A 144,179-nucleotide genomic window follows, 5' to 3' on the forward strand; every position below is an offset into this window, starting at 1 on the left:
GGGGGGGGGGCAAAGCACATCCCCCGAAATCCCTGTTCTTTTCCAGCATATTCTCGATTGATAATTTGTCGAGGATGACAGGGACATTTGCCCCCACCAATTAAATTAAAAGCAAAACGACTTCGTCCCCCCTTGCCCGGCCCCTCTCGCGACGCCCATGATGTGAAGCATTATGAGTACCGGTAATGGACACGAGTCAAATCGAGGACGACCCCGATTAGAAAACGCGTACAAAACCAATGGGAGCTGTTGCAAAAAAATTGAGTATAAACAAAAGATCGATGATCAGGGACACTAGAAAATCCTCGATTTACACCATAAAAGAACCCGGGATGCTCTAGGAGAACCCGAATCCTTTATGGAGGAGAAATGCAGTTATTATGTTTTTGCTTACGATCTTGGTTTCGTAAAATCTCATCAGTGGGACAAATACCGCGATGTCGCCGTCAAAAGCCGCAAAAAAAAAAAAGAAATCACAAAGAGAGAGATAAAGCGATCGCTGTATTCATTAACCTTTATTCGTTTAATTCAATTGTATTCATCTTTAAAGTAAGTTATGTAATTCTCTGTACAGCTTATAAATGTGCAATAAGATTAACAAACAATGTGCAAAAACATAAAACCTTAATGCTACTTCATTGCTGATTCGAAAAAGATCACTAAAATTGTTCATAAGAAATTTGCTTAAATTGGTGAATATTTATCGATTTCTTGCCCATAGAAAACCTTTAAAACCTCATAGTAAAATAAACGTAAGATTTAAATTAGCGTAATTCTGGATTAGCTTTGCTGACTGTATTTCATTACATTATTGTACAAAAAGCATTATATAAAAACCCCAACAGTACTGATTAGATCATACAAGCACCACACGTGACTTAATAAACATTCGGTTTGACATTTTAATGCAGTTTGCATTGGCCCAATACAGACACATTTGATCTGTTACTCTACTAAAGCATATTAAAATCTACAAATATCAATACAAGCAATTAGAGTACGTTTCTACTAATCTAAATTGTGTTATACTAATTGAAACAGCGACAATTTGTGATCACTTTAAGGAATAAATATTTTCAGTCACACGCCGTTTAGTTTCTTTGGTACATCTTCCAGTTGAGGGATACTTGTTTGTAATTTTTCATCACTGAAGTACTCGGTTAACGTTTGTTGTTCGTTACTCCTTCGCAATTTCTATGTACATTTCTTGTTAGACGTGGTGTTCCTTAACTGGAAGACGCATTAGAAGACGTCCCCTGTTTTACTTAAGCTTGATATCGCTCTCGCTGTTTCAGTTGTTATCTTTAATCATGCTGAATGATACTTTTTGGTTCTTGAGGGCGCTGTTTAGATTGCAGATCGGACCAACGCTTCAGCGTCAGCAGCTCTGTTTTCCATCCATCTGATGTTAACCTCGGTCGAAGCAATGGCCGACTTGTACGCATACTTCAGAGCACCGAGATTACGGCCGTGGCCAAAATCTAGCAACTGGAAAGTAAAAAAAAGTTTAATTCAAAATCAGGTGATAGAGTTTGTAGAGGCCCTGGTTACACTGCATGGCACTGGATACTTTGATCTTAATGAATTGTTATCTCACAATAACATTTCTTTACCTCTTGAAGTTGTTCCTCGGTGTTGAAAAATGATGTAATCTCCTCAAAGATATCGCACAATGACTGACGCTTCCGTTTGAACCTGCCAAAGAAATATCGAATGATAAGTTTTGGAGATGGTTCCACCGGCGAGTCATATATACTCATTTTTATGTGTGTTATTATGTACACAAGCCGCGTTAGATCATGCTGATATATTGGTTGGCTGTTGTTCAGTACACCACATGCACACAGCACCCTCAACGAGCGCAGGATTTTTTATGAAATTAAATTCGATGCAATGAAAGAACAAAGTGCGTATGATTATTTATGCGTATCTTAGGAAATAAAGGCTTGAGGATACCGGTGCTGTATACAGGCTATTTGGTAGAAAATTCTGTAAAAAGCGCAAGATTATTGTATATGAACTCTATTTGCAGTCACTCTACGAGTAAACCAGAGAAGTAGAATAATAAACTAATATTTTGACGTCGAGTAAAAAGTGCGTAGATTACAATACTATTGGGCAGTTAGCATTTTGAATTATAATTAACATTACTCACATGGTACTGATTGCATCCCAGTTGTCACACAAAAAGTCCCAAGCTACCGCGTATCCATCGGGATTTTCGGCCACGCCCATAAGGATAAGCTCGACATCCCTCCGACTAAAAGTGGTTGAATCCATCATCAACTGTAGATAACTGTTTTTGAAAAAAAAAAGATGTTTGTTTGCAATTATCAAGGCCTATGTCAATATATCTAGATTATCTGAAAAAAAAGCTGTGGGATATACTCATCGGATCATTTTTAAGGTTATAACTTTTTGTTGCCATTGATTATAAATAAGGCCTTGGTCGATGTATCTAGATTTTATGAAGAAAAACAACCGTAGACGGGACTCGTGAGGAGTAAGTCGGATAATTCTTTAATTTTATCTTTGCAAGTAGGCCAACGTCATTATTTGTTTTAATTCGATATCACTTTTTTCAACAGACGTTTGTGAAATGAAACAAGTCATTTTCTGAACGGGTGCATACAAGTAGCAGCCCCATCCAATTCATATAAATTTAGGTTTACATTATGCCCAATTTGCGATCACTTCACTTGGACTTTTTATAATTTCGCTTTCAGCTCATGGTTGGAGCTGTCACATTTTGATAATCCGACAATAAAGATACCTCTGAAGAAGAGAAGAGTCTACAGAACACGTGAGGGCGCTAACCCATCGCGCCCTCTCGTGGCGGTCGTCACCTGTTCCCAGCATATCAAAAGCAAAGTCCCACTCCGATTCGCCTCCAAAACGAATGCCATTGCAGTACACAGTGGTTCTGAAATTGTCTGGAATTCTGCAATGTATGTAAAAGGCAAATATGACGTCACTCAACACCCACCCACTACGTCACATCCCATCACCTACTCGTTGCCACATCAAACCTTTTGTGCGCGATATTCTAATTAAACCTCACTGGGCTCTCGGACTATCTTGTGTAAACTGGACGAATAATGTTACCAAAATTTTGATTTAAAAAAGTATTATAACTAACGCGTTATATGTCGGATCATTCATGTATTCCTTGTACATGTCGGTTGCCCTGGTGATGCAGTGTCTGTTGCCATAGCGACATGCTATCGAAGTTATGTCAAACCGGCTACTCTTTCCGCGTCGAACACTGTCAAAGCAAACAAAAAATGTCAACAAATCTGGCAGGCATGATGCAAGATATTCAGTTGGATATTTCAAAGAACGAAAGGGGAAACAACTTAAAGAGAAAATCTAACGGTGATTCGATGAACCACCCAACAAGAACGGTACAGGTTTGTGGTCAATGAAAAACGGTTAGTTTAATTTTGTAGAAGGTGAAATAGCCGTGAGGAGTTACTTTTATCAAATATTTATTTTCTTTAAATAATTGACGGTGATTACGTGAGTTCAATTTTACCTTGCTGCTGGTGAATCAGGAACAAAGCTCTCATCCCAACCAGACTCAATGTACAGTGGCTCTACTAGAGTTTGCGCATAAGACTGTAAAAGAAAGACACGTTGGATGGTTGTAACGATGGTCATTACGATGGTATTCATGGGAAACGTCTTGGTATTAATGCGGGTAAAAATGGCACATCTGTGTTTCGAAGGAATAAAGTTCTACTAATTAATATACAAATCCAAAGATATTACCTGTACAGCAGAGGTGGAGCGCCTTTTGATGTTGGTCTTAGTGTCCAACATCTTGGCAAAATAGGATGAAGTTGAAACAGCAGCTCGTCTGGTTCTCCTGGAATTGTTTCTGAGACTTTCAGAGAAGCTGTCATAATACGACATCGGGACGACCTCTGCCTTTGCCAGGTTGAACGAGTCCAAGATCATACCCACCATGTTTTCCTTACTGAAGACCTGCACACACATCATTAGCAACATTTCATAATTTGCATGTTTATTTATAAAATTTGACAGCGATGCTTGATTTGTATGTAAAGATTTAGGAACCACCTGAATTGTTTTTTCCTCCATAATATGCGATAAAATGGCAGAGACGATGAGTCCAACATAACACCACCGGCACATTTGAGTTTCACATTCGAGGCGTGGCAGCTTACACATTACCCATAATATACATGCATATGCGTGAGTCGTTTGAACGAAGTGAATGTCACTTACGTCGGGGTCCATTGCAGCTTGATCCAAGAGTCGTTGCCAGTTGTCGTCTTCGTAGTTGACGCGATAGAAACCAGTCATCTTGGCATTGGCCAGGTACCAGTCGTCAGCTTTAGCATCGTCTGGTAGATCGAAGTATGCTGGATTGAAATCGCAACATCGAATCAATTCAAAATTTCTGTTTACTTATTCAGATGTTTTCCACTAATGTCTTTGCTGTTACCTTATTTTTGTGTGAATACTCTTTTATGTACAGTCTACTCATCAGAAGCATCGGCGTCAGCCGCAGCAGCAATAGCAGCAGAACAGCACTAGTATAACAGCAGCTTATATAAGCAGCAGTACGGCAGCAGTGGCAGCAACTAGACAGCAGGATCAGAAGAGCAAGCAAAACCAGCACCAGCAGCAACAGCATCAAAATCAGCTGCAACATCATTAAAATACAGTGGCAGCAGCAATAACGACAACAACATTAGAAAGCAAAAGCAGCAGAGAAAACACTGGAAGCAGTTATTGATAAATTAGCAGCATCAGCAGCAGCAATCCCTGAGTACTTACTGTAATCGTCTGATGGTTCCATCCAAACTTGTTGCGGTTTTTCATATTGATCACCAGGTCCAGACTTGTACACATAGGTGAGGGGAACATACCACTTATACCTGAAATAAAAACACAGCCATAATTTGAATACACCTACCAAAAAAGTTTTCAAAATTAGAATGTTGTAAAATTTACGCTTGTGATGTTACGTCATTTCTTGCAAGTTTAGCGATTTGCACAAAGCGATTTCCCCCTTTGGGCCTAGGCCTACTCACTCTCGTTAATAAAAAAAAAAAGAGTTTTGTATGCGAACCGAAACACCATAAAAAGTGAAACTGTGAAGTGATATTATGCCTCACGAAAATGAATTTAATTATATAAAGTTTAATATTTTACCCAAGGTCCCCAAATCCGCCATCTTCGATTGTTTTGTTAATCTGAAGGAAAACCCTCTGTGTGGCCACGATGCTGTTCCCTGTTCTTGTCAGTGTTATCAAGGGATAACCACGCTGTAAGGTCCAAGTATCCATGATCTTCTTCACGTCGTGTTTACCAACATCCCTGTCAGCCTGCACACCAAAGGGAGGTATTTTTTGTCACTGAACTCAGAGAATGTTAATCGCGCGGGTAAAGACAAAATTCTGCGAAATTCTGGGAATAGGAAACAATAACAATACAGGGTGAGTAGGGCCTAAGTGTTCTTTCGGCAAAACGAAAACAAATCACATACAGATGTTTTTAAAATGGTGGTTGTGTTTAAAAAAAACTTGAAAAGTACATAAGTGCTTTGAATGATTCTTTCACTAAAAGAAATCTTATGAATTGGGCTTTCATATTCTAGATTTGAAAGTGCTACATTCACAACTTCACTAAAACAATAGTCCCGACATTTGGGTTTGGTTTTTTTTTTTTACTCAGCCTGTACAAAACGGGGAGACTAGGGGCATCAACGAAAGTGGATACAAATAATGCATTTGTTGCAGCACTCACAAAAAATCAGAGGTTAGTTCACTTCAGTTGTTCAGTTTAGTTGTTCAGATGTTCACTTCCTATAAATTCTCGCGGTTTGACTTCTACTGATGAGCCCTAGATTCGAATTGTAGATTGTAATATCAGTTCATCACACACCCTTTGAAATTTAGGAGTGGCTTAAGCAGCCTCTTCGGTACACAGTGAAGTTAAAAATACAGGCCGCATATACCTACGTAAGTTAGTTCGTGCCACAGGTGCTCCGCGTTGGCATTTTTGTAAGCGCGTTCCTTGAGGTAGTTTTTCACACCTTGATTAAAGACCTCAATTGTCAGGAAATGCTCCATCATATAGAGCAGCGATCCACCCTGAAAACGGAATCATACAAGGCAATTATGATATTCTTGTTAGTGGTTTCGTATTGATATCTTAATAAGAAATAGTTTTTGGAGAGAGGGTATTCTGCGGATTTTACCTTTCTGTTAAAAACTTCTATCGTAATCAGTGGATTTGAAGGCAAATTACATAATTATATTTCGGTTAAATCAGGTCTGCTCGAGACGTTTAAAAAATTGTGATTTCTCACTGTTGTCAAGTAATTGAATCGTTATGCGTGCTACCTTATAGTACGTAATGATTGTAAATGCATTGGTTATGTCGTCATCATCTGCGTAGACTGGTGCTCTTATAGCAGGATAGGTACCTAGACTATCAGAAGACAGAGCTCCTTGGGTGATGTCGCCGTAGAAGCTTTGAAACTGGAATGAAAAGTGGAAGATACACATAAAGCTATCCTGTATTAAAAGATTATACGATGTCTGTCTGATGTCGGTCTGTCGGTCTGTCGGTCCTGTCTGTCTGTCTGATGCCTTTCTGTGTGTCACGGAAGTGTGCGGTCACACAATCGGGAGTATGAGGTCACACATGATGTCAAGTTTTCACTCAAAATTGTTGCTTTTCCCACTTCCGATTTTCAATAGCAGGTGCTAATTGCAAAGGTAGGCTCTCTGTAGCTCCAGATTTAGTCGGGCCGGCTTGAATGCAGTCCTTATCAGCGGTCATTAAAAAAAATGTAAATATAATGCTGATGAGTACTTCAAGTTTATTTTTAAAAAATATCCTAAAAGACACTTTAGTCTCCTATCTAAATTTCAGTTTTCATAAATTTTCATCTTTGTACGAATACACCGAGTTTCACTAGTTCACATGTATTTTAGATTTACGGAAGTGAGAAGTCGATTTTTTGGGCACGATATTTCTCTTTAACGACATACGATGTTTCAGTTTCCTACACAGGCGATATATATATATTACAGAGGGCTATTACTTTTTTTTAAATCAATGAACCAAAAATAATTGCAAATTAGAATTTGTGGGCGTTAATTTTTCTATTCAATGGTTTCGGAATTGCACCATCAGGGGTGAACTTTCAGGCTCTGTTGCTGGCTATTACTGAAATATCAAAATAGAGGTATAAAATATGATGTCCAAAATATCCGAAATATTCATGAACAAGGTAAAATAAAAAAAAAACACTTTGTCGTAAAATCGATGCTTGATACTCATTGCAACCCCCATGCAGCCACGCCTCCTGCGATACACATTCACATGATAATGTTTGATGGCAATTCTGACAGAGACAGTATGCCCTATATGGTGCAGTTTCTAAACCGTATAGGAGTCTAGAAACTGCCACAAGGTAGGCACGTAGAATGCAAAACCCTTAAATTCCACCATAGGTCACTTGCCCATCGTTGATGAAGTGTTGTCAACATGCTTAAAGAGAATATCGGTTGACTTCCGTTTTTAGGAGAGTTTGAGCCTCTACTGATTAAGCGGTTTCTATTTGTATTTGTTCAAATATCGAAATTACGCACTTAATCAAACGCGGATGAATGTAAAACAGCATTTTTTGGTTTTGTACTACCCATATTTCAAAGATCGGGGTCAAAGGTTATCCACATTATGCATTACATTACTAGAAACAAAAGGTTGAAACCATTTCGCGGTGATCGTGTTGGAATGCATGGTCGCAAAAAAACTAATACTCGAGGTTAAGAAAAACCCGATTTAAATAGAGGGAAAATGCCAATACATTCGAATAGGGAATGAAAACGCACCTGTCAAAACTGGATGGGATTTAACAGAGGTCAAGAACCTGACCCACCTGATCTTGGTATGGGTTAGGAACCATACACTCCCTGTGGATAAATTCACTTCACGCAGCAGGGGAGACATACATTTTCTCTATTACTTAACAGAGAGTATTCGTTTCGATATCCCAAATCGTAACATCAAAATCGACCATTCATCAAGGTTTCCAATTATCACAAATAGGTTTTTTGAGCGTTGGGTTTAAATTAGTTTTTGGAGTATGATTGTAAAGCATTACACCAAAAAATAATCATGCGCATACATAACACCACTTCCTTGCTTTGGTTAGTTATTAGATTTTAAAGTAAGGCTTTTATAATGGAGTGACATATTTTTGTTGTCGGCGTTAGTATTTAAGTTCAGTTAATTTCGAAGTGGGGATGTATATTTGAGCGCGATACGATTTCCCTTTCTTGAGACTTCATCTCTATTATTGAATTATCAATTTCGGTTTCATTAATTTATGAAAGTTTTCATGAAACAATTAGTCATGTTACTCATGTACCTTGTTAAATTCAGGGTGCACGTGATGGACACCTATGTGTTCCATGTAGGTTGCGAAGCCTTCTTTAAGCCACAGGTCGTCCCACCACTCCATTGTCACCAGATTACCAAACCACTGGAAATACAAGATAGGAATATCCACAACACTATGTCTGTTTATCTAGTCCTTTAAGCTATGCACATTATGGGGGTTTCTACTCGACAAGCCTTGCTTTTTGGAGACTCCCACCACTTAATCGCCTTTCATTCTAATTATATCCATTTTCCATGTATTGTTATTTGATTGAGTGGAAATAAAGTATTGATTGATTGAGTTCAAAATGGAATGTGTCAACACAAACATGGTGATTTGTTTTGACCTCAAGTATACTGTTTCCTGATGTAAGTCTAATATATATTGATTATGGACCACACATAAGCGTATACTCCAAACTATACTGTTATCTGCCGCTGCTTTTGTCGAACAACCTGTTGGACTTTTTAAGAGAAACGATCATTTGTGGACTACCCAAGTAACTTAAAAAGGCACTCAAAAGCTTTGTCAAGTCGATCTCAGCATTGCTTAATACTGATGCAAACAAACGTCTTTAGTGCAAAGCCTAAAGTTATGTTAAATGAAACTTTCATAACGGTGATTGTAATTTTGGTACCATGCTCCACCTGGTCACACATATCGGGATAAATGTCACCTGTCAACCTTTGACCATTTTCATTTCATTTCATTTCATTTATTTTTTATCGAACTCTCGCGGTCAAAAGACCGAATTGCGGTTCAATGTACAAAGATTAAAAGTTATCACTTATATAAAAACACCATTAAAACATTATTAATTAAAATTACACACACACAAATTTTGACCAAAAAGATGAACAATACATTTAAAAGCATACTTAACATTGAAATCACATTACATTTTCAGATTGTGAAAACAAGAAAAAGAAAGAAAAAAACCAAACGGCACTATACAATAATAAAAAAAAAAAAAAAAAAAAAAAAAAAAAAAATGGTCCAGCCTTTTTCAAAATCCAACCGGCAGTTGAAATTTAGGGGTGGTATATATCCTGGAGAGTTTTTTTTTTCTTTTTTTTTCCGTGTTTGTTTAGGTAATGTGATTATTATAAAACTGTTGACAATCAAGTGCGCATACATGAGTTTAGTAGTTTTGTAAGGTACGGGACAGTACTTTTGGAGTACCTTTCCACCTTTATTTTAGGTTCAATGAACTGTCGTCTTTGTCTTAGTTCCATGGCATGAACTCTACTGTTTAGGGGGAACCAACTCTTAAAACGATCAGAAGCAACACAAGATTTGGCAAATTGTAAACAAAGATCTTCCCTCCTGTTAGCCAAGGTTTTCATACTAAATCTAGACAATGCATGATCATAAGTGGAGTGATCCTGATCTAAATTATTTTAAATGCCCGTTTTTGGATTGCTTCAATATATGATGTTTGATTTGATGTAAGACCAGAGTGCCACACAGGGGCAGCGTATTCTAAGACAGGACGAACATAAGTAGTAAATATTGTTACAAGATCGTTTCTGGGAACACCAAACCTTTTTAAACGGCTTAAGATGTGGAGGCGTCTACTACTTTTAGAGATCATTTCTTGGACCTGGGTGCTCCATTTAAGGTCACTCTGAATCCAAACTCCTAACAACTTTGTTTGTGCTACAACATCAACTATGTTATCACCAATCTTTAAAGAAGGTGGGTCGGGGGGATTTTTCCCAAAGTGAAATTGCATAGTTTTACACTTAGATGGATTAAGCGTAAGTTTGTTAGCCTGAGACCAGTGAAACAAATCATCCATGTTATTTTGCATAAAAGAATGGCTATTGACAGATCTGATCTCACCTAAGCTGAGGTCATCGACATATTTCCATTTGTGACCAACGGAGTCAGCGCAGGCGTCGTCAATGGTGGCCAAAAAAATAATTGGACTAAGTTTTGTCCCTTGAGGAACTCCACATGTAAGGTGTTCCCAGTCAGAAATGGCTGATTGATAACGAACCCTCTGACGCCTGCACGAAAGAAAGCTAATGATCCATGGAACAATTTCAGATCTAACTCCAAGGGAGATCAGTTTAGTCACAGCGATTGTATGATCAACACAGTCGAATGCTTTAGAAAAATCTGTTAACACTAGAGTGCCTGTTGTTTTGGGTTGATTACTACCATTAGGTATATGGGTCATTTGAAGATAAATTACCATATGTGCCAATTCATGGGTGATGGTTTCAGAGCAGTACGCCTCTCCGTAAGCCTCCAATCCGTAGAGAAGGAATGAGTCTTTGTAGATGATCAGGCCCCAGTTCTCCATTGCAGCTAGGCTCGGGATGGCTATGTGATCTAGTGGAAATAGAACAAGCACCGTGTTGATCTCATCTTTTAATTCGTCGGAGTACGATAACTGACCAGACATTTATTTATTACAAAATTCTCAGACTTTTGTTCTGTATTTAAAAAGCCCACGTACCATGCAACTCGCCCTTTAAACGGCGTCTGTCGCAATATTAATTTAAAGCTTGATCGACTTTGTATCTAATAGGCTGTGCAAAAGCGGAATATATGGTGTTTTTTTTCGCAAGTATTAAATAAAATTTGACCTGGTTGATAACTTTGACCCGGTTAAGATCAATGAGGTACTGACTTAAATTAATTTTTTTAGCGAGTCCTGGTGCATGTGATTTGTGGTCACCAGTTACAGGCCGTTGTCAATTGACGTCAGCTGAAACCTGTATTTCTCAACAAGAAGTCAGTTGGCTGATCATGTCTATTTCTGACACAAGTTCATTTCAGAGACGTCGGAGTACATATAAAGCTTACCTAGTTTAGCCAGTGGGTATTCGCTGCCTAGGTAATCGTCGAAATATGTCTGGACCCTATCTGAGACATTGAGGGCGTAGGGAGCTAGGTGAATGAGGTCCGGCTGACACCACACACGAATCTGAAGAGTAAATTGAATTGTCTCACCTGGTTCATGAAGTTAGGCCTGAAACTATAAAAGTCATCGGGTTTAAGATAACACAACAAATGTATCCGAAAAACAGATTATGAAATATTTGTTCGACAAAATAACTTTACTTAGCCTCATGCATGTAGATGCTTGTATGTAGCGGCGTGAACATATTTACACTGCGAAATAGTTTTGTTAGACTTCGATGAAACAAGGACTTGAAACAGGGAATTGGTAGTATACTTAAGGCAATTTCCAAATTGACCAAATGAACCAAGTAATTAGTTGTTATTGTGGTTATGTGATGATTTCAAGCGAAACAAAGCCAGAAAAATGTCCTTACCAAACACCCATTGGCATTGGTGACATTGATGGAAGAATAGTCATGTACTACAAAAGCCAGAAGGTAGGTGGGTATCGACGGGACTCGTTCGAAGTAAGTCCTCGACCAGTGTCCATCCAGTCGGATGTGCTTCGTCTCAATGCCGTTAGAAAGCGCCTGCATATCGTTACGATGTTCCAGTTGAACGTCGTACGAGGCTTTGAAGGTAGGCTCATCAAAACATGGAAGTACGCGTCGTGCGTACGGCCCTTCCATCTGAGTCGTTGCGATGTATCTAGATGTAGAAAAAAACCTCTCCGTTCACTTAGCATTGATGGGTGATAATGATTTACTCAGTGGTGGATTAACTCAATGGATGATCACTGCTTGCGGAGGCCTGTGCCTCCGTTCCCCTCCCCCTGCCCAGAATTTGGCTAAGCAAAAATGATCGAACGGCTTTGGTTGGTCAGCGTTTTGGTTAATAAAACATTTAGATCGTTGGACTAGTCCGTCAGTAGGTTCATATGCTTATAATCTGTCGGAAGCTCAGCTATTTAGTATTTATTGAGGTAGAACCCCGGGATGGTATATCACAAGTCACAGGACAACATATTTTCTTTCAACATTAAATAATTGAGGTAAATAAAAGATACATTTTTGGCACTTGAGTTACAGAATTCCTACCAGGAGTTTGCGACACCATGACGGTGTCTTTATCAACTGGTGTAGCCAGAGGTCTTTATCCTTACCTTGTATTATTGACGGAATCCAGATACATGCTAGGGTAGAATCCTGCTTCGTCATCCCCCAGAATTCCTGAGTACTGCATGTAGATGTCATATTCCTGGTGTGGCTTCATCATTTGTTTCAACTTCAGGATCATAAACGCGTATTCCTCCACCATCTTATAGTTCTCAAAGAGATCGGTCTTGTCTAGGGTGCTGACACTAAGGACGGTAGGCATGCCATGGACGGTGATATTCTTGGAGTGCAGAGTAATCTCGTCCGTCGGTTCGATGCATTCGACTTTAATCCGCACCCAACCATCGAAGGTGAACCTCTCTCCCATTTTGGAGTCGGGAACATCATCGTCATATAGGAACGGTCGCAGGTTGACTTCATACCGGCGAGGCAGGACCGTCTTCGGCAGCCGGCCCCGCATGAGATCCGAAGGTGGCATGGTGGTCGGTTCGGCAGGTGGATCGGTAGCCATCATGGCTTTAGTTGTCGATGGTATGACTGCAGGTGCTTTGGTTGCAACGCCGTCGTCCTTGAGGGACAGAGGGATGTAGTACGTCATGAGCACTGTGGCTGCAATCAACACGCACACTGTAAGAACGGTGAAGACGAGAACGGGCTGACTGCAGTAGATACCGTTCCCTTTACGACCGGGCTCTTCTTCCAAGTTGAACTCGCCACGTCGACCCATCTTGGTATTTTTTTCGAAGTAGCTCTAACAGACGATCCCCGACATGACGATCCCCAACATGGATCAGTCGGAACGACCCCTTTATTAACCGAAGCCTGTATGGCTCTTCGCCTGTTGAGAACATTTGGTTTGGTATGTTTATTTTTCCACTCCGTAGCTCAGATTAGTTTTGACTTGACCTTCAACTTGAACTTTTGGTAATGTTAGTTTGGATTTGATGTTTATCGAAATCATTGAGCCGGTTCTGTTTCATCCAGTTTGCAGGATTTAGATTGTTTACGTCGAGTACTGCAGGATATTTTCATCCTGTTTTCATCTTGTCTTCGTTTCAAGGTTCTAATGGCTTCAAAATTAGTGTCTGAATAAAATACGAACACTACAGATTCTGCCTGTCTGTGTGTGTATGTAAAAAAAGAAGTCGGAAAACCACGTACCCTGCTAAAAAGCCATATGGGGAACAACTCCTTTCGAGTGGTTTTTTACTCTTTTAGAGTGACGTTTGCATCTTTTTTTCCAGTAATTTTTCACTAGGGCCCCTAGCAAAAATCGCTTTTTTAATTTAAGAGTGAATTAACTTACACTCTTTTTAAAGAACCGTATGTTAATTTCGGGACAACCTATTTTCGCTTTTTTTTTTTATTCTTGCGCGTACGTACAGCATGATGAATGCTTGATCCCAACTATTTTTGGTATGAATAATTCATATGTTCAGGACCTCCCTCAAGTTCCCCTGGGAACACTTTAGCTTCGTGGCAAGAATTGTAATATCCAGGTGTGATTTACGTATCACACCAGGGGGGGGGGGGGGGGGGTGTTGTTCAAGCCAACAACACCCCAACCGCGTAAAATGTGATGGGTACGTGCTTCATTGGGAACGTCTCTCAGGCAACCCGTGTGACCCGACGCGCGACCCCTACCGCTGCACTGCTTGAAATTGAGTGAGACATCGTGGCTTCGGCTCGGCTGTCTGTACTGTCTGCGTGTGTATGGTATGAATCGAGGACACACATGTGAAGCATAATTATGGGCGTCGCCAGAATTTTTTTCTAGAAGGGGGGGGGGCAAAGCACATCCCCCGAAATCCCTGTTCTTTTCCAGCATATTCTCGATTGATAATTGTTCTAGGGTGGACAGGGACATTTGCCCCCACCCATTAAATTAAAAGCAAAACGACTTCGCCCCCCCCCTTGCCCCCCCCCCCCCTCTCGCGACGCCCATGATGTGAAGCATTATGAATACCGGTAATTGAGGACCTGAGTCAAATCGAGGACGACCCCGATTAGAAAACGTGTACAAAACCAATGGGAGCTGTTGCAAAAAAAATTAATATAAACAAAAGATCGATGATCAGGAACACTAGAAAATCCTCAATTTACACCATAAACAAACCCTGTGATGCTCGTACGAGAACCCGAATACTTTAAGGAGGAAAAATGCAGTTATTGTTTTTTTTGCTTACGATCTTGATTTCATAAAATCTCATCAGTGGGACAAATATCGCGATATCGCCGTCGAACGGAAAGCCGCAAAAAAAAAAAAAACCACAAAGAGAGAGATAAAGCGATCGCTGTATTCATCAACCTTTATTCGTTTAATTCAATTGTTTTCATCTTTAAAGTAAGCTACGTAATTCTCTGTACAGCTTATAAATGTGCAATAAAATTAACAAACAATGTGCAAAAACATAAAACCGAAATGCTACTTTATTGCTGATTCGAAAAAAATCATTAAAATTGCTCACAAGAAATTTGCTTAAATTGGTGAATATTTATCGATTTCTTGCCCCAAGAAAACCTTTAAAACCTCATAGTAAAATAAACGCAAGTTTTAAATTAGCGTAATTCTGAACTAAATTTGCTGACTGTGTTACATTACATTATTGTACAAAAAGCAATATTATTAAAACACAACAGTACTGATTAGATCATACAAACACCACACGTGACTTAAAAATTCGGTTTGACATTTTAATACGTAGAAGTGCACTTTGCATTCGCCCAATACAGACACATTTGATCTGTTAGGCCTACTGTACTAAAGCATATAAAAAGCTACAAATATCAATACAAGCAATTAGAGTACGTTTCTACTAATCTAAATTGTGTTATACTAATTGAAACAGCGACAATTTGTGATCGCTTTAAGGAATAAATATTTTCAGTCACACGCCGTTTAGTTTCTTTGGTACATCTTCCAGTTGAGGGATACTTGTTTGTAATTTTTCATCACTGAAGTACTCGGTTAACGTTTGTTGTTCGTTGCTCCTTCGCAATTTTATGTACATTTCTTGTTAGACGTGGTGTTCCTTAACTGGAAGACGCATTAGAAGACGTCCCCTGTTTTACTTAAGCTTGATATCGCTCTCGCTGTTTCAGTTGTTATCTTTAATCATGCTGAATGATACTTTTTGGTTCTTGAGGGCGCTGTTTAGATTGCAGATCGGACCAACGCTTCAGCGTCAGCAGCTCTGTTTTCCATCCATCTGATGTTAACCTGGGTCGAAGCAATGGCCGACTTGTACGCATACTTCAGAGCACGGAGATTACGGCCGTGGCCAAAATCTAGCAACTGGAAAGTAAAAAAAAAAGTTAAATTCAAAATCAGGTGATAGAGTTTGTAGAGGCCCTGGTTACACTGCATGGCACTGGATACTTTGATCTTAATGAATTGTTATCTCACAATAACATTTCTTTACCTCTTGAAGTTGTTCCTCGGTGTTGAAAAATGATGTAATGCCCTCAAAGATATCGCACAATGACTGACGCTTCCGTTTGAACCTGACAAAGAAATATCGAATGATAAGTTTTGGAGATGGTTCCACCGGCGAGTCATATATACTCATTTTTATGTGTGTTATTATGTACACAAGCCGCGTTAGATCATGCTGATATAATGGTTGGCTGTTGTTCAGTAGACACATGCACACAACGCCCTCAACGAGCGCAGGATTTTTTATAAAATTAAATTCGGTGCAATAAAAGAACAAAGTGCGTATGATTATTTATGCGATCTTAGGGAATAAAGGCTTGAGGATACAGGTGCTGTATATACAGGCTATTTGGTAGAAAATTCTATAAAAAGCGCAAGATTATTGTATATGAACTCTATTTGCAGTCACTCAACGCGTAAACCAGAGAAGTAGAATAATAAACTAATGCTTTGACATCGAGTAAAAAGTGCGTAGATTACAATACTATAGGGCAGTTAGCATTTTGAATTGTAATTAACATTACTTACATGGTACTGATTGCATCCCAGTTGTCGCGCAAAAAGTCCCAAGCCACCGCGTACCCATCGGGATTTTCGGCCACGCCCATTAGGATAAGCTCGACATCCCTCCGACTAAAAGTGGTTGAATCCATCATCAACTGCAGATAACTGTTTTTTATAGAAGAATGGAATTTGTTTAGGTTGTTTTTATATTTTTTTGGCCATTGATTATATAAATTTCTTGGAAGCAGCGGGCCAACGAGTTCGTGTTCATGCATGAGTCACGTGATTGTCCCAGGTAATTTCTAAAAGGGGTAGTGTTTTGAGCAAAAATAAATCAGCTTTTTTTCCCCAGTGACCCCATGATGACCTTTGACCCCAGTTCAGTCATGTGGCATATTGGGGCTGGGCTACTGATACTTTAGACAAAGTTTGGTTGAAATCGGTCAAAATATGTAGGAGCAATAGACAATGTCAACGTATGTTACTGACTAACAAACTGAGAGACATGATGATCTGTTGAGCTGTTATCCCGCAGCTAAAAAATCTGTGGACGGTACTCATTTAACTCAGATAATCTACAAAGATGTCCACAAGTACCTCATTATATGGTTGTTTGGGGAACATTCGATTGCACTTTTTTAAACAGACGTTTGTGAAATGAAACAAGTTGTTTTCTGAACGGGTATATGAAAGTAGCAGCCCCGCCCATTTCACATAAATTTAGGGTTGGAGCCTTCAAAAATACCTTTGAAGAAGAGAAGTGTCCACAGAACATGTGAGGGCGCTAACCCATCGTGCCCTCTCGCGGCGGTCGTGACTTGTTCGCAGCATATTGAAAGCAAAGTCCCACTCCGATTCGCCTCCAAAACGAATGCCATTGCAGTACACAGTCGTTCTGAAATTGTCTGGAATCCTGCAGTTTATGTAAAAGGCAAATATGACGTCACTCAACATCTTGTGTAACCTGGACGAATGTTACCGAAATTTTGATTAACAAAAGTATTATAACTTACGTGTTATGTGTCGGATCATTCATGTATTCCTTGAACATGTCGGTTGCCTTGGTAATGCAGTGTCTGTTGCCATAGCGACATGCCGTCGACGTTATGTCAAACCGGCTACTCTGTTCGCGTCGACCACTGTCAAAGTAAAACAAAGTAAAAATCAACAAATCCGGCAGGCTCGATGCAAGAAATTTAGTTGGGAATTTCTCATTGGACGTAAAGGAAACCAACTTCAGAGGAAATCGAAGGGTTGATTCGATGAACCACGCAACAAGAACGATACAGGCTTTTGGTCAAGTAAAAAAAGAAAAGATGTGTTATTACCTTAGTATTGCAGAAGGAGAAATAGTCGTCAGGATCGAGTTATGTTTATCAAATATTAATATTCTATTTTGAAATATGAAGTGACGGTGATTGATTGATTGAGTTTAATTTTACCTTGCTGCTGGTAAATCCGGAACAAAGCTCTCATCCCAACCAGATTCCATATACAGTGGCTCTACTAGACTTTGCATGTAAGTCTGTAAAAAATAATAATACACGTTGGATTAACAATGGTCTGAAAAGGGACACCTCTTTTACAGTCTGTGCATAGTTTGTTGAAACATTATGTTACCATGGTGTTTGAGGAAGTAGAAAACAGGCTATTAAATACCGCATTTTCGAGACGCGACTCTGCTATTACATCAATGCAGAATACTGAGGTATCGTCACTCATCGATTGATAAACATTTAATGATGACATTTAATTTATATAACTTATATAACCCAGATTTAGATGAGGGTAAAAATGCCACGTCTGTGTTATAAGAAGGCATACAGTTCGCGATCGCAGCTTAAGTTTTATCCATATACTAGATAATCGGTATAGAATTCATAATCTTGACGATAGTACCTGTACAGAAGAGACGGAGCGCCTTTTGATGTTGGTCTTAGTCTTAGTGTCCAACATCCTTGCAAAATAGGATGAAGTTGAAATAGCAGCTCGTCTGGCTCGTCTGGAATTGTTTCTGAAAGGTTCAGAGAAGCTGTCATAATACGACATCGGGACGACCCCTGCCTGAGCCAGGTAGTACGAGTCGTAGATCAGACCCACCTTGTTTTCCTCACTGAAGACCTATAAACACATCAAAAGCACATTTATAAATAAGGTCATTAGATAAATGACCATCTGAGCGGTTCTAAAGTAGTTTACACCATTATGTGCATTTTTGTTTTTAGAGAGGTAACCTTATACGATAGATTTCTACATGTATACAGAGGCGATGAGTTTGACACATAACACAACCGGCAAATTCGAGCTGTGCATTCGAGACATGACAACTTACACATTACCCATTAATAATGTATGTGTGTGTTGTTTAAACGAAGTGAATGTCACTCACGTCGGGGTCCATTGCAGCTTGATCCAAGAGTCGTTGCCAGTTGTCGTCTTCGTAGTTGACGCGATAGAGACCAATTGTATTGGCATTGGCCAGGTACCAGTCGTCAGCTTTAGCATCGTCCGGTAGATCGAAGTATGCTGAAATAAAATCGCAACATCAAATCAATACAAAATTTCTTCTCGTGTTCTCAGGTATTTTCCACTAATGACTTTACTGTTGCATTTATTTTTTTTGCAGAACACTCTTTTATAATGTCGCGTTTACTCAGCGGAAGCAGCGGCGGCAGCAACAGCAGCAATAGCAGCAGAACAGCAGTAGGAGCTAAAAGTAGCAGAGCGGCGTAATTAAGGTTAAGTTTCTAGAAGGCACCTGGGGGTGTACTGAAGGTAAACATCTACATTGTTTTTGTGCAATTGAAGATTTCAAATGGGGGGGGGGGGAGGCAGCCGGGGTCCCTGGTTATACGCCACTGAGGTAGCAATGCCATACGTAGAAGCAGTAGCAATAAGAAGCCGCGGGAGCATCACAGCAACTATACACGACATGATCAGCAGAGAAAGCGAAACCAGCACCAGCACCATGCACCAAGCAGCAACAGCATCAAAAGCAGCTGCAACGTCATTAAAATACAGTGGCAGCAGCAATAACGACAACAACATCAGAAGCAGTTATTGATAAATTAGCAGCAGCAGCAACAACAACAACAACAACAACAACAACAACATGCAGCAGCAATCCATGAGTACTTACTGTAATCGTCTGATGGTTTCATCCAAACTTGTTGCGGTTTTTCATATTGATCACCGGGTCCAGACTTGTACACATATGTGAGAGGAACATACCATTTATACCTGAAATAAAAACACAGCTAGCCATTTGAATAGTTCTGACGGGCTTGTGAGCATACAACTACAAAAGAAAGAAAGAAATTACGTCATTACTTTTAAGTTGAGCAATTTGCATAATACAACTTTTTTTCTTTTTCAGCTTTGTATTATGGACATCATAGGCCTTCTTACTCTCCCACAATTTTTTTATTATATGCGAACCGAAACAAAGCGAAAGGTGAAACTGTGTAGTGAATTATGCCTTATAAAAATAAGCTTTTATATAAAAAGTTGAATATTTTACCCAAGGTCTCCAAATCCGTCATCCTCGATGGTTCTGTTAATCTGAAGGAAAATCTTCTGTGTGGCCACGATGCTGTTCCCTGTTCTTGTCAGTGTTATCAAGGGATAACCACGCTGTAAGGTCCAAGTATCCATGATCTTCTTCACGTCGTGTTTACCAACATCCTTGTCAGCCTGCACACCAAAGGGATGTATTTGTCTGATTATTCCTTCATTCCGTATCGCATTCTGAATGCAACGATTCCTAACTCCCAACCCATACAGTGAATATTAATCGCACTAGAAGACAAAAAGCTGCCAAATTGTTTCAATTTGGAAACAAACAATATAACACAGAGAGAGGAGACGCACCAACCGAACTGGAAAAAAAATGTTCTCTTCTTGTAGTACTCTTTAAAAAATGTTTCACACGGTAGTTGGCAGCGAATATTATGTCAATGTTGTCCAACGATGAAGGAGTTTCCACTTCCTTTAACTTCTCACTTTGCGTTCTACTAAACCCTAGATTCGAACATGTGGATTTTACATCATATTTTTGCCCACACTGCTTGAAATAATAAAAACAATGAACCTCCTATGGCCGGAGATACCTACGTAAGTTAGTTCATGCCACAGTTGCTCCGCGTTGGCATTTTTGTAAGCACGTTCCTTCAGGTAGTTTTTTACACCTCGATTAAAGACCTCGATTGTCAGGAAATGCTCCATCATATAGAGCAGCGATCCACCCTGAAAACGGAATCGTACCATGCAATTATGATATTCTTGTTAGTGGTTTTCGTAATGACAGGTCAATTATGCCTTACATCACCTTTTCAACTTTTTTTGGAGAGTATTCAACTGTGTTAGCTTTCGGGGACAAAGTCTGCCATATTGAAAACGAGATACATTAAATATGTCATTGCTAAATCAGACTGCTCTAGACGTTTAAAAAACATTTGAGATTCCTCACTCCCTTTATAGTCAACCTATATGTAAAAGCTATGCCATGAAGATTAGGAATCGAATCTTAAAGGACCATGAAATTAATTGAAATTAAAATGGAGCATAATTGTAGCAAATATCCATTCTATCCATAAAAAAATGCAAAGTGTACTTTCTTAAACATTTTAAATATTACATACTTTTCTTGGCAAGTGAGGACACTGTTGCTGTAAGTCATTTTACGAACACATTCGTCAGATTAGGGTTTTTCCCTTCAAATTGTAAACTCAAAATTCTGCTATTGAAACATTGGTGCATGCAGTTTTCTCATTGTCTTACGATCATATACTGAAACAACAATGAACCACAGCAAAGAACCACAGCAAAACCCTAAAATTCGGGTGACTTTTTATGCTGAAGCAGATGTGAAACTGACGTTTGTGCCTTAAAGGGAGATACAACATTTGCAAACATCACAAAACGAAATGATGAGATTGTCACAAAATACCATAATGGATTGTTAGGGAATGACAGTCTAAAGCATCCTGCAAAATCGTGGCTCCTGGTGTGCTGACATTTTCAAGAAAAATCGTATTTTTCCAACGCTGGTCGGCCGACCAGCGTTGGAGAAAACTGTTTTTTTTCAAGAACTGCTTGCAAGCTCTTTGGTGCAAAAACTCTTTGCAATTGATTACACACCTGTGAAGGGGTACAATCCTGCTAGACTGATTCTCTGACCTTACAATTCCCCAAAGTATATACATTCTCCGTTTCATCTTAAGTGGGGTCAGGGAACCAGACTACAAGAACATGAATGGTTTTCTCGGTTTTTCCAGTATATACAAGCCCAAAACGTGAAACAAGTCATTTTAACAATATTTGCTGTAACATTCTAATCCTCCAAATCCATTTATTTTCGAAAATTGAAGACAAAGCAAATGTTGTACATTCCCTATTAATGACATCATAGTTTTGCTCGTGAATATGGAATTTTGCGTATGCATTAGCATAAAAACCAAAAGGCACCAACACGCCCTTAAACTGGCAATGTGAAGATTGCAAATAAAGTCAATTGGAACACAAACGTGCATACATGGATTACTTGGGTCTTTTAATATATCCTACCTTCTGGTACGTAATGGTTGTAAATTGATTGTCTATGTCGTCATCATCTGCGTAGACTGGTGCCCTTATAGCAGGATAGATACCCAGACTATCATAGAATAGAGCTATATTGATGGTGTCGACGTAGAAGGTTTGAAACTGAAGAAAAGTGGAACATACACATAGAGCTATGAACATACATGTACATGTACATTATGGCCTACTAAGTGAAACATTCCAATAGGTAAACATTACAATGTCCCAAAATATCCGAAGAAAAGTGCACAAGTGTTCTATACTCGTGAGTTTATAAGTTTTGCCTTGCAAGTTTTGCCAGGGAACGTAGCAAAAATAATAATGAGCCAAAGATGTCACTATATCAGACTGGCACAACTAACATCGTAACACATACCAAGTATAAGTAAAAATTCAGAGTGGGAAAACCGCTACCACAACCATGAGAGTATACCTGCGCTTGAAACATCTTTTTTATTTTAGGGAAAACGACACATGTGACTGCATGAAATCTAGACTCGCAATCGCTCCAAAGGCTCGATTTTCGATCAGACAACCCTAATTATACCTGTCGAAAATAAACATTATAAATTATGGATATACTTTTGTGCGTATTTAGTATCTTGCAAATCTTTCCGATTGTTTTTCATTTCGTGGTAAACGTGTTTTAGAATCCAAGGCGACGCAAGATCTCAATAAACAGCATTGAAACTTTTAGAATGCGTCTTTAATGTTTGGAAGAGGGAATGGAAATCCATTCCACCTGTCCATCAACATGATAGGATTTGAACAGAGGCCAAAGAACTTGACCCACCTGACCTTAGAATGGATTTAGGAACCATACGCCCTATGGATAAATTCACTTCACGCGGCAGGTGACAAATACATTACTTACGGAGAACATTCGATTCGATAACCCGAATTCGAACATTCGTAAAGATTTCCGATTATCACAAATAGGTTGCTTGAACGTTGGGTTGAAATTAGCTTTTGGAGCATAATCATTGTGGGTATTACGAAGACCATCATGCGCATAGGCCTATACGAAACGCCACTTTCATTGGGTTAGTTGTTGGATTTTAGGGTAAGTTTTTTTTAGGAGGAATGACATATTTTTGTGTGTGGGTAATAGTGTACATGTCCACTTGATTTCGAAAAGGTGACTTTGTTTATGTTGCGAGTTTCTTTTGTTGAGACTTTATCTCTATCGCCTGTTTTTATCAATATAATAACCAAAGTGTTCATGAAACAAGTCATGTTACTCGTGTACCGTGTTGAATTCAGGGTGCACGTGATCAACACCTATGTGTTCCATGTAGGTTGCGAAGCCTTCGTTAAGCCACAGGTCGTCCCACCACTCCATTGTCACTAGGTTACCGAACCACTGGAAATACAAGATGGGAGAATCCACATCACTATCATTGTTAAAAAGGAGTGTGTCAAAACCAAATGTCAATCTGTTTTGAATTCGAGTTTATTGTTATCTGGTGATGCCTTGCGGGTTAGTTTTAATACCGCTGCTTTTTACCAGCAACCTGTTTTTTTTCAAGTGACACGATCGTTTGTGGACAGATCTCAGCCTTGCTTACATAACCCTGATTGCAAACAGCGGTATTTAGTGATACAGAAAGCCTAATATTGTTTAATAAAATTTTTGATAAGAGATAACGGTGACTGTCCATAAGGTGCATAGTACCGGTACCATGCTCCACCTGGTCTTAGCAAGATTAACGTCACCTTTCAACCTTTGACCATTATGTACATGGGTCACAGATAAATTACCATATGTGCCAATTCATGGGTGATGATTAAGGAGTAGAACGTGTTGTCTCCGAAATCCTCCATTCCGTAGAGCAGGTATATGTCTTGGTAGGTGATCAGGCCCCAGTTCTCCATTGCACCCGCGCCGAAGTCCTGGATCGCTATGTGATCTGCAACAGTGGACATAAAACAAGCACCGTGTTTAACTCATGTTCAAATTTGTCAGAGTACGATCAATACGACCAACTGTTTCATTGCGTTTTTTAGGAGGGAATTTTCATTCCCCCCCCCCCGGATTTAAATAGCTTACATGGCATTCCCTGGCAATACACATGTTAAAAGCGTCTGCCGCAATATAATTGTTGTCAGTATTAAATAAAATGTGATGTAGTAAATGATGTGAACAAGGTGAAGCTTATACTTTCAGTAAAACAAACATCCAGTACGTTACATCTTTTAGCCACCACGCACAGGTCATTGTCAACGTACTTCAGCTAATAACCTTTTTTTCTCAACCGGGAATTCAAACTGCATTTTATATCTTAATTTTAAGCTTTGTGCGGATAGGTAAGACGGATAGAATAGGCTACACATCCAACCATCCTGAGATCTCTATGCAGAACATTAGCGGATCTTCTTTATTTTTGACACATGCTCTTCTATACAAATGTTGCACAGTTCTTTCGGGGTCTAGCCGACGCTCTCCAATACCTATATTCCCCAATACCAATGTTTCCCGAAATCCCTTAGGTTGGGGTTAGGGTTAGGGTATAAAGGGTTAGGGTAAGGGTTAGGGTTGGGGAGCATCAGTATTGGGGAACATAGGTATTGGGGAACATATAGGCATGCACCCGTTCTTTAAAGGCCTTCCGAATACCGATAGTCTTACCTTGTTTAGCCAGTGGGTATTCGTTGTCCAGGTAATCGTCGAAATATGTCTGGACCAGATCCGAGACATTTAGGGCGTAGGGAGCAAGCTGAATAAGATCCGTCTGACACCAAATGCGAATCTGAAGAGTAAATGTTGGTAATTGTCTCACCAGTTTTGTGGATTTCATAGTCGGCCTTAAACAAATTCTAATATGTTTATAATTATGACGAAAGCTATCCTACTTAGCCGCATACATGGATGTTTGTAATAGCGTATAGTTAATTGCAGTTCACAAAAGCATGCATTGTTATCAATACCAGTGTACATTATTTATGAGACAACAGGTGAAACTCATTTACAGCACTGGTAATTATAGATACCAGCGGTGTTAACTGTACACCGCATTTTGTGCAATTTTGCCCGACAGAATTTATCAAAGATTCTGGTTGCAAGTTTAAGTCAATTTTTCTTGTTTAACCTTACGCTGCTTGAAATTGAACCAAGATTGATTTTTTACTGTGATTAAGGTGATAATTTAAAGCCAAAAAAAAAAAAATACAGAAACGTCCTTACCAAACATCCATTGGCGTTTGTGACATTGATGGAAGAATAGTCATGTACTATAAAAGCCAGCAGGTAGGTGGGCACCGACGGGACTCGTTCGAAGTAAGTCCTCGACCAGTGTCCATCCAGTCGGATGTGCTTCGTCTCAATGCCGTTAGAAAGCGCCTGCATATCGTTACGATGTTCCAGTTGAACGTCGTAGGAAGCTTTGAAGGTAGGCTCATCAAAACACGGAAATACGCGTCGTGCGAACGGCCCTTCCATCTGAGTCGTTGCGATGTATCTAAAAACAAATGTAGAAAGAAAGCTTTTCATTCATTGTCTGCATCATTTGATTGGTGAGAATGTTTAACGTAGTGGTGGATTTAATCAATGGGTGATCACTGTGGAGGCCTGTGCCCCTGGGTGCCGCCGCCCGCTCCGAATTAAAGCAAAAATGACGCGTCTTTTTTACCACTGAGTGCTCCCTCCAGAAAACGAGGATCCCGTAAAATGATCCCCGGTTGAGCCTCTCAGTCTATGGTCAGTTGGTTGAGCAACTGACAGTAGCCAATAGGTTGATTGGGGTCAGTTTGGGGTTTTGGGTCGCATTTCAGACAGTCAGTCAGTCAGTTAGTCGTTGGATCGCCATGTTAAGCTACTAAGGTAAAACGCCGCGATGGTATTTCACGTCACATGTTCTAACGCCACTTCAGTTATTTTTTAAACTAAACAAACGTAAGGTCTAATCTTCATTATTACCTTGTAGTATTGACGGAATCCAGATACATGCTAGGGTAGAATCCTGCTTCGTCATCCCCGAGAATTCCTGAGTGCTGCATGTAGATGTCATATTCCTGGTGTGGCTTCATCATTTGTTTCAACTTCAGGATCATGAACGCGTATTCCTCCACCATCTTATAGCTCTCGAAGAGATCGGTCTTGTCTAGGGTGCTGACACTAAGGACGGTAGGCATGCCATGGACGGTGATATTCTTGGAGTGCAGAGTAATCTCATCCGTCGGTTCGATGCATTCGACTTTAATCCGCACCCAACCATCGAAGGTGAACCTCTCTCCCATTTTGGAGTCGGGAACATCATCGTCATATAGGAACGGTCGCAGGTTGACTTCATACCGGCGAGGCAGGACCGTCTTTGGTAGCCGGCCTCGCATGAGAGCCGAAGGTGGCATGGTGGTCGGTTTGGCAGTAGCCATGGGCTTATTAGTTGGAGCATCAGTCGGGACCATTGGAGCATCAGTCGGGACCATTGGAGCATCAGTCGGGACCATTGGAGCATCAGTCGGGGCCATCATCGCTTTAGTCGTCGATGGTAACTGGACTGCAGGTGCTTTGGTTGCAACGCCGTCGTCCTTGAGGGACAGAGGGATGTAGTACGTCATGAGCGCTGTGGCTGCAATCAACACGCACACGGTAAGAACGGTGAAGACGAGAACGGCCGGACTGCAGTAGATACCGTTCCCTTTACGACCGGGCTCTTCTTCCAAGTTGAACTCGCTACGCCCCATGTTGGTATCCTTCAAAAGTGCTCTACAAGACAAAAAAGAGATGACAATCCCCAACATGGATCAATCGGAACGACCCTTTCACATTTTCTTAAACGCCTGAGGCTCTTCGCCCGTTGAGAACAGTCTTTGGTTTGGTATGTTTGTTGTTTCATTCCGTAGCTCAGATTAAGTTTGACTTGACCTCCAACTTGAACTGATGTTTTTTTCAAGGTTTGTTTGGATTTGATGTTTAACACGAAATCATTGACACGAAATCATTGAGCCGGGTCTCTCTTTTCTTCCAGTTTGTAGGATTTAGATTGTTTACGTCGAATGAATGCTGCAGGATATTTTCATCCCGTCTGTCTTCGTTCCAAGGTTCGAATCACTTCAAAAAGTAGGGTCTGAATAAATACGGACATTATGCCTGTCATATGTTCACTATACGCGTGTGTGTATGGAATGGCCTTGAATTAACAAAGAATATTTGACTTACAAGGCAATAGTTAGAGGCCATAAAAATGAATGCATGACATTTTGATCTGACGGATTTTGGTATGAATTACTGTCGACTTCGGCCCCCAAGGCCGAGTTCAGCAGGTATTGTCCCGTAATGGTGGCATGCATATGCACGAACCGCGAAGGTTTAATTGAAAAGTATTTTCTTCAGTGCGCTTAACTTAATTTACAACTTGTCTCTCAGTGCAATAACGCAGTGCAATAACAATACCGCATGTATTTGAGAATGATTAATTTTATTTGCAATCTGTGTGTTTATATCAGATATGAGTAAATAGCATGTGAAGGTAATGTGTTTCATTTGGGAAGTCGAAGTCTGAGACATTTTACTTTGGTCCTAGCCGCCCAATTAGGGGCCATTCAGAAACGCAGAAATTTCAATGTTTTAAAATTTCGATCTTTTTTTTCCAAATTGTGGGTGAGTGGGTCAGGCTAAATAATTGAAAATCGAAATTCACTTTCCATGGAAAAAAGATTAAAAAAAACAAAGAAAGATAGATCTTTTGACTTGCCTGAACTACGCGCAAGCGTTCCGAAATCGCGATGCGTGTTTCTTTTCCAACTTCGTCCCCTGTATGTACTGTCAGTGGCGTAGCCAGAAATTTTTCAGGGGGGGGGGGGGGGCTGGAACATTTCATGGGGGGGGGGGGCGTCATGTAGATCAATAATAATTTTTTTTAGAAACTCAAAATCTCAGTGGGGGAGGCGACTTGGGGGGGGGCGACAAGGTTTCATGGGGGGGGGGGGCTGTCGCCCCCCACGCGCCCCCCCCCCCCCCCCGTGGCTTCGCCACTGCAGGTCATACAGTTAAAGTTTATGTAAACTTGTATGAAAAGTCAAAGAAAAGTAACTCCCATGATCTATTTGACACCAAGTTTGTGTTAACTTGCCGGTAACGCCCTAAAAAATTATCCAGACAAATATGTTTATTCTGTAACATTTCATGTTCGTCTGTCGGTCTTCTATGCTGTTATGTTTACTTTTAGGTACCTTCAATGGTACTGTGTTTAATTAACCTGTTCATTTGTTTAATTAAATTAATAACGCACATATAGTTGCCAAATATGGCACTAACAAGTTTGAGGTCTGCAATTTCGTCTTTAAAAATCTGGGTACGTCGGGTTACCGTACACACAATTGTCCTGGAAACAACAGTACCAAAGTACAGAAAGTCGTACGCAAGAGCTCCCCAGCAAGTATCGCTGACGCCATTATGATTCCAAAATTTCTCACTGTGTCACACAGTGAAATAACTAAACAGCGTCGTTGTATTGTGAACACATAAAAGAATTCAACTCGCGTTCTTGCACACTTTCTGCACGTCGACATAGATATCCTTGAACCACTGCCCCTGCTTTGCATAACAAGTGCACATGAATGAACGATTCGACTTTTATTCAAAAAAATTTCTATGTACAGTCACCAGACTCTATTCAGTAAAAACCCCGTCAAAACGAAAGTAAACAATCCGTGCATATGCATAACGCACGGCTACACCATCGTACAGTGTGGCAGGGACACCAACAAGTAACACAACAACTAATTTTTTTTTAACAAATTGATAAATATTCTGATTGAATTTAAAAGAAAGATACTTGTTGGTGAGGTATCACATATTCTAGCAAATTGATAAAAATGTACAATATTACAATATGCAATTTTGAGGGAAATGGGCAAAATACTGCATAAATAATTTCACTTGATCATATTCATAATACACAAACCGAAAATTTCATTTTCAGACCCACAACGAGAAATATTGTTAACACTGGACTTATTGTGAGGAGTTGTGCTGGGAATCCATGAAGATGTTATTTTTAAAGCCCCAGAAAGAAAAATGCAAACCATAAAAACAAACAACCTAGTTGACATACATAGGTCTACACTCACATTAAATACACACACTAAAGAAACAACAAGAAAATACCAGGGAACAAAATACCCGGGGCGCTGGGGGGCTGGAACATTTCATGGGGGCGTCATGTAGATCAATGATAATTTTTTTAGAAACTCAAAATCTCAGTGGGTGGGGGGGGGGGGGGCGACTGGGGGGCGACAAGGTTTCATGGGGGGGCTGTCGCCCCCCCCCCACGCCTCCCCCCCCCCCCGTGGCTACGCCACTGTGTACTGTACATGTACATGTAGGTCATGTAGGTCTACGTGTATCCAATCGCTATACAAACTGGACTATTCAACCACCGGGCTCCAAGACTACGAGGACCGCAGCCTGTGATGTGATGTCTGCCCAAACCTGATGTTTTCTTTCGCTCGTACCCCCGCCCTGCAAACAGGGCGGGGGGGGGGGGGGTACGAGCGAATGTTTTTCTCAGCTACCTCACGTGACAGGCACAACCTCGTATATCACATGTCATCCACCTCATCCAGAAAACGACAAAACCACGGTCATCTTTGTGGCTTCCAAAACTGCAACCTGTCATTCCCAACAGCATATCAGCTGGCAAAACACAAGAAAACTGAAGGTCACCAGTGCAAAAGAGGAAGACCGACGGTTTCACCTCTATGTTCCGACACCCCTATGTTCCGACTGCACATATTCCTATTCCTAAACCTAACCCTAACCCTAACCCTCACCCTAACCCTAACCGGGAGTAACACAATCTAGGTTGTCGGAACATAGGGGTGTCGGAACATAGAGCAGTCACCAGACCGACAACTTCACGCCGTCACTGAACTAGACACACATGTACATGGTGTTCAAGTACATGTACATGCAAGTGCATGTACATGTACATGTTCAGTTTTTTATTAATCGAAATTAGGGGTGGGTGGGTGGGTCAAAATAATTTGGAAAAAAAGTCGAAATTTTAAAACATTGAAAATTCTGAATGGCCCCTTAGTATAAAGGAACTCAAAGTCAAACGTAGTCGCGGTAAACTAAACTTTCAAGACAGCATCAGTATCCATGTATTAGATGCAGAGAGGGAAAAGAGTGCACTGACCGCCATACACACAAGACTATATCGTTACATTTCCACACTACACTCCAATATTGCCGAAATTTCCTGAGACACCTAAATGACGAGAACATACATGCTGCTCTAATTCGGTTTAACCCCCAGCCACCCCCCTCCTCTCCCCCCTGACGATTTACCGACTGTGCCAGACAATCCCAACAGATTTCTCCTTGCTGTAAACATTTTCCCCGCCATCCGCTAGACCGATTGTGTACCGGTAGTGAATTTGAAGCTGTACCGTCTCTAGACCCAACTTTCGTTAATATTCTAATTTTCTGATAAAGTTAACGACCCCTCTTTGTATTAAAGGGTTTCGCTATATTCCAGCCTTCTTTGAACCAAGCCTACCTAGGGTTACTTGATCCCATGTTGTAACACAGTTTTCATGTCAAATCTATCATTTGAACTAATAAAGTACAGAATGAAACATAATATGGATCGTTTTACTTTTCATGAGCGTTGGTCTAGCTATATATACCGCTGTGACCGTGAACTGACAGCTATTATTAGGAACTCGTAAAGTTATCCCAATTGATTACGGATTGTCACAGTAATTGTAGTCTTGTACGAACAAATTGGAGTATGATGAAAACCTGATCCCAACTGTTTTGATGTGATTAATTTTCCCCGGACTTCTTGCAGACCTCCCTCGTGTTCCCCTCGGAGTACTTTGGCGTCGTGGCCAGGATCGTAATCGTTTCATATCCTGTTCACTTGCATTGTCGATTTAGTTCACAAATAAATCGTTGGTCTCAAAAATGGGACTTCAACCAGATGTTGTTTGTACGTACCAGAATTATGCGACGTGTTCAAAAATCTTGACTGCAACAAATTGACTTATTCCTCCACTCGAGCTGCCTACCCTATTGTATATCCACCGTAACCAATGTACAACCGCTATACCTCTTTTAAGGCAATGCTTTTCGCATCTGCAGAATCATTTGAAGGCCACTGGCAATTTTTAGTAAAAAAAAGAGGAACTTGTATAGTACTGTTCCCGCAAGTATGATCGTTCTATCGCGTGTAAGAACTTAAGTTATCGCTCTCGGAATCCAAAAGTTAATGCATAGGCCGTTACAATACAGCCACCTGTTCATGCCTTTTCTACCGCTTCTTGCATTCTTTTTACCCCAAGTTACTGAACAATTCGTGTACTTACCGTGAGCACAAGTAGAACCAGAGGAGTACGTGGTGCCTGTCCCAATGATGACGCAGTTTCGTTATCACAGGTGGCCGCTATAGTTTTATACCATGCACCCAACGCCTTTATCCGATTAAATCACGTGGTTTTGAACAAACTCAACCATCTCATGCATATGGAGCCAGCTATCGGGAGGTTGTTTTTCTAATCATACGTTGGACAAATTTGACCTCCGAATCTAGTTTTACAAACATGAATCTTTGCAGTTACAGATTTGCTTTACTAGTTTGGCTGCGGGGCCTTCCTTTTGTAATGATAATTGCATGTAAATGGTTTGAATATGAAAGAATAAAACAAGGTCGAAGCGAAGAAAATATTAGGCTGGACATTTTAATACGGGAATAACAGTGTGAGGAGCCGGTCTTCACTGCGTGATAATGACCGGGTTTGGGGGTGACCGCTGTTAATGGACCGAGACGAAGTCGAGGTCCATTAACAGCGGTCACCCCCACACCCGGTCATTATCACGCAGTGAAGACCGGCTCCTCACACTGTTATTCCCATTAATAAATACCTTTATAACGAAATAAACAGTTAAAATGCTCCAATTTTGTGACTTTTTTTCCGGCGATATTTCCAGACTTTTTTTGTGTTCATGTTCATGGGCCATATTTTAGCTTAACAGCTATAACGACGTAAACTCAACAGAAACTGCTGCCGTAGCGAAACAAATTACAAGAATGTTTTCATATCTTTACCTGATGGAGGAAGCTGAAATCTCGTTTACACATTCTTGTGTCCGGAATTACAGAGATGTTTGGTTTAGGAAAGGTAAATATGTCGGCGGGTGAAGTGTTTCAAAGAAAATAAATCGTAGATCTACGCTTTCGTCGTAAACATCCTCAGTAGGTATATACATGTATACTGCACGATGTCGTTTCAAAACTTCCTTACGCACGCGCACGCACGCATCCCTAGCAACTGTGTTGCGTACGCGCGCGTCAGTCTCACGCGATGGGGGTTGAGTGCATGTGCAGTGCTCAATTGTTAAAAGCTACCGCAGGACTGTTACTATATTTTGACCAATCATTGGCTTGCATGGGGCTGAACGGGGCTTGATCAATAGACCGCTTGCAGACGCGTTCGATAATCGACGCGCGAAGGCGCGCGACGCCATGTTGTGGGACAGGCGTATATCAATTCACGCACATTTTGTCCCATAACATGGCGTCGCTCACCTTAGCGCGTCAATTATCGAACGCGTCTGCAAGCGGTCTATACTGGTTCAGGGGCCATTTATTCGCTTGATCTTTGAAGCCGGTCCATTATCACCGTTAATGACTGGCCACGTGATCGAGTCTCGACCAATCAGAAACCATCAACTCTCCAAGGTATTTATTAATACACTTTATTACGCACTTTATGATATCTTACTAAGTTGACATAACGGATCAGCGTGTGGGCATTATCAAAAAGGTAGATAATGGAAACTCTGCTCACGGGGTTGTATTAAATGTGTTAAAGTTTAACCTAATTTATACAGCAAGTAACGTCATAAAAGTAAGGCCACAATCACATATCACAGTTATTGAAAGAACTGAAGGGAATTTTTGAATATTTGGCCATTATTTTTATTACATGTATAATTAACATTGTCAGTAGCGAAGGGGATCCGTCACTGCACATTACTGAGTCTTGAGGCCTTTAGTACGTGCGGTCACGGGTCTGCAATCTCATGAGACATGGCTGAGGAAACACTTGTGTCAGTGATGTTGGGCGTGTCCCCTTTCACCAAACAGTGCCGTTTCATTTACATGTATACAATTTCAAGTGCAATGTGGCTAGCCGAATCACATCCACAAATCGGATTCTTGTTTCTGGCAACATTTGTGAGAACTCATAAACATCAAGGAAAATCGGTATCAAGGGAAAAAAATCCGAGAAATCGGTTAAATTGTACTGAGTTTTGGAATAGACCAATGCGGGCACGCTGTGCAGTTCTATTACGAAGGCCGGGCCCGCTAGCTGTGCAGTTAGGCATGAAGGCCCGTTATAAGTGGCGAATGCATTGTGCTAGCTATAATATTGTTCAGATAATCCGTCACGGGGCATTAGCTTTGCACAGTTTTGTTTTGTTTTTTGAAGGGTGCGTCGGATACAGGGATCACGTACGCGGATTCGTCTTTGAAACTGTCATTTACCTGACTGGGTAGAAGGTCAGTAGGCGAGGTCATTAATGTTGCTGTCGTATGCGTACTACATCAAATCGGGAGTTTGATGTTATCAGTAATTAGCCAGAGTCAGGATCAATAAGGTCCGTACAGACAGTTTTTCGCCCACTCCATAACAGTAACATGAAAGCAGATCGGGAAAAAATGACTATTTTTTGGGGTACCAAATCATACACAATACGCAATGGTACTTTAATGTGAGCACATAGGGTACACTTACTGTTACAAATTGATTATTTACAAAATGGATACAGAGGGTGGTATGGCAAGGCCTGGTGATGGCATGCGGTATAAAGGGTATTTATAACTGTTGCTATACACCTGTCTTTCATTGTTTGATAACTGATTCAGGTGGCAGAGATGCACGTGTTTTCATATCTTCTCCCGACGTTATCAACAACACTCATGTATCTGTGCTACTGATGAGTAACTCTAGATTGAGGGGGGAGGGGGGGGGGGGGAATCGATGGGTGTTATTTGGGTGGGGCTATTGTCACTGAATTCGGATTTATATACATTTTGCATAAATGTTTTATCATCCAACTGTATAATTCTTCCGCATTATGAAAGTGCTATTTTTCAAAATAAAGTAGCAATTTCTGAATTAAAACAGACGACAGAACGCCGGAATAGCACCCCATCCACGAAAGTTGATAGGCGAGTTTTTCATTTCAAACGTTCGATGACAAAAGTTAGGACAAGTCAAGACTTAATTTGTCAAACAATTTACCCCAGCCAATACCTGTTTTCAACGCTGGCTGTATATTTCATCTTTTAATATTGCACATACAATTGTCAATTGTAACGTACGTTTTATTTTTGTGGCACGGTATGGCAGAGATATTGATTTTGGGACAACTTACCCCCTCTCAACATAAAATTGATTTAACGTATCATTTCATTGACTATATCAACAGATATAGCATCCATTTTGTGTCCGGCCCTGTGGACACCACTGCCGCAACTCTGACGGTTCTTTATCTTGATCGAACATCACAGTGCGCCCTCAATGTGTTTTCCTGAACAACCAAACTCGAACTTTTTCGACTAAAATACAACACAATACCACATAGTATATGTTAATGTTTTTACGAAAATGACTGAGTTATAGCTTAAGGTGACATGCACGCTGTTCTTATGCAGGCCTGCATTATTATATGGTTATTAATAACATGTATGTGCTTGGTGGCATGTTACAAAATTGTGCTGATAAGTAGTTGTCATAAATATTGTGTTTTCAAACAAAACACAAAATATGGAAACTGACTAGGTGCTTTATAATATTTTTTGTTGAACAAGGAAATTGACTGAGCGGGGTTTGAACTTGCGACCTCCGGATTGCCGTTCCAGTGCTCTACCAACTGAGCTATCCAGCCCTATGTTGGCGGTTCCCATTTTGCCATTGTCTTTGTTCAAGGGGCGCTAGTCTGAAGCCATAAACCTAACAACGTGTTGCTAGTATTGGGTAGAATTAGGTGCCATAAAAGTTACTGATAGTTAAACAATCAAACTCATAACTGTGTATTATATTACTTGATTCTTTAGTAGTTATTCTTCTCACATGCAGTCTTGAAAACGATATACACTACAAAAGGTCTACACGTAACAAATCCGTTTAACTTTAAACTTGACGTCAAAGTGACGTTTACATTTGCATTATCGTTACTTCTATTTATATTTATACACGATGACAAATAAGGTAGTAAATGGCGTGATATTTTTCAGTAAAATAGTAAGAAACTTAGTAAGTTTATACTGCTTTTTCTCCCATCAAACACTATTCAACGATCCATCAAACCAAACAATGGCCAAAGTCATTCTTTTCCACAAGTTTTTGTAATCTCGCTATATTTGACAGCTAATATTACATTTTTTTAAAAAGAAACATGCTGAATGATTTGTTTCTTTTGCTACTTATAAGCTCACACATCATCATAGAACTCTGTAAAACAACAAGAAAAATATGTGTCGGGAAAACTTTGTGAAGTTAACAGCTGTTCATATTTTTTTTCAACATCATCACAAGAAACTGTCGATTGCTTTGTTCAGTATTTACAACTTTATTAGTCAAACGTAGAAATGGATCCTGGCTTGACTTTGTTCCCTAACGTCGATCTTGTTTCATGGCATTCATGAACCATATCCGAACAGACTCAGCGTTCTCGTTCATCCATCGGATGTTAGCCTGCGTCCGATCAATGCTCATATCAACTGCTTTCTTCACGGAGGAGACCTTCTTCTGCTTCTTGTAGAAACTGCGTATCTGAAAACAAATGATGAATGAAAAAAATTGAATGGCTTGAATAAACTTTTCGCAAAAAACCCGGTAGGCAGTGTATTCAACACGCAGGTACATCCCTTTCTGTTTGAAATATTACACATGTATGCATTAATTAGAAACAAAAACCGAAGCATTTCTTCTCAATCAACAAATTTAAGTTTACTATTTGTATTAACTTCCTGATGAAAAGTAATATGACAGTTTTCCCAATTTAATGGAGCACAACCAGTGGCGTAACTATAGGTTACAATTCTGAGGGGGCATGGGTGCACAACTTTTCAAGGGGCATCTGAAGTGATATACACTTTTGTTCCAGTCAGGATTTCAAATGGAAGGGGGGGGGGCACCCGGGGAGCACATTCATCTATTTTTTTCGGGGGGGGGGGGGGTGTGCCCCCGTGCCCCCCCCCCCCGCCCCGTAGTTATTCCACAGAGCACAACATATCGCTGCAATAAAGTTTCAGTATAGGGCTATTTCTTGAGAAAAGTGACACACACACACGTGTTTATAGTGTGGACGTGTATAGTTACGAAAAACATCTGTCATACAAGACCAAATTAAATTTGGTCTTGAATGACCACTAGTTTTGGTTGAATTTAGCAGAAATTCTAACCCAAACAATTGGTTATAGAACAACCCAAGTTTGGGTAGTTCCAGTTTTCACCCTTTCTTGGGTAAAATTGACCCAGGCAATTGTATGCTTGCACAGTAGGGATGTGTATAATTAAGAATTATGTAGGTTAAAAAATTAAACTTGGTCTTGAACAATTAAATTTGTATAAGAAGGTATAAAGGAGTGCAATATCAAAGTAAATAGTTGAGATCTTCTGGAAATTAAAAATTATACAAAAACACAATCGGTCAAATCTGTAGGCGCGAAGGTATAGAAATATATCCTCAATGTTTTTGTCTTACCTCTGTGATATCATAGTCTGTATTGCAGTGCTGCGCCAGAGCTCGTAGAATGTCCGGGAAACGTTGATCCAAATTGTATCTATAGGTAAAGGAAGACAAGCATTATATCCCTTTGCATTGTACTTGGATTGTTGTGGACAAAAGAGCGTGTGGCTGCAACAAACAAAATGCGCATTAGTAAAGTTCTGGTGAAAAATGTGTTTCATTTCGACGGTGGTGTAAGTGCGGTTCAGTTTGCAGGGGGGGGGGGGGTTAAGGGCCTTATTTTTGCATGGAGAAGAACACTTTTTCCCCCTTTCCCCTCCTTTTTATAAATAAAATAAAAGTTCCTTCATTTTTTTCTTCACCCAAATGCTGAACGCCATTTACATGTACGCCGCTGTGCAGACTCTCCTTTTTGAGTGCGTGAAAAAAAATGCGTATAGAAGATTTGGTTTGGAATGCCCGTAAAGATTGTACTTTTACGGCTGTGCTTATCCTGATGAAAAGATTGTCAAACTTTGTGAGCGCATGCTCAGTTGCAATACAAAGAATGGATAACTGCGATTTGATTTATCCCAAATCATTTGGTTTATTATGAATCATTCCTTGGACTTACCTTACTTCTCAAGTCTCAGGCGGTGGCTGTCTCATGCAAAAAAAACAAACGAAGTCGCCATCGAACGAACGATTCACATGCTGTCATGCTCTTGGTCGTTTACTACCAGCGAAGAGATGTTTCCGGAGAGGGTAGGGATATTTTTGGTTTGAACCGGTTGGGGTTTAGGATGGATTGTATATCCGATATCGATGTATGTATATAATTTTATTTTTAGTCTGAACAAGTCTAGGGATTAGGTAGTATATTGGTTAAAATGGTTTCCTTAATTAGCCATGCACTTGATCATAATATGATGTTTTGATTGGTTTATACTGAAGCATGGGCGCAGTAGGCCTATCGTTAGTGTGACGTCAGTTCAGTTTAAACCACGCCCACTGGCCAGTAAGTAGCATTGGAATCATTGGAACCGGAAGTTAACGCAACTTGAGTGTTAATCCAATGGGCGCTAGTAATCAGTGGTGGGCGCGCGTGTATGACGTTTTTACTAACGAACCGGAAACAAAGAAACATGACTTAACTGATTACATAACTGACATGGAAACGTTGCAGCAGTTTTGGTTTTGCCTTTGGGGCAAAGAACGGAACGAGCATCAAGTGAAATCCAGCTTTACAACTGCTTGAGACATAATGACGTCACGCTTTGTTTACGTGATTCAGTGATATGCGCTCTCCTCCTACGTGGTATAGACGGTCCCTACTTCGTCTGGCGTCCCGACTTCGCTCCCATTGTAAAACGCATATGTAAACAAAGCCATTACGTCATTAGGTCCTAGGTCTATTGCCTTTATTGAATCTTCATTCATGCAAACATGCAGTCATATTTTAAAATCGTGCTTTTAACTCAAGATGCCAACTTGTCATATTAAGAATGTTGTAGCTTTTTTTTTTGGTGGTGGGGGGGGGGGGAGTAATGGTACATTAAGTCACATTCCGGAAAACATATCCTGGACGTTAGTGCTCTATTTCACCAGTACAATCCATTTCCATCCTGCAAGAGAATAATTTGACAAAACCAATAATTATAAATCCATTGTATATAACTGTAGGCATAAGGTAGACTATTTCTTTGAAGCATTCACCTATATGAAGCAAATATTGCTTTGTAAGAAATATTAACATTGCTTCATAAACAAATTCTACAAAATCTGTTTACATTAATTTCTTAATATAAATTTGTCAGGAAAAAAAATTCATGTAAAAAGCAATTAATTAACAAAATCAAATAATCAGTACTTCTCATTTCCAGAGCGGAGTAAAAATCAAGGAAAAGTTTAGTCGTAGGCCTATCTCTTAAATTCCTTACCCACCTCAAGGAAAATATTAAGCTCCTGGACAGAGTGATTCTAAACACTATTTGGCACTGTGTACTAAACACTCTTTCACAATAAGGTAATTGTATTCTTTATACATTACATAGACCCATATTTTATATTTCAATTACAATATATAATCTTCTCTACTGTTTACCATGGAAACTTCCGTTGATATCAGTTGTCCATGTGAAACCACACAATCTCTATTTTTTTGTAATGTTATTCCTTATAACTGTCGTACTGACGAAATGCCTTCACTGTGTTAAAAACAGTAACATTAGTACCTTCTTCAAAATAACAATAAAACATCTCATTGTTTAAGTAAAAATTGATAGGTTGCTTTTAGGTTACGTAAGATACAGGGTGAGTCAAAAAACGCGGAACCCAAACCCCAAAAATACTTTTCATATTAAAAAAAAAATCTTTAGCACCAAAAAAATAATGACTGGAAAGCCAAATTTATATGCTACTTTAGATGAAAAAATATACTGAAATTGCTCAAACCGTTCAAAGAATATCACCATTTAACCATAATGACCCAAAAAAACCTTTCGTCGAAAAATGCGATTTCAAGAATCGTCGTCACAATTGTCTTCAAACATCACCATCGATAAAACATTTAAAGGTTAGAAATATTCAACAAAGTCCTTTTGAAGGCCCGTCTTTAAAAAAAATGAATGGATTTTATGAACCATATTGTTTGCCTAACCAGGGACGTTAATAAATATATTGTGTACTATAGTCATTGACAGTTGTTGAAACAAGTATTCTGTGTCATTTTCTTTGTTTTTCCAAACAGTAAGAATACACAATAAATTGTTGTTTTTAGTGTGGACGAAACAGGTTTTAGATCATTGCATTTAAATAGTGATATTCTTTGAACGGATTGAGCAATTTCAGTAATTTTTTTTTCATCTAAAAGTAGCTTATGACATTGGCTTTTTAGTCATTATTATGTTTGGTGATACATATTTTTTTAAATATGAAATATAATGTTGGGGATTTGGGTTCCGCTTCTTTTGACTGACCCTGTAGTCGTCCCAAGGAAGATTAATAAACGTATCAATTTGACTCAGTATAAAGAGTCCAGATCGTCAGGGATGTCATTAAGACGAGGGTGTATATCATACCAAACAATGTTTAAATATCACACTTGTATGAAACAACAGGGGAAATTGCGGAGCCATTAATAAGCACCATCGTGCTCTTAAAATGGTATAATCGGTAGAAACATATGTCAATGAAAGTTACTCTTTCTGTGGATAGGTTTAGCTTGAAATGGGAAATTTCAGAAGGCTTTTTTTACCCCGTCATTATTAGATTTGATCGGGTTGTCTTAACCACGCGTCTTGTGCATTAATCCCCATTGTCTCTAAACCATTGTTCGATACTCTCCGAGTTACGCTCCATCCAATCAATGTTGGTCTGGCATTTCTCCTGAATCTGCCTGAATGCCCGGGTCGCGGAGCCGAAGGTTTTTCCCTCTTCAAAACTTTCCAGCTGTCGTGAATTAAAAAAAAAAAATGGAATCAGACATCAGGTATAAACTTTAGAACGAAACAAGAAGTTACTTAGCAAAAAGCATATATAAAAAGGGGTTATTAATTAAGTATAATACAGAAGCGAAGTTCCCGTTTTATATCTTAATTTGCCAACTGTAAGTCTTAATTTGGTATAACAGAAAAAGTATTGCAGAATAATTATTGTTTTTATTGTCATTTCCTGAAAGTTAACTCCAGACATTGGGTTGCACATCTCCCATCACAAATATACCATGCGACATGAAATTGGAAAGATAAAAGGAAGCAAGGAGGAATAAATTGTTACAGATACAACGAAATAGAAACTGGTGTAGATACTGCTGTTAGTATAATAGCCAATATTATTATAGGCCTAAATGATTAAAGATCTACTCAATGCGGAATTGAACACAATTTGATTGCGAATGAGAGCATGTTATCAAAGATAGCAGTGCTGGTTGGCTATTCTCAGTGTACGATAAGATACAATGATCATGCATGCGACATGCTGCTCAAATTTAATAATCGGTTATAATTCTGCGCACATTTTATTGTTAATACTGATTACAGCGCACGGTACTAATTTAATGAAGCAACACAAATACAGGTAATATTGCAACACAGTTAAAACTTTTATTTGACAAAATGCTGCACAGGTTATTAGCATTGCGAAAAAAAAATAATACAAAGTTACCTTATTTGGATTCAAAATAGTTAGTCACACAATTAAGACAATTGTTATATTGACGATGATCTAAACTGACACAGTACAGCAGCAGGGGCCAAAAGGTCAAAGGTCAAAGGTCACTCAAATCTCAAAGGTCACTCACCTGTCTCAGTTCGAATTCCGTGTTACAGTATTGTGTGATTGAACGCAACACAATACGTAACGCAAAGGGACCTCTGCCATAGCTGTAGATTTTGAAGAGAAATTCCAAGTTAAGCAACAATCACACTTTACTCTTTACCCGTCCAACTGCAAGAAAACTAATGATTAAGACTTTCTCTCAAGAACATAAACGGATTCAGTCAAAGCCATGTAAGCAGGATTTAAGGGAAAGTGTCTTTTTTGAAAGTGGGTGGGTGGGGTGGGGTGGAGTGGGGTGGGATAGCATCACCGTAGGAGAAGATCGGGAAATTAGGGTGAATGGTAGTATTGGTTCCAAGACGTCCTCAGCGGTGCGACGTTTCAGCGCGCACGGGTTATTGAAATGTACAACGAGTGTTTCACCGAAGCGGGCGGCGATTTTTTTCCCCGAAGCGACATCCGCATGGGGTGTACGCTATGGCGTTTGGACTTTAAGAAAATAAAATAAATTCGGTTACAAAACGGCAATTCGAACCCGTTCCGCGAGGATCCCTCGCGGTACAAAATCGTGACCCTAACCAACTGAGATATCGCACTACTCGCTAAATCCTGGAAATGCATGGTAATATAGACCTGCGCACGTATCATTAAAGTATCGCAGAGTGCGCTCAACAACCATGTTATGCAGATGTTGTTTGGTAAAAAAAAAATTTGGCGGGCGCCCTTACAAACCCACGCGCCAACAGCCCGCAAAGTTCGTTGCGTCCGGTCGTCGACCGGGTCAGGTTGGTGCATGTAAGCGTGGACATTTATACTGGTTCCGTATGTTAACCACCCCGCCCGGAACGTCTTGCACCAGAACTAGGAGAAAAGTCGAAAGGTTGGAAGTCAGATTGTATAGTGATGGTGCCTTCCATATGGAAACTGTCCGGTCAAATCTTTATTTATCATTGTGCACAACGGCATGGTTGATATTTCTAAAAAGTGCAAATAAAGGGGGAAATATTCTTAAGGCTTTTAGGTTTTCGTTTTCTACCCGCTTGGTTGCGCGTTCGTGATTACAGTGCTAAAAAAATTGAAATAAAAGGGGTGAATAAATTCACAACGAGCTAAATCTCTAAAAAGATATACTTTAATCGGCTTTGTTGCTTATATGCTGTTCTTGACAGTCACACATTTATCGTCTTTCGTACAGGTTCATTGAAATTAACAACCGCAGAATCACTGTTCTTGCAAGAGGTTTAATATGTCAAGTTTTTTTCTCGAACGGAAAATATTATTTCCTGTTTCCTTATTCTTTAGAATATTTTTTTGAGAGAATCACAAAGTACTAAGCATTCTTATTCCAATCATCATAATACAAAGAGAAGACATCATACACTTATTCGAAGTACTGAACAATTAAATTCGAATACATTTATAATTCACATTTGGATATCATCATCACAGAGTACAAAATGCATCGTTTTAGTACACATACATAAAATTACATGTTCTATTCGTGTCACGTATTAAAGATATTGTATCAACACACAAGTGGTACATTAATACTGTAAGGGGCATATGGTGTCAAGCTAATGTCACACAAGAGTAACGAAGACCTACTTGCAACAGAAACAAAAATACTAGTATTCATTCTATAAAAAAGTTAGCTATATCTAAAAGTTGCGCAAAGTGCAACGAGAACTATATTCGATATGCAATGATCAAGTTTAATTCTTACAAATGTCTTTTATTTTACCGATGAAAAAAAAAACAATTAAAGGCGAGCGCAGACTCTTTATTCCTAAAAAATAAGGCTTTGAATAACATGAAACAACTATTGGCTCTAAATGCGATACGCGTATACGTCAAAATAACCAAATTGTGAAAAATGAGTTTGAGAAATGTGCGGATGGATTATTGAACATGTCTAGGTTCAATGCAGTTATGGTATAGGCCTACGCAAACATGCAGTCATTAAAAACGCTATATACGTACTACGATATTCTCTCGGAATCCTATTGCTAATATTCTGCATCTTCTAACATATATTCCTAGATCGTACTGTAATCGATTTCGACGATTTTTTTTAAATTTGAAACAAATTATTTCAAGAGTCCCCCACCTGTAATCAAAAGCTTACAGAAATGGCCTAATATTCACAATAGCTAAAGTATAGGCCTGTGTATAGATTCAACAGGATATGTTGGTCATACAACTTAGGATTCGAACGTGTTGGTTAATACTGACCGTGTTTCTTTACAGTCCTACAATAATTAGAGTTGTCAGAGACAGATATTTATGGGCTACATCTACACATATAAAAGTTACCATTACGTTGTTTATGCTCTCTGCGGGGAATTCATCTTATGCTATATACACCTCTCGATGCTGTAGTGTAAAGGGCGTTCAGATTTCTAAAAATGCCAATTCCAAATTTGAATGATTTTATTTGATAGGCTTTAACGGCTGCAGTTGGTATGTACTTGGGCATAAATCAATTCATTCAAGTCATTGCTGTTGTGCCAATCAAATCCCAATCAGAGTTTGAATGATTTGTTCCAAACGATCACATCACTTTCAATATGTGCACACGTGACCGTGCCTGCTTTACTGAGGTCTCTCGTCACAAAATTGTCTTGTTTCCAACTTAATTGTCTTGCATCCACATTTCAATTGCCTCGGCGTTGAGGCGCATCCAGTCGATGTTAATCTGGCACTTCTCCAAGGATTGCTTATAAGCACGGGTTGCCGAGCCGAACTCCCTCCCTTCTCCAAAGTCAATCAACTGCAGAGAAAAACCGTATAGAATAACAGTTAACACAGTGACTAGTTCATATACAGGACCCCACCCACCCAATTAATAATCACCTGTTATTGTGCAGAAATCTGGCAGAATCTGGTATCTACGCACAAATACACAGTGTCTTATGAGATCATTCTTGCCAAATTCGTGTCATCTTTGTAATTCCAGATTTAAAAGGTAACTTTTTAAAACGAGATGGTGTGTGGTGCATCATTTATGTATTTATATTTTTATTTGACTGTAAGTTTTTTGATTGATTTGTTGTGGTTTTCAGTCTTCAAACTTCTTAAATCGTGTCATTTTAAGGTTTGTGTCACTATTTTTAGCACACGGGATATAGAATTTCATGTTTTTAATCATGATGAATAATAACTGAGTTGAATTGAATAGAAATGAATGGACCTGAATAATTAACACAGTCGGCGAAAAAGATGGTGTACAATACGAAATCGAGAAGGCTCAGGAAATCTTGGTATGAGGAATGCAAGGTGAAGTGCTCTGAGACGTATGCCACCGTCCTCATTTCCAAATATCTTGTAGCTTGAAAAGTTATTTTTAACACAAAATATGTGAAACTAAAATATGTATCCTAACTTGAGAAGTGACATTTAGCACAACAAATGTTGAATATTGATAGCAACTTGATGAATATGGTACTGCAGGGAGGTGAAATGTAGAATAACGAGATCAAAATAATGAAATGATTCAGCACTACATGTATATACGATATGTATAAGTGTACGGACTTGGAAGGGTTCAGAATGAGATATTATTATCTACTAAATGAGGGACTCCCAATGTGACAATTTTCCAACTAATGAATTCTCGAACGTAAAACACTACAAACATAAAGTTACCCATGTGTATGAAACCAAGATAAATGGATGGCTTTTACGTGATCTCGATCCGCTACACAAATGAATGGAAATGTAAAAGTACTAAAAGTAATATCTACTTGACGAGTGAAACCCCATGAAAGGATTGATGGAACAGTCTACGTACACAGTTAAATCTCTAATACACTTTGGCTAATATTTTGTGAGAGTATAATGTTGATACTTTGTATCATGTCCATTACTGTACAAAATACAATACATTTTTCTTTAATGCAACATAAAATACATATGCTGTGGACGAATTGTCATTGAACAGTTCCAGAGTACATTAGTTCATCCTATTGTTGGCACTTCCATCCATTTACCCTCGGTATAAAAGAGATTTAACCATCGCATTCGATTCCAAATGTAGAGTCTAAGACATTTGAAGCCACAAAAAAGAATTCCCATGTTTCAAAAAGAAAGGGGGAAAAAGAGTGGTATGTAAAATAAATGGGGATGATGAGAACAGAAAAACAGCAATGAATACTGAGGTTTAAAAGTTCAAATGTCAAGGTGTAAAGTTCAAAGAAGGTAACTCACCTCTTCCAGGTCGAATTTCGTGTTAAACTGTGCCGTGATCGACTCGATCAGATTACTGAACGAGAAGGAACTTCCTCCGTAACTATACGTGTGTTGAAAGAAATTCCAAGCAGGTAAGTCAATCGTCACAATTATCTTACAAATTGTACTGACGTGTTGCAGCAGGATAGGCCTACTTATTAATATGCTCAACCTTTTCTCAAAGTCATTCAGTGATTTCAGTTTTAAAAGCATTGACAAAGCACCGCTATATCCTTCCTTCGAACCTGATTCTATATTAAAACAAACGATCTGTAGAATCTCAGCTTTTTTTTCGTCCAGTCGCTCTCAATATTGAAGACCCGATCACTGTGTATATTTAACAGCTGCTCAGGTCATTCAATTTTGCTGGAGGTCTCGAGGTAATCGGCCTAATCTTTTGATTTATCCGCAAAACAAATAGAGTTTAATGTTGTGTACAACGCTTTGAAACACGTCTATATTGCACATACGGAATGTAAAGTCCCATATTGATCAATGCTTTCGTCAGGTCTACCGACAAAACCAACCCACAGGGGTGCATCAATCACATGCGATCATGCATGGATTCTTCTATGTTTAAATGCACCCAAAGAGTTTCACCTTTTTGTCCCAGCATGCAGTAAAGAAATCTTAAATGTTCGTGCTTTTTTTGTTCCCGGAATGAAACAAGTCTTACTCGTTGTAGAGCTTGTCCCAGTTGGCTCTGACGAAGTCCCAGGCGAGGGCGCGACCCACGTAGTTGTAGGCGATGTAGCGGATGACGTTAATGGTATCGCCTTGCGGGATCTTGGTGGTAGAATACTCCAAGAATCTACAAAATAGAGAATGTCCAAAAAAAGCTGTAATATGTGGTTGTTCTGAGCAGAGGGTCGCTGTCGAAAGTCCTCCGTTTGCTTTCAAAGAGTGAAACTAAGAACCAGACCGTAATAGAGTGAAAATTACTCTGATTTGAGAATGAGATAAATGAGTATGGAAGGCGGTGTACCTCTTTCAACCCTCATTTGGCTTAGAAATGGTTGAAATCACACCGAAGACTGGGGAAACCAATAAGCAAATCAATTAAAGAGTATCAATCCACACCTGCTTAGAATCCAGGGTTCTGTGCTACACGCCAATGCACTCAGCCACTTCGTTTTCTCGGACGAGTCGCTGGTGTTGCCGTATCTTCCCCAGCCAAACTCCCACTCGTCCTGCCCGCCGTAACGGATGCCGTTGCAGTAAACCACTGACTTCAGGTTCGGCGTAATTCTAATCAAAATGGGTAAAAAAAAAATGACGATATTACTTAAAATGACGCGCATTTAGTGCTGTTATTGACTCCCAAAAAACGATCCACATTTTCTTTTTACCTGATTATTCCCCAAAACTGCTGACAGGCCCGTATGATTTCCGAATATTTCCGGGCACGAGATTAATGTTAATTGTAGTCCTCGGCTGCCGGCTGGAAGGTCGCCTTATTAAAATTTAAAAAAAATATAATACTCACGGATTAACGGAGGGGTTGTCCATGTACACCTTATACAATCTTGAAGCCTCCATGACACAATCCTTGAGGCCGTAGCGACACGCTGTTCCCAGGGCGTTGATGCGGTTGTACCTTGCAAGAAAGAAGCGATCAATGGGGTCAATTCAGAGAAAGGAGCCGAAAGACATACGGCCGGAAATAGAGGATTTACAGAATTAGGGAGTGACCTATGTAACCTCTTTGTAGTCCATGAAACAAAAACCAGAAGACACGGTCCAACCTACTATAATTCCAGATGAATCCTAGTGAATATGCCCAAATGCACAGCGTACAGAAACAACCGTTTACAGACTGTGTGCATCATATACATGCCTCGATATAATTGCCTTCGCATCACTGGCTTAACCCCCCCCCCCCTCCCCCCCCCCACGCTGGAGGCCAAGTGCACCTCCCACTGAATTATGGTCCCTGCTCATAATTGAAATGGAAAACGTTTGAAACAGCGACAAAACTCATTCAGTATCCTCTCCAAGAATTGACCCGGACCCGGGGCTTCCCCGTCCAAATTGGACCGTTTATGATTCCTGCTATAGGGATGACTGACGTACCGTATGATGGCTTTTACATATTGATAATGGGCCCGGACATACGTTGGTGGTTATCATGTCAACTTGACGCGAACGAGAACACACCAGAAGATGCACTCAAGTCATACACATGTACTTACTGAGTCAGGTGAGAGTTGTCTGGAGCAGTGATGTTGTCGTTCCATCCCAGGTCATCATAAAGCGGCTTGATTTGTTTCAACATGTATTTCTATAATCGGAGCATATGTAAAAATGTGTTTAAATATACAACTAGGGTAACACGTTAACAGACAAGACAAGTGTAAAATTCCACGAACAATACCGCTTTCGAATTTCTTGTCAAGGCATTCCGTATTCGAAAGACAATTCCAAGGAAGAGAGGACCGGTTGACTCTAGGCGTAGCCGTTGTTCTGGACACTTTTTCGGAAACGGCCAAACATTTCTAAACAGAGCTATGTTTAACCGTCAAAGTTGATTTTATACATTTTGAATTATTTAAGTACATAAATGAAACAATCCACCAATACGAAGTGACGTTGTTACGCCCAAACTATTTCCAGTTTTAAAGCAGAGGGTACCGGTTCGTAATAGCCGAGACACCTTTTTTGGGGTAATGAAACACTGTAATATGGCATTCCGTTTACCTTTTTTTCAACTCTTACCTCAAGAGGTCCGTAACCAGAGTAACGGCTGAACATGTCCCGGATGTACGAGATAACAACCAATGTGGATTCCCACGGTAAGTACTGCTTCTCTTTCGTCAGGTATTTAGTTAGACTTAACGCAGTCGTCTGCTCGATTACACCCGCTCTGGCGAGGTTGAATGCGTCGTCAATAAGTGCTGCTCTGTTTTCGATTGGAATCACCTTTTGAGAAAAACAAAACCAAACAAAAAAACTTCATATTAAGACAAAATCTTTTTGTGTGATAGAAACCAAAAATAAAATACACAAACGGCCAATGTATAAAGTTATGGTGTGCGAAAGAATATATGTTTCTCTTTGGAGACGGGAACAGTTATAGCTCCAAAACAAGTGGCACAAACAACTAAACTCAACTTATACCTTCATAGGTACATGTAATACTGGTTTCAGAAAGTGCAAATGCGATGCGTAACATTGTCCTTGTGGTTATTAGATTGCAAAAGCACAAAGACATAAGGATACACTCTACATGGAAAGAGTGCCTGGGCGAAACTGTAGATGTGCCGTGTGCATGGTGCCATACTCGAGTAAGTCAGCTAAGGACACATCGCGTATACGTGCGTATGGCGGCCGTGCGTATGGCGCCCGTATGGCGCCCGTACGTTCACGCCATGGTACTCCACTCACCTCGTGTTTTGCCTCGAGTTGATCACTGAGTCTTTGCCAGTTCTCTGTGTCGTAGTTGACTCTGTAGTAGCCATATTGCTTCACATTGACTAGATACCAGTCGTCTTCTTCGTATGTGCTCCCCAAGCTGAATTCAACTATGAAAACAAAAGGTTTTTATAGAGCCTCTCCATCAGAAACAAATTATTGCAATATAGATCGTATATAAAGTCGACTTTATACTTTCACTTGAGTGTGTTTGTGAGCTGGGGCGGGAGGCGGTATAACTGTCCTTCGGGAGGAGATCGATGATTTATTTACGTGTTTTCTAAAAACAGCTTTCCTTGATTTGTTTCCAAACAGTTTCATAAAGTATATTAAGACAAACGTGCTAAGCATATTTTTTGGTGGGTGGGGGGGGGGGGGGGGGGGTAGGCACCTGATGTATGTTTAGGAAGTCACCAGCTACATGTAACTGCACATAATCCAATTCTATGGTGTGATTAACTGAGAGAGTAAGCCAATAGGAGTGGGTAGCCACGAATTCTTACGTCACGGCACAAGAATGTCATTTTGTTTTGTAAATGAAGCCTCGCTGTGAATATCCAATGTGGCTTTACAGAATCTGTCGTATAGGCTGATATGGGTGTCTTGGTCGCTGTCGAAGCCCATAACAATTATAGGCAATCCAATCCAATTTTACCTCAGAGTAGCAATACTCATACGACTCCCTAAAAAGCTCGCATCCCAAAGATAACTGCAATGCAAGTGATCTATTTGGTTTAGTGGAGAAGAGTTGGGAGATGATGAGCGCTGATAAGCCGTACCTGTTCTCTCTTTGTTCATCCACTGAGTCATGGGGTTCGTATATTCCTGTTCTGTTTCGTGCGTGTAAAGTAAGTAAACATACCACAGGTAGCTGTTCAGGAAAAACAACAGAGAAATGTTAAATACATTAGTGATCAATTTGGTTTTCAACGTAATCCGAGACGGTTTCCTGCATGCAACCTATATTCTTGTTTGTAAACAAGTAAACAAACAGACAATGAGGGCGAGACGAATTATTAATCTTATCCTCAAGTCCCAACCGTTTAGACACATCGTAGTGCATCCATACATGAAATTGCCCCAAAGCTGCGTAAAATATTATCCCTCCCCCCCAAAAAAAAAACCAAGTAATTTGGGACTTCCAGAAATACCTGAGTCTTGGCTTGGAGAATTCTTGCAATAGGTACCTGTCATGCAAACATGACCTTATCGCAAACAGTTTGTGTCTTGTCCGATTAATTATTGTCGATCACAGTTACTTTCCTACTAAGTCAAAGCCAAAGTCAGTTAACAGTTTGAGGATTATTTACCCTCCAAAAATATCATTTGAATGGCTCACCCTTGGTTTCCGAAATTCCCGTCCTCCACTGTACTGTTAGGGTTGTTCAAGAAATGCCTCTGCGTAGCTGTAAGCATGGCTCCGTTTCTTTGAAAAGTCACGTAAGGGTAGCCCATCTGTAGTGTCCAGGTATCCATGATCTTCTTCACGTCGTTGTCACCTATACCTTTATCGGCCTGTAAACATTAAAATTAATTACAATCAATGTGAATAAAAGAGTTCATAGGTTTCAAGAAATATCATGTAAAAAAACACCTTTTGTGTAGTGGTAGGGAGAGGTGCATCCGCAAGACATGGTTATGCAGAAAGCAATAGATCCTTTGCACTCGGCAGCCATCTTTGAGTTGCAATTTCGACTCAGTGACAATGAATGCATATACTCATGCTAATCTCTGTGGAACAACTGCATATACCACCAACATGGCCGCCATGCAAAGGGTCCGCATAATAATTGCCTTGCAAAGATGTTAATGAAACAGAAATGTCATGAAAATTTCGAAATTATCAACTGACGATCAGGAAACTTACATAGGTGAGTACAGTCCACAGGTCGTCCGAGTTGGCGTTACCGTAGAATCGTTCGAAGAGGTAGTAATTGAGACCCATCTTGAACACCTCCTCAGTCAGGATATTGTCCAACATGCGGATGATCGAGCCTCCCTGTTCCAGATATGATCATGATGAGTTGATTACAAACTGACACAGCCAAGAGGGGACGTGGCGACATGTGACATTGCACAAAACCCTTTCCCTGTCTGTAAATGTCTTAACCTCCGCCGCTTCCCCCTCCCCTCCCACGCGCCTTCCCCCTCTTTCCGCCCACACAGAGACACAACCAATCCACTAGGCTTTAGGAGACCACACAAGTCCCATGACGCATATTAAGGGGATAATAAACATTGTGTGGACACGCTTTAGATTCCCGACAACTCTGTCCATTCAATTTTCCCTACAAAATGCTATTCCAGATTTAGTCATAAGCCACGCCCACCCGCCTTTTCTTCGTGTATATTTTTCATAGTGCTCTTGACCAAGCTTCCGTGGTCACCTGACCAAAAGTCGTGATCTGATTGGTCAATGCGCGGGAAAGGTCAATAGAAACCATTCCTATAACGAGGTTGCTCCCGCCATGCAGACACTCCACAAACGTACACAACTTTGGAGCAGGGGTGAGTTTGTTCTTGCATTCAGTTGGGGACGTTGAACAATAGAGGACAATAGGGTCCACAATTGCGGAAGGTCCCCGATTGATGATCGTCTACAAAACATATGGGAGGTTTTTCCTAAAAAAAGTTAAAGTTAAAGTACAAACAAAAGAGGGACAATAGGGGGTCCACACATGAATTTACACACTTGGGTGAGTGGGTAGTATTCATATTCCCATTTTTTTATTTAAAAGGAAGGGCTAAGAATCATCCCACGATGTTTATGAGGCCACCTGTTACTGCTTAGCCAATAACTGTTTTTATAAATGAACGTTTTACTGAAAAACACATCCTGTATGATTACTTTGGTTATATTTTACTTAATGGTAATTATTTGCCAATATACCTTTTGGTAAGAGATTGAATCGAAAATTTCGTTGATTTCCGAGGGCGCTCCGACGGGTACCTTGACGGGATGAGACGTACCCAGGGCATCCTCAGTGAAGACGGGCTGCAGGTCCTCAACCAAGAATTGCAATTTCTATTCAAAGCGGACAGAGAACGAGTTAGGGGAGAACAAGTGGACAACATCGTATTATTACATTTGTCTTGTTTGATATGAACCAAGTTTTAAGCCTTAAATACGTTCTGCATAATTAAATAAAGATTTTTTTTCATATTAATAGTTTTCTAGTTCATCTGATATTAAAATGATTTTTTTTGCTGGTCATATCAAATCTGAAGTAGATTAATAATAAGGAGCTGTCATCTGACTTCAAGGCGCAATATTCTGAGCGAATGCACTGATGCAAATCAACTTACTGATACTTTTCCAGGTCAAAATGACATTTTTCCGGGTCAAAATGACCCGGAAAATGATCCAGAGAAGTGTCATTTTGACCCAGAAAAGTACCAGTTCAAACTTCACCCGGTTTCCGGACCAAATCTGAAATGGATCTTTTTAAAGTGTGAGGGCGCCATGACGACACCAATTTCTGGGTAAAAACAGAAGACACGTTACGTTCATTGAAACAGTGTGTAGTAATTTTGCTTCAATCTTAAAATTACAGATTGCAAAAAAACCAAAAAAAACAAATGGAAGTGAGGCAACATGCAATGCCACGTTAATAACATTGGGTATAAGTCTGTCTTTTGCCCCCAAATGACGCCTTCACAGCACTGGCGTAGCCAGGATTTTTCAGTTGGCGACCCAAGGGGAAATTTGGGGAGGGGGGGGGGCGTCACGCCACTGCTTCACAGGGCCCGGCCCAATCATGACCTATTATTTTCTACTCGTCTAACAAGGTTAAGGAATTACTATACACATACCATTTGCCAGGTTGGTTCGACCTCGGCGACTCCTAGATACTCCACGTAGGTTGCAAATCCTTCATTCAGCCAAAGATCATCCCACCACTCCGGGGTGACGAGGTTTCCAAACCACTGAAAAAAGGGAATACTTTTGAATAAGTACACACCTCCAAAAACGATATTGTGAAGTTAGATATGTTTGCGATCAAGTTGTGGTACATTGAAGATATAATGAAGGTTACGCTAAAAAAAAAAAGGCACGAAATGAATTGTTGACTGATCGCTGGTGACCACATTTCTTCTCATTTTTCTCTTAATTTCAATTAGATGTGAATATGAACATTACGTCAAGTACACGTTAGCATGCAGGTTTGCACATACAATCACGACAATGGTGACTCCCAATGCAACAGGTGCACTCTTGGTGTTATTACCTCCGCCAAGGAGGTTATGTTTTCACCGGATTTTGTCAGTTGGTTGGTTGGTCGGTTTGTCTGTTATCAAGATATCTCAAAAAGTTATGGACGGATTTGCACGAAATTCTTTTAGGGGTGGTCCTTGGTACAGGTACAGTAGATTTTGGAAGTGTTCCTGATCTGGGTCTGGATCCAGGATTTTGTTTAAGGATTCGTCACCATTTATGCGAGTATTTCCTATTGAGAAGTGACAATATGGCGGGGAATTGTTGAGCCTTGGCGGAGGTTTGCACTCTGTAAGTGCTTTCTAGTTACCGGAAAGAAATTACCTGGTGAGCTAGTTCGTGAGATACGACCACTGCCACGCGTTGTTTGTTACTTGCTGAATTCAGCTCGGGATCGTACAGGAGTGCAGTCTCACGGTAGAGGATCAAGCCCCAGTTCTCCATAGCACCTGCGCTGAAATCAGGGACGGCCACCATGTCTAGCGGAGAACACGATAAAAACATCGGGGAAAACGATGGTCCATATTGAATCAAAACCAATCACAGTGCTCAGCTGTCAGGCAAGAACCCCTCCAACGAGCTGTATCAAGCATCTCTTCTGAGTTAAGCATTTAAGGGGCTCAAATTAAGTAAACTTAATTCTGAACAAGGTGCCTCATAAAGATTTACAATTGATAAAACAAATCAAAAGCCAATAATACTGATGAATGTTTGAATTTTGCAGTTCAGTAAAGGCAGGGATAAAAAAACGACAATGATGATCGAGTTATTAAAAGAAAATAAACGTACTATCGCAGAGCCACAAAGGCAAAGGCCACTTTAGGCGCGGTTACAACAAAAGAAAGAAAGAATGTTAAACGGTCTAAACACTAAAAAAAATATCTGAAGCACGAAACACAAGGACTACTTAAAGAAAATCATTGATGAAACAAAAGCGGTCCAGAAATTCAATTAAAATGATGGTATCTAAGTTTTAAAATGTACAGCCTCTAATTGGCGCAAACAATGATGGTCCGTTTACCTTGTTTTTCCAGGGGATAAGCGAAGTCAAAGTAGTCTTCGAAATATGTCAGGATTTTAGTGCCGACGTCCAGTGCGTATTTGGTGTTCTCCACAGCGTCGGGGCGTGACCACACCCTGAACTATAAATGTAAACACAAGGGAACACGGGGTAATGTGAACAAGGGCAAATTTTCATTTTTAATGCAGAAGAAAGAACAGAATATCAGGTATCGGAGAATTAACGAATCCGTAATCCCAAAGCAAGGGGAACTTCCTTACCAGGATTCCGTTCTCGGTGGTGGCGTTCGTGTACTTGAAATCACAGACTACGAAAGCCAGCAGGTAAGTGGACATTTCCCGGACTCGCTTGAACCGTGTCACCACCCAGCGACCGTCCGTCCCCACGGGCAGCTTGATCTCCCCCGGTCGCTCGATGCCGTTGGCCAGCGCGGTCATTGTGGGGCGGTGGGTGATCTCCACGTCGAAGACGGCTTTGAAGGCTGGCTCGTCGAAGCAAGGCAGCGCCCGCCTTGCATCCGTGGGCTGCATCTGGGATGTTGCGATCCATCTTGAAGAGAAAGGAAGAAAAGATGTTTGTGAAGACACAACCAGCATTTTTATTGGAATGTGTCATAGTTAAACAGAACTTCCCAAAATTATTTACACACCATACCTCAGGTGAAAGTCGTAAAAAGAACATCCCTATAACAACATTCTTTAGCAAAGAATGAAAATAGTAAGAATCAAATCGAAAATATTCAAACTAGCAGGCAGCTGAAGCTGGGAACGTTTGAATTTTTAGTAAGCAGCTTTTTCCTGAAACTGACGTTTAAAATTGTGATTAGCTAAAAACTCCTAGTGATCAGGCCTTAAACACTATAGCTTTGGCCACAGTTATATAAAACATGCTTGGACCATGAAAGTCAGATGAAACAATAAAACGCAACTATTCTTCAGCAACTATTCTTCTAAAATATGAACTTCCAAAATATTGCCATTTTATCTATTTTGTGACCGGTAATTGTGAGTATGGTTTATAAAGTCCTTTGGCACAGAGTTTTTCGTCTGTCAATACTTTTAGCACAGAAAATTTGTGCCAGGTACATGTTCCCACAGAAAAAAAACTATAGTATTATGAACATAGATTTGATGTTAACAAGTCGAAAACGAACGGACGTGTGTATTCACTAACACGGTTTCCAGGTTATCCGAAATTATATTGTGGTCAAAGTCAGAGTTCTCAAACATCAAACTGCGAAGTCACGTCAAACCAAGTTCACGAACACGATCCTACACTGCACTTGAACCTATGAATGTGCGACGATGCAAAGCTAGACTTGCTATCAGTCACTTAAGAATTTGGTACGTATTTAATTTAAGTGGGCCTTATTTATTGAACAGAATAACATTTAGGCTAATGGTATAATTTATTGTTCTTGTCTACATAATTCAACGAAGTAGCAATATGACGCTGATTAAACGTCTGTGAATACAGTCTGGGTTCAAGACGTTCGATCTTGAGCGATTGACGCTGCATTGCCGATTTCCATAGTACTACAAGACGCCCTAGGCCTCCGGCTCGCATGAGAGACTGTCCTACTTCATTTGCACCAGTGCGGGGCTGCGGGCGGTTCGAAGTGTGTCATTAGAGGGTGCACTACTACTGAACAATCAGTACGTGGTACCTGCGCATGGCGATTAATACCAATCCCTAGCGCCTTCAACCAAGACCAAGGAGTGAACTGAAAACGCGTCATCCCATTTTTTGCAACCCTGTCCTCACTTCCTCTGTTACACGAAATAAAAGGCCTCCGTTTGAACATTTCCCCCACATTTCCCCTTATAAAACTGACAATTTGAAGAGAAATGCTGTCTTGGTAACTCAATATGTACTTTAAAAACCAGTTAGGCCAAAAAAAAAAAAGTCTCCGGTTTCTGGTTTGCGCGTGCGTCGCCGTAGCCATGCGCGTCGGCAAAATGAAAAAGGTTTTTTTTCAATGAAAGATGATGTCTCAAAACCGTCAAACTCACTGGTTTGACTGGAATCATGCGGCTGCACAATTTTAACGTGTTTTTAGATTGGGTTATGGTCGAGAATAAGCTTTATGTGGCCTCTCTGGACTCCCATATATTTGCACTAAGTTTAGTCGGGCACCATTTGCAGTCATCAGCCGACATTTGAAGCAAAACAATCAGGTAAAAAAAAAAAAAAAAAGCCGCGTCGCCGCACCACTTTTTGGGCAAGTTCCATACCAGAAACCGGAGACTTTTTTTTTGGCCTTAGAAGACAAACGAAGGACGCTCACAGGGGGAACGGAATGATAGAAACGGAATGATAGAACTCCAGTGATGTGCACTGAATGAGACACAATAGCATGAATCTGGCAAAGGGACAGAGACAATGAGCATACAGGATGGAATAATACTTTATTTATTCAGATTAATTGGTAAAAACACCTGTCTCCCAAAAATACAACTATCCAATTAAAAGTAGTATACCAAATTTGATTAAAAAGCGTCCAACAGAGTAAAAATACATTAACAACAATAATTCCCTTAATTAAAATAATTCCCTGAATAATATAAAAAATCTGTGCGACAATTACATGTAGTCGTCTATATTATAATTATTTTGAGTTGCATTATAACAGTGTGTTAATTATCTCAAATTTCTGAAAGATTAACGAAATACAAAGTCAATTGCAAGACTGAGCAGGAAAATATATACTAGAAAAACTGCATAGTTATATTTCTACAGAAATTCTATTGATAGAGGATAGTCGTTGTTTTTTCCAAGCTTTTGATAGCATTTTTGAATACAACCGTTGAATGTCAATGAATCGAAAAATAAAAGTTTTGAATTTATGGGACGGAGCAGCGTTTTGTGCATTTTCACTTTGACGTAGGCCATGATGACATTTCATGCCAGATTGACTTATTCCTTAAACTTGAGCAGCCTTCGTATTTCTTAGACCTCATGGGTAGACTTTATGCGTATAGCGGCAATCTTATAGGGCATCGTTATTTTAATTCAGTAACAATGAGTGCTTAAAAGGTTTATTTCTGGTATGTCACAGCAAGACAAATGTATTGCCTTGATGACTGCTACCTATAAGGTCCATATACGCCTTTTTTGAAATATTGTGGGCAAGAGAGAGCGCCTTTTTTTCAGTGGATGACCTCTCTTGTAAATTCACCCCGCAAATGTATTATATTATGTTATTCATTTTGTAAAAATTATTTCATTGAAAATAAAACATGACAAAAAATAAAAGGCCCCGCTTCCTCCTTTTTTTTCAAACACCCGGACGAGAAACATGTTTTTTTTTATTCGGCCTAAGGAGCCTGCCGACTGGTTGCTTGTATGAGGCTGCATCCTAAAGCCAAAAAAAAAAAGTCTCCGGTTTCTGGTATGCGCGCGCGTCGCCGTTGCCATGCGCGTCGGCAAAATGAAAACGTTTTTTTTTTCAATGAAAGATGATGTCTCAAAACCGCCAAACTCACTGGTTTGACTGGAATCATGCTGCTGCACAATTTTAACGTGTTTTTAGATTGGGTTATGGTCGAGAATAAGCTTTATGTGGCCTCTCTGGACTCCCATATATTTGCACTAAGTTTAGTCGGGCACCATTTGCAGTCATCAGCCGACATTGGAAGCCAAAAAAATCAGGTAAAAAAAAAAAAAAGCCGCGTCGCCGCACCACTTTTTGGGCAAGCTCCATACCAGAAACTGGAGACTTTTTTTTTTTGCCTTATCTGTTGTATAACAATTTCAGTTTGCACAGTTTGCATTGACCTTTGCCCCTTAAACAAAAGAACACCCGTTCTTTCTATTTATCTCCATATCGTTCCACCACGTACCACGCGATAAGATCTCAAAGATAAATCCGACATGCACTACAACAATCGTTCTATCATCAGCGATGTCAAGAAAGCCTTATGAAGTTTTGGATGACCTTGAAGTTATTTCTATCGTGGTGCCAATGAAACTATAAGCTAAATGTTGCCTTGAGAAACATCCTGCTGGGTCAGGCCCTCTTATACTGTTTGATTCTTATAAATATTTCCGGTCAATCCCGCCAGTAAGCAATTTGCGACTGTATTGCTAACAAAATCCACATTTGATACATAATAGCTTGACAATTATCATCTGTTCGTTCGGTCAGTTAACGAATTGGTTGCTGATGTGATTTTTGTTCCCGTAAAAAGTCCCTATTGTGTCCGACATCTGTTTCCTAGCGAAATATCTGGCATTGTGTCACCCGTCCGGAAACCCTTGTCATACTTATATCACAATACACGATAATTATCACCGCCTTTATTAATGTGCGTTGAAATGATGAACATTAAGAAGCCCGGTAAATAGGCCTCAATCCATCCGCCGAGCTCATGAATAAAAGTTATAGCCTCAAAATATTCTATATTAGAGAGTTCTGAGAGCCATAACATTGGGGAATTGAAGAGATATTTTTACCAATGTACCTCTGGCCCGGACTTGGGGCTTCCAATTTTGAGCATTTTGGATGCAATTGGGCTCGAAAGTGGCGCTATGTTGCTATGTTGTGGAGGGATCGTTTTTCAGGATGGCTATAGACTTGTCCGCTTTGGGGAAAATAGGGGTCGTCTTCTTCGTGTGAGAATTTCTCGAAAAGTCAATGGTCGATCAACCCACCAAAAAATGAAAAGAAAAGGAATGATGACATGTTGATCATCATTTGTCTGTGCAGCTTAAATAACTGTGAGAGTTCTGAGTATTTTTAAAAGAATTTTGAAGTATGGACATTTAGCACTATAGTGTCTATGGGAATTTTAATGCAGGGTTTCACCCTTAAGCCGTACAAAGTGCAATAGGAGGACACATGCGCTTGAAAAGTTATTCGTCGAAACATGACGTTCTTCCTCAACAAACAGTCGCCTTTAGTCTCCATAGTTCAAACTGTTGTAGTTCCCCTTTTTGTATATTTGGGCTGAGAATTTATTGCTTATGAAACTCCTCGTAATAACTAAGCCTGTTTGTTTAGCTCATTTAGATAAACCAAGCCCTCCTTTCAAACAACTCAAAAAGCCCGCGTGTCAACACAATTGACAGAAGGCTTAGAGGTGGAATATATTTTTCAGTTTGCTGTGTCGATTTTAAACCATCAGAATGTGCTACTATTATTATGAGGAATTATTATTGGATGGTGTATTTCTTTCCTCGCTACTTATAATTTCTTTGTTTTTTTTGTATTTGTAATAAGAACACCGAACTTAATATAATACCCCTCTCGGGAAGTCAAGTCGCGATTATAGATGAAACAGTGCCGCCGTTTTTACCAAGCAGGTGTACGTACAACCGGAATTCCCCAAAGAAAAGTTTTTTTTTTTCACTGACACAAATTCATAGTTCCTTAGCCTTCGACACAGGGTTGAGAACTGGTACCCCAAATCTATAGTGTTAACTACTGGAAACCCACCTTTTTTCAAATTCATAATGCGAATTATTCGGATCAATCCTGATTGATTGATATTAATCATTGCGTTACAGATTATTCTTTCCGAATGGATAAGAAATAAGATAAGTTAAACCGTGGTGTCATGATGAACACTTTATGCAAGGTCTATTTCATGGAGACCGTAAGCATAAGCACAGCAAAAGGCACGCTTACTCCAGAGGAAAAATATGCTTGTGAATATATCCTTAATTCACAAATGTAGAGTGCTAGATACATTGGTTAAAATGCCATATATGATTGAAAGACATGTTTGATAACAGTTTAGTAGACAAATACAGACTCAAAGCCTAAAATTAATGTGGGGTTACACAAAATTCATGTGGAGTACACCCATGTTACCATGAGACGCATCTACCATTTTGCACATAAAGGACCCAATCCCATTTCAAACATAATTGTGAATAGTTTGAGTTGTAACAGAATACAATCGTCGTTAGTTGACAACATAATAACCAAAAAAAATTCAGAACATGCTTGATTTGGGTTATATTTATTATGTAGTAATTGAAAACCAAGTCATCAACATATGTTTTTTTGGAGCATGTTGTCTTGATTCGAGTTATATTTAATTCTGAAATAATTAAACACCGCATGCTGTCGTGATTTGAGTGATATTTAATTATGTAGTTATTGAACACCAAGCCATCAACGAATTATTGTCAGTTGATCAAGGGAAACTTTGCAGATTTAATTTTAATCATCTCTTTAAAAATCGTATTTTAATAAGATCACTATTACAAAAAAAAAGTCATGTAACGTGATCAACTCCCCTTTAGGCCTAAATGCTTTAAAGGGTTTTGCCTCAAAGTTTGAAGTTTAAAAATGTTCAAAAGTTTGCTGTTTGATAATGATGTTTGTAATAAAATAATTATTAAAAAAACAAGCCTCACTTTAAAGGTATCCCTTACTGAAGCATTCCGCCAACACCAACCATTGGTCAACAAAATTGCCCAAAAATTGAGCAAAATTTAAACAATATAGTACCCAACATAAGACTTTTGCTTAGTAACCAATAACTGAGAAGTATAACCTACAACTTGTCCAACATTACTTGACCATTTTTCGGTTAATGGCTTACCAACAATTGGTTCTTTACATTTACCCAACCAATGGATGATTAAAAGTACCCAACTGTTCCGTCTGCAATTTTACCCAAGTGTTAGGTAAACGTGTTTGCCCAACGGCTACTGGGCATTTTTCGCTCGTAAAATGTGGATGTTGATTATTGTATCAATGTTGGGTAAAAGTTGGGCAAACTTTGACCCTTTTTTGTGCAAGTGCAGTGGTACGGGTCAAGCAATCTATTCCATCGCGATTTTTGTTCATCGTTTCCGATGTTTTGGACGGAGTGATAGAAAACTTAGCAAATCGTGGAAATTTGCCAAGGCGACTGTTACTATTGCATATTGCCAATGCCAACATAAAAATTAGCAGCGAGGTTAATCACATCAACAGACCCTATACTGAACGAGAGTACATGCAACTTCCAGCCATTCTGATTTGAACGTATATATCTCCTTCAAGCCTACAAAGGTCAAACGAGGTCGGTACCATAAAAATCCCCACAAATAGAATAAATTATTGGTACTGTACGGTGCAGGGTGAGTAAAAAAAAAAGGAAACCCAAATGGTGACACCCCCCCCCCCTTGTTTTTATAAAGAAGTTCTGCATGTAGCGCTTTCCAGATCTAGGATGTCAAAGCCCAACTAATAAGCTTTCGTACTTTTGCATGTCGTATCCTGAAAATGATATCAGAATAATCCCATAAGTCTCCGGGGTAGTCAAGTAGAAAGCAGTGCAAGACTATGAACTCTTTTTAAGAATGCTATTTTAACAATGGAAACAGCAGGTTTTTAAACAAATGTTATGATAAGTGCCAGTTATGCATGGTTAAGGTTATGAGAGTGTTCTGATGTGCTTTTTCTATATGTGAATAGTTCGTTTTGCTGAAATATCACTTCCTTTTATAATAATAATTGTGATCCGTGTGGACAAGGTTAACTGCATGTGTTTGTGTTTTAAATTCCATAACTGCAGAAGTGGGATTTGAATGGAAAAAAACCCTTATTATTTGGGCTAGGGTTAGATAAAATTGAACGCGCTACACGAAGAGCTTTTTTTTTTTTAAATATGGGTTGCCAATTGGGTTTCACATGATTTTTTTTACTCGCCGTTTATAGTCGGATATTAGTGTTATGTGGTTCTATATTCGCAGTAAATGTACATTACCGAACTGATGAAGCTAGTAATGAGTCCATATACCTTTTTATGCCTTGCTATTAATCTGAAGTGCCTTACACGTAGTGAAGTATGACATTGATTACCAAAGAAAACATTGTTTTCAATGAGGTTTCCCATTTTTAACTGATATTCATTCCTCCAGATTTCAAGAACGTATTTCTATTTTAATGCCGCAGAACGTCCGTTGAGCTGAAACTGTGACGACTGAATTTCGCACCGTCTTATAAACATTCTTGCTATATTACCATTGAGCAAGGAAATGCAAAAGAAATAGGCCTATGCGTATTTGTGCACAGACTTATCATAAATTTTATAAAGCAATAAAAAGTTCCATAAACGCAGGCCGAAGCCAATAATAGAATCAAGCACATGTCCATAAAAAATTGACGATTTTGTAAATGCCAAAGGTCATAATGATTAAGTGGTTTATTTGCAAACCAGATCGGAGTCCATAATGTAAGCTCTAGGGGGTTGTTGTAGACCAACACACTTTGTTTTGTAGCTTCATAGGCAAATTTTGGGCAAGTACATGTACTTACACTGCTTTGCACACCAGGGGCGAGGAGCATGAGAGGTGCCATTTCTGGCAAATATTGTATTTCTTTTAATATTGCAATTTATGATGTGCAGTTGTGCACCAGGTACGGTATGGGTCTACCCGACTGTCCGCATTGGACAAAGCCGGAAAACTCGGCAGAACTCATTCCTATAGTATATAGACCATGTGACATTTGTTTACATATTTGGATGTTGTGGTCACGTGATGCCGCCTTTCAGGAAACTGTTCTCTTTTGAACTACGTGTGTATCTCTTGAAATGTCATTTGGAGTAATAGATGTTGTCATACACTGTTTAATGTGGGCAAAATAACATGCATGGGTTGCCCGTCGCGTGCCCGTTGGTATATGGCGTCACAGAACACATGGCCTACAGGTTGGGTCCGTCAGTTTTGCGAGATGGCCGCAATTGAGTGCATATTATTTTATTTAGCTTTTTTTTTTGGTGCATGACTCTGAAAGTACATTGACACTACACCCGCTAACAATATGCTAGAAGTAACCTTTAAACGCATTTAGTTGAAAATCCATCAACAGCTGTGACTAAAATGCGGCGACAATTTAATTGCATGTACAGGCTTTGTTTCAACGGTCAAAAACTGATTTTCATCCTCGTCAGTGAAAACCGTGTTTCACCCCCCCCCCCTCCCCTCCATACTTGTATCCCGCCTAAATGTTAGGGGTCGCAAATTGCAACAGGAAGGAATTTGACTTATTGCCCACCCACAGATATTCCCCTGAGTGGGCCGATCAGAACGTGAGGAAGACGGAGAAAAACGAACTCCACACACCACTTCCCCACCATGGTGTTAACTAAAATCAATCTATTAATTGACAGCCAATATGGTTCTTATAAGGCTGCGGCAGCTCATGGGTCTTAGAGAATCCCTAAAGTTTTAAACTGCAATTTAAAATGATATGCATAAATAGACAGGACTGTTTCCAGTGCTTACACGAATTAAGTTCGTGCAGCAGTGCTGTTCTGGTTTTTCTACGTGCCAAAAAGTCAATCCTGTGTTGAATCAAGCTAAAGTAGTTGTAAGTATATGCGGACATTATTTCAGCACCAACATCCTGTAAAATCACTTTGAATTCATCAACAGGCCGACATCCATTTTTGTGTGTGTCTATTTCATCATTGAACTGATTCCATGTAGGCCTACTTGTGTCTTGTAAAATATTATTATTATTATTATTTATTCGACCTCAACAAAGAATTACAAACAGTGAAACAAAACCAAACAAAAATTACACAAAAGTGGTTGAAAAACGCACAACAACAGAAACGTATAAACATGTAATTTAAATTATTAAAAAATCATGAAGTAGAGGGCATGCACTTTAAATGACAGCTGGAGTGGGCTTCCCAATTGGGAGTTGAACAATAACCAGTAAGACACAAAAAATCACAAAGAAAACGATTATGTGGGTCAGGGACCGCAAAAGCGAATCTAATCACTGTTGCTCAGAAGCATGCGGACCCGCACATAATGATAAATGAACAGGACAAAAAAAGGCAAACAAATGCACAAGAACAAGATTACAAATGACAGGGAAATAACACGGTTTCGCAGGCCCACGTATATAGATGAGGGTTTAATGCTCATTTTATCTGAAGACATTGCATTTCGATTGGACATTTTCACACCCATCCACACGAGAGTACGTCCACCTCCCACCAGTTGGAACCCCAGGTGGATAGCTCCCCACGCTGATTAGGCGAGAGCCGATCTCCCACAGTTTCAGACTTTTTTCCGGAAGGACAGAAAATGACATCATAAATATTTGATAGAACCGTTCGGATAATGGTCGTCACAGCTGCTGGAAAATTGTAGGAATTTTGGGTGGACATTTGGGACATTTAGGGAAATCGTGCTTAATGAAAATCACCGTCATGAGTTTGTGCGCTTAAAAAAAATATTGGAAGGGGAAGCTGAAAACCCCGCCCCATCCTCCCGGGGGGGGGGGCGTTGTAAAATACTGCTTGCTTCCTCACCATTCGCAAAACGTTAATGAAAGTTGAGAATACCTTAGGCATATTGGCTTGATGACCGCTTAGTTTTTGTGTGCTTATAACATTAACACATGCCTACTGCAATTGAACAAAATGACTTTAATAAGGGTCTATTTTTTTTGCCACGAGCTTTTGATTCGAAAGCGCCTTGACTGTGAAGGTCAACATACAATTTTATGTGACGACAAACGCTGAAAGGTTGACGTTGTCAGGTCAGGACCTGCATGCTCAAAACAGGGCAAATCTTTCGATATCTTATAAGAAAAAGGAGGGAGGGGGCAAAAGGAAACTAAAATTGTCTTAATAACTTCGATGAACTCCCTCCATGATTTGCACTTACCGTTCTTCCCCGTCAGCTGTGATGTAACTGCTCCGGTACCACCCAGCAAGTTTGTCGTTCAGCTCGCCTGAGTAGTTCACCTTGATCTCGTAATCCTGCCCCCTCATCAGACTTTCTTTCAGCGTGATCACGAGGAAGTCGTACTCTTTGTCGAACTCGTAGCTCTCGAAGAGGTCCTTTGCGTCCACGCCGTCTCTCAGGGATGTAACCTTAGGGGGTTCGTGGAGGGTCAACTCCAGAGTGTGCAGGGTGATGGTCTTGGTGGGTTTGTTACACTCCACCTTGATGGTCACCAACCCGTCAAAGGTGAAGTTCCTGCCCATTAGAGAGTCCTGGGCATCATCGGTCGTGATGAATGGCTGCAGCAGCACGTTGTACCGCTTAGGGATGACGTCCAAGGGTAGCCGACCCTTCCAGTCCTCAGCCTTCTGTCGTACCACCTGAACCTCCCCGCCGTTGGTCTCTTCGGACAGACTGGGGCTCTCCTCCTCCCCACGAGGGGCGTCTGCTCTACTCTGTCCAACAGCAGGTGCTGGGGTAGCCTCAGTGATATCCGCGCACCTGTCTGGTACGTAGTAAGCCAAGAGCCCCACGCCAGTGATGATGATACAAGCCGTGATGAAGACAAATAGCATCTGTGCATGGCTGCAGTACATGCCCTTACGGACGGGCTTCCCCGATTCCTTGTCAATCTCTAAAGTCCCGTCCATGCCCATGGTGACTGTTACTTTCTTAACACTTCCTGCAAGAGAAAACACATCACCAAAATCAAAAGTAGTCAGCAAATTCCCGGTTTACAAGAACTACCTGAGAGAAAAAAAGACCAAGAAAGTACTCACCAACAACAGAAACTAATGGAGCACTGCCGCACAGTACGACTAGAGTGTGAACCTGGTTCCTAGTGTACTAAACAAACTGAGATCGCAAACACGCAGTGTCGTGCACACATGCAACGCACACCGTTCGCTAGGGGCGTGTTGTAGAATTTGGACCCTGATTATATTGGGTTTAGTGCTGGATTATCGCCACCCACCGGACCAACCTAATCAACTTATCTCGAGAATCACTACTCGTTGGTACAGCCCGCCGTACGGGTGACTCGACAGCGCGGTCTGCTGCCACACCATGCAGTCTCGACCTTCATTCCTTCAATTATACTTTATCAATATAATTCGCAACGTTGTTAACTTTGATCTCATAAAATCGGCTTACGTTTTTAATGGGAGTGGCATATGGATACATGCATTGTGCCAGACAAGCAGACAGAAGGGGAAAGGAGTAAGACAATTATCCGTGCTTTTGTGTTAATTTCAAAACCTCCCCTGTATTCTTCATCCACTGTAGTTTCACAAAAAAAACCTAGACTTATTGTATAGCAAATAGGGATAGTTAACGGCGACATTGACCAGGGGTCACCTCGGCTAAGTCTCTGAAGAGTCGACGACAGTATAGTATGAGAAAAACAGGTGTACAAGTATGCTTTCTCAATTATTTGTATGAGTTATGGTTGCTATAAAACGGACTCACTGTGTACAGGTCTTTATTTTGTTCTTCTGTGATACGCATGAGAGTATTATACTATGTGCATGTACATGTACTTCCAGTGTATCTTGATTTGATACCCGTCCCCAATGAGGGCGCACTCTGCAAGGGGTCGATCTGCTGCCACTTCAGCCATGCAAATCTCGATACAGAACGTAACTTGGCCAATGTACCACTATTTAGAGGCATAGTCTGGTCCATGACTTCCCGGACCCGACGATCTCTTGACTTCTCTTAATAGATCGCGGATCAGGTAACAGTTCAACAATAATAGAACATGACACATTAATGTCCGACCCTCTTCCGAGTGCGGCATACTCGAAGCACACTACAGCTAATTAAATATAGGTGCTCAGCATATACACCTTGCATTGTATGTTTTTTTCTAACTTAAAATAATGGGGATCGTGATTTCATGAAAAAAGAAATTACGTTAACGGGTGTAACAATTGGCATAATTATGTCAGGCATAAAATACCCAAACTATTGCAAACATGTCCCAGCGTCAATAAAAACGTATTTGGAAAACTCCCACCTTTTCGGAGATTAGCAACACCTGACAGATGGTCGACAATGGTCAGAATCTTTCGATCTGGGGACCAGACTCTAGTACTCTTTAAACAGCGTTTAATTAGAAAATTTTGGAGACGAAAGAGCAACACTTGTTTTCCTCAAAAAGTCCCTTACCTGAACTGAAAACTTATCGACCTCCACCTAAAATACTCCAGAATTGGAAATTCAAAACCTGGCCGATTAAAAACCAAGAATCTGTGCTCCTAGGAATAAAAACCTTCTCCAAAATAATAAGCAATAAACTCCACCGGTGAAAACCTGTTCTAAATTATGTGCACCAAACATGAGCCAATACATGCCCGTGATTTAAAATGACCGCTAACCAAAAACCAATCCACAACCGAGACAAGTTTTAAGACAAGTCTTATTTTACCATGATCCTCATGGCTGATCAGAGGGATTCCTTCGGAAGATCCCGAATACTCCAGGGGAGGCTGCCATGACGGTGTTCCCCTTAGAAAACATCTGAATCAGTTTTCATTAACAAAAACAATATAACATAAATTATGTATTCATATTTTTTTTTACAAAGTTTTAATAAGTTAATCACAAGCCAATCGCAAGTCAATCACAACATTACTCTGTTCCAAGGTAACAGACAGAATGGTGGCGCTATTTTACACGGACAGTCTCCCTCTCTTTGCCGTGCTCGACACGGTCCATTACTTCACTGATGAGTTTCCATCAAGTTAAGTCGCGTCAAATATTCTCAATGTAGCACTTTAGTACACAAATCATAACCTGTCATGGATTTTAAAGTTTGTAAAGACAGTAAAGACAATAACCAGTAGGCCTAGTTTAAACATTCCGTTCATAGTTTCTTATATAACAAAAATGGGCGCTGTCGGCAAAAAGTAATTTGTGAAACGCCCACACCACACCCTTCTGCCTCCCCTGACGTTGGTCTGTACAATAGTTGCCCGATACTTTTCTATCATTTATTTAAGTGATAATCTTTCCTGTCTGACATCATCAACAGCTTGTGTGCGTTTCTATTAACAAATTTGAATCAATTTAATTGCCTCTATCATCGTTGACCTTGTGTTGGGGATCCGTAGCTGTCTTGCCTACTTTGTAACCCCTGCCCCCATTAGTCACGCTGTGGTGCCGGCCCCCTCCCAAACCCTGCCGGCCAGATCAGCCGTGTGCTAGGGTCACTAGACCGACAATCCGGCGGACTTCTTCGAGTGACTCACCCGCAGTATGCAAAACGAAGACTCGTGAACAAGGCAAAGCGGCGCCTTAAAGCCGCAGTCTTGGTCATTTTTTTTTAGCCGGATAATATCATCCTTTAGGCCAGATTATTGAAGTGTTGTTTATGTGAGGTGCTTGAGATACACCAAGTAAATCTTAACCTTAGAGTCTTTTTTTAGATCTATTTTTTTAAGACGAAGAAAACAAAGACGACTACTCTTTCACAGCAAAATTGCATGCTTGATTTTTTTTCTTAGTAACAAATATTTCCATAGTCTGTACCTTTAGCCGTGGCAGATTAGTTTTAAGGAGGTAGAGTTTCCTTCCTCCAGAGGATGATCTAACCTACTTTTGAATGCTGATCCTTGGTTTAAACAAGCTTTGCCACTGTCTTGGAGTCATCTTGGTTATTTTAAAGTCACTTGCCCGAGGCTCGAGGCGTCATGACACGAGGTCAACTTTCTTCTCCGTATTTAACTAGTCCCGGATTTAATTGGCCTCCTTGCTAAAACTGGGGAATTAGGTCTGAGCCTACATGAATGAACTGATTATCTTAATACGCAGTTCCATTCAAGTTTAATCTCATGATTCCATTGGTGATTAGAGTTAATCTTCGAGCTCAGAAGCAAAAAAAACAACAACAACATATTTGAGATAAACGGTATTTTCGAAAGCTCAAAATTATAGTCAGACATACTCGAGATAACTGGAAGGGTGTATGAACTGAGTTTTCTTAGGCACATAATATTTTGTACAACTTTCCGCTCCTCTTAGATGTATGAAAACTATTTTACATCCCTTGTTGGTTAATTTTATTGGAAAGTGCACTGCTTTAAACATTCAAAATTGTCCATGTTTTTCTGGACAACCGAGGGCGCTGTTGCTGTGATGTGATTTCAGGAAGACGCTGCTCACTGTTCAATTTAGGGGTTTTCTGTTCAAATTGCGAACCGAAAAATTTGCTCATTGAAAACATCTGTGAGAAAAGTTTGCTCTGCTTGTACTGACACAACAACGAATCACCAAAGAAAAGAACATGTAGGACAGCAAAATATCCGAAATACTGGTGCTGAAATAGCTGTATAGTAACATTGAGGTTTCTGCCTGAAATGACATCACACTTTTGCTCATGAATAAAGCAACTCGCATTAGCATAAAAACCAAAAAGGGACCAAAATACACCCGAAATTGGCAAAAACAAAATATGGTTAAATGTGATACAAAGGTGCCTTTTCAAGGATTGCATTAAACAAAATACATTTTGTGGGCCCTTTACCATTTACAGAGCATCTAGCATGATTTAAGCCAAGATGAGTATTTATCCCGACCAATACATACAAGTTTTGCTTAATGTTACTGTTAATGTTTATTTGAAGAAAAGTCGCGAGAAAGAGATCATTTTGTTTTGGATTCGTGATCAGGCCTTTGAAATAATTACACGGAGCGTTCATTTTCAGGGTTCTCGTTTCGTGGAGGAGGTTAATGGATTCTGCAATAGTTTCGATCAATATAAAGCCCCTTACTCTCCTCCAAAGTCAGAGCGTGGGCACACAGGCGCGGCTTGGGGCACACGCCTCGAATTCAGTAGGGGGGGGGTACCCCCGTGCCCCGCACTATCTGACGACAGTGGCGTATAACTACCATATTTTGGAACAACTTGAGATTTCTGTTTACATGGTGATGTTCTTATTTTCTTGGACGACGGTGCAGTAAACTCATGTCTCCGTTGTCTGTTGATGAGTAATTCTGACCGAAGCCTTAGAGCTTAGAACCAACTGACCTTTCAGGCCTTTGAGATGTGTATTACTTCCGATATGTCACGCTAACCCCCTCCCTGGGCCGATAATGAAAGATCGGCCCTGAGTCCAATGATGAAAATTGCAACCTTCTTGGATGATCTGTTGACAGAAACTAATCCTACACGTCAGGCCCCCGGTAAAATAACATCATTATCAATATACAGAAATACAGAACGTACATTTCACAAATCAAAGAGGGTTAAAGCTGGAATATCCTAAGATAATCCAAACGAATTAGAATTTACAGACAAGATAATGATGTCAATATTAATTCGACAAATTCGTCATTTGTGTAAACACAAAGTGGGTCACCTTGTATGGAGGAACAGGTGTTTACAAAAAGACATTTTAAATGTTAATGCATGGTGATGTGAAACCAAGTAAATTAGTAAAATATAATTGGAGAAAAGTCAATGCTATACCAAGAAATACATTACAGCCATGTAAAACCAAACTCAAGGTCATAGAACTGCATGAAAAGATGCTGGCTGTTTCAACATATGTGGCCTTGTAAAAATATCAACGAAGCGTATTATATTTCAAACGGAAATAAAACTACCGATTAATTAAAACTATAATACCAGCATTTGTTGTGCGGGTAGTTTTGTCACCGCTGATGACAAAATGGCGACAACATCATTCAGATTATCAAGCTCCAGCAAGACCAGCATGTTGATGATTGTATGTATAGAACCATCATGTCCGAACTTCTTCATTTTTTTTAAGTACGACTCACCTTAACCTCGTCCACCACTCGGCCATTGAGTCACCTCAAACCGACTCCAATCGTCTCATTTGCAAGAAAACTTTCAGCTTTACTACATCTCCTCTACTGAACAGACCTCAACGTTAAGTGGCATGCTATCGTGACCAACTAAGTGCACTTTACAGATAATGGACAAACTGGTATGTCACTCAAAATGCCAAGTAAATCGAAAATCCAATAACCGGAGATAATTAGTTTTCCAGTAGCATGCTGGTATTTCTGGTAGCTTTCTTTGGAAATATCACAAGGGATCAAACTGAGATGAAAAGCGCCCTCTGTAATGCAATTAAGGACAATGGCAGGCACAATAGCAATGTTGCAAGCAAAGTGTCCGACTTCTTCTTAGAAATTGTTTGTAAGTACTTGCGTCAAAATGCACAACAAAATGCGATAATTAAACACTCATCTCCTTTTTAAAGTTGCATACTCTGTGACCTTCAAAAATTGATGATCTTCTCCGAACGAATTTTTAATTTATATGCTTTGTTTTAACGAGAGAAAATACTTCATTCCGATTTGGGCGACTGCAACCCTCTGAAAAGGGGCTTCATTTTGTGCACAAAATGGACCCGCCCTACGCGAGCCGAGTTATCGTCTGGCAGCCAATAATTCGAAATCTGGGAAGAAGTAATTCAATATCTAAATGTTGGTGGATTCTGTCGTTAAATGTCTCATTCAAAAGTGAACTTACTTTTATATTGCTAAGAGCATAGCAATTGAACGAGTTCGATCGGATCTCGGAAGCTACGGGCCAACGAATGCGATGTTCATGCATGAGTCACGTGACTGTGCCATGTAATTTTTGGAAGGAGTAGCGTTTTGAGTAAAAAAACACAGGTTTTTGACCCCATGACGACCTTTAACCCCAGTTTGGTCATGCGACATGTTGGGCTGGACTTTGGTTGAAATCGGTCAAATATGTAGCAAAACGAGGGAAAAGATAATGTCAACTTTTGTTACTAAATAACGGAGTAACGGAGAGATATGATGATTCGATGAGCTGCTATCCCGCAGCTAAAGAAAAGAACAAATCTATTTTTTCGAGGTGAAACTCTAATACTTGAGCACTTTCCGAAGATTACGAAACGTCGATTTTTTTAACTAATGGACACCGCCCTCTTCCTTTAGCGCTGTCGATTAAAATACAGAAATTTATTAAAGCACACACAATCAAGGCCGCACAACATAAGCGTACCCCTTACATAAAACGACAGAACACGTAGGCCTATGCAGCAATTGGTTATTTCTTTACGAAGACGGAAATCCCAATGCCTGATGACTAAACTAAGCTAGTCTTTTCCGTAGTTTTTTTTTACACTCCAAACACGCCTCGCCTTGAAATAATATCGGACCATGACATTAAACGCACGAAAGGAGACTAAACATCCAGGAACTGATTGAACTATGACTCAAAGTGCTGACCTGATCAAATGCAAATAGAGATATATGACATTATTCAAAATCAACAAAAACACGCCCCTAAAGTTGGAACGTGATGTTTTCACGTTCCAACAACCCTAGACACTAATAGCATCCTCTTTAGTAGAGAATGACATAACTACAAACGTAGTATCTCATTTAAATTCATGAAAAAAGGTAACAAAATCTCCCCGGTGAGCAGGCTGCACGTGGAAATTTATAATCACTATTGGACTAGTTCATTAAAAGAAGGGGTAGATCGAAAAGTAATAAGCGGAAGAAAAATTTAGTAGGAAATTGAAATCCATTTGTATACAAAGAACCTTGACCACTAACTTTTTCCGTCGCCAGTATTTCGTCTGCCGTCCTGTACGTGGTGATGGGCTAGCCTCGACGCCTGTGGTAGCTGACTACTTTTCGGCTTTTGCATTGTCCTGCGATCCTCGGCACACGATAATTTCCACGCTTAGTAGTAAACACCGCCAGAAAATCCCCCGTCTAGGACGCAACACCATTTTTACCGATGCTGGCGTGTCGTGCCCGACGCACCTTGCATACTCAATCGCAGAGTAGCTCCACCACGCGCAAGGTCTGTACCATAGGGGGATGTAGGGAAATTCAAACACCGCTGGCCAGTTCCTGAATGACTAGTCTCCACGGCGGAGCGTAAAGAGTCCTTGACACGCTGTGCGAATGGGAAGTAGGGACTAAGCCGAGAGAAGGGAAGAGGCAATCATTGCAGAGGGTTATCTTTCCTGTCCATCGCTCTCTCTTGAGGCGTCACGGTAGTTGGTTTAGGCCGACTGATCTCTTCCATTCTTAGCTCTCGGAATTCGTCTTATACCCCAGCCAAGAGAGAGAATGAAGGGGCGAATTCACGGTGAAATCTGTACACACCTACCAAACTAGTTGTCGAGTGGAGGCGATAATTATAACGTCCCGCACACTCAACACACTAGCTCATAATGCACCTCACTTTGCACAGGCGTTTAACAGGTGCGACGATTTGGGCGCATCACGTCATATCCACATTTCTTGAAATCTTAAAGTCATGCGATCGAAACAAACAAACATACGGTTCGTCCTTCCGGCTGGTCTTTATTAATTGTGAATTGAACTTGAACTATGCGTCATTTTGTCCCCGTATAGCACGTCTTTCTTTTCAAGATGACGCCAGCCGCATGACTCGCACAAGGTTGCGTTAATATGTCAATTCCTTGTAGCTTTTAATAGAACTTTATAGATATTTTGTTGCTCAGCTTTATTGTCCAATTCTGTTTAAAATCAAGCCATCTGTCGCTTAGAATATATAGCATTGTCCAACCTTCACCAACTTTTCGATACACCTCTTCACAGCTCAATTTTCCAGAAAGTTACCCCATCTGCACGTTCCACAGGTTGATTTCATTAGCCCACAGGAAAATGCCTAGTCAGTTTTGCCGTCATGTTGGCTTGCTTCCCATTCCTGTGACCTTAACATAAAATCTATTCCCATCAATGTTCCTTCCACTAATTTCCCAACACTTCGCTTGCTATACTCTTGTGGTTCCACACTTCCCCATGATGGTGACAGACGTGGTCGGAGTGCTCTTGATTATATTCTTATTATATATAGACCATTTGTATCACCTTTACTAAAAGCTCTATGATTGGTCAATGATTTGACTTTGATATATCTTGGAAAATGGCAGCTTCAGAAAAAAAAAGTTTTGTCCTTTTGATCGATGCTAAAAGCAAGACTCAGAGTGGTTCGAAGCGAAAGGGAAAATAACGAAATTAAACTGTGACAATTATAAATAAACATGACTGACATAAGAATCTGATTGTTGTTGCCATAATGGAGATGATCTAGCGAGAACTCCCATTGGCAACAATTCGCCCAGAGCTCGATCCATGCCCAACTCATCTACACCTGCGCGTTGTGGAAACCTATACAAATGAGTTCATTGCGTGGATCATTTAGTTCATGAAAAAAAGACTAGTGTCTGGTATCTGCATCTTCGCACAATATCCGCAATGAAACGGAGAGAGCAAACCTTCGTACAAAAGATTCCCTACACGCAATCTTCCTCGAATCCAGAAGGCTCGGTTGCCGTATCCATAGCAACAGTGAACCCCTCGTAGAATCGATTAAACGTCCTCATGACGTAATCCCCGGTCTTGCCAGTCGGTACATACTAACAGAGAGAGGCTATCCACTCATAGTTATACACTAACTTCCTCGATCTTTCGACGAAAATCTCCGCGGATCCAAAGGAAAGACTTCCTCCCTCTCCCGTACCGCGTACGAATCACAAACATGTTCCTCCTGGGCTCCCCAGGCCCCCTATCCCCTCGTCTCCACTTCACAGCGCCCCTTGTCGGTCTCGGGACACTTGTCGTGGTGTCCCGCTCCGTGTCACAACACTCCCTGCACCGACTCGAGTGGCTTCTTAGGGCGCCATAGCGACTACTCGCTGCGTGCCCCTGGCTGTCTTGACTGGCTGTTTTCGCTAATCTGTCCATGGTTCTTTGGAGATGCTTCATTTTCTTCCTTTGCCAATCTACATGCTCATACGATCTTAAGATGTATAAAAGAAGCCCTGGGTAATATGTCTCCATATAGAGGACAAAATATAAACGATGTAGTGATCAAGACACAAGAACGATTATTTTGCAAACTAAAAAAGGGTATTTGACCAATACCAAGGAGCGAGTGTCAACGAAAAAAAGAGAAAAAAGCTGTGCATCTATTTCTGCGCACATCACGGTGAGGTTTAGTATCCGCTCCGTTCACAAGTACCCCCTCACCGGCAAAGGAAGTACAGTTGGGGGTGACCGACCGACGCCATCTTACCTGACTGCAATTCATTTGCCGCGAAGCGCGGCCACTGCGTGTAAATAGAACAAATCCCCTGGTGTACGCGCGTCACACACAAGGAACGGTGCGCGTCAACCAGCGAAAAGTCCCGCCCACGGGACTGTCGTTGTTAGGTAAAAGGGCGCCCTCTTTTGGTAGCGCACGGAGCTCATAGTGGAATCATCTGATGTAGAATAAAAAGACTAGATCGGCAGTGCGTGCGCGTGGCCTTGCCTGGAGGGTCACGTGCTGGAGGACAGATATAACAAAAAACGCGCGCCAAACGTGACGAACGCAATGCCGTTTACGTGCACAATGCGCTGTGCATCGCACCCAGTACCCGATTTCATGAAACTCACGATGCATCGCGGCGCTGCAACGTGTCATCATATAGAATAAAACGTTCTATATCTATGCGTGTCATATCTACGATGCGTCCCAGCTGCGACGCGTCCTGTGATCCATTTCACAAAACAGGTCGTGAGTGCAACGCGTCGTAGGTGTATTTATAGCACAACTCGGTGACTGTTTAATGTATATTTCAGCGTACAGTAAAATTAATAGTCGTATTTTTCAGCGTACAGTAAAATTAATAGTCGTCTGATATTCAACAAAGAGTCGTCGGATCTCCTCTAGCTAGCTCTTGAAAAGGTTTTAAAACGTCAAACAAAATGGCGGACAGGTGATGCAGTTTTAAAGGAAATAAGCTCTCCGTGGACTTTGAAATGGAGTTTACTATTTTGAAATTTAAACTGCAATATTTCAGGCAAGTTCATAATTATTCAATGCATTTTCTATTCACAACTTTGTCTCAGTATTATAGTCTCGTTTATGTTTTTTTGGCATAAAACTGGTTAAGAAAAGGACGCTTCTTGTTTTGCGATGACCACTAGACACGTCGTAACTTGCGTCAAGACACGTCAAGGAACTTGCGACGCGTTCAACGCATCGCAAGTTTCGTGAAATGGATCATACGACGCGTCGCGAGTTGTGACTTGTTAGACATCGTGACTCGGGTTGCGACGCGTCGCAGCGTTTCGTGAAATTGGGTGATTAAAGGTAACACGCATCAATCTAATGACTCATACATGTACACAGGCTATGGTCACAGGTACAAAAAAGAGTTTCATGAGTGCATCATGCGCCCAATGCACCTGTCTTGTTTTGTCACTCATGGCTCCATGTTAGGCGCGTGACAAGCCACACCATTCAATCCGGACTTAGGCCTAATCTCCGTCCAATCAATCTTAAAGAAACAATGATGCGTCAACTTCCGACAGATAAGATAACGCTTGGAGTCAAACTAATGGTAAAATTTGTTTGACTGGTAACATTAACCAAACTGGTAAAAAATCAATTAAACTGGTATAAAAACACGATGTGTAGGCCGACACGCATGTCACTTTATTTAAAGTTATATTTCCAACATTGCTTGTGGATAATACATATAACTGAATTTTCTTTGTTTCGTTGTTAATACATTATTTTATCAACATAAAAGTATCAAGCGAAAACCAAGCTTAATTATATTTAGTTACCTCTGAGAGACCGCTTTTTCACTGAAGCACGCAACTGTGCGAAAGAATCCCTTCGAATAGAGCAATGATTCACTGAGCATGCAATGAGCACGGACACCTTCACATGATGCAAACTCTTCAGTCTTCGCTACAAGCTTAGGTAATTAACAGACACAGTATAATATCTTATCGTAAAAGAGGGTGTGGAAATCAAAGTGAACTCTTCAGAACGGACATTGACAATTTGCAATGGCTAACTGTTGGATTAGGGTTTGTACTTATGGTAAGAGATGATGGGTAAGACCACAGGCCATTACCTCTGGGCAAAATAATAAATGATTATCAATGTCCTCCTCCCTTATTCGAAGATCTAGTTTACGGAAGATAACAATTCTGCTTTGGAATATGTTTTGGAGGTCAAATATCTGAAACCGTTATTTTTTGGTGGAATGGGATAGAAAGGGAATACGTGATCGTTGATGTATGTGATTCCAAAGGAAAACCGGGTAGATAAGATTATTACACAGTCAAATAGGCCCAACCTTTTGTCCCGTATAGGCCTATGCTTTCTCACAGGCTGTCCGTATAAATTTTGGGTATGTGATTGATGAACATTTCAAGAACATTTTATAAGCAAAAAGCAACCCAAATTCAACTTATTTATCATGACAGGCTATATTAAAAGAATAAAACACGTGCAGATGTAATGAATAGAATACGTATGTGTACATAATTATACTGAAACGGAAATCAGTTGATATAACTCTAGGACCTATTATGAAGGTGATTCCAGAGGGAAAAAAATCGTCGTGTTGTGTTTTTGTTCGTGTATGTTTGACGTTCTCTTGTGCGTGGAACCACTATAAGACACAGTTCACTTCAAACATAATTCTCCTGTGCCGCATTCATACACATTCTATAATTATACTTGAGAGTTCGGTTGGCTATGAGCTCCGTGCGCGAACAAAAGAGGGCTCGTTTTTGAGCTCCGTGGACGGGGGACACAGCGTGCGCGTACTGTACTGTACTGGTTCGTGCGCAAAGTACGCACGACTTCCTGAGTGTGCAAAAGCTATAGCAACCGCGTCTTCGCGTGAGCGTCAGGCGTCGTCGGCGCGCGAATACATTCGAATTCAACTTGCAATGGTCTCCAAAACTAATCTCAGCCTCCAATAACTTTGGATACATTCGCAATACGCAGTGGATGGATCGGGAACCATTCTAGATCACCCCCAACTCTCCTTTTCTGGCCGTTGATGGGGTACTTGTGCACGGAGCGGATATACAAAGGCATCCACCTTGACATTCATAAAGATTCATTTTCATTGTGACGTCACGACGACAACGCCCGCGTGCTGTTTCTGTGTCATTTCGGGATTAGTGGCAGTAATTAAGTACGACAGGTCTGGTCTTTATCGGAACCAAGACAGGACGAGATAAGATAGAAAAGGAAATCCTTTTTGATCCTTTGTGGATCTTCTGCCGGAGTACACACACTAAAACGACCTAGTTCCAAGGCATTCGGAGTGATGGTGCGGTTGAACCATGTGCCACTGGAATCTCTTTTGTGGCTTCGCTTAGTTCTCAACAGAACCGGAATTTTCTCTGGTTCTTTGCGGAACCAGACAAACATACACATACATAAGAATGCTGGCTTCCCCATGCAAACCTTCAAATCTTAGCTAGTTCCAAGACATTCAAATGTTAGTTTTGTTGTGGAGACAAAATGTTACATTGACCTTCCTGCCACTGTGCAATGTCGTAAAAACAGATTCAATGTTTATATTTTGTTTCAAATCCTCCCACTTTCAGTGCCGATTTAAACGTTTTGATAACGGAGGCCTCAGGGTGCATGTTGATCTTGTTATTTTCTGTCAACAGCACAATATTAGTGCTAAACTGCTATTTACAAAGAAATTCTAATTTAATACTTTTACTACGTCACTCCCGAAAGAAGCTATGTGCATGTTTCGAGACTTTCTGAGCTATCCATCCCATTTTAAAACTTACCTGTTTTTTTTGATCAATTTCCCCTATATATTGGCGATCATTCAAGCCTCACACAACCATGCACATTGAAGTTAGACATTTTGCTTCGCCTTGAAACACTGAACCACACTGTCCAAACAACCACTATTCGCTAAGCAATCTGGCAACCTCGTGAGGTATATATGGCGACAACTTTCACTCGGCAATGTTAATAATAATAATAATACAACTTACCTTTTTACAGAGATATAAACCTAACATGCAAACGTGTACGATAGAGCGATAACCTCCAGACAGGTATGTGGCTTCTTAACCCTCTCTCCCAAGTATTTACACATCTGGTGTCACTACATTGATATTGTTACGATAAGAGTTCTCCAAAACATCTCACCAGCACCACGTACCCGCTCTTGGGGTTTGTCCTACTTACCAAACGAGTGACGTTCAGCATTTTACATGAGAAACATAGACGCAACATAGCAATGGCATCCCGCCGAGAAGTAATAATCTTCTTCCGAAAGGTCGCCCAGTCAAACCCGGTCCCTCTTGGGTGCCCGGGCTTTGCCAGAACAGGTGCATATGTGCATGGCAAGTCAGCTGGTGGGAACTTACCGGGGACGGGCAGAGGCAAGCCTCGCGTGGAGTTCGAGTTTTTCTCCATGGTGCCACCGACCACTGTCATCACAGATACACCCCGCTGAGACTTTGCAAAAAGACTGGGGAAGTTGCCAAGTCAGGATTCAGCCCAGGTCCCAGCGATGTATAGGAAATTCATCATTCCCGTTTTGGAAGTTATTGCAGCCCCGGCGTGGTGTATGGCTATACTGGAGGTTTGGTCCAAGCAAAAGGGCAGGGCAGCTTTCTTTCTGTGATATCCAGCGAGCTCGCTTGGCCAGGGGCCTCGGGCCTGTACTGCCCAGTACACTGCCTATCAGCTACTGATCCCCAGATGACCGATATAGCCAGAACAAGCCCGCCTTTCCCCTCCCAACACGGCTTCAAGTGTTCTTGGCCATCTTCAAAATCCTGATCATGCGTACTCGTGCTCCCATCAAGTTCTGAACATCCCTTTCCCATCTTTCTTTTTTCTTCTACGTTTAGCCAAGACGATTTCAGCATTCACATCACATATAGGGAGACCAGGAGCACACAAGAGGAGGGTTGCAGTTGCTTGAGGCGCAGTCTTTCTGTCGCTTTCCTCCAAAATGCCCTCTGCATCCACTTGACGGTACTTAGACGATGTAAATGGTTTTCCCAGAGTTCATTGAAGCTCAGCAATTGTTCGTTACCTCTCTCCGGGCAGTTTAAGTATGCTTCACACGCGGTCAACTCCTACCAAAACAGACCCGATAGGCCTATTTCAGGATCATTACTTTTTTTAAACTCTTGCTTAATTCAAGTAGTTTCGTCGAAAATAAGTAAGGGCAAGCGTTCCTTTCGTAACTCAATGACTGTAAATATATACAGGGGAATAGTACAATTACAGACAATTTCGAAGAGATTTTTGTCGAAATGAAATAGTCAAAACAAGTTTGATTCCCTTCAAGTGTTCACAATTCATCGTCCTCGGTTTGAGTTGAAAATTTAAGATATGTCAATGGGAACACAATGGAATACGATACGATCTACCTTACTACAAATACTGTTTATGCTTGTCTCACTTCTGATCTCCAGAGTGAGTGAGAGAATAAAAATTGAGGATTGTATCCCGTAAGTTCCAACAAGACATCTCATTCATCCTTAAATTTCATAATTGGGTAAATTCAATCTCTGCGTGGGAGAACATTTCGACCTGTAAGGATGGAAGACCTGATTCGTATTCTCAAATAATAACTATAGACTTTTGACTGATCTTTGAACTATTGTCCCATCAGTAAATTTGTTTTTACGGGTTAACATGAACATTCCACAGGACCTCCATGAAATGCCCTACTTCATTTCGAATGTGTTTCCGATTTGGGTTCGTAATTCCAGGAGGTCTTGGAAGGCATGCACGACAGCAAATTATAATCATTCTCATCTGTCTTCAAATCATAACATCTCATTTTTTCCAATCAATCAAAGTCAACGTCGTCTGTCACTGAAAGAGTTCAGATATGAAAGAAGTTGTGACTACGATTCCGTTAAATCTATAATTTATCCATTAGCATAATTGTTCATCCACAGTATAAGTTGGCGCTCATAAAGATTGCAGATCTTACATTGGCCTACATTTTGTTGGGTAGTAGACCCGGGGGAGGGTTTCCCGGTTAACCATTCATTACCCGGGTCGATCAGCCCCTTCCATTTTTCGTTTTGAGTAGAGTGTGCCAAGAAACATTTTTTAAAGACAGAAAAAGCTTGAATAAGCTGGGTGAATGAAAGGTTTGTTACCTTTTTAAAAAAATATATATATATTTATCGTACAGGCAGTGCCACGGAGCCAATCTCCAGCCGCATTCAGGTATAAGATTCCTCAAGGACCACCAAACTATTAATGAGAAGTATTCGCACTATAATATAAGGTAGTTCCAAGCTTTCATTCTGGCTGTAAATCTGCGAGCTTTTGGTTAACTTTGATACAGAGGATAACCTTTCTGGTATAAAGCGTGTGTCTCGAAACCGATGCCTTGATATGACGAGGATGTTTTATTCCTCTCTACAGAAATCTTGACAATCATAGAAATTGCTTCTTTTTTTACTTCCAAACAACTTTTCTCTTAAACTTAAGATTCATCTATTATCGAACCACAGAGCAAGAAACATAATGTTTCAATACAAAATTATCAATGATACCGAATATTTAGTCTGAACGACCAGGGTTACGTAGGCCTATGTATATGTTCACAGGTTCGTACATGTATACTCATTTGAAAACTGAACGTATCACTTACAATAAGGCCACAAACAGAAATATTCGGTCTCTGGTCAGACCAAAGTTCAGGAATTGACGCGGCCACGCATTTTTTTTTTTTTTCTTCAAGCTTGGATTGTACAGACAAGGTGGGGTACTTTTTTGCTTTTTTGGTGTCCTCATGTACATTAGTGTCCTCCATAATTTGCCTTGGTGCTTTCGATCATTTGCCTTGGTGCAATTTCCCATTCCTTGGTGCTCTTTGGTAAAAAAATTGAGGAGGTGCGGAAATAGAGGGCGCTGTTGGAGCTACCGCGGAACATTTTTGGAAAAAAAAAGATCGACGCGCATGATTAAAATCGACGCGCGCGCTGACCAGAGACCGACTTATTTTTTTGGGGGGGGGGCCTAATGTTAAGAATCTAAGCATGGCCATTTGAGTACAAGATTATTATATAAAGGAGCAAGGTCTTTTTGATACTTTAAAACATAAATATAGGAAACCTTTTATCTTAATCAAAGTTGGGCCCACTTCTTCCAATACTCGTTTATTTGTTTCCTTTATCCCCCATGCGCTAGTACAGTCCGTCTGCTCAGTACTAGTCGCCACAAATCATTCAAGCTTGCTATTTTAAAACTACATCTTTCGTGTATCAGCGCCAAATCAAGAACAGCTCCTGCCGCCGAGTGTTTTCGGCATTACCTTTCAAAATGTTGATGAACATATTTCCACACGGTCCTTTGATGTTTTCATTCTGAGTGCAGCATGTGTGTATGTCTGATGACGGGATTTAGGTAATGGGCCACAGTATTTCTGTCAGTGCCAGTGATTTTGTGGGGACCTCGGCCGCTCAGCCGCGGCAGAAATATGCGGTAATGATGCATGAAATCCAACGCGATGAACGACGTAAAGAGTTCAAAATACTCGACAGAACAGACGAAATAAACCTGATATGAACGGTATTAGGCCTATATCATAACTATAAGGCTTGGCTGTATCTAAATGAAATTGCAAAATCAAATTTCGGTGACGTTGATTTTGGAATGAGATTTTTTGAACGAGCCTTAAAAAAAAATCTCATTCATAGTGTGAGTATAGCGATACTCGATCTCGGAAAATCACTTAGACCTGTACAACATGAAGCTTGATTGAAGTCTTATTCACTCAGTTTTAGCACAGATTAAAATTGCCTCGGCCTTGAAGATTATGACTCACTGCATTTATGCCGATGAGTGTCTCACACAGACACGTAAAGGGCCCCCTTCCCCCCAAAGACCTGCGGAAACGCCGTCCTTCATATGCCACCCTTCCCGTACCATGAGAAGCGGAGCTTTCCTGTCTGTATGTTGTCCCAGGCTTAGACAAAGACTAACACTCTCAAAATGTCAAAGCTGTGTAAGCTGTTGTTTAAACGGCGAAACAAAAGCGGAAGGTGCCGTGCATATTCTATAGACAAATCCAGGCGCGTGATCACTGTATACCCTGACAAGATGAGGCCCCCTTCGATGGCGAAGGCATTGTGTCTACTCTTATAGGCTACTGCCTTATGACATTATCTGAACACTATAGCTAGGGTGGATTCAGCTTAGGCTGGGAGGGGGTCAACACGGATTTCAGCCAGCACGATCGCCAGCTCCGGGCATTGGGGGGGGGGGGGGGGGGGCACAGTACAAATTAGGGGGCACTCTTCAAGAAGAAAACACACTATATATAATTTTTACGCTTATGGCTTTTGCTGATGGCGGGGGGGGGGGGCTCTGCCCCCCCCCCCTTGGCGACGGGCCTGGTTTCAGCAGGCATGTGCTACTTTTTTCTGCATGATTTTCCATTTCTTTTTTTTTCTTCCCAAGAGGGAGGGACTGTTTAGATCGCCCCCCCCCAGTAGATCTGCCAATGCTTTCGCCATTGAAGAGGCCTCCGTGATTATAAAAGTGACAGTGTGCCCATATTGGTCTATAAAGCAAAGTAAAGTCTATAATAATTGAGCAAATGAACCGTGAAATAGAGGATGCATATCACTGAACAACAAAACATAACATAACCGTCGTGGGGAAGGCACCGGAGCCCAGATCAATGCAGCAGCTCTGCAGCTACCCTTCCCCTATGGTCTCTGCTGAGGTCATGTGCGGAGGAGGTAATCGCTTCAGACATCAGCATTTCCGAGGGAACTTGTTCCCACTGCACTTCCTGCACAGTCATCGATCTAGTGGGTGGGGGATTTGTGAGGAGAATTAGGTAATTCTTAGCTGGGCCGCTGTGTGTCGCGGGACAAGCCCGTGGATGACAGCTGGGTTGTCAAAGTGAGGACAAAATGGCGTCCATTACTTTTTGTCCAGCAAGAGATAATACAGTTAAACAACACGTCGAATCGAATGAAACGGAGATAACGGTGGCGCGGGTCCCGCCTCCAAATGGTTTGATGCACAAAAATAAACGACCCCCAACAACAACAAAAAATAACAAAAGGTGTCGCCGTACCTACTTGAAGATTTATTTGGTAAAACTCAGTAACTGCGTCACTGCTTGAGGATTTATGTTAGCAGTGCACAGAATATTTTTATTAATCAAGAGTTGCACGCCACCTGCAGTGGACGTCCCATAAAACACAGAGATGACAACGCAAATGTAGCGAAGGTCATTTATTTTCTGGCAATGAAACCAAGCTTACGTCAAAACGGCACTAGGACTGTATTCGAAAGCCTGTAGAAATCCCAATGCTTGAAGATAGGAAAATATCCTGGTTTATCTTTTAGAGGTTGGAGAAAATCTTCAAATCTTATGTCAAGGAACTGATTTAGGCAGACACTAAAAAGCAATGCACATGTTGGCCTGGATGGGGTTCGAACCCTGGACACAGAGATGGAAGTCAAGGACTGCAGTTCCCCGCATACACCAAATTGTCCGCCTGAATTAGCACGTACAGGAAGAAGTTCTCATGATTTTTCTCAACTTCGACGTATTTGTCGTTATCAACAAAGCGTCAGGTTAAAATATCTTCCGCTCTAAAGCTTTTAAGGTAAATCACCACCAACAGGACGCAAGAGGGCGGAAGTCTGTAGTTTACGGACTGTGACAAGTGACCACTCGCTCCTCGACGTACGATTGATCGTACAGGTGACACAAAATGTTCTTTCGATTTAGATGAAAACCGCGGCTCAGAATCAAAAGTACACACTTTATCCCATTTGATGAGTCTCAAGGACATTTGTCATTAGTTGTTGGATTTATATGCGTCATACAGAATATACATGTAGTTAGATGTGACTCGGCTCTTCGTGCATGTTTAACATCCTAATGTATAATTGACAAAATCTTGACTGCAGGGGACGATGACGTTTCCTATAACTGATTTCAATTTTCGGCAAAATTTTATTTTGAGCATTTGCAATTCAAAAGTAAGCCGGGCTACTTCAGCCTCATCAAGTTGGGTAGGTCACATATTTGGGAATCAATGTGCAGAAGCCTGACATGCACAACATTTTTAAAGTTGATGAGCTTAAGTTTGCGTTTCAGCGAATTCCATAACATTAAGCCCAGCTTTACTATTGGGATACCATAAACAGCAAAGGTCAACAATCAAGTAGCCTGATGTATTAATTTAATTCCAAACTTCCTGTCTGAGAAGAAGTCACCAGCCTACTATCTTCTGAAACAAGTACGTATCTGTGACAAATTGTAATTAAGTACCGTGCTCGACATCAGGCGTTTCCAGTCAACTTGGACTGGTGTAGTGTACGCCAAAGCTGAATCATTCTGGTTAACCAATGATCAACTGTCCATATCGCAAAGCTCCCCAATCCGCACAGTGCAACATACAAGTTAAGGTAAAACATCCCCAGCTTATCACTTTTGTTTGTCTGTAAGCACGAGAGCATAAGTCAGCGTTTCACAAGCGAGAAAGTTGTGATTCAAAGAAGGAAGTGATTCAAACTCCGAGACGTCAGTCACCTGTTACAGGTTGCCGTGCTTACAAACATGCACGGCCTTGTTACACATTATTAAAGTTCATTAAAGTCGTACTCAAAAGACTACAGCAGGCTTTGTTCACTACTGGTACCTAGGTCTCTGTTAGCACCAATCAACCACGACAGCGCTTATATACTACAAACGATTTCGCATGCAAGTTTTGAGAGAGATCTTACTCACCTCGAACTCCTTCGGAGAATCTCCCGACTGCTTGTCTGGTTCGGTTCATATTCGAATGAGCCTAGGTCGAGAAAACGGGAGACGGTCGACTGTGGAGGCAAGTTTGCTGCAAGCGGACCGGCCCTAGTCGCAAAAGTGAACTTAACACACAGCACACGGTGCCCGAACTTCTCTGACCCTTTGTGTCCAGTAGCGAGAGGGCGCCCTTTGGTATCGTAGACGTCGACATGATCGTTGGCGCGAGGTTTACCTCAAATATCATCACTGTCGCGTCTGCCATGATAATGTCACAGGGTAGTGATCACGATTGTCAGCTATCCAATGTTATATGTATCACGGTCACGGAGAAATGCCATTGAAAAACATTCCAATTACTGATCACTTTCTCATAACATCCATGGTTATTCAAATATATGGCATGTAATTTGTCAGCGTAGAAACGCTTATCTTAATACATGCATCACCTCATAGAGCAAAAAATAGCAATAAATAAACCTTACAAAACACAGCAGGCTAGTTAATAAAAAACAATATTGATGCAATACATGTACTTTAATGCGCGCCGAAAGTTGTGTCATGAGGGCGCACAAGTGCCGAATTTCGATCCATTTTTGCTCGGTAAATAACTTGAACGATCCAAGAGTGTTGAGTGCGCCCTCTCTTGACAGTGTTTTAGACAAAAGTTTGTCGTCGTTTCTTAATTTTCGCCCACCATTCTTCTTATCCAGTGGGTGGGTGGGGGCATGGGGGGGGGGGGGGCATGGGGAGGTGGGGATATGCTTTATTCTTGTTGTTAATATGTAACACATGTCAGTGTTAAAGAATGAAGGAAGGAATGGAAGTGAATTGATAATTCATTTTGGCGTACCACTTCATAATGGGCAGAGAGCAAGAGCAAGATCCGACTTCGTAATTTTGTCTTGTATGTAGCCTATACCTGTCCACTTAGGTATACCCCCCCCCCCCCAAAAAAGATGGCTGTACCTCCGGGTTCACCCCCCCCCCCCCCCCCCCCCACAATTTAAAATCTTGAATTGAACAAAAATATATATTATTTGCCTTCAGTGCCCAACTTGAAAAATATGTGTGTACCCCAGGTGCCCCCCCCCCTTCCAGAAGTTTAACCCTAATTATACGCCACTCTTAACCTGAATTTGGCCAATTTATTCTTTAAACAAATTTGGAAGGAAAAAAGACTGATGGTGGCACATTGGTCGATCGTTTCCACTACTGTAGTCTGACCTGGATATTTCCCAGCGGTTGCCGAGGAGTTACTGCCCAATCTCGACGATGTCAAGGTGAAATGTGATCGGCTGGGTACGCTCGTCTCAAATCTCGACCCCACGCATCGAAGGGATAAAATTCTCCCGCGCTTATGCCGTGTGGAGGTCATAACGGTCGGCCGCCCGACACTGTGGCGCTGCAGATTTGGGGGCAACCTAACACGAGTTGCAGTCTCAGATACTTTTACACGTTGTTTTGAGTTGCCCGAGTGATTTTGCACAGAAAATTACACGACAAACCGTTCGTGTAGTTTGGTAAACAATTGTAAAAGAAACAACGGCTTCAAGACCTGTAGCTGTGTCCTCACATCCTGTCTCTGTGAAATTTCAAGTTACCATCCACCACGAGCTCACGGTCGGATCAGACGTACTACACGTACCACGACTTAACGATAAAAAGAGCCAACCTTGCAGTCAAGCTGGCAGTACCACACAAGTTCATAACTAAGACTTTTTATCATGATGTCTGCATGCCCGTAGCCGTGGAGGAGAAATAAGAAAGCCATCAGACCTTTGCAGTGAGGAGGATGAACTCAAACTATTCGGGTAAGTTAAGATGTCACTGAATTCTTGTATTTAATAAAGGTACTTCTGATTTTTGCCGAGATTCTGCCCAGTGTTATAAGAAAGCTAGAGTCACCATGGACATTGCTAAAAAGATCCCGTGGCAGGGCATGGGCTACTGTACTGACTGGGCTTGCTGCAGCGCTACCATGCTGCCATGGCTGCAGTGCAACTTCTGCGTCATTTTTTTTTTGCAAAGGATTGTCGGACATTTTTGTCACTTTGGACGTCTTTCAATATACTTGAAGTCGTTTTCCAACCATGCCTGAAAACATCCAGATTTATGTGTTGGGGCGGTTTTGTATAATGGGTGGGTTATGGATTTAATAATACTGAGATTCCAAGCCGATGAGTGTACCAGACTGTATGTGGTTTGGTCAGCTGGGGCTCGTCGCTGGTGATGACGTGTACTGCGTCTTATCATGGTCTTATTGACTGGCTGGTGTAAGCGGTGTCATGGAGCAACTACGCGTACAACAAGGCCCGCTTGATGAACGGCAAAGAGATGGGCAACGCCATGTAAAAGAACTACAATAATGAGCTTCAGTAATAAACTACACGAAGGAGTAGCTGCCTGGATTGCCTGCCATATCCATGGCAAATTTACATTTTTTTAACTATTCATTGTACTACTACTAGTACTAGAATTAAACTGCACCGTGGTGTATGACAACTGCTAAAATATTCAAAGATCAACCCCAATAAAACGGCAGTTTTTATTTCGAGTGTGTACCCTGCCACATGCACATGGCTTCCCATGAAAGTTCTTGTGCCTTGAGCATGTGTTCGCCTCATTAGAGGTTTAAGCCTAGTGAATTGACACCCAGCTACTTGGTCAGTTAACTCGGTCTACATGCCATTCTGCAAGAACTTCCGATTGATGAACGGACTTGACGAATTGTTTCCGATAAAATCGTCTGTACTATTAGGTTGCTTCCTGACTAAATCTCTTTTCTAATTGGGTCTACATCAGCAGTAAGAATTGTATGGTTTTCAAGCCGGGACATTAGCACTGTCTGTGCATAGTCTGTGTATATGTACATATTTCATTCTGGGAGTTGTGTGGAGTCTTTGAATTAACACGCTACGGATAAACGCGAGATGTACGCACGGTGCTGCGTAATCACCCTTCACAATACAACGTGGCAACCAGATGTCGTAAGTACTCTTTTGCAATAATCTGAATCGATTCGTCATGTTCATAGTTCGTGTTTAACTTCTCCGCCGTAGTATAGGGCGCAAGCACCAAAATCTGTGTTGGGTACGCCATGGATGACGTAGAATTAGATTCTTCCTCCATGGGTGGGTACGCCTATCTCGTGAAACCTCACCCTTTCAATTTACAGCTCGGATATCATAGTAAGGGGATTATTAATTTACGCTCGCGATCAGCGAGTATCCTGACCCACGCTTTTCTATTGGACTTTTCAAATCCATAGCTTGTGTGATTTAATTTAAGTCATTTTCAGGATTCTCTGAAATTAATTGTTGTAAAAATTATGGCATGTTTGATTTTTTTTAGCGCTGTTATCCATATTAAAATGAGAAATAATTAATCATATGCTCTTATTTAAATTTTGTAATTTGAATACACATATTTTACCATAGCCCTAAACTCATGCAGAGGGATTGAAATGTTAACAGGCCTAATAGTTACATTTATATAAAAAGAAAAACAATTTAACGTGATTTATTTACTAATCTTCTGTCCACCTTATGTTTTGATACACATTATGTTTATTTCGTTTGTTCCTTCCCGGAGGGCTATAGGCTCTAAGTACATACCATTTGTGAACCCTTTTTTCTTAGAGTCAAATAAGTGCAATAAGGTCTGTCAACAAATATGTATTTTCTGGCCGGAATGTTTTTACATGGAATCATGTTCATTAGGTGAGTGAATGCTCTATGTTCTGATACCCCTTGTGTTCTGACAACCCGCACGTAAGATTGTGATGCTCCCGGTTAGGGTAAGGGTTAGGGTAGAGTAGTCACACGTGGTAGAACTATTAATGTTGTACCAGACCTAATGCCAAAATAAGAGCGGGAACCTGCACGCCCCCACCCTTTAGCTTCGATGATGTGAAAAGAAACAACATCAAGTATTTGAGCATCATCTTTGGTTAAAAGTTCGTTGGTTCAATATTTTACAAACTACCAAACTGAACATGCTGAATGTTCTTGTAAAGCTTATTATCATATCCCCGTCCTACCCATGGTGTACCAGCGCTTTATGCACTTGTAAACCATGTGTCTCCACCGAGGACGATACCAGTGCCATTTATGCGCAAACCACCAAACGGCATTCTTGACACAGCGGTACCCGCCGCATGCTGACAGCTTTATAACCACGGGGCCACCGGAAGGAATGCAGCAGAAATAGCTGAATTAGCCCCCGGTCCCCCAATCCGCCTATGGATTCCGTAGTAATCCGTACCCCAATCTGTTCCTTGCTCTATGATCAGGCACCCTGCGACGCCCAAGGGGATGCCAAGGACTCGGTAAAAACGGGCCGGTATGTAATATATGATTTCAGTCACTGAACTGGCACCTGTTGTTCTAAATGCTTGTGTACATGTACATGTACGGTACAGCCATTCCTGTATTATCACGACATTATTGGCATAGCGTTTACCTTTTACCCAGGGCAAGGGCCGTGATCAGCCAAATTATCCATGAACTTCAAATGTATATCTCCGATATCTCTGAACATCCACCTCCGGTTACAGTTTAGGCCAAGTTTTCTAATCCTATATGGACCACTAAATCCTACTGTATATCACATGCTACATACGTGGAAGTTTTTATTTTGGTTTTAATACTTTACAACGAACGATGAAAGATCGTAAAATATGGTAACCATTGTCTACAATTCTGGCAATCGTGATTTTTTTTTTCACCCGTCACATTATTTCATAGTAAATTCTGTCTGGAAAATTGGCGCGTGTGTGGCAGGAAAACTCTTTCGTGTATTCAAGAATTCTCCTGGTTCAGCTAGCAGTACCTGTCTTAATCTTTCATTCTCAATACTAGCATTGTGGCGCCCATGTTGAAACTTGTGGTCCCATCTACTCCCATCGCAACTGTATTCTGATGTTGGCAACTCTCAAGAAGATTTATGTTACATAGGAGGGTCCACGAAAGGGACAAGGTACTTAAAAACTCGTGTGTTCCCATGACCTTATGACCGTCGCCAATGAGAACTATAACGTCACGATGCGACAGCCTGACCCCAAGACGCAGTTTACCAAGAAACAGGGTCATGGCTGGTAGCCGCCGCAGTACCGTGCTGAGACTGTCGCGGACTGAGATGACCTGCGCACGTGGAGCACGCACGCACGCCTGTGGAGGCAGGAACCCGCCTGAACAGTTTGAGCACGTTGTAAAGATGTGCGTGATACCGATATTACCAAGTATAGTCAAGTAAAGTTATATTACTAGTGAGGGAATTGGATTACATTAGTTCAGCTTTTCACACTCAGTGTATGGGTTTGTGTACTAAATAGTAGTATTAAAAGCATCCAGTTTTAATTTTACAAATGTATAACAATACTTGTAGAAGAAAGTACAACATTTCAAGGTAGGTCTATACTGTGTTTGTGTTAGGCCAAAAAAAAAAATACCGTCGGTCTCTGGTCAGCGCGCGCGTCGATTTTAATCATGCGCGTCAACCTTTTTTTTTCTTCTTCAAATTAACACGGAAGCTACAACAGCGCCCTCTATTGCCGCGCCTCCTCAAATTTTTGTACCAAGGAGAACCAAGGAATGGGGAAATTGCACCAAGGCAAATGATAAAGGGCACCAAGACAAATTATAGAGGACACCAATGTATAATGAAGACACAAAAAAGCAAAATAGTACCCACCCTGTCTGTACAATACAAGCTTGAAAAAAAAAAGCCACCCCAAAAAAAAAAAACGCGTCGCCGCATCAGTTCCGGAACTTCGGTCTGACCAGAGACCGACTATTTTTGTTTGGTCTTCAGTCGAATTCAAATATGCGCTTTTCATTTTGAATATTTCATCTTTAACATTCCTGTATCTAACGTTTGAAGCTTTGAATCATTGAGTTTCTCGCAAAGAACAAAAGTAACACCCTTTTTTCACCTTTAATGATTAAGATGTAATTGAGCCTCCAACCAAACATGCCGACCGCCTAGAAGCTGGATCCTGTTCCATTCCCTAGCGGATATTATTGCACAACGTCACTCGTTTCCCTGGGAACAAAGCAAAGCAAAATGTGATCAGGGCTTCTCGTAAACAAACTCTGCAGCATTATTTGAGTTTCGTTGATTTTGTACTGATAGTGATAGCGGTAATGTTCTGTATGCACGATGAAAGCACATTCATGTTATCTGATAAAGGCCTATGGACACTCTCAATAGCCTTTTGATTTGTTCAAAATGATAAAGGCTGCGTGTTCTGTTACTTTCGCTGACTTCTTTTTCAACCTAAGTTTTGCAGGTAAGAACATTCTGTCTCGGCTCAACTAGCTCGAGATAAAGCCAAGGTGCGCGTACCAAACCCGAGTGCCACTGTCCCTGCCCAACTGCGAATCCCGCTGTTGTGGGTGCACACCGGTAAATCGATCCGCCAAGCTCATGAATAAAAGTTATACCCTCAAAATATTCTATATTAGAGAGTTCTGAGCGCCGTAAAATTGGGGAATTGAAGAGATATGGTAGTGAACCTCTGGCCCGGACTTGGGGCTTCCAATTCTGAGCATTTTGGATGCTATTGGGCTCGAAAGTGGCGCTATTTTGCCATGTTGTGGAGGGATCGTTTTTCAAGATGGCTACTTTTCCGATTTGGGGAAAATAGGGGTCGTCTTCTTTGCGTGAAAATATCTCGAAAAGTCAATGGTCAACCCACCATAAATTGAAAAGAAAATGAAAGATGACACATTGATCATCATTTTTCTGTGCAGCTTAAATACCTGTGAGAGTTTTGAGTATTTTTAAAAGAATTTTGAAGTATGGGCATTTAGCACTAGTGTCTATGGGAGTTTATTTGCAGGTATGCACCCTTGTGTGTGGGTTTCGCTTGTACCTACCTCCGTAAACAGGGCGCTGGGAAGGGCTAATCTCAAGCACACAAAAAAATTGTGAAGGAAGCATATAGGCGCGCAAAGCATTGTGGAGATTAACAGCCTCAACTAATGCACGTAAATTCTTTGCACACGTGTCATGCTCAGAAGAGTTGACCCGTGTTATTGTTCACACAAATTCTATCCAATGGGGGCTCGAAGAAATTACGTTATGCATCCCAAAAAAATTCGCCATTCCCAGCAGAAGCTACGAACGAATGTGTGGGTTGTCGTGCGCCCTCTATGGGTGACACTTTCGTTTTGTGATACCGCTGAGGGCGCCTTCCTATATTTGTTGCTTGTCTCGTGCGTGAAGAAAAGCGTTGTTTTCTTTCAACGAGTAGGCCTAACTTTGTAAACAGAGCACGGGAGTTATAATACTAAATTCTAATGTGTAATATTAATTGTCAAAATGACCCATGACGTTGTCGGTATTATACGGAAAGTATAAGCTTTCACATACCATTCACACGTGTAGTTTGTCGAAATCAATGAAGAATACCGAGTTCAAACCGTGTAGAAATCCATGGTCGATTAATAGCTAGCGGAATAAAACACCCAATCAACCATGTTGAGTATGTCGAATACATTGCCACGAATCGTTGGCCTGATAATATAGTGCAATTTTCTCTGGAATATAGGCCTACCAACGCAATAACGAGAAAGCCTACAATAGAAGTACTGCAAATGGGACTTTAGGCCTCATCGCGGCTACAGTCCCTACTACAACACGTGGCCGGATTCGCCCATTAAAACTCGTGTTAAACATCAATGAGTGTCCTGTGGCAGTGACCGTTCTTTCGAAAAGGGAAGTAGAAACCAGTTGTGGATATACATGTACGTGTGCGTCTGCCAGGCTACGCGAGCTATCCAGTTGGTCGCCATGCTATCGGTATCTGACATGATTTACAACACAACACGTGGATTCGTCCCAACCTATTATTTTGCACTAAGGCAGATTTAAATAACTTGGCTGAACTTGGAGCTATTCCACTTGTGTGCTATTGCAGAATACCTGCACATCCGATTCACACGCTTTACAGAGTGGTTTTTGCCCTGGGCACTCTACTTCGGCTTTTTTATTCTCCTCTTGCAGCGACCGAAGGCTTATTTACGCTGGGCCACTGGATCCATTGTCCGATTTTGTTCATGAATTGGGTCCAAGTTCACATGTATTGTCATTGGCACACGGAGAGAGCGGTCGCGCACGAACGGTTGGCATGCTGCGCTTTGGTAACGGGAATTTACCTTCGCTGCATGCATTGATAAAGGTAAGCTTTTAATATGTAGTACGCTTATAAACAATCCTGTTTGCTATATTCTGTTGTAAAGGAGGAAGCAATCTTGTAAAATGACTGTACCGTGTCACGTCTGTGTTGGCTATGCTAATACAATGAATTATCAGTGTGTATAATGTTAGGGAACATGTTAACTGCACAAAAAAATAATGGCCAACCATGCATGCTGTATTACAATAGTCACTCGGTCCATTTATGCGAACCTGCCACTCGGGTTTCAATGGGCGTTTGGTTTCGCATAAAGTTATTTTTGTACCATTGAAAGGTGGGATCAGCGGCCCTTTTTTAACGCCAAAAACCTAAAACAGAATAATTGTGGAAATGATAGTTTAAAATATGACGTGACGTCCCATCTTCTCAATTTTGCCTCGTTAAAAGGCCATCTCCCTACTTATTATTGAAGGGAACAACATATCATGCTACCACTTTAAAGTTGGAACTGAACTCGCCATTAAAGGCACTACCTCCGAAGAGATAATTTTGGCGGGAAAATTGGAGCCAATACTAAAACGTGAATGTAAGGTTCCTTCTCATGAAAGATTGGCTATCAATTGGGAACCACCTTGGACAATGCCAGATGCTATATCTTGTCGATTAAATCACCTTTTTTTCGCATGGTTATTTCATCAATAGCTACAGCGTTCATGCCACAATTTTTGGCGTAAAATGCACATTGCCGAAAAAGAAATGTCCGCACTGACATAGTGGGCTGATCGGCAAATTTCCGGGCCGATAAACGTTCCCGTGCTTCTATCATTTCTTATGGTTCTCTAAAAAAAAAAGGAGCGTGAAAATTGGTGCAGAGAATGATGTTTCTGGGGTTTTTTTTCTTTCAAGTGAGAAACATATTGAGCCACCGGTTGATAGAGACGCAAAAACGCACATTGTTCCCATTCCCCATTAGTAATGGGTTTCGATCCGTCACCTTTGACCTCTTCAAATAAACACTTCGTTTTGGGCGGAATTACAATTGTTGCATGCTTTTTTTTTCTTTGCCTTGGCTGTTTCGATCCTAGTTTCGATGCGAATTTATTGCCCTGAGTACAACTCATTCAACGTTTATGATAAAACTATGGAGCTAATATAAAGGGTATAGACTAGTCATACTGGATTTTGGCTAGACTGTTCGTGGGGTTTCCTTGATTGAAAAATATGACCGATTTTTACGAAATGAGTCTTAAGTGCTCTTATGATATGGTAAGATTATTGCACGAACAAGATGGCATATTTTCATCTTCTCGTTTGTACGCTTTTATTTTACATCTCGGAGGGACTATAGAAGGAAGCTGTGAGGTCGAAACTCGAAAACCTGTGTAATAACTGCTGTGAAAGCATTCCAATCATGTTTTAGGAGACTACGAAAAGAGTGACTTGTGACTCATTTTGTTAGATTGCTTCACCATCGTTGGCCGTCACCGACTTCCGAAACTGCCAGGCACGTCCTGGCTGCTATGATTTTATGAATTGGCGTGTGTATAGCAGGTCAGTCCCCAGTCAAATGAAACAATTATACGGAAGTGCTGTCCCATCCGGATGGACTTGTCAAAACATCAAGCCACGCGTGCTATGAGGAAGAAACTGATTTAGTTATTATGAGTGAGTAACATTCCCTAGATTACATTTGTACTTATTTAAAATTGAAACAAAAATGAATAAATTAATTCTGTTAGTACTTGTGCAATAACAAAAATATTTTCATTCGATGAGACACCAACAGTCGTATTCAGTCAATGATTGAATAAATAATGATTTAATAAAGAGTTACATGTATGTGAAAATGCGTCAGACCACCACTCAATACTTTAATATATTTATCAACTTGCAGCTGGTATCTGATATTTTTGATATATTTGTAATGACCTTAACCCGTATCTTGATGAGGTTCGGGGTCAAGATCCAATCCAAATTCGACATCGGTCCACTTAAAATCTTTAGGTTTAATCTGAATAACTGCCAAATTAAATATTTCACGATCTCTAATTGTCTCGTAGTTCAAATCCAGAAATGTGCGCTAATTAGATTGCAAGCAGTTGTGGCATGGATCGTTCACTTAAAAGACACCATGTTTTAGAAAGAGAGGTCCAAGATTTTGTTTAAAAAAAGAACAACGTGAACCCAAAGACCCGTTCCTTACACCTGACTGGCTACCCACGGGCCTTATCTGGAATATTATTAAGAATAACCGTGCTTTTTTTCCCCAAAGAGACGTTATAATCTCACCGCAGTGTAACGTTCCTGAAATTATCCTTTCTGTATACGAACGCGGAACAGACCAAAATGGCAGTGAACTTGTAATGGCATTCCAGCGCATTATCATGCTAGGTTATTCAGTGACCATATTTTATCTTCATTTGCAGGAAATAATTGTTTATGAAATAAAAGCCGTTAAATATTTGTTACGAAAAAAAATGACAAACTTATTAACTAATTCAAAATTGATTTGTGTTTAGTTCTCATTGATTTGAAAACGCAATTCTACATTTTGTAATCTATAAGTTACCACAGAAGGGAAATTGGATATATTTTATCAGTAAATAAGAAGCTGTAATTTTTTTTTTTTTTTTTGGTCCAAAAATGACAAGTTGTGTTTTTTTTACACATTGGAATGCTACAGAGATTCCTTTTCAGGATTGGGTTAATAGTTAATAGTTGGTTGTGTATGAAAGCGGGTCATTAAATTCAAGGTGACCTGTACAGTGGCCCTTACGCGCAACAGGTAGGTTAAGATAATAAATAAGCCATTGTGTTACTGAGTTGACGCCGAGTTAAGCGTCAGCTGTTTTGTCAAAACGCGTCAAAGTGACCGAAATGAACGACCATGGCCTATTTTAATGAATACATTTTGTTATCTGCACTTTGGCCAACTGACCATTCTAGCCGAACGATTGTCCACAAAGGCGCAAGTTGGATTCCCGCCAAAATGCATGATGGGCGCTCCAGAAGGCCGGCGGTCCACCTTCCAATATACGAAGTGCAGTCGGCCTGTCTGATCTGTGATCAGTCATATATTACGCGTGAGCTTATCTAAATTGACATATAATGTAGTCACCAGGTATTTCTAAAACAATGACTATTGTTTGTCTTGTAATTATTTTATTTGTCTTCTCATCATTATTTATTAGTCATAAGTTGTGATATTGTCGTGCTAACTCTGATGATATGATATCAGTTCACATTTTAAGTTTAGGATGGGGAGATAGTGACGGCTGTAAGATGATTGACTTTCGTTTTCAAAATGGTCCCTCGTTTTTGTCAGTTTAAGATAGTTTTGAGCTCTCGTGCGGAGTTTAATTTGGTGTTCCATTTTCTGCACTTGGTGAGGGTTTTCCCAACGGTCTAGAGAGTGATATATTAAGGGTCAGGTCAGGTCGGGTCAAATCAAAGCATTCACTATTCATACATTGCATGGATCAAATATGCGTGCACAACAATAATAAAACTTGTAAAAAAAGGGGGGGGGAAACTGAGTCTGAAAGTACATTCCTGTAAAAAAATATATAGTTTGTACATTGTGCTGACTTGAGTTTTTATAATATTGAATATCAGACTAGTTGGCACAAATACAATGAAGGGTGAATTGATGTATTAAACTTCATTGTTTAGAGGGGGCAAACTGCTTCCTAAACGTCAGTTTTTTGTGTGTTTTAATTATAAGTTAGTATAGGCTCAGAGATTGGGCACCTGTGTATATTAACGAAGAAACCAATTTAAGCCAATACAACAACCAAGATCGAAAGTATATAAAAAAGAAACAAGCCAGAGGGAAATATTTCGAGATGTTTTAATAGACTGTTTAACTGGTCTTATTTGCAAGAAATGATATACTCCTTATTATAATTAAATTTCATATTAGTTTATATTGTGGTATTCAAGCAAAAGTTAGATTAAGGATTAATTTGTAGGCTCTAATTATCGTTTGGTGTCCAGGTTTTCATTGCGTACAGTCATGCCAAAGAATTTGGTGATTAATGGCATATCTACATTATCTCTTCGAAAGATAAGGAATTTATTTTATCTGGACCAGTGCCTTTGTACAATGAGTCAAAGTCCGCTCTTGGTACAGTGCAAACACTTGTTTTGTATTCTGTGCTTTTAAAATAATATCCATATTGACAGATGAAAATTTGGTTTGGGAAAAGGCGGAATTTTTCACCGATGGTCAGTGCCAACTGCAAAACCTACGGTACCTGGATTTTTTTTCATGAAAAGCGAATCTAGAATTTCTTCTGTTATTATTGGTTTACAAAGGTAAAAGTACGGAACTGGTATCAAGGAAGTGACCTTCGAACCATCAAGTATTTTTTTTAATACAGAAAAATTGTACTTTCATTAATAGTTCCCGCCAAAACGTTTGCTATTTGTTTGTGTACTTGTGTAGTTGTAGTACATGTAGTGTAGTAGTGTGAACTTGATGTGCCATAACTCTCCACAGATGTAACGTAAGCAGTAAGTGCGCACTGTAGCAACTGAAATGGTATAGTTGAACTTATGCATGGGTAATACCGACTATAAATTACGTTTTGCCAGAAACTTTCTCTCCGCGTGACATATACGACTGCTCTCTGCCGGTTGCCTTTTTGACCCGAGTTCGTGTATTCATTCAAAGCCACGCCCACTGTTGTATGCAGGGTTTGTTGCATGCATGTAGTTCAATGGCTTCGTAGCTCCATGGTCGCATGCATCGACTCGCAACAACACTCTCAGTTATTCGGATTGACGGGCAAGTACCGAGTTAATTGTGCCTTTGAAAACTGGGAGGTCTGATTAGTCTTATGCCTGAGCACCGTTATACCACGACTTGCCGTCTTGTTTATTTACACAGGTTGTTAATTAGATAAGTCTATTTCCTAAACTCGTTTATCCAGGTAAGTTATTTTCAAGTAACTCTTGTGTTTTAGGCTGGAGCAAAATATGAAAATGATTTTTTTTCCTAATGTTGTGTTAACGTGACATGCATGGAATGTATTCACAACTGCTACTTTTCGTACCAGTTATAAAAACGTGTAGAAAACAAGGGACAATTTAATATGAACATTCGAGAATGGTGTATGAACTGTGTTAAAGGTTGGCATAAAGCCTTGAACCGCAACACTAAGCTCAAAGAAGAAGAGGCAAACAAAATATCAGTGATTTTTACTGAATAGGCTGATAATATGATGTACGTCCATGTGCAATAGTAGATATTTTTAACGAACGGGTTTGAACTGAACCTGCAGAAAGCATGGACACCGCAAGGACTATCTGCCCGCGCATTGATAAGGTCAAGGATGCCGAGTCGTGTCGCCATAGAGGTCAAAGGTCGTAAAGAGAACACTCGGCTAAAACGTAATGCGCATGCTCTCAAGCTCGCGAGCGGTTGCACAGAAGCCCAGTGGTATTACATTTTGGCGGCATATAAACGTGAAGGTTAAAGCCGACAAATCGAACAACGATGGAAAGTGCAAACAACAGAGAAGGTGTTGACACTTCTTATGAGAATATACTTTTCGCGAAATCTTTTTCTTTCAAGTTCAAGATCAGTCACTGGAACGTGTTTTTTTCAAAGTTCTGTTTCCGGTGTGAAAAATAAAAACTGCCTGAAGCGGGAATCGAACTTATGACCCCTGGAACCATGTACCAACTCTTTAGCATTGCTATTCAATCTAACATTGGCGGTACGTCTTTATTGTACCAGGCAGCTTGGTTTTTCAGTAACAGTGAGCCCATTTTACGGTATCATAATAAATATAGATTTTGCAGATTTGATGTTACAGTAAATTAAGCTGTTTCAAGGTGAAAGAAAAATTACTGAATCAGTTGGTTGAGTGTGCTACATTTTGTGTTAAGAAAAAGCCACATCAGATTTGGCACTCATCATACTGTATAAAACGTGCCAAATGGCTTCGCATAGGCTGACGTACTGCATTCATATACCATTGGGCCAAGAGCTCTGAATCCGACACGATTATCTGGTAGTAGCATGGTAGTAGATACCGTGACTGTACGGAGGTTAAAGTGACACAAAAATGGTGTGCTTAATTAACGTCAAGGGAAAAAAGAGAAGAAATTCCGATTCAGGAATTACAATACAAACGCAAGGAGATCAGACGAGGAAGAGGAAGGAAAACAGACAAAAACCATGAAGCTCAGACTTGGAAGACAGATACAAGGTCGTTCATCCTGAGTGAGATCTGGTCAGCAGTCAGATGGAGATGTTTTGCAATTGTCTTGAAGAGTCGACATTGCACTCATCTCGGTCTGATTGTGCAGAATCCTAACACCGATGCGAATCAGTCAACGAGACAGTCAACGGATAAGCAACCTTGACTGTCTATACACATTTTCAATCTTTTTTTATGTAGGGATAAACTTGTAACATTAGTGAGTTTTAAGATCAGGCCTATATCCTGCGATTTGAGCAAACAATGCACTTGTACTGTTTTTTTAGCCACCTCGTTTGGAGCCTCCGAAGATTTTGAGGCTGAGAATGGCAGCGCTATTTCTTTGGTTGATAAAACTAGACAAAATGTCATCACTCGTTGCCAAGTTGCCATTCCGGATTTTGAGTGGCAACTAAAATATTCGTAAGTGCGGACCTATTACCACAACAACAGAAGTTGGCTGGGGGAAATCCCCAGGAAGTAGGCGTATATTTGAACTAGCACGTGAAAAAATAACATGTCATAACAGTAATATCAAGCATATTCTGCCAAAACCATATTCATGGTATCGGATACTAATTATTCGCTGTCCCACGTGTATTTTCAATTCACGGAAACACACGTCATGTTCGCCTGCGAATATGTCAATTTTGTTATCTGTTTAATCATGGAGCTATCCGAGTCACCGGCAATTGTGGGAAGTGTACATAACTTGCCAAAATAATTAAGTTTTCCCAGGATTTTTTTTTTTCAAAAAAGAGTATAGAATGTTATGGCAACTCTATGGAATCTGTGTGGCCGCGGCTCTTTTAACTTTAGTAACAGGTACTCGGTGTTATTTAGGCATTTTAATGCTAGGTTAGTTTTGTAAGTTTTTTTCTAATCTTATCCGCTTTTTTTTTTTTTACAAAAAGAGAAGTTAGTAGGAACAGTATATAGCATCAAAAATGTGTCCTATGAAATCAGTTGATTTGCCTTATAGCTCATTCAGTCGTTGCAAAATTGAGGCCCTGTCCATTAAAATGCGAGCAATTTCTGAGCCGCCATTTTTTGCAATATTTGATCATGTTTTTTTTTTTAGTTTATAAGAGCTGAAATTGCAGCCAGGATTGATGTTTATATCCACGGTTTTACCTTTAAAAGTTTTAACTTTTTTGCCCTCTAGCCAGCCGGGCTACTGAAACACTTGTCCGCATATTTTTCTTTTAAAAGAGTGTCTCTATTTTTACTTAACAGATCTAATAATTTCACCCTAAACAGTTAATAAAATTAGACACAAATTGATACAGGTTTTCTCTCTGAATTATTTTAATGATGTATTTCTTTCTGTCCTTTTATCTTTGCCGTAGCCCAACAATTTTGACTCGCTAGGCGGGCTACTCAAGTTAAGGAATGGGTCCTTGCTCTATGGTTGAGTCTTTGACTATCCTGTCGCTGTTTTGACTAGCATTTGGCTAGCGGGCTACCGCTAAAGTCGACGATCCTTTGTTTGAACTTAAAGAATCGTTATGTAGCTTGTTTTGTGTTTAATTTCCATCAATCTCTCGATAACGGTAACCTCCTTCCCCTGTTTCCCAGCCCCATCATATAGCGATGTTTATCCTTACTAATCAACCATCAAAATGGCTGATGGAATACTAACTACCACGCACGGAAATACTTCTCTCAACGTCCTTTGTGATTTTGATATTTTGTTTGAATGTATCAGTGCATTCTTCACACATTAAATTTGTGTACAGGCTGCTGGCACCAAACAGTGGACAAAGAAATAGTACGCTCCTATCTTATTTCGGGATACCCTGGACTCCTGGAGTACATTTACCAATAGTGTATTCTTATTTAAATAAACAGTGTGCTGTTGTTATCAATGCACGGTGACGCATGGTGGTGGAGGTCATTTTACTGATGTGTTTATATCATCATGTTACAGCATTTCGTGTGTGCGAGGATCCAGGTTTTTTTTTTAACCCATCTCTGTTTGCATTCAAAGATAGCTGTGTGCGGACCCATTGAGCCGTGTAAATGCGTGTGCCTGATTTTAATAGGACCTCCGTGCAGCATATACATGTATTATGCTAGCCTTGTATTATGCGGTGATGGTCGGTTCATAAATGAAGTTTTGGTTGACGATGTGGGAGGTACATTGTTCAAGAGTGAAATCGTTTGGATACATTTGACTGTTTCATATTTGAAGACTTCTGTGCATATAGCTACAGAGGGCATGGTTGGGAATACAATTTACTTCCGAAAACAACAGTCTGCAGAAAAAAATCCTGGATCCCATTTCCTCTCCAAAGCCATTTCATGTCTCTAATTCGATTTCATAAAACAGCCGTCCGCTGGAAGGCTCCAATCGTATAGCATTCTCGATCCCCTTTATTTATTTTCAAAGACCCAGCATATCTTCAGGTGTTATATCTGCGCGGTAGCACCACACAATGGGAATGAACAAAATAGTAGGGTCTTTTGTTGTCGCTTCGTTAGGCACGTTAAACTATGCGACCGGCCAATGAACCTGTTCATTCTTTCACAATGGTCATTTCAGGGGTGGTGGGCTTCATCTTTGAGGGACGAATTCCGTGCCGTGAATAAGGAACAAGTATACGGGGAAATATTGTACAGTTAGTGAAAACTGTTTCTCAGATACTAATGGTATGTCCATTCAGTGAAGTTATACAGCAAGAAGTTTTGCATTTTGCGTGCAGTTTTATGCAGGTGGTATCGCTCTGGGTTTGTAGTTGCCACCCCCTAGAATCGAAATGGTCTGACCTGCAAAGGATGTTTGAAAAGCTTGTATTTGCCTAATCCCATTCATTCCATTCTGCAACAGGTCAACGCGTGGACGGGCGTGCATCTTCCATGGGCCGTGCCCTTGGCTCACTCGTACAACAAGCGATGTGAATTCCGTGCGTGTGACGAACTTTAATTTTAGGGGAACTCGCTCAGCTTTGTGGTCGACTTTTCCCACATGGTACGATATGGATGGATTGATTTGCAGTTTGTGACATGTCATGTGCGCGTTCGGAGTCATATCAGGTGCTGAACCAAGCTGGTATTGGCATGGTGGGTAAGAACACTTTGCTACATGGTTATGATTACTGAAGTCCAATATAATGTTTTAATTTAATCTAGATTTTTGTGTTGCTTTTACCATACTGTTACTCACGCAATATAAGGCATGCACAGTATATTTCTGATTAAGAAATTGACCGTACTTTGTCATGTTTGTTCCTGCAAAGTGTTCGAGGTCAATCGGAATGTCCCACATCAAACATCAATCAACAGTCTGTTCAGTTCATGTCATTTTCTCACACAGGTGATTTACAAACACAGCCACGGTACATTTATACTCGCATTTACATTTTGTCAATTTGTAGGCCGGCTTATCTGTGTGATAATAAGCCACCACCCTCTGGAAAAAGTGCACACTGGAGCGTTAAAGCAATAACCTTTAGACTTTTTATTGATCCGACACTCACATGCGCCCGCGTGGTGGTGTGTACTGCGGGCATTTCTGGTATTCCTTATCACTGGCGCCTCCACGTTAACTGTTTTGGCGGTATTCCTGAATTTACAGTGAAGCCATGCTTTATGCGCCGTTCAATTGCCGTGCGCTAAGTAGCCTCCCACTGGCTGCTTGGTGTCCGGGTCGAACAAAAGTTAGCCAGGGCCTCTTTATTGTGGGCCATTGTGTGGTGATGAATGAAGTCGGCCACAGGCATTTCGAATATAAGCCCAAATTGTGATTGCTTCAACGAAAATGGCATTCATATAGCATGCGCGTGTATTGGATGGAATAGAGGTTGACTACACAAGGGTCCGGGTTACACAAGTGGTATGTTAAAATGTTATCCATGAAGAAATATTGGCTACTTCGTTCATGTGGTTTTACATGTTGGTCAATATACACGGAATCATAATTTTGTGTGAAAGTCACAAACTCATAAATTGCCAAAATCTAAAAATGTTTCTTGTCCCAAATTGTGTTTGTGTTTGAAAAAATGATCCTTTGTTCTTGAAAAATTAAACAATAAATTAATGACAACTAATGTTGTTAAAAAGTTGAGTTTACTCTTCAAAGTTACTCTTAGTAAACACATAATTTTAACGGATAACATTGCATTTTGCAAGCCACATGTAAAAAAGATCGAAACTGATTTCGGGATCTCCGTTGCAAAATGTTTGAATGTTTTGAAGACGCACTGAGGAACTAGGATTCGAAACGGAGTTTACTTGTATGTGAGGGATCATTACACATTCTCAAAGCAAATGTCCTAAAGCCAATCAGGACTGCCAAATTTTAAGCCGTGCTTCTTTCTTTGAGTGGTAGCTTGATAGTTGATGTAATTTTTAAAAGTTAATTCAGTAATTTGATGAAAATGTTTCCTTATATATTCTCCCTTTTCTCTCCAAAATGTATAATGTTTTCAGGCATGCAACATTTCCTCGGATCAGCTGACTTCTTTTTTTTTTTTACTTCCCATGTGTGTGTCATTAAAAATAAAAAACACTGTACAAAGTCTTGGAAAGATTCAAATTTCCACTTTTTTGTGACTTCCCAGTTGCATGCCTGTGTTCTACAACTTTGGCTATGTGTTACATTCGAGCAAAATGGTAAAATACTTGTTAAGTTTTCCACTTGAAGTTCTTTCCTCCTGGCCTTCCAAACTAAATGACTCAAAAGAGCAACACTACTAATTTTAATGAAAAGATGTATCTTCAGTACGTGCACTTATCGAAAGTAAAAATGAAGAACCGTGCCAAGTTACCAGACATATCAGAAATGCTTTTTTTAGTCGTTGCCTGATAACAAATCGCCAAGTGACCAGACATATCAGAAATGCCTTTTTTTAGTCGTTGCCTGATAACAAATCCTGTCCTCACACATTCTTTTAGTGATTCCCACGAGTAGATTGCTTCTTTCCCGATTCCCCTACACGTACTATACTACATTGTATTGCACACTTGCCTGCAGTATGGTACGACAATCACTGCTGACGGTCTTACGTAACAGTATTTAGGCCCCCACTGAATAGAAAATAAAAGTTAATTTTGTGTCTAGTGCAACCATAGAGAAAGGACATATGGTGATTCGGCGCTTCTGCACGAATTTATCTTTGTTGTCTTGTTTGAAAAATCCACGAACGGGAACAACTCAAGGCTCTGTCAAAGCTTGTAAGAATTGCATTTTGTTCGTTTTATACGTTGATTTGTAGAGGAAAAAGAGTTGGAAAATTCTGATGCCATAAACGAGAGCTGAAACTAAACCATAGAAGAAAAGGGATGTTTGTATCGAATTCATTCATTGGGGCCAAACATATTCAATGACATGTATTTATATTTCAACAACCTGTTAAGTTGGCGAGTATGCTGCACGCCAGCAGTCATGTCCACTTTCCAGTTGTACACTGTACGTTATGCATTGACTCGTGTGCACCTTAGAGTTCAGTAGGGTTAGTCTCCACCTGCTAAGTGCCATACCAAATAGCGCAGTACGCCATGACCTTTGACCTCCCGCCAAAGATGACGAGTGGCTGGTTGAGTTTCTCCCCGTTATTTATTGCGCCTCGGTTAGCGGTTACCTGAGCGACCCGTACCAAACAGCGGAGAATGCCGGGCAGGAATGCATTAAGCGCGCCATTTCAGGTCCTTGGTGTTACGATGGTGTTACCACAAATTCTGTCTGTACGTGTGGCGCATAGCTTTAGACATGGAGTTGCTTCACAGTTTGGGTGTTTTTTCATTCCGATTTAGAAATTCGACTGATGAAAAGCAAACATTATAAAACATCGAACCATATACACTGCTATGAAATACCGCAATTCCCTCATCTCTACATTGTGTAGTGCAGAGACGATTAGCGGTAGTGGCTTTTCCCCTTGGGTAACTCAAAAAAGGAAGGAATTTTGTGTCTGTTGGTGTGGTCTGAAAAGAACAGTTGAGTGCATTGACCATGGGAAGGGTCAGTTGCCTCGTTGGTGAAATACAAGGACGGAACGACTCCCAATTGCTCAGCGAACCCAGAATAGAATCAGCACCGTCAAAAGTCTAGCTCCACGGTCTAACATGGTCCGTCTGGCTGGCTTTTATAAATTGGAACCAAGGTCGGCTTTCACAAACAATAGTCAATATTTTGTTTTACCTTGTCAGTGTTTGTGCTTGTGCACTGAAGTGGAGGTTTGTTATGAATTGTAATCGTTTATACATCACAATGTTTCCGCTCTTACGTACATATACACTGATACCAGGAACGTTTACTAAAAGTAAATGTTTACATAACATAGTCGGGTCACTCTCTTTGTAGGGTTTTCATGAGTTTTGTGCAAGATTTCGTAGTTTTTAACTAGTTTGTGACTTTCTGTGAAATATTTTGCCTCTTCCAACTGAAGTTAGACCAGCTACCAAAACAAATGGCAGAAAAGCATTAACAAATTTTAGACCTTGACACTGTTAAGGGGTCGGTACCATTATCCACATGTATCTACAACCGCTTTTCTTGCCAATGACTTGGCGTAGCTGGCGGTAAATGGAAAATCCCACGGTGTATGTGGCGAGGTCAACTTTTGCCGGGAAAGATAAACAGAAAAGGCCAGTCGGCTGGCAACACGCTGGGGAGAATGGCGGGACTCCTGTGTAAGCTTCCTGCAGACCGCACTTTCAGAACATGAGCAGAGCATTTAATACAATTGACAAGTGGTTTGGTGGAGGACCAGAACTTAACGAAAGGGCATATTCCTTTGTTTGGTTAGGCCTAATTTATTAAGATGCGAGTCCAAGAAAAGAGAAGTACACTTGGTTAACAGCTTCTTAGAGGCTCTAAAGAACAAATATTCAACACCTAACACCGAACTGAGAAACTACATCCCGTGAAAAGTACTTCACATGAGCTCTAGAGAAGAAAACAGAAAATATAAACATGTCGTTGGTTTCGGATTTTCATGGATTTAGGCTCGGGTGCATAGTTTGATTATGACACATATTTAAACATGATTGCGGCGTTGGCGAAATTTTGAAGGATTTGTTTTTCATTATTTTCAAGTACATTGTATGTACATGTAAATCACTGCTGTTATAAGGCATCTTGTACAATCTCACACAATCGATTCCAACTAAACACTGACGTATCTTTGTGACATAACCATAAAATCTTTGAGCAAGGAATCTGGGATCCATTTTACCATAGGAAACCAATTAGCCTGACTAGACGTGCTGGACGAAAATAATACGTTACCTGACCTCACAACCTACATTTTAGTTATCTTTTGCCACTCCCTCTTGAGGTAACGCTTCCAAAGGAAAATGACCCAGGCACGTAAGGTCACAGCCCGGGGCCAAATCGAAACTACTCGGCGTTAATGGTCGTCGGGAACTCAGCAGGCTACCGAGTGTTTTGATGAGCGTTTTATGCAATACTTGTCCATGGTTTCTCTAGTAAACGAAATCGATAATTTCAACCTGCACAAAAGTGGCAGTCGAAGTTTCTGATTAATCTTTTATAATTCTTTCTGATTATTTAACAGGAAACGGCCTTGAATGACATTCCAGAGAGGGAACAATTTGGCATGAATGGTGTTCTTGGTGAGCTGAAATGATAAGTATTTTTCTTCCGCTGAGCATGTAGATGTTTGCCTTCATTAGTACTTTGCCTTCTACTGTGTTGCCTGGTAGGTCTTGACGAGCGCCATGTTGTCATCTTGAGGGTAATATTGCACTCGTCCCGGCCTGCTGGTCAGCTCAACTACCTTGGAGGCAAATGTACGTTGGATTGCATGTAAAATAGAACTGCTCCTAACTTTAACTCCATGCACCGAAGATACCATGCATCTGAAACTTGTTAGTCAAAAGATCGGTTCGAATCTTACCCAAACATTCTCAGGGAAAGTATAGATGCAGGATGAGCGTAGGATGTCTGGTGTTTTTAAATAACATTCTAAACAGGTGGATTAACCACTTAAAAGTCCCTTAACCCCAACCCATTAGGCCCTTTTGGCTAGGAACCATCCTCAATCCTGCAAAATCCTCCAATTGTCACCATGTAAAAATTGGATTCATCCTCCATCCTCCATTCACTGCTATGGGTTGAGTCAGTACGGATGACATTAAGAAGCAGTGCGGATGATATCGATCGAGCATAGGAATGCTGGGTACAGCCTACGACCTCGACCCATTGATCCTCCAAAATCAACTGGCACTTTTTGCCATTCATCCTCAATCCTCAAAAATCCTCCAAAACTGCAATGAGGATTTTGGAGGATTGAGGAGGGTTATACTTATAGGGTTAGCAGGTTTTGATTTACAAGTCCAAATCCAATTCTACGCAGTGAACAATACAAAAAAGGGTACATTGTAGTAAGATTTAAATGGCACCTCCGATGAAAAACAAAACCGTTTGAGGGCTAAACAAGAATTTGATAAGGCATATCTTCTATGAGTAAAACTCTCGAATAGCATCTGTGTGGTCAACATCAAAACATTGTCCATATCTATCTCCCTGAACTGAAAAACATATTTTAGAAGCACAGAGCAAGGAAACTGCAGTGATTTCCTCCAGAACTGCCCTTGATTTCAGACAGCTAAACATCACAGACCATCTTCCACTACATTAAGGGCGTGTCAGACAGGCCGAAATTAGTGTCATATGTTAACAAAGAAGAATGTCGTATTGCACTTGTCTCGGCCTGCCTGCCACGTGCTCTAGTCTCGACGGTCTCAAGTCAAACGGTGTCGGGAGACTCCGTCTTCGGGAACTGCCGATCATAACGCCAGGAGAAGTTCCGTTTAATTGGTAAGTACTCGACGTGTTAGCTTAAGCCCGCCCAATCTAAGGGAAGTGGGTACCACTTATCTTCAAAAAAATGATAAAGAAATATACAGGCATTGCAAGACATTGTGGGGATGTGATCAATGCTTGCACATTTCAGTGAACAGTGAGCAGTATTCTCATTAAACGTTTATATCATTCGCTCGTGGATGTATTAGCACCCCAGCTCATTGGCTCCACAAAATTGTAACCACGAAGGCACGAAAGCTCAAAGATATTACAGGTAGTACGAGCGGAGTACTCGAAATTGAGAATGTTACACCTTTTTGCCTTACTAATGCATTTGTGTGGAGTTGACAGGTACATTGTAGTCTGAAACGAACAATACCGTAATTGACTTGGATGTATGCAAGATAAATCTGATATGGATTTAAGTTATCTTATTAAACTTCTATATTTCACTTCATCAACTTGTCTCATTTTGTTTCCCTTTCTAGAATACCACTAATGTCGCCAACGGCCCTATATACGGCCTCAAATACCAGGCACTCATTGGTGTGGTATTCCTTGCTTTGTAGATTCACGCAGTCCTGATAGTGATAGCCTTGTAGATCTGTAGAGTGCAGCTGGCTCCCAGTCCGTCGTTCATTGGCGCAGTGTTGTTTAGGTCGTGACGTGTACAATGTTGTGATTTACGCCCCAAGTCCAATATTGCACTCGTCCCGGCCTAGAGAACACGGCCCGATCGTCATACGAATTGCAAATAGTCTACGAAGTTGTCGGTAATTTTGAACTCGTGCAGAAATGTTGGTAGTACATGTCACGCGCTGAATTTCACCTGAACATCGCCAAGTTGTGGAAGGCTTGATGGCTGCTAACCGTTCCAGCTGAAACCTTCCTCTTCAGGAACCATTAGCACATCGCTATGCCGATTTTGTGTGTTAACATTTGTAATCTAAAGTCTGACGGTCTTATGAAGCTCCGACCATGCTCTAACAAAGTTTTCTTTAATCTAGCTGTTTTATATCAGCTGAACGCCACACTAGTCTTGTAGAGATTTCTGTAGAAGTAGGCCTTACGATCTCGTCTTTTTGTGGCTTATTGAATGTTCATATCTTTCGTACCGATCAGGATGGCCATTCTTAAGCAGTATTTGCCTAGAGATGAAAACACTGTGCAGTGTGCAGAGCGCGTTATAATGTCAGGGTCGAATGTTTGTGTTAAGTGTACAAAGTTTACATAAATGGTTTACTTACTGTACCAATATTTCATTCGCTATTGAAAGTAATCGATAAATGTCTTTGATGGAATCAATGGGGTTGTTTAGCATAGCTATCGTTACCAGTCGTTAAAGTCAATAATGTTATTTGCCTTTCGGCTCTGAAGCCGACCATGCACGGAATAAACCAGTGCTTGGTCTGTCAGGGTCGAGGACTCCAAGGCCGATTAGGGATAGCACTATTCACGAATTGTTAGACACTTGAAGAAGGAAAAAGTCTGCCGGTTCACCTTTAACTAAAGATGATTCCCTGTGCTATTTTTGAGTTTCACGTGGAAAAATGGATTTGTTGTGTCAATTGCTATTTTCATAGAATGTAAAAGTTACATGTATTCACTTTTTAATGAGACGTCGAACGAAACAAATCCATCGACGATAAGTTATTGAATAATTCTTCACAAAAATTGAATTAAATGTACTGGGTGTCATACAATAATTCGGCGCTCGCAGGGTGGGTTCATTATTTTTGTGCGTAAAAGAGGATTACAGACGCCTAAAATTTGAATAAAGTATTTTGTTCGTTAAAACAAAGCATACAAATGAAAAGTTGTTCAAAAAATGTTAAGAGCACGGATATCATCTTTAATCAGGCATGCAACTTTTCCTCAGATCAGCTGATTTCCTCTTTTTTCACTTCCCATGTGTGTCATTGAAAATAGAAAAACACTGTACAAAGTCTTGGAAAGATTTGAATTTCCTCTTTTTTGTTGTGACTTCCCAGTTACATGCCTGTTTAATGCTCAACACTCGTAGGCCTACTGTGTACTGGGCTGGTACTTAAACAAATTTTAGCTTTTTAGCTTATAGAAGCTGGTAAAAGATGTTCAGTTTATAGCATCAAAAAGATCGATCATTACCTCATATTTTGTAGACTACATGTACATTGTTTGAATTTGGAGCCATAAACTACTGTGTACATGTACATTTGTATACGCTTCAGCAAATGCAGAGAAGACGGTGAGATGATTCCCCAGATGACGTCAGAAATCTCAGGTGATGGCGCACCGGCGGGGACATTTTCAATCCTGTCCAAGACTTTTCAAGTATTGCACTTGTCCCGGCCAGCGCGACATTAAGCACTTACATCAAGTCTACGTTCATGTTGTCTCTCAGGAAGAGCCATCTCAAACTGTATCCTTATTCTCCTCGACATGTTTGGTAACATTTATAAGAAAGGTATGGGACTATCTGTGCGCACATATCCACTAAGTTTCGTGTATATTTGAAGCGCTCCAATTTTTAAGAATCTTGCTTTTATCTGATATGTTTTTAATACCCAAATCTCTTTGAGATGCAAAAGAAATCCTCTCTCGACCAGTTTTTCAGAACTTATGCACTTTTGAAAGGTGTTTGATCACGAGAGCGTTTTCCCGACCCTGCGAGAAAAAAACGTAAGGTTGCAAATTCACGTCAATTTTGATTAAATAATATAAACCAACCCATCGAGCAGTCTCGGCCAAATGTTATATCCAGTAATTCAATTTCGCAATAAAATTAAGGAGGACTCATGCAAAGCCCATGTTGACCTCCCACCGCAGTGCGCGATATGTTTGTATCGTGTCATTGAGTTATGTCAGTCCAACAAGTGGGCCCTCCACCTACCCTTAGTCGTACATGTACATGTATATGAATTTTCGTCAACTCACTTTTTTTGTACTCTAACCTACAGAAGTTATTTTTGTATTTGTGTGCAACTGCAAATAGAGGAGTTTCTAGAATTTATAAATACTTTTTTCGGGGGAGGGGGTGGGGCGGGGGATTTCAAACCCGCCGATTTGAACTTAAACTAATGATTTTAAAGAAAAGTTGTGAAAGGTGTCTAGAAGGCGAATCTTATTCAAGATGTCAATCACTACTCGGAAGTTAAAGTAGTAGGCCTACGTGCCCGTGCTATTTAGTTGCACATAGAAAAATTGACTTTTTATCATTTTTGAAAAAAAATGCAACTTCCCGGCTCAGACAATAAAATCACAATAACGTAATTTGAGGAGCATGGGATAACTTCAGCGTCACGAACCGAATACATGTACATATAGTGTTTTCTTAAATTTGAGAAGTTTTCACCATGAACATTTATCTTCTTCCCTTTTGAAATGCTTTGATTAAGCCGAAATGCCATCTAATTACGTTAAGGTTTAAAATACAACAAAATTTGGAAAGATTTCCATATACGAAGTTCACTAATTTTCCTCTGTATTGACTAACAAGCCCCCAGATAGCAATTTCATGTCATCAAAGTCAATTTGAGCAGTGAGAAAATACAAGCATTTTCTTAGAAAACGCTTAGAATTTTTCAGTCCAATCTCATAGGGTTTGTAATTGTACACAGGGTGTTGAGTGAACTTCGTATATGGAAATCTTTCCCAAAATTTACAAAAATTGCTTACGATGCTCAGCTTAGAATTGCTTTTCAAAGTAAAATAATCATACAAAAGTGTTTAAAATGCACATTGTACAATGTACATGTAATCGCTCGAGAGAACGCGTAAGTGTACATGGAGGCCCCTACATGTAATTGAAATTTTGCTTTGCTTTAAGGATACGATTCTCCTGGGTACAAATACACATGTACACGGAAAATATTGACTAAGTTGAATCTTTTTTTGAAAATACAGACCTACAAAAAAAATCGAAAATTACAATCTCGAAATGAATACGATTGTACAGTCCTATTTATCTTTTTTTGGGGGGGGGCTTTGGCAACGAAGCAATGTTGTGCGAAACAAATTAATCGATTTTGGCTCATTTTAAACTCATTTTCGTAAAAATGACCTTTCAAATATGTTAACTTCGCTTGACTGAGATAACCAAATTATCTTTACTTTCACTTTACTTTTAGACTTTGTTTAATAAGGTAGAGGTTTCCCCAAACTTGTTCAATCAAAAATCAGCTTTATCGAACTTTTAAATTCTTATTCAAAATATATCTCAATTGACGGATGTTCTTAATTTGTTTTCTTTACATTACCAGAAGTGAACCCTAGTACATTGTACATGTACATTCCGTTTCTGCCTCATTTGATTGAAATGCTTGTTGCCAGGAAACATCAACATTTGTTTATTTTAGAGCATACAAGTGAAATCAACAAAAGTTTGGAAGAAAAAGGTTAATTAATGTTTATCATTCATAATTTTTGCACTGAACAAATCGAAACCGTTTCCGGCAGGTTTAACTTTGGCAGAAATGAGTACAATGTACTACAATTGAAGACTGAAAATATGGGGAAAGAAAGATAGCTCTTAAGGCCCCCCCCCCAAAAAAAAAAAATTCTTCGGTTTTTGGTATGGTGGAGCTCGCTCCAAAGTTGTGCGGCGACGCGGCTTTTTTCTTCAAATGTCTGCTGATGACTGCAAATAGTGCCCGACTAAATTTAGTTCAAAATATATGAGGTCCCAGAGAGGCCATACAAACCAGTCAGTTTGGCGGTTTCAAACATCATCTTACATTATTGAACAAAAAAACTTTTTAATTTTGCCGAAGCGCATGGCTACAGCGACGCGCGCGCATATCAGAAACCGGGGCCTGTTGTTATGGCCTAACTCCCAAAATGGATGGTTTTGGCCAAAATCTTCAAAGTATTGGGTGTTTGACTATTGATTGGTGCTCCTCTGACTTCCAAAGGAATTTCTGCGTTATTTTTGAGAAAAGTCAATTTTTTGGCCAAATTTTGATATAATTGTAAGGCTAACACCTTGCATTTTTTTTTCAATTTTGACCAAAAAATGGAATTCCTTTATTAAAACTTGCTAGAAAGATGCCTAAGGGACTCTTGAACAGATTCTTATTCCATTCGTAGAAAGATTATTCTTTTCAAAAGAAAATTTTCACGAAAATATTTAGTAAAATCAGTCAAAATTGTTAATTTATTTCTCACAAAATCTTCGAAATATTGGGTGTTTGAGTATTGATTGGTGCTCCTCTGACTTCCGAAGGAATTTCTGCGTTATTTTTGAGAAAAGTCAATTTTTCGCCAAACTTTGATAAAAAAGTAAGGCTTACCCCTTGCATTTTTTTAAATTTTGGCCAAAAAATGGAATTCCTTTAAACTTGCTAGAAAAATGCCCAAAAAGAAAATTGTGACGAAACTATTGGGTAAAATCAGTCAAAAATGTTTATGTATTTCTCACAAAATCGATGGTTTTGGCCAAAATCTTCAAAATATTGGGTGTTTGAGTATTGATTGGTGTTCCTCTGACTTCCAAAGGAATTTCTGCGTTATTTTTGAGAAAAGTCCATTTTTCGCCAAACTTTGATAAAAATGTATGGCTAACCCCCTTCATTTTTTTCAATTTCTTTCAAAAGTGAAATTCCTTTAAACTTGCTAGGAAGATGCCTAAGGGACCCTTGAACACATTCCAGTTCCATTAGTAGAAAGATTATTCTTTTCAAAAGAAAATTTTGACGAAAATATGGGGTAAAATCAGTCAAAATTGTTAATTTATTTCTCACAAAATCGATGGTTTTGGCCAAATCTTCAAAATATTGGTTTTTGAGTACTGATCGGTGCTCCTCTGACTTCCAAAGGAATTTCTGCGTTATTTTTTAGAAAAGTCCATTTTCGCAAACTTTGATAAAAATGTAAGGCTAACCCCTTGCATTTTTTTTTTCAATTTGACCGAAAAATGGAATTCCTTTAAACTTGCTAGAATGCCTAAGGGACTTTTGAACACATTCCAATTCCATTTGTAGAAAGATTATTCTTTTTAAAAGAAAATTATGACGGAAATATGGGCTAAAAATTAGTCAAAATTGTTAATTTATTTCTCACAAAATCGATGGTTTTGGCCAAAATCTTCAAAATATTGGATGTTTGAGTTTTGATTGTTGCTCCTCTGACTTCCAGAGGAATTTCTGCGTTATTTTGAGAAAAGTCCATTTTGGGCCAAATTTTGATAAAATAGTAAGGCTAACCCCCTTGCATTTTTTTTTCAATTTGACCGAAAAATGGAATTACTTTAAACTTGCTAGGAAGATGCCTAAGGGACCCTTGAACACATTCCAATTCCATTCGTAGAAAGATTATTCTTTTCAAAAGAAAAGTTTGACGAAAATATGGGGTAAAATCAGTCAAAATTGTTAATTTATTTCTCACAAAATCGATGGTTTTGGCCAAAATCTTCAAAATATTAGGTGACTGAGTATTGATTGGTGCTCCTCTGACTTCCAAAGGAATTTCTGCGTAATTTTTGAGAAAGTCCATTTTTGGCCAAATTTTGATAAAATTGTAAGGCTTACCCCTTGCATTTTTTTTCTTCAATTTTGACAAAAAATGGAATTCCTTTAAACTTGCTAGGAAGATGCCTAAGGGACCCTTGAACACATTCCAATTCCATTCGTAGAAAGATTATTCTTTTCAAAAGAAAATTTTGACGAAAATATGGGGTAAAATCAGTCAAAATTGTTAATTTATTTCTCACAAAATCGATGGTTTTGGCCAAATCTTCAAAATATTGGTTTTTGAGTACTGATCGGTGCTCCTCTGACTTCCAAAGGAATTTCTGCGTTATTTTTTAGAAAAGTCCATTTTCGCCAAACTTTGATAAAAATGTAAGGCTAACCCCTTGCATTTTTTTTTTCAATTTGACCGAAAAATGGAATTCCTTTAAACTTGCTAGAATGCCTAAGGGGCTTTTGAACACATTCCAATTCCATTTGTAGAAAGATTATTCTTTTCAAAAGAAAATTTTGACGGAAATATGGGCTAAAATTTAGTCAAAATTGTTAATTTATTTCTCACAAAATCGATGGTTTTGGCCAAAATCTTCAAAATATTGGATGTTTGAGTTTTGATTGTTGCTCCTCTGACTTCCAAAGGAATTTCTGCGTTATTTTTGAGAAAAGTCCATTTTGGGCCGAATTTTGATAAAATAGTAAGGCTAACCCCTTGCATTTTTTTTTAATTTGACCAAAAAATGGAATTACTTTAAACTTGCTAGGAAGATGCCTAAGGGACCCTTGAACACATTCCAATTCCATTCGTAGAAAGATTATTCTTTTCAAAAGAAAATTTTGACGAAAATATGGGGTAAAATCAGTCAAAATTGTTAATTTATTTCTCACAAAATCGATGGTTTTGGCCAAAATCTTCAAAATATTAGGTGATTGAGTATTGATTGGTGCTCCTCTGACTTCCAAAGGAATTTCTGCGTTATTTTTTAGAAAAGTCCATTTTCGCCAAACTTTGATAAAAATGTAAGGCTAACCCCTTGCATTTTTTTTTCAATTTGACCAAAAATGGAATTCCTTTAAACTTGCTAGGAAGATGCCTAAGGGACCCTTGAACACATTCCAATTCCATTCGTAGAAAGATTATTCTTTTCAAAAGAAAATAATGACGGAAATATGGGCTAAAAATTAGTCAAAATTGTTAATTTATTTCTCACATAATCGATGGTTTTGGCCAAATCTTCAAAATATTGGTTTTTGAGTACTGATCGGTGCTCCTCTGACTTCCAAAGGAATTGCTGCGTTATTTTTTAGAAAAGTCCATTTTCGCAAACTTTGATAAAAATGTAAGGCTAACCCCTTGCATTTTTTTTTCAATTTGACCGAAAAATGGAATTCCTTTAAACTTGCTAGAATGCCTAAGGGACTTTTGAACACATTCCAATTCCATTTGTAGAAAGATTATTCTTTTCAAAAGAAAATTATGACGGAAATATGGGCTAAAAATTAGTCAAAATTGTTAATTTATTTCTCACAAAATCGATGGTTTTGGCCAAAATCTTCAAAATATTGGATGTTTGAGTTTTGATTGTTGCTCCTCTGACTTCCAAAGGAATTTCTGCGTTATTTTTGAGAAAAGTCCATTTTGGGCCAAATTTTGATAAAATAGTAAGGCTAACCCCCTTGCATTTTTTTTTCAATTTGACCAAAAAATGGAATTACTTTAAACTTGCTAGGAAGATGCCTAAGGGACCCTTGAACACATTCCAATTCCATTCGTAGAAAGATTATTCTTTTCAAAAGAAAAGTTTGACGAAAATATGGGGTAAAATCAGTCAAAATTGTTAATTTATTTCTCACAAAATCGATGGTTTTGGCCAAAATCTTCAAAATATTAGGTGACTGAGTATTGATTGGTGCTCCTCTGACTTCCAAAGGAATTTCTGCGTAATTTTTGAGAAAGTCCATTTTTGGCCAAATTTTGATAAAATTGTAAGGCTTACCCCTTGCATTTTTTTCTTCAATTTTGACAAAAAAATGGAATTCCTTTAAACTTGCTAGGAAGATGCCTAAGGGACCCTTGAACACATTCCAATTCCATTCGTAGAAAGATTATTCTTTTCAAAAGAAAATTTTGACGAAAATATGGGTTAAAATCAGTCAAAATTGTTAATTTATTTCTCACAAAATCGATGGTTTTGGCCAAATCTTCAAAATATTGGTTTTTGAGTACTGATCGGTGCTCCTCTGACTTCCAAAGGAATTTCTGCGTTATTTTTTAGAAAAGTCCATTTTCGCAAACTTTGATAAAAATCTTATTCTTTTCAAAAGAAAATTGTGACGAAAATATGGTGTTTAATCAGGCAAAAATGTTAATTTATTTCTCACAAAATTGATGGTTTTGGCCCAAATCTTCAAAATATTGGGTGTTTGAGTATTGATTGGTGCTCCTATGACTTCCAATGGAATTGCTGCATTGTTTGGAGAAAAGTCCATAATTGGCCAAATTTTGACAAAAATGTAAGGCTTACCCCTTGCATTTTTTTAAAATTTTGACCACAAAATTGAATTCCTTTAAACTTGCTAGAAAGATGCCTAAGGGACCCAAGAACACATTTCAATTCCATTTGTAGAAAGATATTCTTTTCAAAAGAAAATTGTGACGGAAATATGGGGTAAAATCAGTCAAAATTGTTAATTTTTCACAAGAGACATCATCTTACATTGATTTTTTTTTTTGCCGACGCGCATGGCTACGGTGACGCGCGCATACCAGAAACCGGAGCCTTTTTGGGGGCCTAAAAGAGGTATAGCAATGAATTCTGATTGCAAAGAACAAATACATTTATGTAACTTAATTTTTTTTTTATTTTTTTTTTTTTATTCATATTCCAGTCTCTAAGAAAAATTAATTTAGTATTTCAAAAAATGTCCTGTCTTTCAAACCATTTCCTCTTAAATATGATTACTTCAAAATTAAATGTCACCAACATTTTAATTGCACTCGCACTGAACGCCTCAAGTGCATGACATATTTCCGACAAACTGTCTGCATTAATTACAAAAAAGTTGCACACGCACACTAAACCAAATCTGCCAGTCTTACTGCTTCGCCGCAAAATAACTTTATAATTGTTAATTCTTGATACAGTCATTATTTTAAAACTAAATGTCCTGCAACTTTCTTTTAGTTCCTTTGATGACTACTTCTTAAAGAAAGAACATTGAAAACTTCAGTCCTTAAGGTTAATTAAATTATCATATACACAGATGCGAAATTCTACGGAAGGGTTACAGGGACACTAGGTCCTGGAACAGCCCAATTGGGCTACAAAACGCGCTTTGAACGAGATGATGTTTATCGGAAATAACATTTAAAAGTAGGATATAAACATCCACACAACTATCCTTTCAAGACTGGGCGTTTTTGTGTTATTCCTGTATTATGCGTGCGAGAACGAATTTCGGGGTCCACTTTTGCGACCCCATAAATTCGAGCTGTTTGGATGCTAGTTGTGATTTCATTCGTAAAGTGTTCGCCTTTTGCAGACGTTGAAACCATTTCTTTTTGCATTCAGCCGGTGATTGGTCACCGCTGTTCGTTACGGCTGAGACACACATCGTGTATATCATACACGTTCACTGAGAATGACACAAAAAACGTATTCATACTCCGTCATGTCCGATGTAAACAAGCGGTGGTTTTTTCGTCTTTTCTCGGGAACGGTAAGACATTAGGTTGGTTTCCTTTCAACCAGATGTTTGAAATAGGCTAAGTAAACAATCCAAAACATAAAATTTTCGGGGATTTTAGGACCTAGTGCCCCTTTAAGGCATACAACCTTTTGTTGGTTTGAAAAATTCCATTCCATATCATAAACTCCTAGACAACCTTTGAAATTGAACTGGGCAATCTCATCCCTTATCTTGTGTACCAATGATTCAAGAAAACACCTGCTAATGAACACCTGCTGGCGTCCAAGATTACCAAAGGTTTCTAAAAGCAGAACTGCCAACCTGGCCTACGTGCAAATGGCCGGCAAAGAAAGGGCGAGAAACGATAACCTAATATCCTGGCATCCTTGGTGTCCATTTTTTTATCTGAAAAGATACTGATGTCTGTAACTCGACCTGCATTCCACAAGATTGTCTAAGATTGGTTACAGTAAGACCACCTTACAAAGATGAAGATGTGGCACAGTTTTAGCTGAACTATTGAGAACCTCATTTTAAGATTACACATTGTAGACAACAAAAAAGAAACGGTATTTGGGAAAGAGAAATATCTCATTGAAATCAATCCAGAGTCTTCAGCTTTGATGCCGATGATATGAAGCGGTAACGTGCAAAAATTGGTGCATTTTTGATTAAGCAGAATACACTGAATTCCGTAATGTTAGTACAAGGCAGTTTGATATCATGAAACATTAATAACAAATTTCTCATGAGCTGAAACTTCTGCAGATTTGCAGCTTGAAAGCTTGCCATGATTTGCTAAGTTTTGTTTTTGCTTGGTGTATATGGACTGGCCATTGAATGTTCTCAGGCATCTGATACATCCCTTCTCAGCAGTTTAGCCTTGATGTGAATGCCGTAGTAGTCGATGATGGACAGCGTGCCTACACAGATGGCCACAAGTTCAGCCAGGAGATCATCATTGACACGATCACAGTACTGCAACTCCAGGGTACGAAGACAAGGGGCGTAGGAGGTGGACCTCACTGGGGAAAACAGATCCTCATATTCCTGTTTGGAAGAAAGGGCAAATGTTTTAAGAGATGAAACAGGGATCATTCGTTCCTCTAGATCAGTCTACATGTATATTGTATCTACTAACCTTCTTCTGAGAGCAACCTTCCTACTGACCAAAACTTGGGCATGATTACCATAAGTAGATTTTAAAAACCAGGAATGAGTAGGAGTACTTTGCCACGAGTACGAGGAATTTTTTTGTCATTGGTATGACCAAAACTACCAAAAAAAGTACTTGAGTATGATTACAAGAACGAGTACTTTCCATAAGTAGGAGCAACTTTACATGTGTCACGTGTTTTCAAGGACTTTTTGCCATCAAACTAGGCATTCAACAAATGAAGAAGCCTCCTTAATCCTAACAGAACTCAACCCATCAAACCCCAACGGCATGTTTTGTTGGAATCTGTTAGGATGGGTAAAGTACCCCTAATCTGACCATCTTTTACGCTGGGTTGGCACTCCTCCAGAATCAAAGTCAGAAATATGTGTGTGCAGTTTCCCACATGGTGTTAGAATTTGCCAGGATAGGTATGGTTCCTAGTTAATCATACTAGGGAGTTGGGGTTAATGGTGGAAAACTGGTTCTTTTCCGCATGTAGCTCTAAAAAATATTGTCATTCTTGCGGGAGAGCATTTGCAAGAGTACAAGTACTTTGTCATGATAGGCCATCAGCCTGGGGGTTTGGTCAGTATCAAATCAGGGCATAAATGATTATAGTGCGCATGCGCAAGGTATACCGCCCCTAGAGTGGTAACAAGCATTTTGATGGACATTTTGAAAAAAAAGGTGATAACACCTAAAAAGCTGCCACCGCTGCAATGCTATCACATATTTTCCAACTCTGGAGATGTATACCTTGCCAAAAATAGCTATGACGATTATTCCCCTCATTTGATACCGGTGGCCAAAATCTTGGACCGAGGCTGATGGCCTATGAGTACTTTGTCATGAGTACAACGATGGGGATGCAAGAAAGAGGAGTGGTTGGGGGAAACGTACCTCATCACTTGACAAGTGTTCCTCACCAAGCCTCTGGAGGAGTGTTCTCTCCTTCATCTTCAGTTTGATCAACTTCTTACAGCGCTGCCATCTTGCCAACTCTTCAACAATATTTAAAAAAAGGGGGGGGGGCAGGAATTAACACCAAGTCTTAATCAATTCAAAACCACTCGAGCTTTTGTCTCGACACAAATAAAACCCATAGAGTTAGCATACAAACTGCAAAACCTGTATCTCTGTGCAGTACGTAAAAGCCCTTCTAAATCCTTCAGTCTTTAAGAAGTGTGGGTAAGCATTTATTAAAGGGGCACGTCATCCTGGAAAGCGTCCAAAACACATTTTAAACAAAATTATGTTAATTGGAAAGAGCTTTTAAAAGTAGAATATAAACGTCCACACAACCATCCTTTAATAATTGGCCGTTTTTGTATTGTTCTTGCGAGAATGAATTTTGGGGGTCAACATTTTGACTCTTCAACAGTTTGACTCAAAAATCGAGCTGTTTGGGTGCTACCGTTAGTCGTGATTCCAGTCGCACATGTTCCACCAGTGCATCACATGCTGTGGACGTGCAGTAAACAACGTGTGTATTGGTGCAGTGTGTACTTGTACATTATGTGTACGCACACATGACTTGTACCGTATATTTGTTTTGGCCTACTTGTATCATCTGACAGAAAGCGGGGGCAACGTCCAAGAAGGGGACTTATTTTTACGGCTGGTAATACGTATGCATATGCCACAAAATGTCGGCCACGTCAGGGGTATTCAATAGGTTTTTTTCCCGTCTTTTCTTGGGAACAGTGCTATATTAGGTTAGCTTTTTTTCAACCACCCCTTTGAAATAGGATATTAAAGGAAACAACTTTAAACATAAAAACTTTGGCGATTTCTGGACAAAGTGCCCCTTTAAGAAAGTTAGCAAGTGGCTTTTGAAATTCCCATTTTTGTCACCCCCATACCTGAAATGATGGGCATAAGTGGCTTCTCAGTGATGCGTTTGAGTCCCATCAAATACAGCTCCACTATGAGTGGACAACAGGACATCACTGACGAAATCGCCGCATCCGTCAAGTCTGTAGAGGAGAAAAATAACAGCAACCGTGCTACTGGAGAAAGACATGACTGTTAAATCTGCCTTCAGGGCGTTCATGCAGGATTTCTTGAAATTATATTATCAGTTGTGCAGAGAATACAATGTTTTCTGTTTGTAAAATCAAGAAGCACATGGGTGAATTTTGCTCTTCTGTGAAAACCATGTCTATGTACATGTCTATGTACATGTATATGTACTTTCAAACTGTAACATAACTATGAGGTTGGTCCTTCCGCCCCCCCCCCCCCACCAATGGCTGTGCCCCTTCTTTTGCCCCCCCCCCCCTTTTTTAGAATTTTAAGATGATAGAAAATGACGCCTCTGAACTGCTCCTCTGCCCAACGTCCAGCAAATTGGACAGCAGATACATCATAGACCCCTTGCATTGGCTGCCCCCATGGAGGAAATGTCTCTGTTCATCAGTTATAGACACTTCCTTCTATCATTTTCACTGAATTAAAAACAGAGAACCTGTCCTCAGAGATGTCGCTCTGTGCAAGGGGTTTATTGCTTTTAAGTTTAAGATGTCAGTGCTCAAGACTTTGAAAATGATGAGATGACAGAAACTAAATTTGTTTTCTTCTCGAAGATCAGTCGAATGATTTCATGGCAGCAAGACATCCCGGGCGTATTTGAAACCCCGTTCTTGAGTGACCTGCGAACAGTGTTCTCGGGTTGCCGATTATGCATGTCCTAAGTGCGTGTGGAGTGCAGCTCGGCAAAAAATCAAGATGGCAGCCACAACATTAAAAACACCGAAAGAAAAGAAAGGAGAATTAATTAATTATCTTACAAAAAATGGGGAGTCAGGTTGGCGTAGCGGTACTTTCCTCGCCTTCCACCGATGTGACCCGGGTTTTGAATCCCGCCTGGGCCAATATGTGGATTGGGTTTTCAGTCCCTACCTGATTCCGTGGGTTTTCCCCAGAATATTCTTCTGGGCTTTTCCTCCCGCCTCTAAAACTGTAACTTCTTCTCATTGTCTTCTCTCCACAGGTTTCTTCAGGCTTGCGAGCTACAGTGCCTAGGGTGCTTTTGAGGAATCCTTGGTTTCATAACCAGAAATGATTAATAATAATAATAATAATAAATCCCAGAACAGCTATAAACTTGGCAAAGACAAGTTCACTCAGTGGTAATGTACAATTTCATTTTCTATCATTGATACTCCTGCACCTAATGCGTGCCTTCATTTTATGCGCACAAAAACAAAACAAAACCACAAGCTGTGGTAGCAGCCTAAGTCCACCATCTTTGTTCTTGATGTTCTTCATCTACTCCTGAATATAAAGTGGGGAGTGAAAACCCTGTTCGCGAACACTATTCATGTGATGGTTCTCGTCATTCAATACCCTGTTCTCGTGTTCATTCAACATAAGAACAGGATTTTGAATAAGCCCGCCATCCTAACCTGAATTCCAGCTGACATCCAGCTTCTTCAAGTGTCTCAGGCTGGGTGCCATAGCCTGGGCCACCCCGTCAGTCAAGTTCTCCACACCGGACATGTTCAGCGAGGACAGCCGGTTGCAGTTCCAGGCTAGTGACATCAGGGTGTCGGCCGACATGCGACACTGACGCAGTGTCAGTGTCTCCAGGGAGGTGCAGTGGCTGGCGATCTCCGTCAGTCCCATATCACTGATCTCCTCACACCAGGAGATTTCTAATGTCGTGATCTGGGAAAAACAATCCGTCTATCTATCAATTTTTTCATCTATTTTAATTTCCACTGCATCAAGGCAACTAAGACAGCAATGTTGAATGGTTCTCATTGAAGTACTGAATTAATTCCCTCCATTGGAACAGGATGGGACAGTATTGTTTGCCATTTTGAGCCCATATTATACAAATATTGAATGCTTCGAGTGGTGTAGTAAAACTAGCCTCCCGAGGTGATCCCATGAAGCAGTTTATTTTTCCCGAGGCGAAGCCGAGGGAAAAAAGAATGCTCCATGGATCACTGAGGGAGGATACTTTTACTACACCACGAGATAAAGCAGTCAATATTTGTTTTATAACACCTCTCCCACAGATTATGCTTGATTTTAGAGATGGTTACTCTGCAAACCTTCTCTCTTGGCATAGTATCCCCCATCCATGCATCTATGAAATCAGACAACTATTTTAGTATTCCATCGTGGATCTTACCTTTTCTCCCAAGTACTTAGCTATGCGGGTGAGCGTTGAGTCACTGATGTTGGTCTCTGAGAGTTTCAGGCTCTGTAGGTTACAGGAGTTGCCTCGCATTAAGGTAGGTATCAGAGCCGTGTCCGAAATGTAGCACACCCCTATGAGCAAATGTTGGTGCCAAAAATAAGTCAAAGAAATAAGTACGTGTATGCATATCGTCAGCAATAAGCCTTTTCGGAGTTCCAACTGCGCATAACCTGTGACAACGCGCATTGTTTGTCTCAAATGGCCTTTGACATCATTGCGCCACTGACTTTACAAAAAGGCTGTTTGTGCATTGTGGGTACTGTCAAAGGGCATTTGAGACAAACAATGTGCGTTGTTACAGGTTACGAATGCGCGCAGTTGGAACTCCGAAAAGGCTTAGTTTTCACAAATTGAATCTTTTAATTATAAAGTTGAACAAAGGCATTGACTTGAGTGGGATTAGAACCTGAGACCTCTGGATTACCACACTGGCACTCTGTTGACAGTTGCCCCATTTGATTTGTAAATATGTAAATGTACATTATATCTTTGTTCAAGGGTGCTAGTCAGAAGCCGTGAAACAAGTACAGTGTAGCCATGTAGCCAGGGATCACACCCAAAGTACGGACCACCAGCTCTGGATTGGGAGAGTGAGTTTAAACCATTTTCGATACGTAAAGAGAACCATGTGGTGCTTTCCTAGTGGGCAACAGATGTATTGGCAACAGACTGGAGAACAGAAACGTTATCTCTTTTTTTGTTTTTATGACAACTTTGAAAGCACACCCACCACTAAATTCCGCCACCACTAAATTCTGCCACCATCCCGTCATGATTAAAACCAATCGCACTTTCATGAACGTCTTTTGTGCAATATTTCACAAACATCCTTTCATATGCAAACATATTTAAGCAGAAATGAGGTCAAGTCAATAATGTCAAGAAGGTGAATATTTGACACAGGAAACGTCTTACCCTGAAGGTCCAGTTGTTGTAAGTTTCTGCACTTGCTAAGTAAATGTGCCACGCCAAGACTTGTCAGTCCACTACAGTCAATCTAGTGAATGACAGCAAAGAACACGTTATGAATTATATTATATTAGTGTTTTCTTGTTTTATCTAGTGTTTTCTTGTTTTATCGAGTGTTTTCATGTATAAATTTCAATTGGGTAAACTTCCACGACAAATAAGATGGGTTGCGGAGACTGATACATTTCAAACTCAATGTAACATTATCCCCAAATTGTTGACTTTCCTTACCAGACAAAGGGATCGTAGCTCTGTTCCGCCCATAGCTATTATCTCCAGCATGGAATCACTCAGTTCCTTCCAACAAACAGTCAGCATCCTCAGCTCCGTGTTTGCCATAAAGAACTCTTTCAGACAAGTCACGACTAAAGTTGCGTCAAAGTCGATGATGCTCATATCCAAGGATGTGATGCACGGCGTGTACAGACGGCGCCAAGGACACACTGGGGCTGTCTTCTCACCCGAGGGTTCATTGGTTGAGATCTTAGAGTCACTCTCATTGGCTGAAGAAGCTGAGCTCAATTTGCATACATTAGTTAGCGGATTAGCATTGGATACGGAATCATTGCTGCGTGAATATGCAACACTAGCAGATGGATCCGCTGTTTGATTGGTTGAGGCCTCTGAATGTAAAACCTTGCACTGACTCTCACTGGCTAAATCGGCCTGGGTTAATTTGCATAATCTAGAAATTGGTTGATCGAGCGATGAGTGGCATGAACTGCCTTTAGGAATTTCACAGCATGTTCTTTCACATGAAGATTCAGATTCTTGATTGTGACTTCTTGAGATAGTCCCCTGAGAAACACTTGATTCTGGTAACGTCTCAGAGCTCGTTTCAGAAGATAATGCCCCTCCACATGAACATCTCTCTCCCTGAATTCTTGTTCCTTCACTACTGGAAGTGAATGTAGCATTCTTGTCCCTGCTATTCCAAATGTCTAGTTCATCTGCAACGTCTTTTAATTCACTAACGCATCTTCCTTTGCTCTTGTAGGAGGTTTCCTGTAGTTTCTTGCACTGAAGGCACTGCTTTCCTGCCTTTCCTTGTGGGCTTAAAGTGGCATCATCCTCCCTGCGCAATGCTTGGCAGGAGGATGATGCGGGATCTTGTGAATCCCCTTCAGTCTGCAACTTTTGGCGAGAGTTTTCGATGAGATCATTCACATACAGTCCCATCTGCAAGTCCACATCTTCGGTACCATCATTACGAAAGTCACTCCCACCCTCCCCCATCCACTCCTGTCCTTTCCGTTCCTCTTTTCCATCTTCCACCTCCACAACGACATTATCTTCGTCCATTTTGCCTCCTTCTCCCTCCATCTCCTGTCCCTCAATCTCCTTCACCTCCTCCTGCCTCTGGCATTCTTCCTCTTGGAGACTCTTGAGCCTCTCCTGGAGGAGCCTAAACTCCGATATCAGCTGGCACAGTGTCTCGCCGTCAGGGGAACCCTCGTCCAGGCTGGCTTTGTTGGCCTCCGCTGCCAGCTGTACAGCCGTGGACAGACTGTAGCCAGAGAGAAACCAGAGGATTGTGCAGTCCATCTGACATACATGAAAGAAAACAAAACCTGAAAAAGTAATTCTAGTATTATAAAAAATACAATGAATGAAAAAATTAATTTAAATTACTGCTCTTTCTCTGCATTCTATTTCGTCTAGGATTGATACATGAATACTTTTGATATTGATAAGTTACAATTACAATCAGGATGCTCCCAATTGCTTAGTGCAATTATGGGGATGAAGCCCTCTGCATTATTACTGTACATGTACATGTATTTCTAAAAAAATTATGCACGTTTTCAAATAATAATTGTCCAATATAAAAAAAGTGTCACCGTTTATATATCAGTCTCTACGCAAATACCGAGAACATTTTCCCATTACACTGAAAGTGGGTTTGAAGTTGTAATCCTCTACCTTTTGAACATTTCTTTATTAACCAGTTTGCGCCAAATGACGTGTATACACGCAAAGGTTCTGCGGTATTCGGAATGGATGACGGATAAACACGCAGGGAGCCAGGCCAGAAATATCTGTCAGCGACCCGCTTGCAGTAAGCGAGGCCGGAAATGTGAATGTGCTGCCCGAGGGTGATGGCTTCAACCCGCCTGGCTTGAGGTCGAGTGAAAAATAATCCTGCGCCTCGTTCCGTTCTTGTCAAATAATCCCAGGCGCGATCTGGTTAAAGATAGTGGCAGTGTTGCACCCCAAAACAAAAAAATTCGAATGTGAAAAATACTGCTTACTCGTGTAGCAGCCACATTCAGGTGCCTCAATTTTGGCCCGCACAGTTCAGTCAGATGGCGGATGCAGGTACTCGTCAGTTGCTGGTTTCCCGATAGATCCACACTACTCAGGTTGCAGCCCCAACTGTCTGTATACGGAGAGAACAAAACAAGGCAAGCCTGGTAAAGGTCTTCCCTGAGTGCACAACGTTCTTTTCAATTGGTTAAGAGTGGCTATTCAGCACAGTAAGTCTTGTCGTGCATCTGGTCAATTGGACGGATTCAGCCCAATCATTGGCATTACAGGATAATCCTATACGATGGCACTTTCCGGCTCACCAGTGACAGTCATGATTAGCCCTCCTGCTATTTAAACAGCCAAAAACAGTCAAAATTCCCATTCCCTTGCTATACTTTTAACAAAGGCTAGTCACCAGCAGTTAGATCATATGTCAAGCAAGCACTGTGACTAGTCAAACTGGGTCCACAGACAAAGCAGGCAAGTTGTGGTCACAGCTGTTTTATCACTCACCCAGAGTCAAAACATAGCTGTATCAATTCACTTAAACAATCCCAGCCAGTCAATCCTGCTTTATGTAGGCTGGGAATTTTTAACCATTGAAATCAATCACTTGATTGATTTTAACCAAAAGGACTACTTTGCACAGAATGTATATTTGCATATTAGGAGGGTTAATTGGTGAGCCAGGTACAAAAGGCAGGCCTTCTTGAACCAGCAAGAAATATCTTATGATGCACAGTCTGCGTGCATAATTGTTATTCATATCTGCATTGTTACGGACTCCTGAGTCAAGTCACTAGCTTTTCAAATAAACTGTGAGAAAGGGCGTTTCTCGGCCACTGTTCATCCCCTGTTGCTTGTGACATGATTGCGACTGGCTTGCGAATGATTTTGATATGACTTGCCACTGACATGTGAACTGACCTTAACATTGTAACTTGGCTAGCGGCTGACTTGTGATTGTCTTGTGATGGACTTGTGATTGTCTTGTGATGGACTTGTGATTGAAGTGTGATTGGTATGTGATATTCGCATTGTGATTGACTAATATGATTTGACTTGTGACTGACTTGTGAATTGACTGGTGACGGACTTGATCACAAGTTTGTAATCTTATACCTTTATCATGTGTCTCAGCCCTCTCCTCAAGCAAACCCTGCGTCTCTGTCAATGCGAAGACGATGTCTGTGACTGCCGGACAGACGGATATGTTCAGGTGACTCAGGTTTGGCAGACCTCTTAGGAGTTTCTGTAAGAAATATTTCCTTAATAATAATTACAATATTCAGCAATTCACGGAGAAGGTATTTTAATTTCAATTCTGCATCAGAATTGGATTTAGTCTGTTACCTGTACAAATTCATTGGAGACTCCAGGGCATTCTTCCACCGAGATGGAGACTAGCTGTGAAGCATTCTGAGTGATGACATCACAAAGTAGCAATGGTAACACCAGGTTGCAACCATCCAGCACTAGTGACTGAAGTTTGCTGCAACTGTGGTTCAGACGAGACAATTGAAATGGTGATTTAGTTTGGCATAATTTTTTGTATAATTTAAGAATGACGGCTACAGTACAACTCATGGAGTAAGGGGCCTCCCAAAGCTATAGACTAATCAGGCCATAAGTTGAGGAACAAGCGGTCAATTCATAACCTAACTTACACCTGAACCCTAACAAGTAATAATAACAAAGTCCGAACATCTGTTGTTGAACAATGGTCGATCACCACAACAAAACTATTTGTGACTGTCTCCCTGCATGCTGTGCTTCATGATACAGCCACTTATTGGTTACCAATGCAACAACCTTCGTAGGCTAGTCCCTACATTTTGTCAACTGGACAAGTCCAACTATAGTTGACTGGTTAGGAGATCAAGTGAAGTTAGTTAATCTATGAAAGTTGAAGTTACAGAAACTATGGTTTTACCATTCATAGTTCACACACCGATAGGCTCATCAATTAAACACAAAATAAAAATAGAATTACTTTCTTAGAGTCTCTTTGAGGTTCTTGAACTCCATCTGTGAATCCTCCTCTATAAGGCAGCAGTGCTTGAGGTTCAGCACCCTCAAATGGGGCGGAGCCAACACGGGCAGTAAGAAGGCGGGCAGCTGTTGAGGGTAGCTCTCGACAAAGAGCTCCAATAGGTCCTTGCTGACTGCCGTGTAGAGATTCGTACTGAGTTTGGCTATCAGGTCTTGAGCTTTGTCCTTGCATTCCAGTGAGTGGTGATCATTGTAATCCAGTAGAGTACGGACGACAACGGCCGATGCCATGTGGTGAAGAGCGACTATAGCGGACATCCTGGTGATATAAACACATAGAAATGAGCATAAAGCACCCGTCAATGAATGTAAGACAGACCACATGACTCCCCAGCATGGTGCGTCAAGAGTGGGTCATGTTCTCTATGGCTGTGACACAGGGGTACGTCACGTCTCAACTTGGTGTGTCTAACAAATAATAGAGTGCATCACTTATCCTCAGTAGGTGCATGAATCACAATCTGTGAAAGGCGGGTTAAAAATGTTCAAATACATGTACATGTAGCGTCAAAACTATAAATTAAGGGCTGTATATATGTATAAATTTATAGATTAAAGTTTAATTATACAAAGTATTATGCAAACTTAAATTTATTCCCTTATCACAATCATACTTATTTAGATAAATTTACATACCACCAGCCCACACCTTGTCATTTGTAGTGATAAATTTGGAATACAAATTTGCTATCTTTTGGGCTGAAGTTGAACTTTAAATTATTTGCTGTTATCTCAGTCTCAGATGCCACTGGAAAACTTTTTTCCCCCAATTTACGGTCAATTCTTAACTAAAGTTGCTTATGCACTTGCTTCAGAAAGCGAAATTTGGCCTATAGCAGTGTATAGACATAGACAAAAATAATAGAGGCTTGCAAAAATATGAGACAGTGAGGTACATTTTTCAAAACCTTCTAGTTTTAGAAATATAATAGAGCATAGTGGGGCCGCATCTACCTTACTTATAATACTAGGAATATTCCTGTCATGCCTGTGCAGGATAACTACGGAGTTGGCACGGTATTCAACAGATCATGCACCGTTACTACGGAGGTAGAGGCTCCATGTACTGTGCAAACAGAATAGCCCCATAAATGTGGCCTATTTACTGGACTGCCTCCGTAAACATAGGCCACACATCCACATGTACAAAAATCGTGTCGACTTTGCCAAATTTTGATTTTCACATTTAGGCTTACTTTGTAGGATTATTTTGCTTTAGTAGCATACTCACCCTCTTTATAGGCTAGTCAGAAAGTGCTGCCTTTTACAGATGTCTAATTTTTGTGAAATTTCATGTTGAAATTTTGATACGCAAACGTGTAAAAATGAATCTGGAAATTTCACGAAAAATATACATCTGAAAAAGGCAGCACTTTTTGATTAGCCTATAAAGAGGGTGAGTATGCTTCTAAAGCAAAAAAACCCTACAAAACTAAGCCTAAATGTGAAAATCAAAATTTGGCAAAGTCGACACGATTTTTGTACATGTGGATGTGTGGCCTATGTTTACGGAGGCAGTCCAGTAAATAGGCCACATTTATGGGGCTACAAACAGAACAGCAGTCATGACACTTGGCAATAACTTGTTCTGCACATCATGATCACCACACTGGTCCAAAAATAATTTACCGCCACATCAGGCACTAGTTAACGATTCTGCAATTACTCCCTCTTTGACTTTGAATCCTAAAAACAGTCCTCGTTAAAACTTACTCGATATTAATTATTGTGCTAATGCTAACTAAGTTAGAAGTAAGATCACAAAATCAATCTTCCTGTCGTTAGCCTCTGCTCTGCATGCATGCAAGATATGAACACCGGCAGCTGGTACTACAACGAATAATGAACGATATCAGCTAACTAGCTCTCGCGATACAGCGTGATCGGTTACCAGCCAAACTTGTTTACGCTCTAGCGCCCTCAAGCGCGCGGAATTTGCACGTGCACGGTTATCACGCGCGGAGGTTGGCGGTTTCGTCAGGGTTTGTTTACGAAATAGCCTATGTGCGGTGCTATATGGCACGAAATGTTTTACATCATTAGTAACTCGATAGTTTCGTGCACCTTATTACGCCGGAAAAGTTTGAGAAATATACTGGTTGGGCCCTGGGATCTCTGGGTTGGGTTTTTATTTCACGTGCATGACGATCTGAGCCTAGGCCTACAGGGTGAGTAAAAAAACAACGAAACCCAAATAGTGGGACAATTTTTTGAATGACGTTTTGCCGCATGTCATGCATGTAGCGTCTTCAAAATCTAGGATATGAAAGCCCAGTCATTAATACTATAATAGTCCCATAAATGTGACTGAAATACTGGACTTCCTCCATATTGTGAGCCACACCGGGATGCATATAGCTCTACTGAGTGGAGCGTTGAATTACGGGTACCCCTCCACACCAAGTTGATATGGAGGGGTACCCGTAATTCAACGCTCCACTCAGTAGAACTAGGATGCATACTAAATTTCGTGAAAAGTTATGTTTCCTGAATTTGAAATCTAGACTGGCTTTCACTTGATATTCCCCTTCGAAGCTACTTGCCTGGTTAATAATATTGATAACCAGAAACAGTTCACTACTTACTTTTGGCTTTACAAAATATAGCATACCCTGTAATCTTCCGGGAAAATTTGGAGAGGGTACTTTATCCAAAACCATGCCTGCATGATTTTTCTCAAGGTCATACTAGGTCTTGGAAGTATGCGATCATTGAATTTCAAGACTACATTTATATGAAATCTGTTTTTCTTTTTCTTATTCCAGAAATGGCAACCTTTACAAGTAACCTGCTGTCGGCAACAAGAACAATCGTCACATTCCGGACAGCGTTGGGAATCATTATCCTGGGGAGTGCTTGTGTATCACTTGATCATATCCTTCAGCTGCAGGCCGTTGTATCCAACCTCTACTGCCGAGCATTCATGGACAGTTTCACCCACGGCCTTGTTGGGGTTTTGTCCTGGGCCATCGTGATAGGAGCTATCCCTCCCACGAGTTGTCGTCAACTGGGGGAGATCCTTTTCTGCGGGATGCTATCCTCGGGCTTAGACGTGGACCACTTTGTAGCTGCAAGGTCCATTTACTTGCAGGTAAATCAGTTTTTGTTAAAGCACTCTTCAAGATATTCTTCTTGGCCATCTGGACTCTCTGCAGGTAAATTAGATGCTTCTGCTTGACTAGTCACGAGAACTACAAGTACAATGCATGCTTTAGACAGTTTTCTTGCAAATGGCGTGAAAAAAAACCAGGTACAGCCAATTTTCAATTTAACGTGCACAAAACCACAGTGCCTTTGCGTTGTCGAAAGGAGGAAGTCAGTTAAATGCAACACGTGAAGTCTGAGAGACTAAGTCAAAACATGGCTATTCTGCCTCCATAGTCAAAAGGCGAACTGTGGTTCGTAGAAGGACCACTGATATTTACTTGAAGTTTTTAATCAGTAATAATATGCTGTGAGTGATCATCACGAGGAAAATACTGACTGAGAAAGCTGGTGAATTTTCTGAAACTGACCTTTTCTTTCAAGGTTGGTCACCTTCGTAGTGTATCCAAAACTTCTCGAAAGTTGAAAACTCACTTTGCAAAATCTTATTATTATACTTCGTTTCTACACAGGATGCTCTGGTGCTACCCCACCGGCCAGTTCTTCACTCTACCTCTCTCATTCTCCTCATCGGCTTCATCTTGCTCCTCACCACCCGCATCACCGCCTCCCACAAGCTTCGGCCACTTCCCTACATGTTCCTCACGGCGTCCCTCTCCCATCACATCAGAGACGGATCCAGGAGGGGGCTGTGGCTCTGGCCTCTTGGGTCCACGCCCCCTCTGCCCTACTGGACGTACATAGGCCTCGTCTGCATTTTGCCAGTTGTCGTTGAACTATTTTTAGACAGGACTGAAAGCACACTGCCACTGAAGGCCAGCAACGGTGCTGTTTCAGCACTGTCTTCGATGTAATCAAAAGAAACTTTATTAAAATTATTTAATGAGAGTTTACACATTGTGCAAAGAAATTCACTAGAGTGGGATGAGGAGACTGCCAAGGTAGTTCAATAACCCTAACTCCCTAGGCATTTTTACTAGCATGCAACCTCAATCCTGCAAAATCCTCCAACTGCCTCCATGTAAAAACAACATACAACCTCAGTCGTCCAAACCCCTCCGTTTTTTTGTGTGAATGTGGTCCCTGGAGAGGTGACCACTGCCTCAATCCTGCAAAATCCTCCATCAACCACTGTCAATATGTTGAGGTACAGCCAGTGACATCGTGGAGCAGTGCGGAGGATGTCAAGTATAATCAAGGCCTAAATTTATGCCCGGCTGAGCATAAACAACACAATGTCCGGCCCAAGACCTTGACTAGGTGCAATATCCTCCAAAATTCAGCCACACATTTTTGCCTCATAGCCTCAATCCTGCAAAATTTTGCAGAGGTGTTTGGAGGATTTGTGGTTAGGTTTAATGGAACACCATGTACCAAGGTTCAAGTCCCACTTCAGTAAATTGTTACGTAACTTTTATTTTCATTGATAATGAAATAAAAATTCAATATTGGGTCTGGTTTCCTGACCCTACTACAAACAAAACGGATCAATTTATGGACATCAGGGAATTGTCAGGTCAGGGAACCAGACTAGCTGGCTGTGTAACCAATTGCAAACAAAATGGGGACTAACCAATTTTGGTCAATCGGGGGCAGAATTTGAAGAAAGTCAGGTTTTTTGCCAAAGATTGTCGGCCGACCATCGTTGGAAATTAATAAAAAAATTCCACTCTTCTTGAAAATGACTGCACACCAGGTGCCATGATTTCACAGGATGCTTGAGACTATTATTCACTTACAGTCAAGTAAGGTATTTCATAATAGGTTTTTTTTGGGGGGGGGGGGTTTGAAACTCAAAGTATGGACTTTTAAAGTATTAAATCTTTAAAATCTTTACTGACATAAGCAAAGAAGATACAATTCGTTACATCACAGTTGTTAATTTCCAAAATCGGGATATTTATTTCATTGTGAAAATACTGATATAAAAACCTCTGTAAATGTACATTTTGTCAAGTGGTAAACTTTAATCACAAGTATTAAACATTTATTAATAAAACAGGAACAGCTAAAACTAAAAATAAGAAATGAACGTTTTCCCAGCTTCTGTTAATTTAAAATCTTTGATATGTTACATTTGGTGTGCACTTCATTAGCATTTACAAGTATGACGAGAACTGAAGCACCTGAGTACCTCTTCCATCCTGCAACTTATTTTTTTCCCTTGCATGTTTTATTTTCATCCCAGTCTGTGGAAGAGTGAGATTTTTAGTGATTGAAAGTGATTGAAACCGATTTTTATTCAAAACACTAGCTACACTTTGCTCAAAGTCATATGTACCAAAACAAATTGCTCACAAATTTAAAACATGCTTAATCTAGTTACAAATGGTGCTACTGATCAAAGCACACGTGTTTCATATTTTCAGTTTGGCAAAATTGATGAGGAAAATCAGTGTCCCCCCCCCCCCCATTTCCAAATTAAAAATTATAAAAATCAACTGTGGGTTTTCCAAAATAGGCCAATACCTTGGGAAGTTCACAGTCAAAGTTACACGTTTTTCTGTCAATATGTTTCTAAAACAACTGCATTTTTTTTTACCCCACTGTCCCTGAAGAATGGCGTAAACCAACTGTTATTGCTTTTCACTGACTTTGGCAATTTCTTGGGTCGTTTCACTTGAGTGGAGGGGTTTCTGGCAGACAAAGAAGATGCAGTCGTATTCGTATTTCAGCATAGACTCGTGGTCTTGAAGGTAGCTTGCGTGTATCGATTCTTCCCTCTGCCAAGAAACATACCAAAAGAATCAAATAAAAAAATCAAGGTCACAGAAAACTGTGTAAATTTTTAGTTGTCCAATCGTAGAGGTAGTAAGTTCCCACAATTTGACGCAATGTCAGTTATGTATATATGCTGTACAAGATGCGGTCCAATCTGCTTCATCCACTGTACGATTATGTCCCCGAGCCATATGTGCCGGCAAGAAATACTTGGCTTGCATCGTCTCTGCATCCGCTTACTCTGCAGCCGATGAGATGTCGCACCAGCCAGTTCCAGCGTTGTTTCTTGCCCAGTGCCGTACAGCTATGGAATTCCTTACATGGTGACATATGTGCAGCAGGCAGTGTGCATACTTTTAAGTCAATGGCCAACATTGTATCTAAGGTCCATTTAATTTTTTTCTCGTGTTTTGCTCGTTATTGTCCAGTTTTTTTTCTTTTCGATCACACGTGTTCTTGTTTTCTCAAGATTTTTTTTTATAGCTGTCTCTTGATTTTGTTTGCTTCGCCAACGCTTCAGGTGTGTGGGGGTTGCTGTAAAGCAACTTTCCCACTCTACCTGATTCGTTTCGTCTAATAATAGTAATAATACAAGTTAACCCTTAAGTCACTGTACCGCCTGAAACCGCCTGATCTCTCAATGGTTTCACTCAATGGTTCTATTGATTCATCAGTGACTAAACACAAGTGATACAATGTATTACGGTTGCTAATGGGTTAATAAGCCGTAACTTATGAACTTACACTGCCATCAAACACAAATGTCAAAAAGGACGACAAATACAAAACGTGAACGCTCACCAGTATTACAAAGGAGAAGTCTAGAATCACTTGACGAAGGACGTCATATGCAATTTCAATAGATGATTCTTTCGGCGTGTTCTCAAAATGGTACAGCAACGGACCTGCGAAGCGAAGAGCACATTGTGATCCCAATTAAACTAATTATGTGCCACCCCCCCCCCCCCCCCCAAAGTAAAAAACTTTATCTGCTGTACTAGTTATTTTCCAAAGTGGTACAATAAAGTGTTCAATTAACCTGCTGATGAGGTTCCCTAAAATTCAGTAATTGAAAAAAGTTGGCACTAATATTGGTTAAAATGATGCAACTGGGCCAAGTTGAATTTGTACACAAGGTCAAAAAGAATAGATATATATTGTTGAATGGTAATATCTTCAACCATGCCGAAAATGCTGTCTGATGCAGTGGTTGTCTGTTGAAGTGAAGTAAAGTCTGTCACAAGCCAATATTGCCCATCAGACCGGCGTTTATCTCCGGTTTCAGTAGCATGAAATGACTGAGAATGTGTCTATTCCCCTTGGATGGGATGCCAGTCCATCGCAGGTTACTTCCCAGCTAATGCCGGTACCCATTTATACTCCTGGGTGGAGAGAGGCAAGTGAGGGTGAAGTGGCTTGCCCAAGGATGCAAGATATAGCCAGCAGCTGGATTCGAACCCCTGACCCTCTGATTACGAGTCACGAACCCTAACCACTAGGCCACACTCCTCTAGTGAACTTAAGAGTTATGAATAGAAATAGGTACAGAAAGAGACTTCCAGGAGAAAACATTAAGACAGTCTTTTAAAACCAATTACATGAAAGTGAAATTGACATACCTAGATTAATCCAGATGCCACCAGGTTTAAGGATCTTGTAGATTTTCTCGATGTAGTCGAGGATATTGTGTGCTGTGTCTATGAAGAAACAAGTGGCTACACAATCCCATTGTGCTGTAAAAACACCAAGCAAATGTTTTATAGTTTTACTTCACCAGTGATGTGCGATTTCCTATGAAGTTATCAGAATAATATGAATTAATCTTATTCCCACTACATGTATTGGAAGTTTGATGCTAGTTATGCCACTGTCTGCCAGTGCTAGAAACTATGTCCGACAGAAACTAGGTAACTTTGTTTTTAGTGTGTAATATATTTTAAGCATCTGCATAGTCAATAGGTGGCACTGTAACAAGCTTAAGTACCATCAGATGGGTCAAATACAAAGTGTTCAAACTGTAACACTTGTAAATGTTATGGCCCAACTGTAGCATTGTCCCAACTATGGTTGGGACTGCCCCAACTATAAGTTGGGACTACCCAAACTATAGTTGGGACTGTCCCATCTATAGTCGGGTCATTACCTCAATTGGAGCATAGCATAGACAATCGGTGAGAAGCCTTATTTTACCTGGAGTGTCGTAAACTTCCAGGAAGTCGCCGGCTACCATTGAGAAGTCCGCACCCTCTTGCAGACTAGACGGACTGATATCAGGTATAGTGACCTGCCTGGTTTGATTGGCGTTGGATTTGATATTGCTGAATTGATGGGCCCAGGGATAGATGGTGATGCCCTCTACCTTGGGTGAGCTGGGAGGCGGGAAGGGATGTGGTCAGATAAATGAGGTGTAAACACCGAGCACTTCCATTTTTGTCTGGTATTGAAAGGCTCTTGGCTAAATATCAAGTGCCTGAGATGGTCTTCAGATAATAGTTTGAAACCCTTACAGAATTATACGTATTTTACAGACAGCCTCCATTCTATATGTTTGGCTGGCCGAAAGATTTCTACCCAAAGTTTCCAGGTACTCACCGGTTAAGTATAAAATGTGAGGCAAACAGCATATACAGGCTGAACTCGTTGCCTTGACAACTGTATCCAAGCTTGGCAACCTCAAAGGCTAATCTGCCCAGTCCAGCTCCAGGCACGAGAACTGTTATACTCTCCTTGCTAAACGTAAAACAAATAATAACAGTAATGATAATAAAGGCACCAAAAATTAAAATAGCTCCATGCTGAATGCTGATTCGGGATGGTCCATCATTCGTATCCCGAACCCCAAGTCTAAACTTCGATTTCAGGGAAGCAAGCAGAATTTTTGGGAAAAAGAGGGGCCGCCAGATGAGAACTAGTTTGTTTTGTACTCGGCCTAATTTTTTGCGACAAGATTCTAGTTAAGTTGTTTAAGAATCCCTCAAGTAACACCCAACACAATGAGCCTAAAAGGTGCGGATAAACTTGCCCCCAACTTATCCTGAATATTAAACTAGGTGATTCCTTTAAGACCAAGAACACCGACCTATCCTTGAGGGGAAGACGTGTCTGTATCTCTTCAATGATTGGTCCGTAACACGCTTGCCGCTCACTGATGCCATCTTTACTCCAGTCTCGAACAAACTGCTTGATTGTCGTCAGTACCTTCTCCATGTCCAGTTTGGCCACCCCATTGTTGACCTTTAGCCTTCTCTTATCCTTTGTATCGTCCTTTGTATCGGTATCGTCCTGTAAAAAAAGTGTTGTCCAAACAAGAAATTGAAATTAAAACTTCAAAACTTGAAAAACAATTGTTGAAGGCACAATTTCAACGCTCCTAACATATCCACAATTGTTTCTCAAGCTCTGGTTTAACCCTTACCTTCCCAAATCCTCCTAAATACTCTTTGCAAAACGGATGATTTTGGAGGTTTAAGGCTATATGGCAAAAATGTGTGGCTGATTTTGGATGATGCACTGTGTCAAGGTCTTGGGCCGGACCTTGTGTTGTTTATGCTCAGCTCTGCATAAATTTAGGCCTAGATTATACTTGAAATCCTCCGCACTGCTCCAGGATGTCACTGGCTGTACCTCAACATGTTGACAGTGATTGCTGGAAAATTTTGCAGGATTGAGGCAGTGGTCATCCCTCCAAGGACCACATTCAGGAAATAACGGAGGATTTTAGAGGATTGAGGCTGTATGCTATTTTTACAACAATGGTGGCAATTGGAGGATTTTGCAAGCTTGAGGTTACATCCTAAAGCAAAAATGTCTGGGGAGTTAGGGTTAATAGGATCTTATTTACATTTTAAAATGGTATCAACATGTCAACAAATATGACATGATAGGAGCCCTCATTTTGCAAGTCTGATTTACCTGACCAACATTTGTCCTACAGCACACAAGCTTCTCTTAAGGCCGGTTTGTACTTTTCATGACGTCAACAATGAAAGTTTCAATGTGACGTTCTCTGCAATCCTAACGACTTCATTTCGCACTGAAATTCGTGGAAATATTTCTTGTACATTTATCCTGTAAACTTTTCCTGAATCTTCTATTGCCCTCCATTGTGCAGTAAAACCAATGACCAGTCCTCTTACGGCAACTTTCAAGTGACATCAAGCCCCATACACAGAAATGGGTGCATACCTATGTTCCCCTATACCGATGTTCCCCGAAATCCTTACTGTATAACCCTAACTTTAACCCTAACCCTAATCCTTAGGATTTCGGGGAACATCGGTATTGGGGAACATCGGGTAGACCCCCACAGAAATAGTGGACATTGAAGAATCTTGCAAGCTCAGGGTCAATGTTACAAGAAGTAAATGGTGACTCAGCTCACACTGTAGTCGTCTCGGTTGACAAACATGCAGTCAGTGTTTTCAATGATGAGTTTGATGATCTCATAGTTGTGGTCTACGCAGTGCCGAACGTCGCCCAAGTGATCTCGGAATCCCTGCAGCAAAGCCTGGTGATGTCCCGGCAAGTCGTCAAAGTCCTTCAGTTTGTGGTTCAGTCTCATGTGCATGAAAGCCCTGCAGAACAAACAGAATAATCTGCCGTGAATCGTGATTGTGAACTGTATCAATCCTGAGATTTTATCAAGATTATTTGTACAATGTACATGTGGTTCTGAGACCGAGGACGTAAAGAAAATGCATGAACAGTAAATCATGTAATCTTGGCACTACATGGTGCTAATTGCAGTAAATGTCTTATAAATAGTCAACACACCAACAAAACATTCATTCTAACAAAGTCTTTGCCTATCTGATTTCAGATGGAAATAAACTTGCCACTCAAAACGTTAACAAGTGGACGCCGATATCCGGGAGCTTCTATAAACATTGACTTGTCTAGTTCCCAGACCTATTTACTTAAAACTCAAAGCCGTGGCCTGTCATTCAGTATTGGTCTGAAGTGCACCCGCATGCATACACTTTTGACCAGAATTGAATTATTATTAAGTAAGATTTGAGGCTTTGCATGGTGGAGATACTAAATAATGAAAGGTTTGCGGAAACACCATGTGCGAATAATTTCTCAACTAAGAGGATGGTTCTGAAAAGAACCAGAGGTATAAACTCGACGTTCCGGTCAGTATGCTCTGACCGTCTTCAGGAAACCTTTCATTATTTATTGAATTATTATTATTATTATTTTTTATTCAACCAAATTACAAAAACACAACAAGCAATCCACAAAAATAAACAAAAATAAACAAAAACAACCCAATCCAAGCTGGCCATGATTGACAAAAGTATAAGGTCAAGTAAAAAAAAAACAAGTTTAGCATCCTGCCTTTCTGAAAAAAAGGAAGGAGGCAGCAAATTATGTCACTGTTTGAAATTTATAATTTTGGGGGTTTTTTTTCAATTAATTTAAAAATAAATAAATAAAGAGGTGGCCTCCAAAAAAGGAAGCAGGCGGGGACGCTAAACATCTTTTTTTTATTAGGCCTAACACTGTGACCACAAAGCCTGTCAATCTAGTATGTATAACATTAACAGGCATATCACTTTGTTGTGTAGCCTAATTCTCTTTTATTTCAGTGATACAAAAAAAATTGAATGACTATGATTTTGAGATTTCTTTCTTAAGAAAAAGAAATTCAATCAATCAATGGACTCCCTATATAAAGTGATAAAATAGTTTCAATCTTGATTTGATTTTCGGCTCCCTTAACAACAGACCTTTCCGGTCATTTTGCGTATGTGAGCTGTGTGGCTGAATATACGGAGGAAGTCCAGCATTGAATTTTTTAGCCACATTTTTATGGGTCTCCGCAACTACACCGAGTATCACCCGTTATCCACGGAGCCAAATCCTGTATAACGTCTGATATGTCTAGATATGCAGATACTGCAATCCAATTTGTTATCAGCAGAGTGAGTACATGGTGGGATTTGGATTGAAACACTCTCACGCACAAACGAATAACTGATAGAACTAAACCAGCTGAAGAAAATAGTATTTCAATGACTTTTTTGCACGTCTGTGATCAAACGAAGCAGGCGATCAGATGCAAGGAGTTACATGTACTGTTCAAGAGGAAGGCGACAGTCTTGGATAGAAATGGGGATTTAATAAAAATTACAAATTTGTTGGTTGGTTTAAAGAACACAGGCTTGTTTCTTGGAAAACTCTTTACCTTCCTTGAATGATTATCAGATTATGTTTGTCAGGTTGTAAAATGTAGTGACAGTTTGAAATCATCAGTCATTACTGATTGGCTGCTCAAGAGTCATAATTTTAATCCAGTCAATCACAAGTCCATAAAAAGTCAAATGACCGAAGACCCGATATGGAAAGCGCCGCTGATTGGTCAAAATCTAGGAGGTCAAGAGGCGCAGGCGGGGTCTTGCCTAATTTAATCAGCGAATCTGTTGACTACAACTATCCTCGACCCTCCATTATCTGCGCAGGTAACGCTTGCACACACGCACGCGTTGTCACACACAAATTGAAGGTAAATACATAGAAAAGGGACCGCGTAGCTCGTAGCTTTAGCCAGTTTAGGGTGTCTGACAAATGTCTAACGTCACGATACACACAAACATGACAAACCCCCGGCATTTTTGCCCGGCCCGGCGTTCGGCACACATTCCTAACTTCCAAATTCAGCACATCAAATTTCATCCATTAACAATTCACCTGTAATGTCTAAATGCAGCAACCACTTCCTCGTAATGTCTTTTCTCCAGTTCTTCATCATCTGCACTGACATCTGATTGTGTATCGGGAAGAATTCGGGGAGCACGCTTGGAACTTTCAGTCATCATGGGCTGCGCCATTTTGTCTGCATAGAGTGTTTCTCGGCGACAGCGGGCGCTATTCAATGTGACTGCGAAGTCACTGCCAAGTGAAAATCTAGGTTTCGTTTGCAGCTTTGTCTCCAACTTTGCCTCCAACTCCAACTTTGCCTTCATGAGATAGACCCCTATACTGCCCTACATGAGTAGGCAATAGTATGGTTTGCCAATCTTTAAGAATGACTTGATATTCTGAAAACACCACCAAAAAAAAAAGGGGGGGGGGACAAATTTCACGGAGCTGCTGAACACAAAACTTTACTTAAATGTTTCGCACAGAAAACGTTTGATCATGCAGCACTGTGAAAAGCGTGTATACATACTCCATGGGACTGGATCCAGCTTACAGATTTTTTTCTTTATGTACTAAATAATACTCTACTCATTTTAGCTTCATGAATTTGGCTTCAGTGGTCACGGAACCCCATCTACCGTTCATGCAAGGAGTCCCTAAATCAAGTTAAATCAATGAGTTCCTAGTCAGGAAGTAGTCTATCAAGTCAAGGTCTTGTAGGCTTAATTATAAATTATAAAACAATTGGTGGGTCCGCTTTTTACTAGTGATGCCACTGCTCCGATTCAGAACGGCATCAGCCGGGGAGTAACCTGCGATAGACTGGCATCCCATCCAGGGGGACCAGAAACCAAGAAAACCGGAGATAAACACTGGGCTGATGATGAGCCACATTGGCTCGAAACAAATTTTACTACCGTAATTTTCAAATCATCATTGGAGACACCAAAGATGCATTTTACGAAGATATCTTGCAGTTTATGGGCACTTTTTTGGAAGTGCCAAAAACCGGATGATAATTCTTCTATTTTAGCGACACAATTTCCCCGGCCTTTCATTTCCTAGCTCTCTGGCGGCCAACACTGATCATTGGTGCCTGGTCCCTGCACAGCCCGGCCACTACAGCAAACTACTGAACACCAGCTAGACTCGGTGTCTGCCTCCAGTAATTGCCAGTGGGCACAAATTGAAACCAGGTTTACTCCTCGTGTGAGCAATATGTGATTGAATATTGGGTTTTGCCCATCACCGACGAATTTTTTTTATGGATATGTAATTGATGATGAGGAAGATGGCAACCAAGCTACAAACTCGACGAATTTCATCGCCTGTTTCGATTCTGGCTGGAATTTCGATGAGTTTATCGTCCGTACGGCTGTTCAACATTGTCCGTGTGATTGGACACGTCTGAATAACATGACGTCGAGTTTTTAAACATCACTATTTTGTTATCAAATCATTTGCTAGACGGTCTTTCCATTTAAAAACCGTGACGGTAAAATCGTTGAAACACATAGAAGCACATTGCAACCTGTTTCACGGTACTGTCTCCAAATATCTGCTGCCACCAAGAGTTTGATAAGGGTCCAGTGTCTTGAGGTCAAGGCCATGTCCAAATGGCGCTGACCTATTATTGATGCACCGCTTCTACCAATGCTAAATCTACAGCGAATACTGTGATTGTTATCCCAAATATGTTATACAGTGTATACTTCCCGAGTCTCCTCGGTGGCTGATATCAAAATGAAGGTCGAAGGAAGAGAAGAAAATCGTCGAGAAAATTGCCAAATTGAACGGTACCAGTGTTCCCGAGAATGTATTTGACAGACCAGAAAGCAAGCGTGGTACCACAAATTAAGGCAAGAAACGACACTGTATACGGCAAACGGTCTGCTCAGCCACCCCGTACGCAAATGTATAAAAGAATGACATAAAACATATTACCAAGTTAATCGTCAAATGTTACGAATTCTTTATTTGTATCTAATCTGTTTGGTTTTACCATTAATCATTTGCATGCACTATCATCTTCGTATAAAAAGGTTACGCACCGTATTTTTGTAGAACTACTAAACCAAAACATAGGTGAACTATAGTTTGGAATAAAAAACTTTCACGACAGGAACAAACTGTATACGAAGATCCAATTGGATCTCTTCCGAACTCCAAACATTCGGAAGACAAACTGGTTGGTTTTAATAGGAATTAATTATTTGCCTTGTGACTTTTGAGGGCCACTCAAGTTGAATAGTGTGACCAAATATAACATCGTCAAAGCCTAGTTGTGTAAAGTTGTGCTATCACCGTGACTCTAGACCTACCTGTTGTTTCAACAACAAGGTGAGCTCGAGAAATCAGTTTATAATCAGCCACGCATTAGTTAACTTAGCACATTATTCTCAAGAGATAAGTTGCCAAACGAATATCATTGCTTGGACAATTTACTAATCTTGCGAATCAATAATTTAATGTTCCGCAAAGCTGCCGTTTCCGTGAAAAGAGAATCAGGCGAGCGGAGTTGCAGGCGATAGATTTGACGCTTTGTCTCGTAATACCTAGCCTGTTTTGTCTCGCTCGTCACAGTCATAAGAAATTGACGAGGGCATCTCATTTAGCCAATGCAGTTTCCATTTGGGAATACATCGAGTGTGTAAGACGGAAGAAGGTGCTAATAAATTCCCCACGGGTAACCCAAGTGTTTACTACTATTTCCCTTGACGAGAGATGAAAGATTGCACAGTCTCTGGCAATTATCATTAGCCCTTATACACTCATCTTGATCATGAATGT

The 144,179-nt window shown here is 40.4% G+C and overlaps 5 protein-coding genes and 1 long non-coding RNA gene across 8 annotated transcripts; 2 read left to right on the forward strand and 4 right to left on the reverse strand.

Annotated features, from left to right (window-relative positions):
* Nucleotides 1-500: 500 nt before the first annotated feature.
* LOC119729523 (aminopeptidase N-like) lies at nt 501-13,265 on the reverse strand. The gene is made up of 17 exons (XM_038202112.1): nt 12,447-13,265; nt 11,719-11,992; nt 11,246-11,366; nt 10,629-10,768; nt 8,417-8,530; nt 6,378-6,515; nt 5,994-6,125; nt 5,185-5,357; nt 4,807-4,907; nt 4,252-4,388; nt 3,772-3,987; nt 3,536-3,618; nt 3,140-3,265; nt 2,774-2,941; nt 2,156-2,296; nt 1,614-1,695; nt 501-1,488 (listed from the first exon to the last, which is right to left on the reverse strand). Exons 1-17 carry the CDS (start codon nt 13,124-13,126, stop codon nt 1,348-1,350), a joined length of 2,967 nt encoding a protein of 988 aa, XP_038058040.1. The 5' UTR covers nt 13,127-13,265; the 3' UTR covers nt 501-1,347.
* Nucleotides 13,266-14,689: 1,424 nt separating this feature from the next.
* Nucleotides 14,690-70,275, reverse strand: LOC119729837. Its single transcript, XM_038202630.1, has 37 exons — nt 70,235-70,275; nt 66,879-66,970; nt 64,391-65,132; nt 54,022-54,310; nt 53,762-53,882; nt 53,065-53,219; nt 52,338-52,451; nt 51,415-51,549; nt 50,392-50,523; nt 49,864-50,039; nt 49,304-49,395; nt 48,498-48,634; nt 47,829-48,032; nt 47,306-47,394; nt 46,600-46,710; nt 46,194-46,361; nt 45,790-45,924; nt 36,645-36,723; nt 35,557-35,710; nt 31,975-32,023; nt 25,836-26,624; nt 25,104-25,377; nt 24,549-24,669; nt 23,681-23,829; nt 23,169-23,282; nt 21,905-22,042; nt 20,453-20,584; nt 19,860-20,032; nt 19,479-19,579; nt 18,729-18,865; nt 18,239-18,460; nt 17,782-17,864; nt 17,353-17,478; nt 17,085-17,252; nt 16,364-16,504; nt 15,822-15,903; nt 14,690-15,694 (listed from the first exon to the last, which is right to left on the reverse strand). The coding sequence occupies exons 1-37, from the start codon at nt 70,258-70,260 to the stop codon at nt 15,554-15,556; spliced, it is 6,291 nt and encodes a 2,096-aa protein (XP_038058558.1). The 5' UTR covers nt 70,261-70,275; the 3' UTR covers nt 14,690-15,553.
* A 31,927-nt stretch (nt 70,276-102,202) lies between these two features.
* LOC119729474 lies at nt 102,203-106,964 on the forward strand. The gene is made up of 2 exons (XR_005271248.1): nt 102,203-102,442; nt 106,896-106,964. It is a non-coding gene; the product is annotated as an uncharacterized LOC119729474 (long non-coding RNA).
* Nucleotides 106,965-117,451: 10,487 nt separating this feature from the next.
* LOC119729581 lies at nt 117,452-130,741 on the reverse strand. 3 transcript variants are annotated; one of them, XM_038202196.1, is made up of 12 exons: nt 130,632-130,741; nt 128,860-129,177; nt 128,220-128,364; nt 127,989-128,118; nt 126,869-126,996; nt 124,848-126,161; nt 124,563-124,644; nt 123,579-123,718; nt 122,845-123,106; nt 121,300-121,413; nt 120,338-120,438; nt 117,452-119,328 (listed from the first exon to the last, which is right to left on the reverse strand). In XM_038202196.1, exons 2-12 carry the CDS (start codon nt 129,174-129,176, stop codon nt 119,125-119,127), a joined length of 2,937 nt encoding a protein of 978 aa, XP_038058124.1. In that variant the 5' UTR covers nt 129,177; nt 130,632-130,741; the 3' UTR covers nt 117,452-119,124. The 3 variants fall into 3 exon arrangements, with proteins under 3 accessions (XP_038058124.1, XP_038058125.1, XP_038058126.1); XM_038202197.1 differs by lacking the exon at nt 130,632-130,741 and adding an exon at nt 129,873-129,992; XM_038202198.1 differs by lacking the exon at nt 130,632-130,741 and adding an exon at nt 129,878-129,989.
* A 108-nt stretch (nt 130,742-130,849) lies between these two features.
* LOC119729584 (transmembrane protein 267-like) lies at nt 130,850-134,051 on the forward strand. Its single transcript, XM_038202200.1, has 3 exons — nt 130,850-131,086; nt 131,684-132,009; nt 132,536-134,051. Exons 1-3 carry the CDS (start codon nt 130,921-130,923, stop codon nt 132,875-132,877), a joined length of 834 nt encoding a protein of 277 aa, XP_038058128.1. The 5' UTR covers nt 130,850-130,920; the 3' UTR covers nt 132,878-134,051.
* LOC119729582 (carnosine N-methyltransferase-like) lies at nt 133,902-141,606 on the reverse strand. The gene is made up of 8 exons (XM_038202199.1): nt 141,438-141,606; nt 139,126-139,318; nt 137,824-138,026; nt 137,337-137,474; nt 136,935-137,113; nt 136,364-136,477; nt 135,546-135,649; nt 133,902-134,746 (listed from the first exon to the last, which is right to left on the reverse strand). Exons 1-8 carry the CDS (start codon nt 141,575-141,577, stop codon nt 134,600-134,602), a joined length of 1,218 nt encoding a protein of 405 aa, XP_038058127.1. The 5' UTR covers nt 141,578-141,606; the 3' UTR covers nt 133,902-134,599.
* Between the last annotated feature and the right edge of the window lie 2,573 nt (nt 141,607-144,179).

Source organism: Patiria miniata, unplaced genomic scaffold (assembly GCF_015706575.1).
Source record: "Patiria miniata isolate m_02_andy unplaced genomic scaffold, ASM1570657v1 HiC_scaffold_21, whole genome shotgun sequence".
NCBI lineage: Eukaryota > Metazoa > Echinodermata > Asteroidea > Valvatida > Asterinidae > Patiria > Patiria miniata.

Bases quoted from the DNA above. Each gene is read 5' to 3' on its own strand.
- LOC119729523 (XM_038202112.1), bottom strand. From the start codon at position 13,126: ATGGGTCGACGTGGCGAGTTCAACTTGGAAGAAGAGCCCGGTCGTAAA. The intron at 11,367-11,718 runs GTAAGGACATTT...TTTACTCTTCAG, and splicing joins CCAATGCCAATGGGTGTTTG to ATTCGTGTGTGGTGTCAGCC. The intron at 6,126-6,377 runs GTAGCACGCATA...TTCCGTTTTCAG, and splicing joins CAATCATTACGTACTATAAG to GGTGGATCGCTGCTCTATAT.
- LOC119729837 (XM_038202630.1), bottom strand. From the start codon at position 70,260: ATGGCCGAGTGGTGGACGAGGTTAAG. The intron at 36,724-45,789 runs GTAAGACTTGTT...CTTTACCTATAG, and splicing joins TGGGACAAGCTCTACAACGA to ATACAATTTGGATCAACGTT. The intron at 19,580-19,859 runs GTAAAATATTCA...TTTTTATTTCAG, and splicing joins GACGGATTTGGAGACCTTGG to GTATAAATGGTATGTTCCTC.
- LOC119729581 (XM_038202196.1), bottom strand. From the start codon at position 129,176: ATGTCCGCTATAGTCGCTCTTCACCACATGGCATCGGCCGTTGTCGTC. The intron at 123,107-123,578 runs GTAAGATCCACG...TGTTTTTCCCAG, and splicing joins CTAAGTACTTGGGAGAAAAG to ATCACGACATTAGAAATCTC. The intron at 119,329-120,337 runs GTACGTTTCCCC...TCTTCCAAACAG, and splicing joins AACACTTGTCAAGTGATGAG to GAATATGAGGATCTGTTTTC.
- LOC119729584 (XM_038202200.1), top strand. From the start codon at position 130,921: ATGTGCGGTGCTATATGGCACGAAATGTTTTACATCATTAGTAACTCG. The intron at 131,087-131,683 runs GTGAGTAAAAAA...TTCTTATTCCAG, and splicing joins TCTGAGCCTAGGCCTACAGG to AAATGGCAACCTTTACAAGT. The intron at 132,010-132,535 runs GTAAATCAGTTT...GTTTCTACACAG, and splicing joins CAAGGTCCATTTACTTGCAG to GATGCTCTGGTGCTACCCCA.
- LOC119729582 (XM_038202199.1), bottom strand. From the start codon at position 141,577: ATGGCGCAGCCCATGATGACTGAAAGTTCCAAGCGTGCTCCCCGAATT. The intron at 137,114-137,336 runs GTGAGTACCTGG...CCCGCCTCCCAG, and splicing joins TCACATTTTATACTTAACCG to CTCACCCAAGGTAGAGGGCA. The intron at 134,747-135,545 runs GTGAGCGTTCAC...GTTTCTTGGCAG, and splicing joins ACTTCTCCTTTGTAATACTG to AGGGAAGAATCGATACACGC.